The sequence below is a fragment of the Gymnogyps californianus genome, chromosome 2, assembly GCF_018139145.2.
Source record: "Gymnogyps californianus isolate 813 chromosome 2, ASM1813914v2, whole genome shotgun sequence".
Classification (NCBI taxonomy): domain Eukaryota; kingdom Metazoa; phylum Chordata; class Aves; order Accipitriformes; family Cathartidae; genus Gymnogyps; species Gymnogyps californianus.
In genome coordinates, this window is record NC_059472.1 from 196,832 (window position 1) to 321,027 (window position 124,196).

The 124,196-nt window shown below is 53.5% G+C and overlaps 3 protein-coding genes across 7 annotated transcripts in view; all 3 read left to right on the forward strand.

The window, feature by feature from the left end:
• Positions 1-21,611, forward strand: part of EPPK1 (epiplakin 1) — a gene marked incomplete at its 3' end in the record, with an annotated part of 28,381 nt that extends 6,770 nt beyond the window's left edge. Inside the window, 20 exon segments of the mRNA XM_050892869.1 lie at positions 6-2,942; positions 3,315-4,244; positions 4,452-5,088; positions 5,091-5,327; positions 5,330-5,520; positions 5,872-6,210; positions 6,213-6,669; positions 6,672-6,817; positions 7,171-8,292; positions 8,644-9,753; positions 9,843-11,099; positions 11,201-12,403; positions 12,533-12,778; positions 13,767-15,155; positions 15,246-16,508; positions 16,593-17,855; positions 17,940-20,555; positions 20,645-21,215; positions 21,218-21,280; positions 21,283-21,611. Coding sequence (XP_050748826.1) covers positions 6-2,942; positions 3,315-4,244; positions 4,452-5,088; positions 5,091-5,327; positions 5,330-5,520; positions 5,872-6,210; positions 6,213-6,669; positions 6,672-6,817; positions 7,171-8,292; positions 8,644-9,753; positions 9,843-11,099; positions 11,201-12,403; positions 12,533-12,778; positions 13,767-15,155; positions 15,246-16,508; positions 16,593-17,855; positions 17,940-20,555; positions 20,645-21,215; positions 21,218-21,280; positions 21,283-21,611 — 18,306 coding nt within the window.
• Positions 21,612-57,534: 35,923 nt separating this feature from the next.
• NRBP2 (nuclear receptor binding protein 2) lies at positions 57,535-87,901 on the forward strand. Of its 2 annotated transcripts, none has more exons than XM_050892181.1 (18): positions 57,535-57,546; positions 72,175-72,297; positions 72,634-72,735; positions 73,007-73,096; positions 74,025-74,065; positions 74,158-74,252; positions 74,514-74,537; positions 74,880-74,963; positions 75,649-75,704; positions 76,441-76,536; positions 78,207-78,339; positions 78,520-78,622; positions 78,778-78,828; positions 79,219-79,354; positions 82,547-82,600; positions 83,058-83,121; positions 84,629-84,684; positions 86,551-87,900. In XM_050892181.1, the coding sequence occupies exons 1-18, from the start codon at positions 57,535-57,537 to the stop codon at positions 86,617-86,619; spliced, it is 1,389 nt and encodes a 462-aa protein (XP_050748138.1). In that variant the 3' UTR covers positions 86,620-87,900. The 2 variants fall into 2 exon arrangements, with proteins under 2 accessions (XP_050748138.1, XP_050748137.1); XM_050892180.1 differs by lacking the exon at positions 57,535-57,546 and adding an exon at positions 58,185-58,370 and having other exon boundaries at positions 86,551-87,901.
• A 597-nt stretch (positions 87,902-88,498) lies between these two features.
• Positions 88,499-120,684, forward strand: PUF60 (poly(U) binding splicing factor 60). 4 transcript variants are annotated; one of them, XM_050892175.1, is made up of 11 exons: positions 88,499-88,770; positions 104,503-104,598; positions 106,361-106,450; positions 107,479-107,529; positions 111,624-111,785; positions 112,256-112,348; positions 113,319-113,532; positions 113,946-114,136; positions 117,618-117,753; positions 118,233-118,468; positions 120,250-120,684. In XM_050892175.1, exons 1-11 carry the CDS (start codon positions 88,549-88,551, stop codon positions 120,547-120,549), a joined length of 1,791 nt encoding a protein of 596 aa, XP_050748132.1. In that variant the 5' UTR covers positions 88,499-88,548; the 3' UTR covers positions 120,550-120,684. The 4 variants fall into 4 exon arrangements, with proteins under 4 accessions (XP_050748132.1, XP_050748134.1, XP_050748135.1 ...); XM_050892178.1 differs by lacking the exon at positions 88,499-88,770 and adding an exon at positions 90,475-90,520; XM_050892179.1 differs by lacking the exon at positions 88,499-88,770 and adding an exon at positions 91,092-91,110.
• The last annotated feature ends 3,512 nt before the right edge of the window (positions 120,685-124,196 follow it).

Sequence of the window (124,196 nt, forward strand, 5' to 3'; positions counted from 1 at the left end):
GAGAGACTGAGACACAAGGCAAGAAGTTTGCATTCAAGGGCCTGCGGAAAAGAGTATCCGCCAGTGACCTCTTCCAGTCTCAACTGATAGACAAAAAAACCCTCGATGAGCTCAATGAGGGGAAGAAAACAGTCAAAGAAGTCACTGAAATGGACTCTGTCCGCAGGTACCTGGAGGGCAGCAATTTCATAGCAGGGGTCCTTATACAGCCAAGCAATGAGAAGATGAGCATCTACCAGGCCATGAGGAAGGGCATCCTGAGGCCAGGGACAGCACTGGTGCTGCTGGAGGCGCAGGCTGCCACCGGCTACATCATTGACCCAGAGAAAAACAAGAAGTTTTCAGTGGAGGAAGCATTAACTGCAGGTCTAATTGGAGGGGAGATTTTTGAAAAGCTACTCTGTGCAGAAAGAGCCGTGACCGGCTACACCAACCCCTACACAAAAGCCCCAATGTCGCTATTTGAAGCTATGAACCAAGGACTGATTGTGAAGAGCCACGGCATCCGCCTGCTCGAGGCCCAGATCGCCACCGGCGGCATCATCGACCCCGTGCACAGCCACCGTATCCCTGTGGAGGTGGCCTACCGGCGCGGCTACTTCGACCAGGAGATGAACCAGATCCTCTCCGACCCCACCGACGACACCAAGGGCTTCTTCGACCCCAACACCCATGAGAACCTCACCTACATGCAGCTCCTGGAGAGATGTGTCCAAGATTCAGAGACTGGGTTGTACATGCTACAAGTTGTACAGGAAGGAGGAAAGTACTTCTACATTGATGAGTTTACAAAACAGGTTTTGCGCTCAAAGCCCCTTAAAGTGAAAGTTGGAAAGTTTAAGGACCAAACAGTTTCCATCTGGGAAATTCTCTGCTCTCATTACGTCTCCGAGCAGAAAAGGAAAGAACTAGTGATGCAGTACAAATGCAAAACCTTAACGCTGGAAGAGCTTATAGCCCTCATCTTCAAAATGATTGAGGATACAGAGCAAAGAGCAGAAGCCCTCAAGGTTAAAGGACTCTGGGGGGATGTGTCAATATCAGAATTGTTTAATTCTGAGATAATTGACAAGAAAACTCTAGATCAGCTGCAGGATGGAAGTCTCACGCTTGCCAGCCTCACAAAGAGGGACACCATCAAAAGGTATTTGGATGGCACTGGATGCATTACTGGGGTTCTAGTCCCATCGACAAAAGAGAAGATGAGCATCTACCAGGCCCTGAAGAAGGGCGTCCTCACAGAGCAATGTGCACTGGGACTGCTGGAGGCACAGGCTGCCACTGGTTTTCTGATTGACCCACTGAAAAATAAGAAGCTCTCCGTGGATGAGGCCGTCTCATCCGGGCTGGTGGGGAGCAACTTGCACAAGAATCTCCTGTTGGCAGAGAAAGCCGTGACGGGATACACAGATCCTCATACAGGAAATAAAATATCCCTCTTCCAGGCCATAAGGCAAAAGATAACAGTCAAGGAGCACGGCATCCGCCTGCTCGAGGCCCAGATCGCCACCGGCGGCATCATTGACCCCGTGCACAGCCACCGCCTCCCCGTGGAGGTGGCCTACCGACGTGGCTACTTGGATGATGATATGTTTCTCCTGCTTTCTGATCCAGATCATGGTAGCAAAGGTTTTATAGATCCAAACACTCATGAGAAGATCAGTTACAGTCAACTCCTACAGAGATGTTCCAAAGACAGAGATACTGAATTGTACCTGCTGCCGGTCATGGAAAAACAGGATGACTATTTCTACATCGATGAGCGAACAAAAAATGCCCTATTATCTACAAAGGTACAAGTGCCGGTTGGAAAATACAAAGGACATGTATTATCACTGTGGGAACTTCTCTGTTCTGAGTACATCACAGAAGAGAAAAGGAAAGAACTGGTGAAAAAATATAAAGACGAATCCCATCACATTCTACAAGGAATCATTGATACAATACTAAATATCATTAAAGAAAAAGAAGAGGACAGAAGTGATGTCTGGTTCCAAGGAATCAGACAACAAATAACAGCATCAGAACTTCTCAGTGCACGGATAATAACAGAAGAAACAATAGAAAAACTCCATGAAGGAAAAGAGACAGCACAAGAAATAGCACAAATGGATAGTGTGAGAAGATACCTGGATGGCACGGGCTGCATCGCTGGTGTGCTGGTGCCCTCCAAGGCCGACCCCGCCAAGATGGAGAAGATGAGCATCTACCAGGCCATGTGGAAGGGCATCCTGAGGCAGGGCACGGCTCTGGTGCTGCTGGAGGCGCAGGCTGCCACTGGCTTCATCATTGACCCGCTCACCAACAAGAAGCTCTCCGTGGACGAGGCCGTCTCGTCCGGGCTGGTGGGCAGCGAGCTACAAAAAAAACTTCTTTGTGCAGAGAGAGCCGTGACGGGCTACACCGACCCCTGCACAGGACAAAAAATGTCCCTCTTCCAGGCCATGAAGAAGGAGCTCATCGTCAAGGAGCACGGCATCCGCCTGCTCGAGGCCCAGATCGCCACCGGCGGCATCATCGACCCCGTGCACAGCCACCGCCTCCCCGTGGAGGTGGCCTACCGGCGCGGCTACTTCGACCAGGAGATGAACCAGATCCTCTCCGACCCCACCGACGACACCAAGGGCTTCTTCGACCCCAACACCCACGAGAACCTCACCTACATGCAGCTCCTCCGCCGCTGCGTGCCCGACCCGGACACGGGGCTGCTCATGCTCCAGCTGATGGACAAGGGCTCCGTGCTCTACCAGCTGACCGAGGACGCCCGGAAAGCCCTGCAGGCCGCCCGCACCACCCTCAGCGTGGGGCTCTTCCAGGGCCAGAGCGTCACCGTCTGGGAGCTCCTCTTCTCCCGCTACGTCCCCGACCACCGGCGCCAGGACCTCCTCCGGAAGTACAAGGCGGGGACGGTCACCATCTCGGAGATGATCACCCTCCTCACGGCCATCATCACCGGGGCTGAGGGCCAACGCCAGCCGAAGCAGCGGGAGGCCCCGCCGTTGGCCGAGAATGGCGAGGCTGCGGGCTCCCAGCAGGAGCGGGAGCAGGAGCAGGAGCTGGAGCGAGAGCGGGAGCGGGAGCGGGAGCGGGAGCGGGTGCGGGAGCAGGAGCAGGAGCTGGAGCTGGAGTGGTCCCTGAAGTCCCGCACCATCGAGGTCTCGGCGGGCGGCTTCCACGGCAGGAAGGTCTCCCTGTGGGAGCTCCTCTTCTCCACGTACGTCTCCGAGGCAAAGAGGCAGGAGCTGCTGGGGCAGGTCCGGGCCGGGAGTCTGGCGCTGGACGAGCTGGCAAGGCTCCTCACCGTCCTCATCGAGGAGGCGGTGGAGCGGAGCAGCAACGTGAAATTCACGGGCCTCAGGAGGCAGGTGACCGCCTCGGACCTGGTGGAGTCGGGCATCATCGACAAGGACACGCTGGCCGACCTCGTCCAGGGCTCCAAGACGGTGGAGGAGGTGACGGAAATGGCCTCCGTCAAGCGCTACCTGGACGGCACGGGCTGCATCGCCGGCGTGCTGGTGCCCTCCAAGGCCGACCCCGCCAAGATGGAGAAGATGAGCATCTACCAGGCCATGTGGAAGGGCATCCTGAGGCAGGGCACGGCTCTGGTGCTGCTGGAGGCGCAGGCTGCCACCGGCTTCGTCGTTGACCCGCTCACCAACGAGAAGCTCTCCGTGGACGAGGCCGTCTCGTCCGGGCTGGTGGGCAGCGAGCTGCACGAGAAGCTCCTGTCGGCCGAGAGGGCCGTGACGGGCTACACCGACCCCTACACCGGCGACCAGATCTCCCTCTTCCAGGCCATGAAGAAGGAGCTCATCGTCAAGGAGCACGGCATCCGCCTGCTCGAGGCCCAGATCGCCACCGGCGGCATCATCGACCCCGTGCACAGCCACCGCCTCCCCGTGGAGGTGGCCTACCGGCGCGGCTACTTCGACCAGGAGATGAACCAGATCCTCTCCGACCCCACCGACGACACCAAGGGCTTCTTCGACCCCAACACCCACGAGAACCTCACCTACATGCAGCTCCTCCGCCGCTGCGTGCCCGACCCGGACACGGGGCTGCTCATGCTCCAGCTGATGGACAAGGGCTCCGTGCTCTACCAGCTGACCGAGGACGCCCGGAAAGCCTGCAGGCCGCCCGCACCACCCTCAGCGTGGGGCTCTTCCAGGGCCAGAGCGTCACCGTCTGGGAGCTCCTCTTCTCCCGCTACGTCCCGACCACCGGCGCCAGGACCTCCTCCGGAAGTACAAGGCGGGGACGGTCACCATCTCGGAGATGATCACCCTCCTCACGGCCATCATCACCGGGGCTGAGGCCAACGCCAGCCGAAGCAGCAGGAGGCCCCGCCGTTGGCCGAGAATGGCGAGGCTGCGGGCTCCCAGCAGGAGCGGGAGCAGGAGCAGGAGCAGGAGCTGGAGCGGGAGCGGGAGCGGGAGCGGGTGCGGGAGCAGGAGCAGGAGCTGGAGCTGGAGCGGTCCCTGAAGTCCCGCACCATCGAGGTCTCGGCGGGCGGCTTCCACGGCAGGATGGTCTCCCTGTGGGAGCTCCTCTTCTCCACGTACGTCTCCGAGGCAAAGAGGCAGGAGCTGCTGGGGCAGGTCCGGGCCGGGAGTCTGGCGCTGGACGAGCTGGCAAGGCTCCTCACCGTCCTCATCGAGGAGGCGGTGGAGCGGAGCAGCAACGTGAAATTCACGGGCCTCAGGAGGCAGGTGACCGCCTCAGACCTGGTGGAGTCGGGCATCATCGACAAGGACACGCTGGCCGACCTCGTCCAGGGCTCCAAGACGGTGGAGGAGGTGACGGAAATGGCCTCCGTCAAGCGCTACCTGGACGGCACGGGCTGCATCGCCGGCGTGCTGGTGCCCTCCAAGGCCGACCCCGCCAAGATGGAGAAGATGAGCATCTACCAGGCCATGTGGAAGGGCATCCTGAGGCAGGGCACGGCTCTGGTGCTGCTGGAGGCGCAGGCTGCCACCGGCTTCGTCGTTGACCCGCTCACCAACGAGAAGCTCTCCGTGGACGAGGCCGTCTCGTCCGGGCTGGTGGGCAGCGAGCTGCACGAGAAGCTCCTGTCGGCCGAGAGGGCCGTGACGGCTACACCGACCCCTACACCGGCGACCAGATCTCCCTCTTCCAGGCCATGAAGAAGGAGCTCATCGTCAAGGAGCACGGCATCCGCCTGCTCGAGGCCCAGATCGCCACCGGCGGCATCATCGACCCCGTGCACAGCCACCGCCTCCCCGTGGAGGTGGCCTACCGGCGCGGCTACTTCGACCAGGAGATGAACCAGATCCTCTCCGACCCCACCGACGACACCAAGGGCTTCTTCGACCCAACACCCACGAGAACCTCACCTACATGCAGCTCCTCCGCCGCTGCGTGCCCGACCCGGACACGGGGCTGCTCATGCTCCAGCTGATGGACAAGGGCTCCGTGCTCTACCAGCTGACCGAGGACGCCCGGAAAGCCCTGCAGGCCGCCCGCACCACCCTCAGCGTGGGGCTCTTCCAGGGCCAGAGCGTCACCGTCTGGGAGCTCCTCTTCTCCCGCTACGTCCCGACCACCGGCACCAGGACCTCCTCCGGAAGTACAAGGCGGGGACGGTCACCATCTCGGAGATGATCACCCTCCTCACGGCCATCATCACCGGGGCTGAGGGCCAACGCCAGCCGAAGCAGCGGGAGGCCCCGCCGTTGGCCGAGAATGGCGAGGCTGCGGGCTCCCAGCAGGAGCGGGAGCAGGAGCAGGAGCTGGAGCGAGGGAGCGGGAGCGGGAGCGGGGGTGCGGGAGCAGGAGCAGGAGCTGGAGCTGGAGCGGTCCCTGAAGTCCCGCACCATCGAGGTCTCGGCGGGCGGCTTCCACGGCAGGAAGGTCTCCCTGTGGGAGCTCCTCTTCTCCACGTACGTCTCCGAGGCAAAGAGGCAGGAGCTGCTGGGGCAGGTCCGGGCCGGGAGTCTGGCGCTGGACGAGCTGGCAAGGCTCCTCACCGTCCTCATCGAGGAGGCGGTGGAGCGGAGCAGCAACGTGAAATTCACGGGCCTCAGGAGGCAGGTGACCGCCTCGGACCTGGTGGAGTCGGGCATCATCGACAAGGACACGCTGGCCGACCTCGTCCAGGGCTCCAAGACGGTGGAGGAGGTGACGGAAATGGCCTCCGTCAAGCGCTACCTGGACGGCACGGGCTGCATCGCCGGCGTGCTGGTGCCCTCCAAGGCCGACCCGCCAAGATGGAGAAGATGAGCATCTACCAGGCCATGTGGAAGGGCATCCTGAGGCAGGGCACGGCTCTGGTGCTGCTGGAGGCGCAGGCTGCCACCGGCTTCGTCGTTGACCCGCTCACCAACGAGAAGCTCTCCGTGGACGAGGCCGTCTCGTCCGGGCTGGTGGGCAGCGAGCTGCACGAGAAGCTCCTGTCGGCCGAGAGGGCCGTGACGGGCTACACCGACCCCTACACCGGCGACCAGATCTCCCTCTTCCAGGCCATGAAGAAGGAGCTCATCGTCAAGGAGCACGGCATCCGCCTGCTCGAGGCCCAGATCGCCACCGGCGGCATCATCGACCCCGTGCACAGCCACCGCCTCCCCGTGGAGGTGGCCTACCGGCGCGGCTACTTCGACCAGGAGATGAACCAGATCCTCTCCGACCCCACCGACGACACCAAGGGCTTCTTCGACCCAACACCCACGAGAACCTCACCTACATGCAGCTCCTCCGCCGCTGCGTGCCCGACCCGGACACGGGGCTGCTCATGCTCCAGCTGATGGACAAGGGCTCCGTGCTCTACCAGCTGACCGAGGACGCCCGGAAAGCCCTGCAGGCCGCCCGCACCACCCTCAGCGTGGGGCTCTTCCAGGGCCAGAGCGTCACCGTCTGGGAGCTCCTCTTCTCCCGCTACGTCCCGACCACCGGCGCCAGGACCTCCTCCGGAAGTACAAGGCGGGGACGGTCACCATCTCGGAGATGATCACCCTCCTCACGGCCATCATCACCGGGGCTGAGGGCCAACGCCAGCCGAAGCAGCAGGAGGCCCCGCCGTTGGCCGAGAATGGCGAGGCTGCGGGCTCCCAGCAGGAGCGGGAGCAGGAGCAGGAGCTGGAGCGGGAGCGGGAGCGGGAGCGGGAGCGGGTGCGGGAGCAGGAGCAGGAGCTGGAGCTGGAGCGGTCCCTGAAGTCCCGCACCATCGAGGTCTCGGCGGGCGGCTTCCACGGCAGGATGGTCTCCCTGTGGGAGCTCCTCTTCTCCACGTACGTCTCCGAGGCAAAGAGGCAGGAGCTGCTGGGGCAGGTCCGGGCCGGGAGTCTGGCGCTGGACGAGCTGGCAAGGCTCCTCACCGTCCTCATCGAGGAGGCGGTGGAGCGGAGCAGCAACGTGAAATTCACGGGCCTCAGGAGGCAGGTGACCGCCTCGGACCTGGTGGAGTCGGGCATCATCGACAAGGACACGCTGGCCGACCTCGTCCAGGGCTCCAAGACGGTGGAGGAGGTGACGGAAATGGCCTCCGTCAAGCGCTACCTGGACGGCACGGGCTGCATCGCCGGCGTGCTGGTGCCCTCCAAGGCCGACCCCGCCAAGATGGAGAAGATGAGCATCTACCAGGCCATGTGGAAGGGCATCCTGAGGCAGGGCACGGCTCTGGTGCTGCTGGAGGCGCAGGCTGCCACCGGCTTCGTCGTTGACCCGCTCACCAACGAGAAGCTCTCCGTGGACGAGGCCGTCTCGTCCGGGCTGGTGGGCAGCGAGCTGCACGAGAAGCTCCTGTCGGCCGAGAGGGCCGTGACGGGCTACACCGACCCCTACACCGGCGACCAGATCTCCCTCTTCCAGGCCATGAAGAAGGAGCTCATCGTCAAGGAGCACGGCATCCGCCTGCTCGAGGCCCAGATCGCCACCGGCGGCATCATCGACCCCGTGCACAGCCACCGCCTCCCCGTGGAGGTGGCCTACCGGCGCGGCTACTTCGACCAGGAGATGAACCAGATCCTCTCCGACCCCACCGACGACACCAAGGGCTTCTTCGACCCCAACACCCACGAGAACCTCACCTACATGCAGCTCCTCCGCCGCTGCGTGCCCGACCCGGACACGGGGCTGCTCATGCTCCAGCTGATGGACAAGGGCTCCGTGCTCTACCAGCTGACCGAGGACGCCCGGAAAGCCCTGCAGGCCGCCCGCACCACCCTCAGCGTGGGGCTCTTCCAGGGCCAGAGCGTCACCGTCTGGGAGCTCCTCTTCTCCCGCTACGTCCCCGACCACCGGCGCCAGGACCTCCTCCGGAAGTACAAGGCGGGGACGGTCACCATCTCGGAGATGATCACCCTCCTCACGGCCATCATCACCGGGGCTGAGGGCCAACGCCAGCCGAAGCAGCGGGAGGCCCCGCCGTTGGCCGAGAATGGCGAGGCTGCGGGCTCCCAGCAGGAGCGGGAGCAGGAGCAGGAGCTGGAGCTGGAGCGAGAGCGGGAGCGGGAGCGGGAGCGGGAGCGGGTGCGGGAGCAGGAGCAGGAGCTGGAGCTGGAGCGGTCCCTGAAGTCCCGCACCATCGAGGTCTCGGCGGGCGGCTTCCACGGCAGGAAGGTCTCCCTGTGGGAGCTCCTCTTCTCCACGTACGTCTCCGAGGCAAAGAGGCAGGAGCTGCTGGGGCAGGTCCGGGCCGGGAGTCTGGCGCTGGACGAGCTGGCAAGGCTCCTCACCGTCCTCATCGAGGAGGCGGTGGAGCGGAGCAGCAACGTGAAATTCACGGGCCTCAGGAGGCAGGTGACCGCCTCGGACCTGGTGGAGTCGGGCATCATCGACAAGGACACGCTGGCCGACCTCGTCCAGGGCTCCAAGACGGTGGAGGAGGTGACGGAAATGGCCTCCGTCAAGCGCTACCTGGACGGCACGGGCTGCATCGCCGGCGTGCTGGTGCCCTCCAAGGCCGACCCCGCCAAGATGGAGAAGATGAGCATCTACCAGGCCATGTGGAAGGGCATCCTGAGGCAGGGCACGGCTCTGGTGCTGCTGGAGGCGCAGGCTGCCACCGGCTTCGTCGTTGACCCGCTCACCAACGAGAAGCTCTCCGTGGACGAGGCCGTCTCGTCCGGGCTGGTGGGCAGCGAGCTGCACGAGAAGCTCCTGTCGGCCGAGAGGGCCGTGACGGGCTACACCGACCCCTACACCGGCGACCAGATCTCCCTCTTCCAGGCCATGAAGAAGGAGCTCATCGTCAAGGAGCACGGCATCCGCCTGCTCGAGGCCCAGATCGCCACCGGCGGCATCATCGACCCCGTGCACAGCCACCGCCTCCCCGTGGAGGTGGCCTACCGGCGCGGCTACTTCGACCAGGAGATGAACCAGATCCTCTCCGACCCCACCGACGACACCAAGGGCTTCTTCGACCCCAACACCCACGAGAACCTCACCTACATGCAGCTCCTCCGCCGCTGCGTGCCCGACCCGGACACGGGGCTGCTCATGCTCCAGCTGATGGACAAGGGCTCCGTGCTCTACCAGCTGACCGAGGACGCCCGGAAAGCCCTGCAGGCCGCCCGCACCACCCTCAGCGTGGGGCTCTTCCAGGGCCAGAGCGTCACCGTCTGGGAGCTCCTCTTCTCCCGCTACGTCCCCGACCACCGGCGCCAGGACCTCCTCCGGAAGTACAAGGCGGGGACGGTCACCATCTCGGAGATGATCACCCTCCTCACGGCCATCATCACCGGGGCTGAGGCCAACGCCAGCCGAAGCAGCAGGAGGCCCCGCCGTTGGCCGAGAATGGCGAGGCTGCGGGCTCCCAGCAGGAGCGGGAGCAGGAGCAGGAGCTGGAGCGGGAGCGGGAGCGGGAGCGGGAGCGGGTGCGGGAGCAGGAGCAGGAGCTGGAGCTGGAGCGGTCCCTGAAGTCCCGCACCATCGAGGTCTCGGCGGGCGGCTTCCACGGCAGGATGGTCTCCCTGTGGGAGCTCCTCTTCTCCACGTACGTCTCCGAGGCAAAGAGGCAGGAGCTGCTGGGGCAGGTCCGGGCCGGGAGTCTGGCGCTGGACGAGCTGGCAAGGCTCCTCACCGTCCTCATCGAGGAGGCGGTGGAGCGGAGCAGCAACGTGAAATTCACGGGCCTCAGGAGGCAGGTGACCGCCTCGGACCTGGTGGAGTCGGGCATCATCGACAAGGACACGCTGGCCGACCTCGTCCAGGGCTCCAAGACGGTGGAGGAGGTGACGGAAATGGCCTCCGTCAAGCGCTACCTGGACGGCACGGGCTGCATCGCCGGCGTGCTGGTGCCCTCCAAGGCCGACCCCGCCAAGATGGAGAAGATGAGCATCTACCAGGCCATGTGGAAGGGCATCCTGAGGCAGGGCACGGCTCTGGTGCTGCTGGAGGCGCAGGCTGCCACCGGCTTCGTCGTTGACCCGCTCACCAACGAGAAGCTCTCCGTGGACGAGGCCGTCTCGTCCGGGCTGGTGGGCAGCGAGCTGCACGAGAAGCTCCTGTCGGCCGAGAGGGCCGTGACGGGCTACACCGACCCCTACACCGGCGACCAGATCTCCCTCTTCCAGGCCATGAAGAAGGAGCTCATCATCAAGGAGCACGGCATCCGCCTGCTCGAGGCCCAGATCGCCACCGGCGGCATCATCGACCCCGTGCACAGCCACCGCCTCCCCGTGGAGGTGGCCTACCGGCGCGGCTACTTCGACCAGGAGATGAACCAGATCCTCTCCGACCCCACCGACGACACCAAGGGCTTCTTCGACCCCAACACCCACGAGAACCTCACCTACATGCAGCTCCTCCGCCGCTGCGTGCCCGACCCGGACACGGGGCTGCTCATGCTCCAGCTGATGGACAAGGGCTCCGTGCTCTACCAGCTGACCGAGGACGCCCGGAAAGCCCTGCAGGCCGCCCGCACCACCCTCAGCGTGGGGCTCTTCCAGGGCCAGAGCGTCACCGTCTGGGAGCTCCTCTTCTCCCGCTACGTCCCCGACCACCGGCGCCAGGACCTCCTCCGGAAGTACAAGGCGGGGACGGTCACCATCTCGGAGATGATCACCCTCCTCACGGCCATCATCACCGGGGCTGAGGGCCAACGCCAGCCGAAGCAGCGGGAGGCCCCGCGTTGGCCGAGAATGGCGAGGCTGCGGGCTCCCAGCAGGAGCGGGAGCAGGAGCAGGAGCTGGAGCTGGAGCGAGAGCGGGAGCGGGAGCGGGAGCGGGAGCGGGTGCGGGAGCAGGAGCAGGAGCTGGAGCTGGAGCGGTCCCTGAAGTCCCGCACCATCGAGGTCTCGGCGGGCGGCTTCCACGGCAGGAAGGTCTCCCTGTGGGAGCTCCTCTTCTCCACGTACGTCTCCGAGGCAAAGAGGCAGGAGCTGCTGGGGCAGGTCCGGGCCGGGAGTCTGGCGCTGGACGAGCTGGCAAGGCTCCTCACCGTCCTCATCGAGGAGGCGGTGGAGCGGAGCAGCAACGTGAAATTCACGGGCCTCAGGAGGCAGGTGACCGCCTCGGACCTGGTGGAGTCGGGCATCATCGACAAGGACACGCTGGCCGACCTCGTCCAGGGCTCCAAGACGGTGGAGGAGGTGACGGAAATGGCCTCCGTCAAGCGCTACCTGGACGGCACGGGCTGCATCGCCGGCGTGCTGGTGCCCTCCAAGGCCGACCCCGCCAAGATGGAGAAGATGAGCATCTACCAGGCCATGTGGAAGGGCATCCTGAGGCAGGGCACGGCTCTGGTGCTGCTGGAGGCGCAGGCTGCCACCGGCTTCGTCGTTGACCCGCTCACCAACGAGAAGCTCTCCGTGGACGAGGCCGTCTCGTCCGGGCTGGTGGGCAGCGAGCTGCACGAGAAGCTCCTGTCGGCCGAGAGGGCCGTGACGGGCTACACCGACCCCTACACCGGCGACCAGATCTCCCTCTTCCAGGCCATGAAGAAGGAGCTCATCGTCAAGGAGCACGGCATCCGCCTGCTCGAGGCCCAGATCGCCACCGGCGGCATCATCGACCCCGTGCACAGCCACCGCCTCCCCGTGGAGGTGGCCTACCGGCGCGGCTACTTCGACCAGGAGATGAACCAGATCCTCTCCGACCCCACCGACGACACCAAGGGCTTCTTCGACCCCAACACCCACGAGAACCTCACCTACATGCAGCTCCTCCGCCGCTGCGTGCCCGACCCGGACACGGGGCTGCTCATGCTCCAGCTGATGGACAAGGGCTCCGTGCTCTACCAGCTGACCGAGGACGCCCGGAAAGCCCTGCAGGCCGCCCGCACCACCCTCAGCGTGGGGCTCTTCCAGGGCCAGAGCGTCACCGTCTGGGAGCTCCTCTTCTCCCGCTACGTCCCCGACCACCGGCGCCAGGACCTCCTCCGGAAGTACAAGGCGGGGACGGTCACCATCTCGGAGATGATCACCCTCCTCACGGCCATCATCACCGGGGCTGAGGGCCAACGCCAGCCAAAGCAGCGGGAGGCCCCGCCGTTGGCCGAGAATGGCGAGGCTGCAGGCTCCCAGCAGGAGCGGGAGCTGGAGCGAGAGCGGGAGCGGGAGCGGGAGCAGGAGCGGGAGCGGGTGCGGGAGCAGGAGCAGGAGCTGGAGCTGGAGCGGTCCCTGAAGTCCCGCACCATCGAGGTCTCGGCGGGCGGCTTCCACGGCAGGAAGGTCTCCCTGTGGGAGCTCCTCTTCTCCACGTACGTCTCCGAGGCAAAGAGGCAGGAGCTGCTGAGGCAGGTCCGGGCCGGGAGTCTGGCGCTGGACGAGCTGGCAAGGCTCCTCACCGTCCTCATCGAGGAGGCGGTGGAGCGGAGCAGCAACGTGAAATTCACGGGCCTCAGGAGGCAGGTGACCGCCTCGGACCTGGTGGAGTCGGGCATCATCGACAAGGACACGCTGGCCGACCTCGTCCAGGGCTCCAAGACGGTGGAGGAGGTGACGGAAATGGCCTCCGTCAAGCGCTACCTGGACGGCACGGGCTGCATCGCCGGCGTGCTGGTGCCCTCCAAGGCCGACCCCGCCAAGATGGAGAAGATGAGCATCTACCAGGCCATGTGGAAGGGCATCCTGAGGCAGGGCACGGCTCTGGTGCTGCTGGAGGCGCAGGCTGCCACCGGCTTCGTCGTTGACCCGCTCACCAACGAGAAGCTCTCCGTGGACGAGGCCGTCTCGTCCGGGCTGGTGGCAGCGAGCTGCACGAGAAGCTCCTGTCGGCCGAGAGGGCCGTGACGGGCTACACCGACCCCTACACCGGCGACCAGATCTCCCTCTTCCAGGCCATGAAGAAGGAGCTCATCGTCAAGGAGCACGGCATCCGCCTGCTCGAGGCCCAGATCGCCACCGGCGGCATCATCGACCCCGTGCACAGCCACCGCCTCCCCGTGGAGGTGGCCTACCGGCGCGGCTACTTCGACCAGGAGATGAACCAGATCCTCTCCGACCCCACCGACGACACCAAGGGCTTCTTCGACCCCAACACCCACGAGAACCTCACCTACATGCAGCTCCTCCGCCGCTGCGTGCCCGACCCGGACACGGGGCTGCTCATGCTCCAGCTGATGGACAAGGGCTCCGTGCTCTACCAGCTGACCGAGGACGCCCGGAAAGCCCTGCAGGCCGCCCGCACCACCCTCAGCGTGGGCTCTTCCAGGGCCAGAGCGTCACCGTCTGGGAGCTCCTCTTCTCCCGCTACGTCCCCGACCACCGGCGCCAGGACCTCCTCCGGAAGTACAAGGCGGGGACGGTCACCATCTCGGAGATGATCACCCTCCTCACGGCCATCATCACCGGGGCTGAGGGCCAACGCCAGCCAAAGCAGCGGGAGGCCCCGCCGTTGGCCGAGAATGGCGAGGCTGCGGGCTCCCAGCAGGAGCGGGAGCAGGAGCAGGAGCTGGAGCGGGAGCGGGAGCGGGAGCGGGAGCGGGTGCGGGAGCAGGAGCAGGAGCTGGAGCTGGAGCGGTCCCTGAAGTCCCGCACCATCGAGGTCTCGGCGGGCGGCTTCCACGGCAGGAAGGTCTCCCTGTGGGAGCTCCTCTTCTCCACGTACGTCTCCGAGGCAAAGAGGCAGGAGCTGCTGGGGCAGGTCCGGGCCGGGAGTCTGGCGCTGGACGAGCTGGCAAGGCTCCTCACCGTCCTCATCGAGGAGGCGGTGGAGCGGAGCAGCAACGTGAAATTCACGGGCCTCAGGAGGCAGGTGACCGCCTCGGACCTGGTGGAGTCGGGCATCATCGACAAGGACACGCTGGCCGACCTCGTCCAGGGCTCCAAGACGGTGGAGGAGGTGACGGAAATGGCCTCCGTCAAGCGCTACCTGGACGGCACGGGCTGCATCGCCGGCGTGCTGGTGCCCTCCAAGGCCGACCCCGCCAAGATGGAGAAGATGAGCATCTACCAGGCCATGTGGAAGGGCATCCTGAGGCAGGGCACGGCTCTGGTGCTGCTGGAGGCGCAGGCTGCCACCGGCTTCGTCGTTGACCCGCTCACCAACGAGAAGCTCTCCGTGGACGAGGCCGTCTCGTCCGGGCTGGTGGGCAGCGAGCTGCACGAGAAGCTCCTGTCGGCCGAGAGGGCCGTGACGGGCTACACCGACCCCTACACCGGCGACCAGATCTCCCTCTTCCAGGCCATGAAGAAGGAGCTCATCGTCAAGGAGCACGGCATCCGCCTGCTCGAGGCCCAGATCGCCACCGGCGGCATCATCGACCCCGTGCACAGCCACCGCCTCCCCGTGGAGGTGGCCTACCGGCGCGGCTACTTCGACCAGGAGATGAACCAGATCCTCTCCGACCCCACCGACGACACCAAGGGCTTCTTCGACCCCAACACCCACGAGAACCTCACCTACATGCAGCTCCTCCGCCGCTGCGTGCCCGACCCGGACACGGGGCTGCTCATGCTCCAGCTGATGGACAAGGGCTCCGTGCTCTACCAGCTGACCGAGGACGCCCGGAAAGCCCTGCAGGCCGCCCGCACCACCCTCAGCGTGGGGCTCTTCCAGGGCCAGAGCGTCACCGTCTGGGAGCTCCTCTTCTCCCGCTACGTCCCCGACCACCGGCGCCAGGACCTCCTCCGGAAGTACAAGGCGGGGACGGTCACCATCTCGGAGATGATCACCCTCCTCACGGCCATCATCACCGGGGCTGAGGGCCAACGCCAGCCAAAGCAGCGGGAGGCCCCGCCGTTGGCCGAGAATGGCGAGGCTGCAGGCTCCCAGCAGGAGCGGGAGCTGGAGCGAGAGCGGGAGCGGGAGCGGGAGCGGGAGCGGGAGCGGGAGCGGGTGCGGGAGCAGGAGCAGGAGCTGGAGCTGGAGCGGTCCCTGAAGTCCCGCACCATCGAGGTCTCGGCGGGCGGCTTCCACGGCAGGAAGGTCTCCCTGTGGGAGCTCCTCTTCTCCACGTACGTCTCCGAGGCAAAGAGGCAGGAGCTGCTGGGGCAGGTCCGGGCCGGGAGTCTGGCGCTGGACGAGCTGGCAAGGCTCCTCACCGTCCTCATCGAGGAGGCGGTGGAGCGGAGCAGCAACGTGAAATTCACGGGCCTCAGGAGGCAGGTGACCGCCTCGGACCTGGTGGAGTCGGGCATCATCGACAAGGACACGCTGGCCGACCTCGTCCAGGGCTCCAAGACGGTGGAGGAGGTGACGGAAATGGCCTCCGTCAAGCGCTACCTGGACGGCACGGGCTGCATCGCCGGCGTGCTGGTGCCCTCCAAGGCCGACCCCGCCAAGATGGAGAAGATGAGCATCTACCAGGCCATGTGGAAGGGCATCCTGAGGCAGGGCACGGCTCTGGTGCTGCTGGAGGCGCAGGCTGCCACCGGCTTCGTCGTTGACCCGCTCACCAACGAGAAGCTCTCCGTGGACGAGGCCGTCTCGTCCGGGCTGGTGGGCAGCGAGCTGCACGAGAAGCTCCTGTCGGCCGAGAGGGCCGTGACGGGCTACACCGACCCCTACACCGGCGACCAGATCTCCCTCTTCCAGGCCATGAAGAAGGAGCTCATCGTCAAGGAGCACGGCATCCGCCTGCTCGAGGCCCAGATCGCCACCGGCGGCATCATCGACCCCGTGCACAGCCACCGCCTCCCCGTGGAGGTGGCCTACCGGCGCGGCTACTTCGACCAGGAGATGAACCAGATCCTCTCCGACCCCACCGACGACACCAAGGGCTTCTTCGACCCCAACACCCACGAGAACCTCACCTACATGCAGCTCCTCCGCCGCTGCGTGCCCGACCCGGACACGGGGCTGCTCATGCTCCAGCTGATGGACAAGGGCTCCGTGCTCTACCAGCTGACCGAGGACGCCCGGAAAGCCCTGCAGGCCGCCCGCACCACCCTCAGCGTGGGGCTCTTCCAGGGCCAGAGCGTCACCGTCTGGGAGCTCCTCTTCTCCCGCTACGTCCCCGACCACCGGCGCCAGGACCTCCTCCGGAAGTACAAGGCGGGGACGGTCACCATCTCGGAGATGATCACCCTCCTCACGGCCATCATCACCGGGGCTGAGGGCCAACGCCAGCCAAAGCAGCGGGAGGCCCCGCCGTTGGCCGAGAATGGCGAGGCTGCAGGCTCCCAGCAGGAGCGGGAGCAGGAGCAGGAGCTGGAGCGGGAGCGGGAGCGGGAGCGGGAGCGGGTGCGGGAGCAGGAGCAGGAGCTGGAGCTGGAGCGGTCCCTGAAGTCCCGCACCATCGAGGTCTCGGCGGGCGGCTTCCACGGCAGGAAGGTCTCCCTGTGGGAGCTCCTCTTCTCCACGTACGTCTCCGAGGCAAAGAGGCAGGAGCTGCTGGGGCAGGTCCGGGCCGGGAGTCTGGCGCTGGACGAGCTGGCAAGGCTCCTCACCGTCCTCATCGAGGAGGCGGTGGAGCGGAGCAGCAACGTGAAATTCACGGGCCTCAGGAGGCAGGTGACCGCCTCGGACCTGGTGGAGTCGGGCATCATCGACAAGGACACGCTGGCCGACCTCGTCCAGGGCTCCAAGACGGTGGAGGAGGTGACGGAAATGGCCTCCGTCAAGCGCTACCTGGACGGCACGGGCTGCATCGCCGGCGTGCTGGTGCCCTCCAAGGCCGACCCCGCCAAGATGGAGAAGATGAGCATCTACCAGGCCATGTGGAAGGGCATCCTGAGGCAGGGCACGGCTCTGGTGCTGCTGGAGGCGCAGGCTGCCACCGGCTTCGTCGTTGACCCGCTCACCAACGAGAAGCTCTCCGTGGACGAGGCCGTCTCGTCCGGGCTGGTGGGCAGCGAGCTGCACGAGAAGCTCCTGTCGGCCGAGAGGGCCGTGACGGGCTACACCGACCCCTACACCGGCGACCAGATCTCCCTCTTCCAGGCCATGAAGAAGGAGCTCATCGTCAAGGAGCACGGCATCCGCCTGCTCGAGGCCCAGATCGCCACCGGCGGCATCATCGACCCCGTGCACAGCCACCGCCTCCCCGTGGAGGTGGCCTACCGGCGCGGCTACTTCGACCAGGAGATGAACCAGATCCTCTCCGACCCCACCGACGACACCAAGGGCTTCTTCGACCCCAACACCCACGAGAACCTCACCTACATGCAGCTCCTCCGCCGCTGCGTGCCCGACCCGGACACGGGGCTGCTCATGCTCCAGCTGATGGACAAGGGCTCCGTGCTCTACCAGCTGACCGAGGACGCCCGGAAAGCCCTGCAGGCCGCCCGCACCACCCTCAGCGTGGGGCTCTTCCAGGGCCAGAGCGTCACCGTCTGGGAGCTCCTCTTCTCCCGCTACGTCCCCGACCACCGGCGCCAGGACCTCCTCCGGAAGTACAAGGCGGGGACGGTCACCATCTCGGAGATGATCACCCTCCTCACGGCCATCATCACCGGGGCTGAGGGCCAACGCCAGCCGAAGCAGCGGGAGGCCCCGCCGTTGGCCGAGAATGGCGAGGCTGCAGGCTCCCAGCAGGAGCGGGAGCTGGAGCGAGAGCGGGAGCGGGAGCGGGAGCGGGAGCGGGAGCGGGTGCGGGAGCAGGAGCAGGAGCTGGAGCTGGAGCGGTCCCTGAAGTCCCGCACCATCGAGGTCTCGGCGGGCGGCTTCCACGGCAGGAAGGTCTCCCTGTGGGAGCTCCTCTTCTCCACGTACGTCTCCGAGGCAAAGAGGCAGGAGCTGCTGGGGCAGGTCCGGGCCGGGAGTCTGGCGCTGGACGAGCTGGCAAGGCTCCTCACCGTCCTCATCGAGGAGGCGGTGGAGCGGAGCAGCAACGTGAAATTCACGGGCCTCAGGAGGCAGGTGACCGCCTCGGACCTGGTGGAGTCGGGCATCATCGACAAGGACACGCTGGCCGACCTCGTCCAGGGCTCCAAGACGGTGGAGGAGGTGACGGAAATGGCCTCCGTCAAGCGCTACCTGGACGGCACGGGCTGCATCGCCGGCGTGCTGGTGCCCTCCAAGGCCGACCCCGCCAAGATGGAGAAGATGAGCATCTACCAGGCCATGTGGAAGGGCATCCTGAGGCAGGGCACGGCTCTGGTGCTGCTGGAGGCGCAGGCTGCCACCGGCTTCGTCGTTGACCCGCTCACCAATGAGAAGCTCTCCGTGGACGAGGCCGTCTCGTCCGGGCTGGTGGGCAGCGAGCTGCACGAGAAGCTCCTGTCGGCCGAGAGGGCCGTGACGGGCTACACCGACCCCTACACCGGCGACCAGATCTCCCTCTTCCAGGCCATGAAGAAGGAGCTCATCGTCAAGGAGCACGGCATCCGCCTGCTCGAGGCCCAGATCGCCACCGGCGGCATCATCGACCCCGTGCACAGCCACCGCCTCCCCGTGGAGGTGGCCTACCGGCGCGGCTACTTCGACCAGGAGATGAACCAGATCCTCTCCGACCCCACCGACGACACCAAGGGCTTCTTCGACCCCAACACCCACGAGAACCTCACCTACATGCAGCTCCTCCGCCGCTGCGTGCCCGACCCGGACACGGGGCTGCTCATGCTCCAGCTGATGGACAAGGGCTCCGTGCTCTACCAGCTGACCGAGGACGCCCGGAAAGCCCTGCAGGCCGCCCGCACCACCCTCAGCGTGGGGCTCTTCCAGGGCCAGAGCGTCACCGTCTGGGAGCTCCTCTTCTCCCGCTACGTCCCCGACCACCGGCGCCAGGACCTCCTCCGGAAGTACAAGGCGGGGACGGTCACCATCTCGGAGATGATCACCCTCCTCACGGCCATCATCACCGGGGCTGAGGGCCAACGCCAGCCAAAGCAGCGGGAGGCCCCGCCGTTGGCCGAGAATGGCGAGGCTGCGGGCTCCCAGCAGGAGCGGGAGCAGGAGCAGGAGCTGGAGCGAGAGCGGGAGCGGGAGTGGGAGCGGGAGCGGGTGCGGGAGCAGGAGCAGGAGCTGGAGCTGGAGCGGTCCCTGAAGTCCCGCACCATCGAGGTCTCGGCGGGCGGCTTCCACGGCAGGAAGGTCTCCCTGTGGGAGCTCCTCTTCTCCACGTACGTCTCCGAGGCAAAGAGGCAGGAGCTGCTGGGGCAGGTCCGGGCCGGGAGTCTGGCGCTGGACGAGCTGGCAAGGCTCCTCACCGTCCTCATCGAGGAGGCGGTGGAGCGGAGCAGCAACGTGAAATTCACGGGCCTCAGGAGGCAGGTGACCGCCTCGGACCTGGTAGAGTCGGGCATCATCGACAAGGACACGCTGGCCGACCTCGTCCAGGGCTCCAAGACGGTGGAGGAGGTGACGGAAATGGCCTCCGTCAAGCGCTACCTGGACGGCACGGGCTGCATCGCCGGCGTGCTGGTGCCCTCCAAGGCCGACCCCGCCAAGATGGAGAAGATGAGCATCTACCAGGCCATGTGGAAGGGCATCCTGAGGCAGGGCACGGCTCTGGTGCTGCTGGAGGCGCAGGCTGCCACCGGCTTCGTCGTTGACCCGCTCACCAATGAGAAGCTCTCCGTGGACGAGGCCGTCTCATCCGGGCTGGTGGGCAGCGAGCTGCACGAGAAGCTCCTGTCGGCCGAGAGGGCCGTGACGGGCTACACCGACCCCTACACCGGCGACCAGATCTCCCTCTTCCAGGCCATGAAGAAGGAGCTCATCGTCAAGGAGCACGGCATCCGCCTGCTCGAGGCCCAGATCGCCACCGGCGGCATCATCGACCCCGTGCACAGCCACCGCCTCCCTGTGGAGGTGGCGTACCGGCGCGGCTACTTCGACCAGGAGATGAACCAGATCCTCTCCGACCCCACCGACGACACCAAGGGCTTCTTCGACCCCAACACCCACGAGAACCTCACCTACATGCAGCTCCTCCGCCGCTGCGTGCCCGACCCGGACACGGGGCTGCTCATGCTCCAGCTGATGGACAAGGGCTCCGTGCTCTACCAGCTGACCGAGGACGCCCGGAAAGCCCTGCAGGCCGCCCGCACCACCCTCAGCGTGGGGCTCTTCCAGGGCCAGAGCGTCACCGTCTGGGAGCTCCTCTTCTCCCGCTACGTCCCCGACCACCGGCGCCAGGACCTCCTCCGGAAGTACAAGGCGGGGACGGTCACCATCTCGGAGATGATCACCCTCCTCACGGCCATCATCACCGGGGCTGAGGGCCAACGCCAGCCAAAGCAGCGGGAGGCCCCGCCGTTGGCCGAGAATGGCGAGGCTGCGGGCTCCCAGCAGGAGCGGGAGCAGGAGCAGGAGCTGGAGCGAGAGCGGGAGCGGGAGCGGGAGCGGGAGCGGGTGCGGAGCAGGAGCAGGAGCTGGAGCTGGAGCGGTCCCTGAAGTCCCGCACCATCGAGGTCTCGGCGGGCGGCTTCCACGGCAGGAAGGTCTCCCTGTGGGAGCTCCTCTTCTCCACGTACGTCTCCGAGGCAAAGAGGCAGGAGCTGCTGGGGCAGGTCCGGGCCGGGAGTCTGGCGCTGGACGAGCTGGCAAGGCTCCTCACCGTCCTCATCGAGGAGGCGGTGGAGCGGAGCAGCAACGTGAAATTCACGGGCCTCAGGAGGCAGGTGACCGCCTCGGACCTGGTGGAGTCGGGCATCATCGACAAGGACACGCTGGCCGACCTCGTCCAGGGCTCCAAGACGGTGGAGGAGGTGACGGAAATGGCCTCCGTCAAGCGCTACCTGGACGGCACGGGCTGCATCGCCGGCGTGCTGGTGCCCTCCAAGGCCGACCCCGCCAAGATGGAGAAGATGAGCATCTACCAGGCCATGTGGAAGGGCATCCTGAGGCAGGGCACGGCTCTGGTGCTGCTGGAGGCGCAGGCTGCCACCGGCTTCGTCGTTGACCCGCTCACCAACGAGAAGCTCTCCGTGGACGAGGCGTCTCGTCCGGGCTGGTGGGCAGCGAGCTGCACGAGAAGCTCCTGTCGGCCGAGAGGGCTGTGACGGCTACACCGACCCCTACACCGGCGACCAGATCTCCCTCTTCCAGGCCATGAAGAAGGAGCTCATCATCAAGGAGCACGGCATCCGCCTGCTCGAGGCCCAGATCGCCACCGGCGGCATCATCGACCCCGTGCACAGCCACCGCCTCCCCGTGGAGGTGGCCTACCGGCGCGGCTACTTCGACCAGGAGATGAACCAGATCCTCTCCGACCCCACCGACGACACCAAGGGCTTCTTCGACCCCAACACCCACGAGAACCTCACCTACATGCAGCTCCTCCGCCGCTGCGTGCCCGACCCGGACACTGGTCTTTATTTCCTTAATATTATTAGAAAATAATTTTAACAGCTTTTGCATTTTTTTCTTTTTTTTTGCCTTGGTCAAGAATTTAGCTTTTGTGATTAGTTCTTTTGCTGCTGGTATTGTTCCTTCTTTTTTAAAATCTATTTTTTAAGATTCTAATTCCATTCAGAGAAATTCCTTATTGTTCTCTTTCAATAACATACCCAAATCAGGTGTAGCTTTTAAGTGACTCCTCCGACCATTGTGGTATAGCGTATTAAGCCTTTGTCTTCTGTAGTCTGTCAGGTACACAGGAATCAGCCTGGGTTATCTCAGGTCATTTTGGTGAAATATGTTGTCCTCGTTTTCCTCATCCAGGTTTAAATGGAAGTATGTCTTTTGTGGTGTTTGAGTTGTAGTGAGAATGGTATTTTTATTCTCCTTCTAGTCAGTTTTCTTATGCATGAAGAATGTTTTTTCCTAGCAGATTTGCAGGGCATTATTAGAGTTGCAGGTTGAATTTTGCATGGAGAGCAGATTTCCATGTAGGCACTATGTCAGACTGGTGTTAGGTGTTACTGGAGTGGGATACATTATCTGTGTTTGCTCTTAATGCGTCAGCCTGCCTAGTTTTTCTGGGAGTGTCTGGACTACATACACCCTCAGCTTAGAGTGGTTTGGTCTCTCACTGATATGGAGACTCAATTTACTCACATGCTGTGCTTTCCCTCTCTCCAATTCTCAAGCTCTCCATGGAGCCTCTATAGAGAGCTGTGCTGTGGGATCCACGCAAGAGCTGAGAGCCCGTAGTATACGTTGTCATGCCGTATTTCTAGTCTATCTATCCATGGTCAGAGGAGCCAGCAGCGGAGCATCCGTTCCCTCCAGCCGGGGCCTCTGCACATTTCTCAGCTCCTTTTGCCGTCCTGTGTCCTGAGCTGACTCAGCCTCCGTGCCACGCTCCCGGAGAGGAGGCAGCCCCAGAACCACTCTGCCATAGAGTTCGGGGCTGAATAATTCTACTACTGTTTAACAGAAGGAAACTTACTTTCCTGAAATGCGTTACCTTAGGCTATTTGCCTTAATTAACCCAGTAATGTCCTGGAAAATGGATTTTCTGCTACAGCTTGTACAGCTGATAGCTGGAAACAAGTGTAGATTAGCTGTGGAACTCCTTACCCTAATCTGCTGTGTAGCCTGGCGATTTGCATGAGCTCAAAAAGTGATGGGACAAATTAATGGGAGAGAAGTCCACTGAGGGTTGTTAAATGCAAAGACACACCTCTGTCTCAGGAGGTCCCTTGGCCGCAGGTTACTAGAAGACGGAAGACAGGATCAGGGAGGTGTCGGTATGGGCTTGCACTGCTATTACATACTTAGTGTAGACTCTGATACTGGACAAAGCTGGCTGCAGCACAGTGGAGACACGGCCCGCTGCTCTGGGCTGGTATACCTGCGACTGTCCTACCACCACCTGCATTACGAACATGGGGAAGCACCAGAAATGCCACAATTTACCCAAAGTGCCAGAGTGTAACGGGGAAGTTTTACAGCTCTCAGGCCTCACCACAGTCTGTACTGGGGTTAGTTCAGCTTCTTCCCACACTGACCTGCAGACACTGTAATGCCATCTCCAGAGGGCCTCGATGATTCGGGCTCCGATGTCAACCAAGAGGCTTCATATCCATCTTCTAGACTTCTGCTGTTTCCTGGAAATGGATTAGAAAATGCTTTAGCCAAATCCAGGGTGAGTGGCCAAGCTGTGTCTTTCACACGCTCTAGCCTTGTGCCATCTCCAGATCTCAGAGCCCTGCATGCTGCTACGGTGTAAGAGGGCTCGCTACTGGCTGCTGCACGAGAGAAAGTACCCAGCTGGGTGGGCTGTTGCCCTGCTCCATCACAGCCATTCTTAGGTTCCTGCCCACACCCCTTGCCCTCAGACTGTCTCCTTATTCAGTCTCTAGTTCCACATCTTTCAACCTCTGCCAGGCTTTTCACCTGATCTCCAAGTGTCCCATTTCCCAGCCTTCTTGTTCATTAGCTTGTGCCTTGCTAGCACAGCCATGGAGGCCCAGCAATCCCTGTGGAGCAGGATGGATGCTTGCAGCCCTCCAGCTGTGGTTTAGCCCTTCCCCGTTCCAGGGTCTCTTTTCTGGTGATAAGCTCTTCCTGACAGCTACCCCATGTTTGTACCAAACCTAACCACTATAAGGCCATTTCTTGATAGGATCTTCGGTCTTATACACCTAGCCAAAAGCCATTTAGCTAAACCTAACTGAAAGCTAGTGGCTTATTTTTTATATCCACTAGGATATACAAGAGAAAAGGAACCGAGAGGAAACCTCATGGTATTCTGAAGTTCTCAGTCTCCTAGCCCTGGGCCAGAGCATCATCTGCCAACAGTCAGTTCCTCAAAGCTTGGCTGTTACCACCTTGTGGCACTGGATACAGAAAAAGCCAGGCTTACACAGAGATCAGGAACAGGAGGAGGACTGCACAGGATGAAAAGCATGCGCTAAGGAAAGGAAGACAGGGTAGAGTCTCGCAGCATGGGCCCAGCACCAAAGCTTGGCTGCCTTCCCCACTGTGCTGCTCTGGACCTCCCAAGGACTGTGCGGGGGGCAGCCCACGGCTCTCCTCGGCAGGTTACTAGCAGGCGGCACTGAAGAGCCATCCTGCGGCTGGAGCAGCCTTCCCGGGTGACATATTAGCCTGGCCCTGGCGTGGAGGCTACGGGGCAGGTGCGGAAGCAGCCTGGTTAAAGACAGTCAGTTCTTCCTCGGGCAGGGGAACAGAGGCCTCCACGGCCATATGGACCATCACGGCTCACTTCAGGAGTCGTGTTGGACAGCCACACGCTTGAACAGCCAGGAGCTGGCAGTATCTCTGTAAGAAATTCCCGTCCCAGATCAGGCAATGAAGCCTAACAGGAACGTGGTGGTGGTGGTGAAGGTCCTGCCTGATGAGGGACCCAGAGAGCAAGCTGACGCAAAACAAACTTTGGGGCTTGTGATCCGGAGTCACATCGTGACTCACCTGCAGGGTGGAGGTTTCTGGAAAGGCTCATAATAAATGCTGGGGAGGAGACAGTGACCGTGGGCTCCACACAGAGGAAGATGGAGGAAAGAGGTTCTGGCATTAAAATGCAGATTTCAGGCAGGAAGATGAAAGCCAGGCCCTCCATGACAGCATTCCCTGAAACGGTCAGGGTACTGCGTGGAGGTCAGACAGTAAAGCAGAGACATGAATTCATAAAATGGGGCTGAGAAAATGAAAAGATGTTGTCATAAAAGTTTTGTATCTCCAAGCAAAGGAGAGGCCAAACTTGCACCATTCAAACATGGTGAAAACCAGCATGAAGAAAAGGAAAAGGGAAGAGCAGCTTAAAGCAGCAGAATCTTGTTTAAACACAATACAGAAAAAAGTGGAGAAGCAGGATAAATATAATATATAGGGCTGAGGAAGTGGAATGCCTCATCTTCAACGAAACAGTGGCATGCCATGGGCTTCTTGGGAGGAGGCTCTCCAGGAGGACGCTGTGACACCAAAGTATAAAATGCACAGGAGTGGTAGAGGAGGGTGCGCTGGTGGCAGCGTGGGGCTGTTATCAGAGAGCTTAGAGTTGGGTCAAAGTCACAAATACACCAACAGAGAACCCTGAACCGAAATCCCAGCTCCAGGGAGCAGGGCAAGGGGAAGGCGAGCAGACAGACAGACATAAGGGGCAGTGGCTGTCTGTGCGGAGACTGAGCTAGGTAGATAGTGTCCTCTGCAGTCAGGAGGAAGGGCAGATCCTGAGCAGGGATGTAGAAGGGGCATAAAAACATAAATGACATGGACAAGGCAAGCAGGGAACTAATACTTGCTATTTTCCGTAAGAACTATGTTGTGGGGAAACAGCAGGAAAGATTTCTGCACACAGAAGACAGTTAAACTGTGGCAGTTGCTGCTGGGATGTCAAGGAGGCAAAAGCTGCAAATGCTCAAAGGAAAGAAAAGGCGAGAAAAAGTGAGCCCTCTTCTCAGTGAGGGAGTCACCAGTGGGGCCCAGAGGGACCCATGCTGAGAGCTGGGCTGTTTAACACGTGCAGACATGGTTTGGGAAATGCTGTGAACAGTGAAGGCGCAGATGGTATTAAATTATTCAGCTTAGTAAAGAAAGTGCCAGCTGCAAAAACTGCAGGAAGACCAAGCAACATAGAGTGACTGGAATAAAAATAGCAGATTATGTTCAAGGTAGGTAAAAAGGTACACACAGGGAGAAGCAATCCTAGCGTCCACGTACCCAGCTCTGAGCTGTTACTGGTCAGCAGCAAGAATTGTAACAGATTATGTGATGTGTGCTCAGCAGCAGTCAGAATAAATCAAATGTCAGGATTAGGGAGGGGACATGCCCATGCCAGGATAACGCACACAAGCTGTGTCCATCCAAAGGCACCACATAATACCCCGAGAGGAGACCGGGCTCCTTGGTGGGGCTCCAACCAGGATCTCAGCAGTGGCCCAGCTTTTGTGGTCAGTGGGCCTTCGGTTGTGTAAGGCAGTGTGGAAGGAGAGCACCTACTCCTTTGAGGGTATCTATCTGGTCAAAGGAGCCATCAACAAGAACATACAGGGGCAAACCTGATCGACAAATGATATGGGAGGTGGTGATGGGAACAAACCTGGCCAGTCGCACCAATTGGTCAGGATGCGTGGAGTGAGAGGATGCTTATTTTTTCTGTTGAGATGATAAGGAAATGGAAGGAGGCAAACACAGAGACATAAAACCTGACCAATTAGTGTTAACGAAGACAATAACCAGAAACAAACCTGGTCAATGGCACTAATTGGTGGGCTGTCAAGAAACTGCAGGCACACCAGGACTTCACAGCTGGTACGGATGTAACCCTGAGGGTCCCAGCATCAGCAGCTGGAGGGGCCTCAGCTCTCTGGATCTGGGGAGGGTCCACAGACTGTGTCCTGAAAACCAGCTACTGAGGGGGACTGGAGTGAGTGAGGGGCTCCATGCCGGTGGCTGGAGCAGGACTGTGGGTCGCAGCCTGTGAGCCTGGTGCCGGCTGGTGGGGGGGCAGTGAGCATCTTCCCCAATCCTGGTGGGGGCAGGGGGGGAGGGTGTTTTCCAGCAAATTTCAAGCTGGACCAGACGGTGAGTAGGGGACCCATGGGCAAGGATCTGGGCAGGGGATGCCAGGCGGACAGAGGGGCTGTGCTGGTACATGGGGGATCCGCAAGTGTGCATGTGCTTGTGAACCTAGAGTCATGTCTGTGCCTGCACTAGTGACCTCCTGCCTCTGCCAGCCCCAGAGGAGGAGGGGACCTGGCTGCCTGTGCTCATGTGTGATCTAGGTCCTGTGTGGGGGTGCTACTGATGGCAGCGCCTTGTCTGTGGCAGTCTGTCTGACCGGCCGTGTCAGTGTCCTCTGTGTCTGTCTGTGTGTCTGTGTCTCTGGGACACATATGAAGCTTTGCTGCTGGTTGAACCTGCAAATGAGAGGGCAGCAGCCATGTCCCTCAGCCTGTGCAGAGACCCCAGGTGGGCTCCAGCAGCTGGGCAGGACCATACTGGGCGGTACTGGTCTGTACTGGGCAGTACTGGGCTCCAGTGGCCAGGCTGGAGGTGACAGCCGCTCCAGTCATCCTGTAGCAGGTACTTTCCTGCTCTGCAAACAGGGGTTCCAAGCAGATGCTCAGTGGCTGGTGGGGCAGTTGGCAGGATGGTGCGGGGACGCTGCCGGGGCTGATGCTAGCGGTGGTGCTGTCTGTTTGCACAGCAGTTCTGGCTCTGTTCCCACTTGTGCTGGGAGCTGCTTCTGGTGCCCTTGGATCCACTGGAGAGCGTAGCTGGCAAGGACGTAGCAGGGGTCATAGCTGTTGTCATGACAGTGCCCAGTATCTCTGCTGAGGGCTTCTTGAAGACCCAGCAGCAATGTCCTCAATGCATTGCAGGACACATGCTCCTGCACGGACTGGTGCTAATCCCTTTGGCACAATGGAGGCCTCAGCCCAGAGCTCCAGAAGGTGGATGCTGCCATCAAGGTCTGGGACTGCTGGGAGTGCCTGGGGCATCTGAGCAGGCTGTGCACCATCAGGGAGAACGAGGAGGAGATTTACAGGCTCTTCAGAGAGACCTGGGGCCAGGATCTGGGATGCTGCAGAGAGGCTGTCCAGCCCTCAGACTATTAGCTCTTGCTTCCCTTTCATGTGGGCACCAGTGATACTGCCAGGAGTGACCTGGAGGATATCAACAGTGGCTACAGAGCTCTGGGAGCAACGACTTTGCATTTCCCTTTGCTGACCTTCAGAAAGGAACCTCATGCAGTTGAACAAAGGGAAATGCCAAGTCCTCCCCCTGGGGAGGAACAGCCCCAGGCACCAGTGCGGGGGGGCTAGCCTGCTGGAAGGCAGTTTTGCAGAAAAAGACTTGGCCATCCTGGTGGACAAGAAGCTAAACATGAGCCAGCAATGTGCTCCTGCAGCAGAGAAGGCCACCAGGCAAAGTCTTTCCAGCAGGTCAAGGGAGGTGATCCTTCCCCTTTACTCAGCACTGGTGAGGCAACACCTGGAGTACTGGGTCCAGTTCTGGGCTCCCCAGGACAAGACAAACATGAACATACTGGAGATAGTCCAGTAAACGGTCATGAAGATGATGAAGGGACTGGAGCTTCTCTCCTATGAGGAAAGGCTGAGAGATCTGGGACTGTTCATCCTGGAGAAGAGAAGGCTTAGGGGGATCTCATCAATATATATAAATACCTGAAGGGAGGGAGTAAAGAAGATGGAGCCAGGCTCTTGTCAGTGGTGCCCAGTGACAGGACAAGAGGCAAGACAGGACAGGAGGTTCCCTCTGAACATCAGGAAACACTTTTTTACTGTGAAGGTGGTCAAACATTGGCACAGGTTGCCCAAAGAGGTTACGGAGTCTCTATCCTTGGAAATACTGAAAACGCAACTAGACATCGTCCTGAGCAACCTCAGGACCTCAGGCTGGTTGTAGCTGACTCTGCTTTGAGCAGAGGGGGTGGATCTCCAGAGGTCCCTTCCCTCCCCTTGGAGGTGACCAACACTGACTGAACACAGCCCTGAGCAATCTGATCTGATTGGACCTGCTCTGAGTTGGACCAGACAGCCTCTGAAGGTCCCTTCCAACCTAAACTATTCTATGATCCTGATTTTCTGTCGGGTTTTTTTAAGAGAGTAGAATGGACTGTGTGGCCCTGACAGCTCCAGCCTCTGCACCTCACCTGCCCATCACCAAGGCCCATGCCTTCCAGCCCAAGCATGGCAGCACTCTTGTCGCTCCAGGACATGCCACAGCCTCGTCTGGCCATCTTCTCCTCCACCTGGGGACCAGTATGGCCCTGCTCACCACGCTGAACCAGTGCCTTGCAAAAGAGACTCCATCCAGGAACATGCCCAGGCAGTAATTAACACCTATTGTGGATAACTAGACACCAAAGATGCAAAGATGAGCATCACACCCACCTTCCTGCCACATCCCACTTCAGGCTGGAGGGCCCCAAAACATTTTATTTGGGACCATGACGGAAGTTGGGTGGCCTTTCTTGGGAGGCCAGCTCCCACTGGCCTTTTTTCGGCTGCCTGTTCAAAGCCTCTCCTTCCTTTTTGTCCGTTTTACCCCTCCTGGAAACTTGGCTTCCTCTTTCATGACAGCAAACAGGAATAGCCGGTGTCAGGTCCCCAGGCAGCCGGCTGCATTGCTGGGCATAACATCTGACTACATTGGCAGCAGCACGGTGCCGCTGCGGCTGTTGCCTGCCCTGGGCTGGGAGAGCCATGCTGTGCCATGGTCCGGCGCACCACGTGCCCAGGGCACGGCCGCAGGCATGCAGGAACAGTGCACCAGCCACACTGGGCTCCGGCAGCACCCAGAGCTGGCCCCTGGGACTGAAGGGTGCTGAGCTGTGGCCTCCAGGAGATCAAAGCACCCACCAGCAGCCAGGTGTGCCTGTCCCCTGCCTGCCTCCGGAGCCTGTGTACCTTGCCCTCTGTGGCGCGCTGCCTCCTGCCCTGCCTGCCTCCCCACCTTCCTTCCTGGTCCATGCAGTCCTCTCCCCCTGAGCTCTCAGCTGCCTTCTTGCCCCCCGTCTCCCTCGTGGTCAGATCTCCAGTCAGATCCCCATACACGGGCAGCATTTCCCACACACTGACCTATTGGCCACCACCATCAGGCTCCTGGCCCCAGCCCAGGGCTGCCCGTTTGCTGCACAGCTTCGTGCGTCCCAGAGCTGTCCTCCTCTTGGCCAGGGCAGATCCAGGGATCCTACCCTCTCAGCCGTTCAGCTGCCTCCCAAGCCCCTCTGAGCTGCCCCCAGCCCCATTACAGGATGAACCACAGTCTCTTCTGGTATCCCACCTGAAGCCCAGGTGTCGCAGCCCCCTGCACGCTCCCTGGCCCCTGCCCATAGGGACTGTCTCCACGCCAGGACTTCCCTGGCTCTGGACACCCACCTTGGAGGACAAGAGCTGTGTGAGTCATCTGGGAGCCATCCCGCCCAGCTGGGAGCCATGAGCCATCCCGTGCCAGCATCCCAGCACCTATCCCCGCTTAGGGCACAGCGGCTGCTGCGTGGGACCAGCCTTCCCCACCCAGCTCAGCCACGTGCTTGGTGGTGCCGGACCACCCTCGCTTGGCTGGTCCTGGCAGCAGCACCGACTGACAGCTCCCTGTCCCCTGCAGGGAGGATTCGTAGCCCTGACCACCTACGTGGAAGCTGCCCATACTGACCCCATGCCACGATCTGGGGGGCCTGCACTCGCCCTCTCCTACCCCCCCCACCGAGCTCACAGCTCTTGCACCTTCACTGGCCAAAGCCAACAAACCGTTGAGCAGCCCTGGGGCCTGGGGGGTGTTCTGTAACCTCAATATACCCAGCCCAACCAACAGCCCCAACAGTGCCCAATGGCACATTCGAGGATCAGCTGCTGGCAAAGCTGACAGGGGTAAACATGAGAACTGAAGGCCCTGCTGATGGCATGGATGGGTAGAGACCCACCTCCCTCCCCGCCCGCAGCCAAAAGCGGACCGGCTGGGGAAGCCCTGGGTGCCTTCTGATAGAGGGGTGCAGTCAGATCGCCCTGTGCCCTGGCTCTGCATGGCACAGCAAGCGCCGTGTCCCAGAGCACCTCCTGGATTTCCAAGCTCCTGGCAGAGGTACATCTGCTTTTGCTTTGTGCACAGCCCTGGTGGGTGCATTTCGGGAGTGCTCGGCCAAGCACCGCGAACTGCAGCAACCAGCAGAGCGGCTGCAAATCCCCAGAGGCTTGTGCCTGTGTCTGGTCTGGCAGCAGTGACCGCGTGTGCGGTGCCGTCTTCCTGGAGGCGTCGGTGGCCAGGCATCCCGCTGTGCCGCACGGGTGGTGGTAGGCTCAGCAGGAGGGAGCACACACGCGCTCAGCAAGCCCACAGCCAGAGCAGTCATGTTACGGAGGGCCCATTTATCAAGCGATGATCCCTGGAGCAAGACCTTTCCCTTGCTGCTCTCAGCAGGCTGTTCTGCCGGTGACCACCATCCATCATCTGTGTCTGAGGAGCAGGGGGGGAGGACAGATGCTTGACTCTCAGAGAAGGGCAGCAGAGCTGCATTGTCTGCCAGCTGGGAGATGGACCGAAGGGCAGACCCCACCAGCTACATCTGCACATCCCAGCAGTGCCCCGAGGTCAGCTCTGCGGACGTCCTGACAGCCAAGGCTCTGCTCTGCATGGGCTGCGGTGTGTCAAGGGGCCTCGTGGCCCCCGCTGGAGCAGGAGCTGCACGAGCAGAGAGCTGTACCTGTGCCATCTCCTGATGTGCCCTTGGGGGAAGACAGGACCGTGGGTGAGGGGACCTGGGCCAGTTCATAGGTATGTATCCTTCCCCTCGCTGTGCCCAGGAGCTGCAGAGGGAAACTCTTCTGCCAGGAAGCTGGGAAGCCAAACGATAAGCAAGTTCCCTGAAAAGGGTGGCAGGAAGCAGTTGCAGCCATGGTACATCCCTGGCACCACCCCAGCACCCCTGGCTTGTCTTCCTCCCTGCCCCTGCCGCAGGCCAGGTGGCCTGAAGCACCAGCAAAAGTGTCGCTGATCCCTGTTTCCCAGGAATCACGTGTCAGGCTAGAAGATACTTGAGAGTTTCTTTCCCACAGAGATCAGAGTTGTGCAATCACTTATCTCCAAGCCAGAATAAAAAGGATTTTTGTCTTTTCTGTTTGTCCATGGTTGCCTGCATCCCTTGGGTGCTGGGCTTGGCTGGTTCATCGTGGTTTTTAAAGACAACATTTTTGTTATTCTGTCCTTCAAAAGCACATTGCATTGCTCAGCTCAGCTGAGCGAGAACAGGCAGAGCAGGCATGGCAGCGTGAGGTACCTGCAGTCAAGGTGAAGTTCCCCCTCGGGTCCAACACCGCTGGCTCACACAGCTCTGCAGGTCCCGAGTCAGCTCCACGCCTGCCAGGAGCACCCACACGGCGCATGGGTGGCTCCAAGCCTCAGGACACCTCTGCCGCTGGGAATCCCAGCGCGCGAGCTCCACACCGTGGGTCACATCAGGCACAGGGGCACTGGGTGCTGCTGATTTTTGCTCGTTAATATTGTCTCCTGCCGTGTGCAGGGGCTGCCCATGCATGGATGCCCCCAGAGGGCTGCCCGAGCACAGGGGCTGCCCTCTCCACATCAGGCATGAGGCTGTTGTCTGCTATGTGCATCACCCTCCGTAGCAATCCCTGAACCGCTCGGCGCCAGCAGCCATACGTCCAGGGGCTCAGCTGCGTGGCTGCAGGGACCGATGCTCCTGGGAGGGAGTCGTGTCAGCACCTGAGCTCTGGCAGAGGAGGTTTCCCAAATCAAATGCTGAAGGAAAACAACACTCCCCAAACACCCCAGTGCTGAAGCATCCTTGAGAAAGCCATCTCCCAGCTCTCTGATGTGGTTCATGGCTGCTTCAGCCAAGGACACCTACACCTTCCGGCAGGTGAGGCCGAGCCACCAGGCTGCAGATACCCGAGCCCAGGTGTCTCCATGCCAGGCTTCCAGGGAAGCTGCAGGACCAGCTGGTGAGTCACCGAGCGCAGCGGAGGACAGGGGCATCCCATGGGTCTGCATCCTGCCTTTGCTCTCCATAGAGCTGTAGTGAGGGGCAGTTAGAGAGGTGGAGGCAGCACATACTTGCATTTCAGACACTCCCCAAGACCTGCACACTCGTCTGGTTTTTCTTTACTTCTTCTTAGTGTAAAGGCCATCTGCCATTTTCATACCCGACAGCTTTGAGGCCAGGCAGATATGGCTGGCTGCATGTGTGGACCCTGACGTGACACAAACTCTCCCCAGACAGTGATGCTGTCCCCTCCCTGCCTTCTGCTGAGCGCATGGCGTGCAGTCACTCGAAGACCCGCACCGCCCACCGTGCAGGGATGCACAGAGCGCTGGTGGGTGCTGCAGCAGCTGACTCGGCGGTTTCGCAGGCAGTGCAGCTCCAGCTGCTCAGGGGAGACCCCCGGCTGAAACAGCTGCTGCACTTCTGCTGCTCCCAGCCTCTCCCACAGCTGCTCGCATACCTGCCAACTGCATCCCCCACGTCTGACCGAAGGGGAAGGGCGGCAGCCAGTTGTCAAGTCACTAAATAAGGACGTGGTGTCTCCAAAGATCCCCTACCAGAGCGCACAGCACGGTGCGGCCAGAAGTGCTGGCTGGATGATGGGTCTGTGAGGTGTAAGTGGCAGCGCTGTGAAGCCCCGGGAGGTCCACGGTGCTGGACAAGCTGTCTGGGAAAGGGGAAGCCGGGGCGACTGCAGGTCAATTAACTCCCCAGGCCTGAAGCCAAGTGGTACATCAACGTTCCTCCTCGAGACAACCTGAGCACAGTTTCATCAGTGTTCTCACAAATATCCAGCTCCTGACACTTCAAGGAAAGCAAAATGTGAAGTCATTGTATTTTGGCTTGTAAACCAAAATAGGAACTGCTGCCCAATTCAAAAACTTCTGATCATATTCAAATCACAAGAGGTACAGTGTCAGCTTACTGTGGCAAATCAGCTGTCTTCCAGAGAAAGAAGATAAAACGGGTAAACCAATCGGCACTGCTCAGTAAGGACACCGGTTTCCAAATTACTCACAGATATTCCACCAGCGCTTTCGCAGACTGCGCAGCTAAAGCAAGCACATAGCATGCGCACCACTAAGACAGTCCATGCCATCTGCCTGCCAATGGACCTGGAGCGGCAAGGCTGGGGGTGACCTGAAAGGTCTCCTCTCCAAGATATCTCCAGGACTTGGTGCAGACTGGGAGCAGCCCTAAGGAACAGCTTACCCAAGGGACGGACAACTGACATACCATCTTCCTTATGATGTTCTTCTGTTTCCAAGTTTGCAGGTCATTTCCAGTGTTGCAGTCAGGACTCCATGGTCAAGAACAACCCCCCTGTTTGCTTGTGAGGCCTCGTGGTCAGCAGTACTTGGCTGCAGCTGCTAACGCCAAGTGTCGGAGTTGGGCTGGTGCCTTCCGGTGCCAAGAGAATGGGGAATGGGCCCCATGACATCAGTGTCACTGGGTGTGCTGGGTTGACCCTGGCTGGATGCCAGGTGCCCACCAAAGCCGCTCTATCACTCTCCTCCTCAGCTGGACAGGGGAGAGAAAATATAACAAAAGGCTCATGAGTCAAGATAAGGACACGGAGAGATCACTCACCAATTACCGTCACGGGCAAAACCAGACTCGACTTGGGGAAAATTAATTTAACTTATTACCAATCAAACCAGAGTAGGATAATGAGACAATAAAAACTAAATCTTAAAGCACCTTCCCCCCACCCCTCCCTTCTTCCCGGGCTTAACTTTACTCCCGAATTCTCTACCTCCTCCCTGCCAGCAGCGCAGGGGGACGGGGAATGGGGGTTGCAGTGGATTCATCACACGTTGTCTCTGCCGCTCCTTCCTCCTCAGGGGGAGGACTCCTCACACTCTTCCCCTGCTCCAACATGGGGTCCCTCCCATGAAAGACAGTTCTCCACGAAATTCTCCAACCTGAGTCCTTCCCACGGGCTACAGTTCTTCACGAACTGCTCCAGCGTGGGTCCCTTCCACGGGGTGCAGTCCTTCAGGAACAGACTGCTCCAGCGTGGGTCCCCCATGGGGTCACAAGCCCTGCCAGCAAACCTGCTCCAGCCTGGGCTCCTCTCTCCACGGGGCCACAGGTCCTGCCAGGGGCCTGCTCCAGCGTGGGCTTCCCACGGGGTCACAGCCTCCTTTGGGCATCCACCTGCTCCGGTGTGGGGTCCTCCATGGGCTGCAGGTGGATATCTGCTCCACCATGGACCTCCATGGGCTGCAGGGGGACAGCCTGCCTCACCATGGTCTTCACCACGGGCTGCAGGGGAATCTCTGCTCCGGCGCCTGGAGCACCTCCTCCCCCTCCTTCTTCACTGACCTTGGTGTCTGCAGAGTTGTTCCCCTCACATATTCTCTCTCCTCTCTTCTGACTGCTGCTGCGCAGGTTTTTTTTTGCCTTCTTAAATATGTTATCCCAGAGGCGCTACCACCGTCACTGATGGGCTCGGCCTTGGCCAGCAGCGGGTCCGTCTTGGAGCCAGCTGGCACCGGCTCTGTCAGACATAGGGGAAGCTTCTGGCATCTTCTCACAGAAGCCACCCCCGTGACCCTCCCCGCTACCAAAACCTCGCCACACAAACCCAATACGCTGGGTAAGATGCTGGTGATGCTCCCAGGTGGCAGACAGAGAGACGGGAGCCCTCCTTTAAGTCTCAAGTCTAATGATGAGCCCCAGGAGCAGCAGGGAAGGGATGGAGGCAGGTCTGGAGGCAGCGTAGTTGCACACACCCAGGCACCGGCTGCACAACACTCCAGCTAGGCTCTGCCTTGCTGGGCAGGGTCTAGTGTCCCTGTGCCTTTAACACACCAGTGCACGGCGGCTTTGGGAACCGGGCTGAGAGGATTTCAGCCCAAGCCACAGAGACAAAGACAAGGGCCAGGACAACGTACACACCCTGTGTGTCTGACAGCAGGTGGCCAAAGCAGTGAGTAAGCTAGACGGGACCAAGGTCTGGCACGCAGCACACATGCAACCCTGTCCAGGAGGACCAGGGTTTCAGCTCTGCAGCATAGGGATTGGCATTTATGAAGCTGAGAAGCTCGGTGCAGTCTCTGCCACGCTCCCTTTCCCTGGGGAAGGTGTGCAGGCACTGGAGTCACCCATGGGACACAGGAACAGCCACCTGCCTGGAGATGCGCTTGTGGGCACCCTTCTTCTTCATCAGCCCTTCTCGGGGGGGTGGCAGAGGAGCAGGTGAGCCCTGGGACTGTGGAGCGCCAGTTTGTCCTGTGCCAGTGGGTGCAGCCCCCTTGGTGGCTCCAGGAGCTGGCAGGCATGGGGGCTCAGGCACAGGGCTCACCTGCAGCATCGTCCTAATCTGCTGGGGAAATACCTCTTGGACACAGTATTGGACACAGCAGAGCTCAGCTCACTTAATCCATCTCCAGAAAGCCCCTGACAGTGCCTTCAAGAAGATTGTGAAAGAACTAAGCTGCTTCAGGGTTGAAAAGAAAAAGGTTTGTCACGTCCCAGAAACAGGCTAGGAGGTAGGGAGGGAAGTGTAGGATTAAATACTTGGTCCTCTTTGGGGAAGAGGGAGCCCTCTTCTCCACTGAAGAGGGGACAATCTGGGAGCGGGGTCGAGGCGGGGCACCAGCATTTCCACGTAATACAACTCTAAGCCATCTGGTGCCTGTGAGGGCGGTGGGGCTGCTCAGAGACCTGCACATGCAGGAGGAGGTGACGTTCAGGGCTGATTCACTGCAGGTGATGTTTGTGTGCAGCTTGGGTCACCCCAGCTGCCCCAGGCAGCCAAGGGAGAGCAGGTCCATGCGGCCAGTGGTTGCTTTGTGGACACATCTTAAGGCAGACATGTGAAAGTGGTCAGAGGAGTCATGCTCTGGGCTCCGACGAGCATCCTGATGTGCTCTCCACGGCTATAACGGGACCTGGGCTCCAGCTCAGAGGGAGGCATCCACTGTGGGGAGATAAATCACAGCCTCTGTTTTGACAAATGCAAAGTAATGCACCTTCAAGGGAAGCCGCCAACTACCAGCACTTCAGAGGTGTCTAAACGAGCTGAGCCAGCTCCAGATAGTGGTCCAGTGTCACTGGTACAGCTCAGAGGAGTGTCCTGCTTGGCCGTGGTCAGTGCTGTGCCGTGCCTGAGGAGCATGGGGGGACCAATGCAGAGCAACTCAATGCTGCCTTGCAGGTGCTCATCTGGCCAGGCCTGCGCGCGGGGTCTGTGCTGCACAGAGCAGGCTGCTGAGAGAAGAGAGAGATGGGATCCTCCTGCCTGGCCCAGGCCAGGTACCCTTTGCACCTTCTTGCACTTGGCTCCTGCCAAGGATGCAGCCCAGAACGAAGCTTTTGCTACAGACCAGCAGGAATGGCTGAACCTACAGTGAAGTGCAATTAGTGAAGTTGCAATTATGTTGCAATTATGAAGCGCAACATAATGCAGGCTGAAAATAGATTGCAGGCAAGGAAGGGCTTCCGAGGAGGCAGCAAAGACAACAGAAACGGGTCCTGTGTCCACTGTCACCCCTGTGAACAGAGGGACCTCCTGCCCAGGTGTGTTCCCCAGAGCCAAACCGACCTTACTGAGTCAGAGGGAAAATGTCTCTGTGTGCTGATCATCCAGTCTGGCAAGCACCTACGCAGGCAGGAATGTGCACCCGAAGCAGGACACCCAGGGAAGGAAGGGCAGGGGCAGGCAGCACCTCCTCCGCACAGGGGCACCGAGTCACACACACCCACACAGGGCCAGAGCCACGCCAGCACACACAGTCACACACACCCGTGTATGTGCTGCTGCACATGCAGGCTCACCCAAGCATATATACAGTCTCTCCCTTGCACACACACTGTCACACATGCACACACTCGCATGGGGTCACCCGCATGCAGAGCCACACACGAGCACATACAGTCACACACACGCAGAGGCACCGACACACGTGCAGGTTGATGGGAGCACATATGCAGTCACAAATGCACTCAGCCACAGACACAGTCAACACCCAAGCACATACACAGCTACACAAATGCTTGCACACCAGAACAATCCAACCAAAACCACCGTTGTTCTGGAAGCAGGTGCCAGGTGTTCACCAGAGTTGTGGCTGCGGTCTGATGGGATGTGGCCCATCCTACGCCGACACAGAAACGGACCCCAGCATGGGACTGAGCTTCAGCCCCACTCAGCCCAAATCTGGCCAGAGCCATGAGCCTGCCTCTGCCAGCTGGCCAGTCGCCACAAGCCCTCTGCAAGCAAGCGGTCAACCGTGTGCCCCAAGCTCCTGGGCAGACACTGGCCATGGCACAGGGCTTGCCCTCCCTGCTCACCAGGAGCGTGAGAGGTGTCCATCCTGGGGCTGCTTCAGCCAGAGGCACTGACCACCCACTCCATGCACTGCGAATGACGCCAGGAGCCACCACAGCTCTGGTACCTGCATGGTCCCAGGCATGGCCACAGCGATGGACAGGCTCGGCCTCTGTCCTGACTGGGGAGCAGGGACTGCTGCAGGAGGGTGGCTGCAGCTCCCCACCCCAGCCAAGGGACTCAGCCAGAGCAAAGGCAGATTGAACAAGCCCAGATCTGTGGAGACCTCCATAGCAGCCGGGACCACGGGCAGGGCAGTCCACGAGCAGTCGTGCTGGGCATCTGTCAGAAGAAGGTGGTGGCAGAGAGTCCAAAAGCCTCACCATGCATCTGCACCCTCCACAGCCATCACTCACCCAAGCTCCAGTGAGAGACATGCTCCATGTCTCGCACCGGGGCCAGCCACTGTGCCCCAGCCCCAGCCCCTGCCACCCCACCTGGGCTCCCGGGGCTGGGGCTGCTGTGACACTGTGCTGCGGTGGTCAGATGTCTGTATTTCAGCTGTGCTCCTGTATTTCAGCACAGGGCAGGGCCACCGTGTCATCCCCAGGGGCGGGGAAGGGAAGGATTTAAATTGGGCGCTTGCCTCGGCTGCTCGTCCTGGCTGAGAGGCAGCAGGAGGAGGAGGAGGAGGACCAGAGCCTGCCAAGGAGCCAGCCGCTCTGGATACGTGTCCAGCAGGTAGGACAGAGCCCATCTGGAGGGGGTACCGGGGCGACCACACAGCCCTGCTTTGGCATGGCACCCTCCGTGCAGATACCAGGGGCCTGCAAGGGATGTGCGGACCTTGCATCTACCCCAAAACCTAGTGTTCGGAGGGCAGCTGCTGAGGCCCAGGGGACTGGTGAGCAGGAGGTCTCCAGGCAGGACTCAGTCCTTTCCAAGAAGGGACAAAGTAACAGAGTGGCACCAGGGCTGGATGGAACTGCTGCTCCATGTGATGCGCTTTGTGTCCTCAACACTTCAGCTGAGCAGATTGGGACATTGGGATATAGGAGGGGAGCAACCAAAGCTATAGGACCCGCCTGAGCCTGCAGGCACCTGAGACAGGAGGCTGCCGATTTGCGCGGTGGGTCTCGGCTGGGAGCCCAGCAGCAGGAGGCTGCGAGGCGAGTGCCAGGCTGGGGGGGCTGACGCGGTTTCACTCCCCGGGGTGCAGGCAGGGCTCGGGACCACAGCACTGCCGGGCCACCCCTGCTCACTCCGGCTGGAAAACCGCTTCCACTGGGGCCTCTTGGGCTGGGCTGCTGCGACAGCTTGAAAGGACAGCCAGCTCCTGCCCCGGGAGCTGCGTGTACAGCCAAGTCCCAGCATCAGGAGGTCTGATTAGAGACCAGCTAATGATAGCTTGCAGTTGGGCAACGTCTTTCCAGTGTAGGGTGTTTACATGACATCCATGTCCTACATAGGTGTCGCCCGCTCCAGGGCGTGACACGGCACTCCACTTTGTCCTGGACTGAGTGCCACCCGAGCAGGCAGCACAACCAGCCCATCACCTCCTGGGAGCTTTCAGCTGCATCAGTGGAGTCAGGCAGGGGAGGGCAGAGAAGCTGCTCTCTAGGGCGGGAGCCACAAGGTGGACCAGAGCCACTGGCTGTAGAAGAGCCTGAAGCCATGGGCAGGGTCCCCAAAGAGGCAGGGGCTGGTCTGTAACTGCTGGGATAAACCTCTCCCCCATCGTGATCCATCTACAACAGCATCAATCAAATATTTAAATGGATCGAAAGCAATGACTCAGAAACTTTTAGACCAGTTAGGTAAACAGAATTAAGCTGTGACCTTGATAATGAGTTAAACATATCATTAACGTCAGTCACCGTAGTTTATGGGAGATGGGTGTTCCCAAAGAAATGTTTTGGGTTTCATTTTTGCTGGTTTTACAAGACTGTAAATCACCACGCAATGTTGTAGATGCTGAAAGTTTACAGGGCTTCCAGAAGAGACCAGGTAACAGCATGAGAGACATCCCTTGAGGATTACTACACAGACCCAAAATGCGTCCAGCTCATGAAATCCACTGAGCTGAAAATAGTCAGAGATTGACATAGAAACTGGGGAAATATTACACATGTTGCCCCATTCTTCATCCTTCCCCTGTTGTCCACTTATGGCTCAAGATGGGAACAAGACTCTGGACTACACAGACCCTTGCCCTGACTCTGCATGGCTGTTCTGATGTCTGCTCGAGAGCACAGCTGCCTTCCTCTGAAACCCTTCAGACAGCGCAACTGGCATCTTGGTTAAGGGTGCTGCATTTTTATGGGTGAGGGGGCAAGGGTACCCGCTGGATTGACTGTGACTGGCCACACTAATAGCAAAGTACATGGCTGAATGGGAGAGACCACTGCAAGCAGCCACTCACAGCATGCTCCCTGAGGTACCTGCTCTTAGTCCCTCACTACTGTCTAATCTTTATTTTTTTATATATACATACAATTTTATCTACCATTTTACTTACATAGCAATTAGCTAATAACAAAGACTGACCATTCATGACCTCCCGCAGCACAGGAGCTAGAAGCTCCCAGTGAAAATACTTTCCCTGCAAAGTGTGATTAAATCACAGGCCGTGTTGCCACAGGATGTTGTAGAGGCTGACACCAGACCTGGACTCGCAGACATGACCACACAGGTCCATGGAGGACAGCCTGTGGTGGCTACAGGCAACGGTCCAGGGCAAGCCCGGCCCAGGGCGTCCAGAGGGCTGTGTGCCAGAGGGCTCGCCAGAGCACCTCTCTTTACCATCCCATTCCTAGAGCAGTTTCCCTGAATATCTGGAAAGAGCACCTTGGCCCTGCTGCAGAGAGAGCACTCGGTCAGACAAACCCTCCCATTGACTCTGCCCTTGTCCCCAGTTGCTGGAACTGGTTAGAATGGTCCCCGGGATGGTGTCTGGCACCAGCCAGACTAGCCCTCCCACGGACAATGCCCATGAAGTCAGCACAGGCCAGGACCGGTGCCAGCACGCCTGTGGCAGCAGACCCCAGTTTTGGAGGACAGGACAGTGTAACAGGATGGGGGCTGGGGGCTCTGCCAACCCAGTGGCCTTAGAACAAGCAGAGACCCAGGCACATTTCAGCTGCAGCAGAGGCACAACCTGAGAGAAGGTCTCTGCCAGCTCGGACCCACTGCTGCATGTGGATCTTACCAGCCACTCATCTGTCACTCAGAGCATTCCCATGTCCTGTGTCATGCCAGGGTGGTGTGGGATCACACAGCAAGAAGAAAGATCTCCACAGACAGCCATGAGCCAGGCTGTGCCTGCCACCCTGCTCAGCGCTGGCGGTGTCCCACCACGCCCACAGCCTGCCCATGACCAGCACGAAGCCAGGCAGCGTGATGGTCTAAGTGGACAAGAGCAGGAGATGACTTGCAGCACTAGCCAGCACCTCTCTGCAGCGGCATAGTCGCTGGTGGCAGTCATATCAGGAAGTCACTGCTGCTTCTTGGCACGATCTGTGCTTGTCAAATGACCACCAGCTAAATCTGCCAGCCCCACGGCAGCACAGGAGCCAGTACTGAGGGAACACAGAGGGGAGCAGTGGCCATGCTTCCTGCTGGCACCCTGTGGCATCACCCCAAAAGCAAGCAGTGGTTGTGTCACCCAGGAACAGAAGAGGAAGGTCATAGAAGCCACAGGTTTGAGGCAGTGTCAGGCTCTGGGAGAGCAGGCAGCTCCTTGGGGGCCCAGACTAGTGCCAAGTTATCCATGCTGCTGATATGATGCTTCTTTGTGGAGTGCATGTCTCTCACTAAACCTGCCACTCTGTGACACAGGCCTCAAACCTTGCTGCCTGCAGGTGCCCAAGGTGTTGGTCAGCTCCGCTTCCCTTGTCTGCTCCCCTTCACAGCACTATCTGTTTTCCTGCCCTGAGTGCAGGAGCTCTTTGGCATAGGCATCAAGCCTTCTGGTCACAACAGTGCTGCACATCTGTGCCAAGACTACCAGCTGCACAGAGATGTGTAGAGCCTGCCACTGCAGCTGGGAGGTGCACAGCATGCTGAACAGGCAAACACACCGGCCAGGCTGTCACTGCTGCTTCCAGAGAGCTCTCATCCGCTGTTCGAGAGTGAGCTGGACAAGGGGCACTCTTGGCCCTGAGATTGCTGCTGAGAGAGGAGGATGGCAGCAAAGCCCCAGACCCCACTCCCCGCTTCTCTCTGGGCTCCTGCTACCACATCCAGGGAGATGGCTTTCTTCACACACACCAAGAAAACTGCACAAGAACATGTGTCTTACAAAGTTGTTTCTTTCTCTCCCCTCAGACAAACACAGTGCCCCACGGTAGCAGGACTGTTCTCCAGAGACAATGCAGAAGATGAGTGGACCCTCTCAGAACAACAACTCAAGCAACATGGGAAGTAACCTGATTGCAGGTGGACACAAAGAGATGGGTGGGGGTGGGAGTAACTTTATAGCTGGAGTCTTCATCCAGGCCATGAATAAGAAGATGAGAATCTATGATGCCATGATGAGGGGGCTCCTGACACCAGGTACGGCCCTGGTGCTGCTGGAGGCACAGGCTGCTTCAGGGTTCCTCACTGACCCCGTGAGGAACGAGAAACTATCAGTGAAAGAGGCACTGACTGCAGGACTTATAGGCAGAGATTTTTATGAGAAGCTGCTGTCAGCAGAGGGAGCCGTGACAGGGTACACAGAGCCGTACACAGGACACAAGATCTCCCTCTTCCAGGCCATGAAGAAAGAGTTCATCGTGAAGGAGCACGCTATCCGCCTGCTCGAGGCCCAGATCGCCACCGGCGGCATCATCGACCCCATGCACTGCCACCGCGTCCCTGTGGAGGTGGCCTACCAGCGTGGCTACTTTGACGAGGAGATGTGCCAGTTTCTTTCCAATCCCAAGAATCAAACAAGAAGTTGCTTCGACCCCAACACACACGAAAACCTCACTTATACACAGCTCCTCCGCCGCTGCGTGCCCGACCCGGACACGGGGCTGCTTATGCTGCACGTGATGGACAAGGGCTCGGTGCTCTACCAGCTGAACAAGGATGCCCGGAAAGCCCTGCAGGCCGCCCGCACCACTGTCAGCGTAGGGCTCTTCCAGGGCCAGAGTGTCACCGTCTGGGAGCTCCTCTTCTCCCGCTACATCCCTAATCACCAGAGAGAGGAGCTGCTGAGGAAATACAAGGCGGGAACGGTGACCATCCCAGAGATGATCACCATCCTCACCACCATCATCACTGCGGCAGAAATGGAAAACGGGGATCTGAGCTCATCCACAGTTATACCCAACAATGAGGTGGGAGCATCACAACCAGTTCAGGATACGCACTCCCAGGAGCAACAGTTGAGAAAGTCCTTAAAGTCTGCAACCATCTATGTCACTGCTGGTGAGTTCCAGGGGCAAAATATTTCCTTGTTGGATCTGCTCTTTTCCAAATACGTCCCGCAAGGGAAGCGACAGGAGCTGCTGGAGCTGTACAGAGCAGGGATACTGACCACAGAACAGGTGGTTACTGTGGTCACCACCATCATAAACAGAACAGAAGCTGCAAATGCCGTGCTCATGGCAAATGCCAGAAGTCCACACAAGGCGGTGGCAAGGGCAGAGGAAAATGGAGATGATTTTTCAACACAAGATGCACAACTAGATAACATCTTGAAGTCTACCACCATTGATGTGCCAGCTGGTGAGTTGCAGGGGAGGCACGTGTCTGTGTGGGACCTGCTCTTCTCCGACTACATCCCTGAAGAGAAAAGGCAGGAGCTTCTGGAGCTGTACCGTGAAAGGGTATTAACTCTGGAGCAGATGATAACTGTTGTCACCACTGTCATTAAGAAAAAAGAATCTACAAGCAGAAAATTCCTAATTGCGGTCAAGACTTCTGACAAGGACACTGTGTCAGCAGCAGGAGAGAAGGATGACGACTCCCCCAAAGAAGAACCATGGGAAACAGCCTTGAAAACCACAGTCGTTGACATGGAGGTCGGAGAGTTTCGGGGCCACAAGGTCTCTGTGTGGGACCTGCTCCACTCCAAGTATATCCCCGAGGAGAACAGAAAGGAGCTCCTGGAGCTGTACCAGGGAGGAGTGTTAACCCTCGAGCAGGTGAAAACCGTTGTCAGCACTATTGTAACCAAGGCAGAAGCAGCAAGGGCAGAGCAATCGGCAAATGCAAGTAGTCCAAGAGCAGAGTCGACGGTCGCAGAAGCTGAGCATGCCCACCTGCAGGAGGACGGGACCTGGGAAGAGACCCTGAAGTCCACCACAGTTGAGATGTCAGTGGATGAATTCCAGGGGAGGCAGGTGTCTGTGTGGGACCTGCTCTTCTCCGACTACATCCCTGAAGAGAAAAGGCAGGAGCTTCTGGAGTTGTACTGTGCGGGGACATTGGCCTTGGAGCGGTTAATAATTGTTGTCAGCACTCTTATTAAGAAAAAAGAATCTACAGGCAGGAAATTCCTAATTGCAGTCAAGACTGCCGACGAGGACACTCTGTCAGCAGCAGGAGAGAAGGATGACGACTCCCCCAAAGAAGAACCATGGGAAACAGCCTTGAAAACCACAGTCGTTGACATGGAGGTTGGGGAGTTTCAGGGCCACAAGGTCTCTGTGTGGGACCTGCTCCACTCCAAGTATATCCCCGAGGAGAACAGAAAGGAGCTCCTGGAGCTGTACCAGGCAGGAGAGTTAACCCTCGAGCAGGTGAAAATCGTTGTCAGCACTATTGTAACCAAGGCAGAAGCAGCAAGGGCAGAGCAATCAGCAAATGCAAGTAGTCCAAGAGCAGAGTCGACAGTCGCAGAAGCTGAGCACGCCCACCTGCAGGAGGACAGGACCTGGGAGGAGACCCTGAAGTCCACCACAGTTGAGATGTCAGTGGATGAGTTCCAGGGGAGGCAGGTGTCTGTGTGGGACCTGCTCTTCTCCGACTACATCCCTGAGGAGAAAAGGCAGGAGCTCCTGGAGCTGTATCGTGCAGGGACACTCACCATTCAGGAACTGGTCAGCACCACCAGCAGCATTGTGACAGACAGCAAAGAAAGGCATCTTGCAACCCTTCCCCAGCAGACAGTGGATCTCCTCCAGTCCGAGGGCTCCTACATTACTTTTGGCCAGTTCCAGGAGCAGAGGGTGTCAGTGTGGGAGCTCCTCTCCACCAAGCAAGTCTCTGAGTACAAACGAGAGGCACATCTCGACACTTACGGCACAGGAGGGCTGACCGTGAACAAGATCACCATCACCACCACCGTCATCACAGGCCCACAGCGTAAGGAGAGACATCACCAGGACCACTAGCACCACCCACCCGAGAAGAGGAGCGAGCTCTGCCTCCTGGGGCAGGCATGGCCTGGGCACTTGTGAGAGTTTGCTCTCCACGTAACTCAATGATGGGCAGGAAAGAGCGGTGACAAACCTGTGTGCGGAATGGGGCGGGCGCCTGGTTAAACTCCTTGCTGTCTCAACTACTACTTTGCTGAGATTTCTTTTGCCCAACACAGCTTTCCTGGAGGGGTTCTGGGGAGGGTCCAGGAAGGCTTGTGACTGCGGCTTTCTGCCATGCACACACAGGCACAGACAAAGAACAGGGAAATGTGGAGCCAGCTCCCAAGCCAGATGGGTTGGAGACTGCCACAAATGGGAGCAGGCAGAAATCCCAGTGCAGGAGCTGTGGGCAGCACAACTGGCAGCCCCAGAAGAGCCGCAGAGGGACAGACAACCTCTGTTCAGCATAGCTGGGACCCTGGCCCTGCTGAACAGCAAGTGGGGGCAGCATAAGTGGCTGTGGTCACCCATCGCACATTTAGCCCTGACCTGTCCTTCAGCTATGCTGCTGCAGGCTGGGGTCGTGGTGGTCTGCTGTGCTGCCGGAGCTCGCTGCATGTGAGCATTGTGGGGAGAAAGGGTTTCTGGTGGCAGAGCTCTGACGCCTGCAACGGTGAGAGGCTGCTGGGTGTGGTGCTTCCGCGGGGCGAGAGGACACCGCACGCAGGGCAGGACTGCTCCCATGTATGCCAGGGGAACCCCAAGTCCCTGTGCCCATGAAGGTCACTGCCCATCACGGAGGGAGAAACACGTACAGGAGCACCCCCATGCTGCTCAGTGCGGTGGGGGGGCCAAGCGTGGCTCCCTGCCCCATACCCCTGCGTGCGTGCGCAGAGCCCTGTGCACAGACGTGTGCGCCACAGAGCTGCGCACGCGTGTGCTGCAGAGCCATGTGCTGCGGAGCCATGTTCTGTGGCCACGCACGTGTGCCACGCAGGTGTGCGCTGCAGAGCTGTGCACGCGTGCACCACAGAGCGTGTGCACCAAGCTGGTACCGCAGAGCCACGTGCCATAGTCACGCACGCACGTGTGCCCAGAGCCATGAGCGGGGCTGGCCGTGCCATGTCCTGGGGAGCCCCGTGTTGCATGGGGGTGCCGGGGGGGGACGATGACGACGACAGACAGGGCACAGCCCGCGGTGTGTGTGTGTCTGTGTGTGCGTGTGTCCCTGTCACTGGGCTCTGTGTGTCTGTGTGTCTGTATCTGTGTGCCTGTGCCTGTGTTTGTGTCTCTGTGTCTGTGTGTCTGTCTGCGTGTGTAACACAAGGCTCGCTCTGGCTGTGACACCGCTGCTGCCCCCTGCCGGCACGGTGGCCCTCAGCCCGTCCCTCAGCCGGGCCCTCAGCCGGGCCCCCAGCCCGTCCCTCAGCCGGGCCCTCAGCCGGGCCCAGCCCTCAGCTGGGGCCTCAGCCGCGGCCCTGAGGCCGCCGACTCGCCGCTCTCGTGGGCAAAGCTGCCCCCCACCTCTGCACCCCCATCCCGCCTGGCTTGGCCGTGTCAAGTCCCGCACTGGCGGGGGGCCTGGCCGTCTCGCAGCCCACCCGCAGCCCTTGGTACTGCTCAGCCAGGGAAGCGGCTCTGCCCAGCCACACCTTGCACAGCCTGGGGAGACGGGCTGGACCTGCGCCACTCGCTAGCTGCCCCCAGTCCAGGTCCCAGGGTGGGGACGCCCAGCATGGCCCCCCGCAGCTCCGATACCCCTAGTCCAGGCCCCTACAGTGGATCCCCCTAGCCTGCCCCCCCACCCCACCCCAGCCCAAGGCACCCCCAAGCACATCAGGGTCCCACAGACTCCTCTACAGCATGGGGCCCCCATAGTCCAAGGTGCACAGCTCCAGCCCTGACCAGGACACCCAGGCCTGGCCTTGGCCTGCCATCCTGTGGGGTCTCATCAAGCCACCCAGCAGGTACCCACAGTCCCCCTCTTGAGACACCCCTGCCCATGGGCTTGGTGCTGGGCACGGCATGGCCTCCCTGCTGTGCACCCCAGTGCCAGGGCCTGTCGGGGCTCCTCAGACCCCCTGCTATCCACACAGGGCCATGGCACTGGGGCCAACGGGCTCCAGAGGGCTCTGGTACACACAGGGATGTGTGGCCCAGCCCTGCCAGCCTTAACTGGAGATGGGGAGCAGCACCCCACTGCGCTGCAGGGCCCCACTCTGCTCGGAGCTCACACACCACGCCATGCCCGCTGCCTCGTCAGCTCTGCACTCACAAGGGGGCAGGGAGGATGCAAGTCAGTCCTTTAGCCAGGGACAGACTCCCCAGGGATGAGCCCCAATGCCAGGTCATGCTGCCCCAGGGGATGGTGGCACGTTTTGGGGGCCTGCTCAGGTCCTGAGAGCTGCAAGGGCTGCAGCCTCCCCCAGGGCTGCGGGCAGGTTCAGTCATCCTGCTGGGCACGCTGCCTGTGGGATGGGCGGCACATGGCCAAAGCCACAGTGAGTATCACCCACAGGGAGAGGCTAAGGGGGGAGCCCTGGATGTGCCCACCACAGCTGTGGGTGCCTCTGGAGAGGGTTCCACATGCACAGCACTCTGGAGCCATGCGAGAGCACCAGGAAAGCCAGGCACATGGGCTGTCTCTGGGGCTGGCTGAATGGTCTCATCCCAGCCACCCTCACGTTACACACGTGGACAGCCACAGGAGCCCTGTGTGCCACACAGAGCCCGCAGCCCGGGGGCATGGCCTGCAGCAGGAGCACCCATCCCTGCTGAGGAGGCATAGGAAGGTGCTGGCAGAGGTTCCCATGAGACATGATGCTTCAGTCGCAGAGGCAGCAGAGCCACTCCATCAGTGGAAGCTTACTAACAAAAAGACTAACACAGGGCTAATATGGGCATGCAGCAGCACAGGGACTTCCCAGACTTATCCACTCCACTCCGCAGAGGGAATGGAGTTGCTGGAAATTACAAGGAAGGGAGCAGAGAACAGAATACCATCTCCTGAGGTGTTCATTGTCCCATCTCATTGTCCCATCTTGTGAGGACTCAGAGAAGCCTAAGAATGATGAAACATAGGGAAGGAAAGAGGAAGGACTGAGCAGACTCCACAGATGGAAAGATGACCAAGGTGGATGGCATAGTAATTGGCAGTGGGGAGATGTGTTCACTGTCTTTTCCAACTCCAGGATTGAGGGTTATTGCAGAATCCAGCATGAGGCCAGTTCAGGTTGAAGGAAGTAATTCTGCATACTCTGGGTAGCTGAGCTGAGGAACTCCCTGCTGCAGGATGATCTGGGTGCTAAAAGTTTCTATGGATTCAAAAAGCATTTGCAGTAAGCCATGGAGGAAAATCCATCAAGGGCTACTAAATAACAAGAGAGATCATTGTTTCAGTAGCTCCCAGAGACACAAACCCCTGGGGCCTGTGAGGACATACCAGAGAAGTGCTGGTGTACGCTTGCCTTGTTCTCACACTGCTTCCTACACACTTGCTGTTGGCTGGCGCCAGGTTACAGAGTTGGACAGGCCATGCAGATGCAGCCCCGCTCTGTGTTCTCGCTTCTTGCAGGGAATTGGCACCAGCTTGTGCCACTGGCTCTAGGACGGACCGAGGGGTCTGGATTGTGTAGGCAAGCAGAGGACGGTGGGCAGGAGGACGCAAGCAGGCAGGGTGCTGAGGCTTCTGAAAGGAGTCAGTGCCAGCTCCAGCCTGCCTGGGGATCCGAGGCTGGGAGGGTTCCAGATGGCTCCCCGGGACTCAGATTGCACTCCCACAGGAAGTGCTGAATTTCCAAAAAAGAAGCTGAAAGAAAACAGGACATTGTGTAAGGGAAAAGCTGCATACATTTGCATAGTTATAAGCTGGTTGCATAACTGAATGCATCTGAATAGTATCTGAATACTCTTTGGAGGCATGGGGGCAATAGGGGAAAAGAAAGGGTCAGGCAGTCTGAGTGTCTGCTGCCCAGTCCCTGCGGGAACATCGCACCACAGTGGATGTGCTGGGTAACTTCTCAGTTTCAGGGGAGAAGACTGGGGTTGAGAGCAAAAGCCCCAGGACCTGACCTGCTGGAAAAAGAATGGGAAACCAGCAAACCCATCGCTGTGCCCACAGGCCAGGCGAAGCCACAGCCATGAGTGGGGAAGCAGGTAAAGTGCCCACAGCACAGCAGCTTTTCCTGCTGAGTGATGGTGTTCCCCACCCATGGGGGCCATAGACCTCCATGACAGTGCCCTCAAGTGTGGGACATGGAGCCAGCCAGGCCCATTACCCCAGCTGGAGCACATCAGCCCACCCGAACAAAGCAAATGTGGTTGGCAGGGCGATCCTGGGTCAGCATGCCTGCTCCCTGCTGGGCAGCAGCTTCCCATATAGAAACCTGTCTGCAAAATGGGCAGACTCCCTATACCTCTGCTCTGGGAGCTCGTTCCAGTCTGCCTCCTCCAGCAGCTAGAAACCTCCTCCTAGTTTTCAGCCAGCTCAGACCAATTTCCTCTTATGCAAAACCCATCCATCAGTTTATGCAGATCTCCTCCTGCTCCAGTGTTTTTCACTGATAAAGCTACCCTGGGCAATCTTATCTCCCCTCAACGTCTGTTTTGACAAGCTATCAAGCTGGGTTGCTCTCATCTCCTCTCTGCATTCCCTCAGTCATCTCGGTTGCTCTTCTCTGCACCTTTTCTACAATGAATTCATGTTTTTTAGCATGGCTGGTGCATGGTCTGTAAATAATGCTCTGTACAACAACACTGGCACTATCTGCCTCTTCTGGAAATACATCCCAACAGAGTTAAGAATGCACCACGTCTTCATGGCTGCATTACATGGCAGCCTACATTCATCCTGAGGTTGCTGAACGCGTGCAGGCCTTTTCCTCTTTAATCACTTCCAAATCGGGGGCCTAATTTATGGCATAAATGTTTGTTCAGTGACTCCAGGGCATGACTTTGCATTTTGTACCATTCAATTTCCTCCCATGACTATTAGTTCAGCCTTCAATGTCACCCGTTGCCCCTGAATACTGTTCCAGTCCTCTGCTCACTACCTCACCTGTTAGCTAAGCTCACTGACCTGCACCTGGTATTTTATGACAAAGTCATTGATAAAAATATTAAATTAATTTGGGTCTTAGAGCCCATTTTCTCACTTCTAATTCCCCTTCCAGCACAATCCAATCTCCTAGGGGCAGATAGGACATGGGATGTGTCTACATCTATGCAGCAGCAAGGCTGCTGCAGGAGATGTTACTTTTTTGGCTTCACTGCTGTTGTGTGCAATTGTCTTGGTTTTGTCTTAACAGCACAAAGAGGGGGTTTTAGCAACAGAGCTCCAGGGTGTCTCCAGTAACTTTTTTTCCCAAGCCCCAAAGATGACAGCTAATATCATCTTTATGCTCAGCTGAAAGTCTGTTAGTTTCTTCTAATGAAAGTTTTTACCTCAAAGATAAAAAAGAACAAAAGATCTTGTTATAATGAAAGCTTTGCTTAATTTTCCACTTAACTGGTTCTACTTCTTTTTCTTAATAAAAGGTAAAAAAAAGTGTTTAAAGGCTGATGGAACAGGGAACTCCCCAGCTATGATGTGATAGCCCAAGCTACGCTTCACTCCTTACTGCTGTAACAGCAAAGATAGGGTTATTTACCTCAAAGCCCTCTGGGCTGGAGCCACCCAGGCGGCAGCAGGCACCCTTCCTCCTCACCCTGCACAGGCTGCAGGGCTGCATGTGGGCTGGGGGGGGAGAGATTCAAACTGCCTGCAGGGCCCCAGCAGCTGAAGCCTTTCATTGCACTGTCCCCCTACACACCTCACTGCTGCGCAGCCACAGAAACTGCCTGTCCCTGCTCCCCTGCGTCTGCCGGCGTCCTCCAGGGCCAGCATCTGAGAGCAGGGGCAGGGGAAGAGCCTGGAGCCGGCCAGCTCTGCCCAGGGACGAGGGGCTCCTTCAGGAGGTTCTGGGGAGGCCACGTGTCCTGGGGAGCAGCAGTGCTGCAGAGGGAGGCAAAGCGGGAAGGGACCTAAAGGAACCGGCTGAGATTTATAAAAGGAAACCACGGCCTGAAGAGCAGGAAATACCCTGGCAGCCGAACACAGGACGCCGGGACATGGAAACGCTGGGGTCGGGGGCCACGTCAGCCGCACGCAGCACAGGGTGTGCTGCTGCACTGAACACGCTGTGCTCCGCTGAGAGCACTACCTGCAGCCAGGCTTCCCTCTTTGCGAAAGAGGCCAGGAGTCAGGAAACTGATCAAGTCTCCTGCCAGGGCTGCGGAGCAGCGCCGAGCCCTTCCAGCTGCCTGCAGGAGCCTGCCAAGAAAGGGAGAGAAGCAATGAGGTCTGACATAAACCAGGCGCCCTTTGTGCATGACCAACTACAAGCAACGAACAAAATAAAATCAGCCTTGTCTGGTGGGAGCACCAGTCAGAGCAGCAGCCTCATCCGCTCTGACAGCTGGCTCTTGCAGGGCAATTACTGATAGTGCTTCCAGGGCTTTGACCCCCACCTCCCTCTGTCATCCCTGCCCTTGACCCTGCTCCCCTTCACCCCTCGCTGCCCTTTCGAGCCACAGCTCCAGGCTGCCTCCCTCCACCTCTCTAGTTAGACAGGGACGCCTTCCCCCTCCTGGCAATCTTCCTCTGCCTCTGACCACCGGGTCCCACTCCTCCATCACCCAGAGCCTGTCCTGCAGCCCATGGCCGTGCGCTCACATCTGCAGACGGTCACACAGCCACTGCCCTCATCCACTGCAAGCAGCCTCTCCCTCTGCTTTGCCCCATACATCAGCCTGGCTGCTGTCCCCTGCATCCCCCTGCTCCCTCGCAGGCGGATGAGCCGCCCCAAGCAGATTCAAATCATCCCATTTTTAGCATTGAGCTGTGACCAATTACAGCAAATGCCCTCATCCCAGCACACCCACACACTGCGCCCTGTTCCTGTGGTCAGCTTCACCTCTGTTTATGTGGTGCACTGTTACATATGCTGGCTTTCTTTCCACTTATGGAAGCACTTATGGAAGAGCTGGATACGTGTTTCCTGCACTGTGTGGGAGCTGCCAGTGGGAACACAGGCAGAGCTCAAACGAGCAGGGCTTAGATGTTATAAAAGTCTGCAGCCCCTCACCCAGCTCTCTGGCCTGACCTTCGCCCTGAGATGTTTGCAGAAGTATGCACCGTCCCAGGGGTGACAGTGGAGATGCTTTCAGCAGTAATAGCAGTAAGAAGTAGTTTCAGTAAACTGCATTATTCCCAGGAGAGCTCTGATCCTGCAGCATTAAATGCATGCTGGCCTGCCCTCCTGTGAATTCACACATCTGAATCACATGGTGACACCAGCAGGTTACACACTTGGGTAGGTCATGTGTCTGTGAAGGATGTATGTGGCGAGCTGCAGACAGGGGAGGTTAGAGCCTAATTTATTAACTCAGTAAACACAAATAGATTTCTGAGAAGCTATGATGTGCTGGCCACTTTTGCCCTGCAGAAACCACTAACAAATGTGCTGAAAGAAGACAAAGCAGCAGGGAAGATGTTTGTCAGCTTCACAGAGTCAGTCTGGCACCTAGACTGAACCTTAAACCGTAACAAAGTGCAAGTTATGCAAAAACATGTGACGTCAGTACATCCCAGCTCTATCCATCAAATGCGGATAAAAATAGACGGCAAGCCAAGAGGGGCCTCCTAGCAGGGAGGGGAGGAAGGGAGACAGAGAGGTTAAGCCCAGACCTCGGTACCATGAACACCAGCACCCTGCAGGAGCCAGCACTCCCCTGGCCCTGGAGCAGGCTCGCTGGGCAGCACAATGTGGGTGCCCTGCTCCTGCAGGGAGGGATGGTCCCAGCTGCACGGCGTCACCTGGGCTTTCCTGCAAAACCCAGATCCTGCAGAGCATTCTGGAAAGGAATAAAAGCAAACTAACCCTGAAAGGGGTTCAAAAATCCCCTCAGACTCCGGCAATGTAAAGTCGGAGCACACTCAAAGTGATACATACCTGGGACCCACATTAAATAAAACAAGGAGCTCCTGGCTGGCTGCACATCACTGCAAGACAAACCCCTCAGGACTGCCACACTGTAAAGCAGCTTTCAGATCCTCTGCACTCTTCCAGTCATACCGTGGCTAAAAGCACGGCAGTGCAGTTCAAGCCACAGTGCTTGAGGTAGCAGTGCCCAGGTCACCTGGTGAAACGGGATGAGACCAGAAAGGAGCTCCAGTTCTACATCTCCGAGTGCCCCTTTGCCCAGGGACTGCTGAGCAGAACTGGTCTGTTCGTCCTTCCAGACAGTGGAAAAGGAGAACTTAGCCTGAGCAGCAAATCCTTTCTGCCTCACCTCCCACAGGTGGGAATCCTGAATGGAAACCAAAGCCTCTACCTTTAGACCCCTTAATCTCACTGCCTGAGATCCCTAACCTCCTTAGCCAAAGGCCCCGGCCCAAATGGAGGCACTCCAGAGGCGTTCCTTTGCTCAGGACAACCAAACAGGAGTTCAAGGAAAGAGGGGTTAAAGGCAGCAGGAAGCCACATGAGCTGTCCTGCCAGCAGCACTCCCTCCGTGGCACTGTGCTGCAGGGCGCATGCAGACCTTCCCCAGGGTTCGTGACTGCAAACTGGTGGTAGGATGAGGGGAGACAAAGCAGAGGACCAACCTGAGAGAGGCCTGGCAGACAGACAGGACAAAGACCGTGGCAAAAGGTCTCTGCAGCATGCCATACACCGGGGGATCCCCGATGGAAACTGCCTCTTAGGGGCTGGTGAAGGAAATGGCAGCCAGCTCTTGGGGCAGGAGAAGGGCAGGGTTATGCTGCAGAGCACCTGGCTCCAGGCAGGCAGAGACCTGGGCTCCAAACGCACGCACAGAGCAGAGCCCTGCCTGGTCTGGTGGGGATGAGGGCCTGTGCGTTACACTTCAGCAGCATCCCATGGGCAGTGTTTGGCAGCAGAAACCCAGGTCTGGGCCCCTGCTCTACCACAGCCTGCTTGTCTGAGACTGAGCGGGACAGCGGAGCTCTGTTCGCACTGCAGAAAAGACGAATTATGGGCACAAGCCTGCGGTTTCCTGGGCACAGGCAGGCTGGGAGGTGCAGCAGCCTGTCGCGTTGAATCTCCCCAGGATAGCTGCCTCGGGGAAGGGGTCCGAACGCAATGCAGGGTGTCTGCACTGCCTTGCCCACTGGTGAGTGTCGGACTTCACAGCTAAATGGCTAACAGCTTGAACCCTGGAGAACAGCCAAGGGCAGACAGCTGTTTCAGAAGGTCACATTCAGTACAAAAACGTGGAGGCCACCAGGACAGACCAGGTTTCTCCTGCTTGTTGGTTATGTGACAGTCAGGACAACCAGCAAATGAAAGACCGTATGACTTATGCCTGAAAATGAACAAGCAAGACACATATGCTCTACTATGTATCCAGCAAAGAAAAAGGAAGTCATAGAAGGAAGATAAAGAAGTTTACTCTGACAGGACAAGAGGAAACAGCCTCAAGTTGCACCAGGGGAGGTATAGATTGGATAGTAGGAAAAATTGCTTCACCAAAAAGGTTATCAACCACTGGAACAGGCTGCCCAGGGAAGTGGTGGAGTCACCATCCCTGGAGGTATTTAGAAGACGTGTAGACGTGGTGCTTAGGGACATGGTTTAGTGGTGGACTTGGAGGTGCTAGGTTAATGGTTGCACTTGATGATCTTAAAGGTCTTTTCCAACCTAAATGATTCTATGATTCTATGTGGATGAGGCATTGAGGATGAGGGGGTGAGGACAGAGGTAGTGGGATTTAGGGGCGTTGTCCGGATGGGGATGAGGGGGCAGTGATGATACAGAGGACGATCGCTGCTGTGGGAACATCCACTGATCCTGCATCACCTCTGCCTCCTGTCATTCCCGTAATGTGTCCAAAGAAGTCAAGGCTATCACACACTGAGAACACTGACTCAAAGTGACTGAGTTTGAACAGAGAGATCTAGGACCTAGCCAATTCATACTGCTGGATGCAATTTATATGCCTCAAAGGACCTTAAAGATTTGTGTATGAGCTGCCTATGCACAGAGTGTGGCCAGTCCAGGGACATGGCAACATCCAGCTAAGGACATGTCCAGCACATGTGAAATGAAAACAGCAGAGGTCCACAAAGAACATGTGAACATCAAAAGTGTTTCCTCCCCAGAAAGCATGGAGCAGCAGACAGCATGAGAGCAACTCCCCTGGGTCAGATCTAAGCCCTGCATATCCCTGCATCCTATTTTTGCAAGTTGCTAACAGCGGATCCCAAGAGGAAGAGTAGAGCTGCGAGCGCAGGGACCGAGCAATATTTCATCTGTTGCAGACTCACAGCTTCTGACAATCCGCAGCTTAGAGCCCTCCTGAGCCAGAGGCTACATCTGCATCTCTGTGTTTAATAGCCCTCAATCAATTTTTCTCCCACAAATTTGCCTAATGGCTTTTAAAATCCTTTTCTACTTTGGCCGCTGTAAACACCCTATGGCAATGAATTCCACAATGTGTCACCCACGAACATTTTACCCCAAGAAACACTCAGTAAAAAATTACTCCCATTCATGTGTTTTACAGCTCTTACCTCGCCTTTTCATCAGGCATCCCAACGACTGTTTTGTGTGAAATGGTGAATAACCATTCCTACGTGCTCTCTCCATGCCATTCATGCTGCTCTTAGTCTGCGTATCCCCAGCTCAGCTGTTGCTCTCCAAGCTGAGCAGTTAGTTTCATGTGAGAGCTTGTCCACACTTTTGATACCCCTTCCTGTGTCACAAGAGTCTCTGCAGCTCTTCACAGCCAGCTTTAGAGCTGCCTGTCCTGAATAGTTTGGTGTCATCAGCAAACTCTGCCAACTCATTGTTCATCCCTTCTCTGGATTGTTTATGAACGTGTTGAAAAGCAGTGCCTGGTACTGAGCCTGCCTTAGGTACCACAGCACATTCTCTGGCCGTTTAACATTTGCATTCCTCTAAGCCTCTTGGGCAAATATCTCAGCCTGGCAATTTGTCACCGTTCATATTATCGATTTGTTATATAATCTGTTCTTTTGTCACCTTGTTTTGAGGCAATTTCTCTGACTGTCCTCCTGTAAAGAAAGGCTTCCTACAGAGTAAATGCTACAGCAGAGAACGAACTTTGCTTTTTTTATTATAGTCCTGTCTCTCCAGTGACCCCATTTAGACCCTCATCGTCCTTGGGCTCTACGTATCTTCTGCTCAGGTTCTTGCCTTCAGTGTTTTTGAGCACCACTTGTTACCTTTTGGCCAGTTATTTGTCAAAATCTCTTGTGGTGTACATTTGGCCTATCTTCCTTGTTTGCACAGAGCTTTTCCTTGCAGAGGATGTCTGTTAAAACTGGCAGATCACCCCCAGTACAGTCTATCCCCCCATCAGGTACAGCTAAACTGGCAGACAATTGGCAGAGCTGTGACAGGGAGCCAGAGTCCGCGGAAGATGGGAGGCTGTTAGGGGAGTGCCACGGGAGCCTGTGGAGACACAGGCCGATAGGAGAGGTGCCTGGGGTGTGCTGCGTATTTTATGTTTGGTTCCAACCTTTTAATTCCTTGTCCTTGTACTCATTCCCAGCTGAACTTTTGCCTTCCACTTTGATAAGAACCAGTGGTTTACTTTCCTACAAGTCCTGTCTGGTAGGCACAGGACAAGGTCACCATGGGAGCTTAACGGCTTACAGACCGGCAGCAGGGTGGTGTCACGGGTGTGTGCGCCTGGAGCTGGCCATGGCCCCGGACGTGCTTTCACAGTCCAGGAGGTGGTGACAGGGTCTGCCAGGGCCAGCACAGGGCTCACACTGAGAGCCAACAGCCTTCCAGCAGGGATTCACCCAGGCGGGCTCAGACGTGGGTATGCCACGGGGAGCTGGCAGCCGCAGCTCAGGCCCTGTCAGAGTGCCCACAGCAGTGCCACAGGGCTGGAGGTGGTGGCACCAGTTACCCTGGTGCCACTGTCAGAGCAGCCCAGTCGGCTGCCAGGCAGGACCTGGTGGTGGCCCACACAAGGAAACACCTCCTGTTCGTTTATACTGTGTTGCAGGGAATGGGATTTTGTGTACCATACCTGGTGTGCGCCATCAGTGCCTCCTTGTCCAATAGCCACCCTCACCATAGTCCCTCTCGGTTAACCACAACGGCTAAAAGGAGTAACGGTCTGGAGGGAGAGAATGTCTCCCAAAACAGCAAGCAGGCACCAGTGCTTATACGGAAGCAGGGTGGAACAAATAATGAACGTGCTAAAAGAAACCGGAGACGGCCAGAAAGAGAAGAAAAATACCCAACGAGCCAGAAACTTTCCAGAGGAATGAAAACATCTGTAAGGCTTCTTGCTCGGAGCCGGTGAAGCAGTTTCCGGGTGCACAGCGCCTGGGCGGGCACGGGAGCCCAGCTCGCTGCTCCTGCCTGGGGTGCAGCCGCCGGCACCCAGCACGGAGCGGCGGCTGTTCAGGGAAGATGGCGAGGTGGCAGTGTTGCGAGGGCCGGGGGAGCACGGAGGCCCCGCCGAGAGGGGACTGGAAGGGTGGCAGATGCCTGGACGGAGGCTGGGGCAAGGAGAGGGCCCGCCGGCGGGTGGCCGGGATGGGACAGGCACTGAGCCGGGTGGGTCAGGCCTGGGAACCGGGGCTCCCAGGCGGGTGGGACGAGCCCCGGGGTCGTCCCCCCCGGGCAGGGGTACGTGCGGGGAGCAGCCGGCGGGTGCGGGGTGGCGGCGCCGGGTCCTGCGGGAAGCGGGGTTGCGGGGGCACCGGCCGGCTCCGACGGCGGGGCGGGGCGGGCGGGAGCCGCGGGGCGGAGCGCGGTGTCCCGGCGGCGCATCCCCGGGGCCGGGGGTGCGCGGGGCCCCTCCCGGCGGGGCGGGCCGGGCCGTGCGCGGCCGCACGTCCGGAGCGGGGCGGGCTGAGCCCGGGCCGGCCCCGCGGGCCGCTGTCAGCCGGCGGCTCGGCGCGGTTCGGCTCGGAGCGGCTCGGCTCGGAGCGGTTCGGTTCGGCTCGGAGCGGCTCGGCTCGGCTGCTGGGCGCGGGGATGGCGGTGCCGGAGCCGGACGCGCGGCTGGCGCAGGAGAAGGAGGAGGAGAGCGAGGAGGAGAGCGAGATCCTGGAGGAGAGCCCCTGCGGGCGCTGGCAGAAGCGCCGCGAGCAGGTGGGCGCGGGGCGCTGCGGGACGGATGCTGCTGCTGCTGCTGCTGCTGCTGCTGCCGCCGCCGCCGCCGCCGCCGCCGCCGCCGGGCCCTGCGGGGCCCCGGGCTGTGCGGGGCACCGAGCGCTGCTCCTCGCCCGCGGTCGCCCCGCGGGAGCTCGCTCGGGGGCAGGCGGCGCCGGCAGATCGTGTCCCGCCGGCCGGGGCCGGGGCTGGGGCCGGGGCCGGGGCCGGGGCGGCCGCATCCCCCGGGCACGGGCAGCCCTGCCGAGACTCGGTCGGCGCCCGCAGGTGCCCAGGGCAAGGGCGATGGCCGCGGCCGGAGGCCGATGCGGAGAGCTGCTCCGGCGGGGGAGCGAGCCGCCGGGGGCGGCCGGAGGCGCGGGGTGCGCCGGTGCGGGGAACCGGGCTCGCCGTGGCGCGGTGCGGGGGGAGCCCGGCTCGCCGTGCCCCGGTGCGGGGAGCCGGGCTGTGCCCCGAGGGAGCGGGGCAGTCCCGGGCGTGCAGCCCGCAGCGGAGGGCATCGACGCCCGGGGGACCAGCCGTGCTGGGCCGCCCGCTCGCAGCCGGCTCGTGGGCCCCGTCGGAAGGAGACCGGGCGCTGTCGGAGCCAGCGTTGAGCCCGGACCTGGAGGCTTTTGCTGGGCTCGGTCTTTGAGCTGTGCCTGGTGGCAGCGGTGCGGGTGGCCGGCCGGTAACCACGGGTCGCTGGCTGGGCAGCTCCTGCGGGAATGAGGACTTGCCGGGTAAATCGCAGGGCACGGCGGTGACAGGGGCTGGCCCCTGCACCGCTGCCTCCAGGGCTGGAGAACCCGGTTCCTCCTCTCCAGACAAGGGGTTTGGACCACTTCAGCTTATCTGGCCAGCGCAGGGGCTCAGCACAGCCCTTCTGCAGCGTGTCCACCAGGGTTTTGCAGCGCTCCCATCATCACCCCCTGCCCTCTTTCTTCCAGACATGTCCCCCATGTCAGTGTAATGACCGTCTCCCCTGAAAAGTGGAGCCTGAGTCTCCCTGCCTCTGTCAGGGCAGCCAGGAACAGGGACCAAAGTCAGTGGGTGAATCCTGACCCCAGGCAGGGGTGAGACAGCACTGAGAGACAGACATCACAGGCACTGTCAGTTCCTGAAGGACAAAAGGGCCCATCTAGGCCAATCCTGTTCTTTATCTTCCCACCATCACCTGTTAACGACCTGTCAGTAGTCCAGAGTGCTCGCATCTCGCTGCAGGCTGCCCATGTTTTAGGCTGTTTTCCCAGTCTGGGCTTTGCTGAGATCTTGATAACCTGCTAACGTCGGTGCCACCAGCACCTGCCATTCTTGTGTCCCTCTGAGCTGTCTGGTGCTTCAACACCCGCACATCACCCTTTGATCTTCTCCGTTTCTGCTACCGTACCAGCTCTGCCACACATCTTCTTTACATCAGGGCCTTGCGTCAGGGTGTACATGCCACATGGCTGGTGCCTGAGCCTTGTCCCACAGTGTGCATGCAGCAGTATGCATGCTACGTGGTGAGTGCCGGGACCTGACACCACGTTCAAAACCCCATGGCTCCTTCCCCTGCTTGTCCTTGGTGCTCCCAGAGTATCAGATCCCACCCATGTGCACATCCGAGGTGTCGGAGCCAGCTGTATCTTTGTCTTGTGGTGTTTCCTTCATCTTTTTTGGGATGGGCTTTGCTGGCACCCATCATCAGCCGTCCCTCTGTCTGTGGCCTGCATCTGACCGAGCTTCAGCTGCTGGTGCAGGCGTTGCAGTGCGCCCTCCATGCCGCAGGTGAGGCGTGGGGGGACGGTACAGGCGCAGCTGACAGACAGACCCCTGCCTCTCCCGTGGTCTCTCTGCCAGGGTGGCTCTGCGGGACAGCTGAAGAGGTGAGGAAAGCTGTGTGGAAACTAGTTTTTTAGCTAAGAATACCGTGATACCCCTGTAATTAGATGTACAGACTTAAAATGACCTCCACTGTGTGTTGGAAACAAGCATCAGCGTGGAAACATTTGGTGTAGGTACTGGATAAGGCCCTGTAATTTAATCGCATCTGACCTGTAGTTGCATTATGTTTTTTCACACAGTTCTTGGATGATGTGTGTTAGTCTGTGACCCACCAAAACAGCCTGAAACCCCTAGCTGTCCTTGGCAAAGAGATGACTTGGAGGTCATTTCTCATTTGAACGATCTCCATCTATTTTGACCTAGTGGTGACGTTTACTGATGTGTATTTCAACATTTAATTTTGACAAGGGAGCTTTCTGGAGTGGTGTTGCAGTGGCTGGAACTGGCCCCTGGAGGTTTGTCCCCCTGTGCAGTGTGTGGGAGCAGTCGAAACAAACGTGGAGCGCAGCCCCATCAGTGACATTTCTACACAGACATTTTGGTAATCGGTCGCTGTGCCATGCTATCCATCTGCAGGGAGTTTTTCTTGCCAGAGAGGTGGGAAGGGTGGAGTGGCCTTTCCTGAGTGTTGCAGGACAGCAGGCAGTGGCAGGAAGGCTCGTGAGTCTTGGTGGTGTGTGATACAGTCACACATCACAGCGATGAGTTGCAGCGCTGCAATCACACCTTTGGCAACACGAGAGGCCTGCCGGCTACTCACCAGGTCTGTGTTGCTGTGCCGAGGCTGGGCTGCACGCCCCTGGGGAAGCGAGCGTTCAGGTGATGGACCCAAAGGAGAGCGGCCTGTTTAGCAAGTGCAGGTTTCAGGGTTCAGGATCTGTAAAGCTGCCGCAACAAAATGCACATGAACTAGAACAGGGAAGTGGTAGTACTGCCTAAATTGCAAAGTGAAGGAAGTTTTGTGTAAGAGACTAGTTTGTTGCAAATCCATAGATGCTTAGTTACGTACCAGGCAGAAAAAACACCATTTGCTGTCTGTAAGCTGTCGATATGGTTATCTTCTAACATTGATGAACAGCCATTCTGTTTAACACACGTTCTGATTGCCGTAAGCACTTCAAGTGTTTTTACCAATAGGGATTTTCCCTCACTATCCTGATGATTCATTGTAATTATTTATTCTCCTTAATTTGCTTTTGCCGGAACAGTCGAGTCCTGTGCGGGATCCACAGTGCTGTGCTTGATCTAAGGTCTTGCGGTTTCGAGAATCAGTCCAGAGAGGTGGGAGAGCTGCCTGTGACCTGCCGTCTCTGCAGCAGGCAGAGAGAGCCCAGGCATGTGGCTTGGAGCAGTGTCTGGAGCCTGGAGAGCTGAAGTGGGCAGAGGCAAGCGCCCCATACAGTGTTTTAATGCTTAAACTGTGATGCTCAGTAGTATAGGCTGAGAAGCAGGTTATGATAAATTGCTAATGTGTATGTATTAATTACATGTACACCTTTGTTTTTACACATGGCCATTGTAGCCATACTCCACTGGGAGAATGCAGAGCAGCGGCTCATGAACCCACTGTGCATTATTACACCACATTTCAGGTATGAATGCAACAGCTAAAATGTGCCATGATCTTAATGCTGTGCTGGGTCTGGCCATGCCCACCAAAGAAGAAAACATTTCCCTTCACCACTTCCTTTGCCTATTTATGATGCATATATTCATGATGGATATGAAGTCACAGATTTCCATGAGCAGTTCAGGAAGTAAAAGCACTTACATTATCTCTGCAACATATGTGGAGAAACAGTCATGTGAATCCTTCGGTGACTTCACGTTCAGTGTCAGCACAACCCGTGTTCTGCCTCTTTCATTGCTCTCCCTGCTATTAGTGTGAAAGTGCAGCAAAGGAATGCTGCTGTTGTAGACTTTTCCATGTAGGAAGATATGTTTATTTCAGCATTGGTATGATGACTTCATTTACTTTTTCCACCCACCCTGTGCAGTAAGAGTAGCAAGGAAGAAGAAACTTGGTTTACTGCTTATGTTAAAAGTTTTGCAACTGTCCTTGTCTGAATACAGTTTCCTGAATGAACCCCCTAGCACCTTGTTACTCAGATCAAACTGTTTTTATCCATGTTGCTTTGCTTTTGCAACCCCTTTTTCCATTTGGAAAGGGGACTGTTACGACCAGTAGATGTTTGTGGACTCCGCTGCTCAGAGGCACTGGTACCACCGCATTAATCTGTAACATAGACCGGGTTCAGGCCATTATTTCAACAACCTCTCCAGCATCTCTCCCGTCCATCTCTGGGTGTCCCCGCCTGTCGGTTCTGCCCGTTGTGCTCCCTGCAGGAATGTCCTGGACCGAGTGCGCTCTGGGTTGCCTTTGGTATTCCTCAGGGCCTTTTCCCTTCGGATGAGAGCGCGTGCTTGCTGTGGCAAAGCTCAGCTGTGGTTCACGGGACCGAATTTTAGAGTTGCTTCTCCGCTTGTAACTCTGCCATTGCCTCTGACACGGCGTTCTGCTTCACGGTGCTGGCAGCTCCAGCACAGCTGCTGATGGCTAGAGCAGGGCTGGTCGCGTTTTCACTTGAAATAGTCCGTTGCTCTCCTTTTGGTCACCTTGTTTAGTAAAAGGGTTAATGACTGAATGTGTAGGAAACAATAACAGAAAGAAAGAGAAGGAATGCTGAAGCAGAATTTAAATAAAATAGAGTGATATTAAAAAATCTGCAAGAGGGGGAGGTTATGAAATGTTGCTATAGGTTCCCACAGATCAGAAAATGAAAACAAAATACGGAAAAAATAATCTAAGCATTTGAATACACTGAGGTGCAAGGGGGTTCCCTTTTTTTAGGTATTAATTACGTTTGCAGTTTGCAGTGAGGTTAACCAGTTCTGTGATAGATATTTGGAGAGCATCCAACTATTTAATATTTGCCACCAGAGTTATTTTTAAAGGCTGCTTTGTTGCCAGCCCTCCCAGGAGACTAGGACTTGAAGTGTGTTTTGTTGTGAAGCGCTTTTCCAGAGCAGAGGGGATCAGCTGAAGGACATAGCTCTTTCTTTTCATGCCATCTATTTTTTTCTACCCCTTACTGGTTTTACGGCTTTTGTTTGCTGTTGTTTAACTTTCCAGGATGAGTTTACTTGTGAACCTGCTGACCTCAGCTGATCAGACAGGTTAATATCGTGAGGTTTTGCTCTGTGCTCCAAATAAGAGGTGGGGCACCCCAGGTGGTTTTAACTGAGGACATTTGTGAAAGCAAGATGAAATTGTTTGAGCTAAGGTGGCATAACTCACGGATAGATAAACTTTGCTGGGAGCAGACAGTGTATTCTGTGGGTCCAGCAACAAACAAGATTTTGCCTGCCAGATTTAGTGTCCTCCTCGTTACCCTTCTAGCTCGTGTGGGTGATGCGCGGGGACTGTTTTGCCTTTTGCTTCAGGTCCGCTTTCCCTGTGCTACTTTCTCCATTTCAAGGATCCTTTAATCCTTCATGATCTTACCCGGTCATAACAATCTTCTGCCTTGTTCTCACTGCTGGGGAGGGAGGTGACGTCAGCCGAGTGGTAAAGGTTAATGCAGAAACCTGTCCTGTTTCATGCGGTAACATGCTCTTTTATTTCCATTCATATTCTCCACAAGAATGCCTTTCTGTTTGCAGCTCGTTGCTCCTGGGCTACTCGGTGTGCTCCTAAGGCACTACCTGTCTGCTCTAGCTTCTCCACCATGTCCCAAATGCACACAGCTCAGCAGTTCCCAGGCTGCTCCTTCTGTGCTCCCTCCAAACTAGACACGGAAGAGAAGTACTACAATTACCGGCATTGTCCATGTTTTGTTCCCTTTCCTGTTTTTACCAAGCTTTTTTTGCCCTTTCATCGGTTTTCCCATGCAGGTATTTTTGGTTACAGTGGCCAGACATTGTATATGAGTCTTGCAGGCTTGTACACCTTTTGTGTCCCTTGTCTCCTTTCTCCTTGTTCTCTGATGTAACCAGAGAACACGCACGGTCCCAGAGGCTTTTATATTTTACTTGTGGGACGAGGGAGGTGTCCCACGGTCATGTTACAAAATGGATTAAAGGGTGATCAAATGCTCGTTGGTTGGCTCTTCCATTTGACAAGTTAGCATTTGACAGTAAACACATGAAAGGCAGTGTTTTAGCATTCCCCCGTAGCGATCAGATACTGGTCAGCAAGGTATTTTTGTTAGCTTTCATTGAAACTGCACTGCTGACAGCTCAGCTGTTCAGCTTGCGTTCGCTCTGTGCCAGCTCAGCAGGAGGGCAAATCCCCCTCCCAGCGCAGTCAACAGGGTAAATCACACCGAATTCCTCTTAACTGGGCTAATTCATACTGGTCACCGGTCTCCTGCCTGACTCATAAAGGGTTGCTGTTTGTTGTTTTCCAGCTGGGCTTGGATGACCAGCCAACGCAGTCCATTGCTTTCTGGACAAGCACTGCAAAGCCCGTCCCTGGGCGTTTGTCCCCAGTTCAGACTGGCGGGCACTGGGGGCCTGCAGCAGCAGGGTGGGGTACTGCACGCCCAGTCTGTCCTGGGGCACCTCCTGCTCCCAGCCCAACCCGTCCGGGCTCTGCTTGCCTGCCTGGTGCAGGCTGGTGGCAGGGATCCTTTCCCTTTCCTACTGTATTCTGCAGAGCCTTCTCTAACGCCTGCTGCAAACCTGCTGGGCTGCCGGCCGTGTGTCCCGGGTTTCAGTGATGCTGCCAGTGAATTTCCGAGGTGCAGTTTAGCCAGGCAGCAAAGCTGCCTGGGCTGGGCAGTGACCACAGGCTCGCGTCTCCTTCCCAGGGGCGTGCAGTGCCCTGGAGGTAAAGCAAACAGCTCCCTGGGGTCCGGCTTCCTGCCGGGCCGTTTGCTGAGCAGCCCCTGTCCGCAGGGCAGGCGTGTGCGCAATGGTACGTCTTCTGCCCAGGAAATAACAACACTTGTATTGCCTTCAGCGTGCAGGATCTCTCCTGGCTCTTATCTGGGCAGTGGAAAAATACTCTTCTGTCCCTTTTTCTCAGCAGTGGAAGGAGAACAGGGATCACAGTGTTTGTTCTGGCAGCTGCTGGGCAAGAGGGAAGGGCAACCATGGGTATGGAGAGAAAGGAAAGACTTCCAGCCCTCCCTCCCGCAGGCAGAGGGGACAGGCTGGCCGGTGGTTGCGTTTCTGAGGAGGCCTGCTCCAGATCCTGCTGGGGGAGGCTTCCTCTCCCTGTCTACAGGTGTTAAGCAATGACCTCCCTGCTGTTGCTGACAGGCAGGAGATCTCCTGGGGATGGATAGTGAGAGTTCATGGAAAAGGGCTGGATGAAGTGGGTGGCCCTCATGCCCCAGGATGGGAGAGCGCTGCTGCTGCACATCCTGCTGTGTTGGCCGCAAATCTGTTTCCCTCCCTCGATCTCCCCTGCCTGCAGCGGAGCTGGGCACGTAGTTATTTTTCCTGGTTGACTGGCTGAATGCCACTTCTATTTTCTGCCCATAGCTCTGCTCCTTCTCTCCTTTTTGAGGGTCACCACTCCTCCAGCGTTGTCCAGGACGAGTGCCGTTCACCTGTACCTGCCTCACTTCCCTCCATGATTGCACTGATGTGAAACCGCAGCAGAGCTCGCCCTGACCCGTGCCGTTGCCTCCCAGCTCTGTAAGCAGCAGCCACCATCCCTGCTCGGCTAGGTCTCTCCAGCTGGTAGTGTATTAGCCCTGTATCCGTGCTGGTCTCAATTACTGCTGAGAATATGTTTTTGTGAGAGGTAGGATCAAATGCTTCAGTGGAATCAAAATATTTTCCGTCTCATGTGTTCCCTTCACCTGCTAATTGTGTAACACGATCACACAGAGAGAACAGGTTTATCTGGCACCACAGATCCCTTGTCCTGCTCCTGCAGAGTCACAGGACATTGTAGGCTTCATCTGTTGTTTTGCTGTGGACCGCAGGTAGCAGTATGGATGGATGTCACCCAGCTAGCTCTTCTGTCACAGCCTTTGGCGTACCTGCCACGAGGTGAAATGTAGCCAGCAGCCCAGCCAGGCTCAGGAGCAGATTGCTCCGTAATTGCTCGGGGCTGCTGCTGGTCCCGGCCTCCTCCCTAGGGACAAAGGGGCTGTTAGTGGCAGGTCTGGTGCTTGAAACGGGGCTCTGGAAGCAGAGAGCTCAGAGCCATGCCGCCGAGTCTCAGACCCTGGGCAGAGAGCTCCCAGCTCAGGAGAGGGGGGTGTCTTGGCTCTTCAGCCAGAGAATCACACATGCACAGCGGGACTGTGGATGAGCCTTCCTCACCCCCTGGGTGCCCACTGCCTGCATGCCGCTGCTCCTGCAGGACCTGCTCCAGCTTCTGCTCCTCGGCGCACTGGTGATCAGGCAGGCTCTGCCTGCCACTGCCGTTTGTTGTCCCTGTCCCTTGGTAAGCTGAAGGAAGCAGCACAGTGTCAGAGTGGGGCCTCAGCCCTCTTAGCTCCCTTTTTTTTCCTTTTACATGTTTTAAAAAATTATTTCCATGTTGCAACAGTCACCCCTGCCCTGCATGTTACATAGCATGGGGTGGTGGAGAAAGGAGTGCAGCCTCTGTCAGGGCCAGGGAACACGTGGTTTGGAGTAGGCAAGGGGAGCCCAGCCTCAGGCAGCGGGCTGGAAAGGGAGTCCCTGCAGAGACACAGTCCTCTGTCTCTGCTGCTTGCACACATTGCTCTGAGAGGACAGTCTCTGCTGCCTAAGATGTGTCCCCATGCCTTAGCAGCACCTCCTTGCTGATTGTAACCTGAACAGAAGTCCCTTGAGGAGCCCAAACACAGCCTTTACTGTTGCCCAGGCTTATGAGATGCTGGAGTGGAGGGCCAGGTTGGGATTTACTCTGCGAAAGTGCTCTCCCAGGCACATTGTGTTCCCTGCTCGGCCTTGTGGCCCCAGCAAATCCTGCCAGTTTCCAGTGCCAAAAGGGATAACGTCGCGGTGTCACGAGGAGTCAGGTAAACCGTGCACACAGTGAGCATCACCATCGTCATGTCCTGCTAGCCTTCCTCTCATTACCAGCAACCAGGGATTTCTGCTCTGTGGCAGAGCAGTACTGGCACTGCTCCCCTGACAGAGGCGCATGGGGGTTGTGACCTGTAGCATCAACACGTGTCTGCTGTTGCCGTACAACCAGGTGGGTCCTGGTGCTCTTGCCAGCATGGCACGGCTGGTCTCAGTGAGCCTGGAGAGCCTGGGGCCCTGTAATCCGGGTAACTGCTCCTCCTTCTTGCTTGGCTCTCCCTTTGGGTGTCTCTTTGGCTTTGCCCTGTGTCCTCCAGACTGTGCCATTTCTTATGTCCTGGCCTTCTGTCCCCAGGGCTATCCGCTGCACCCAGAGTGGTGGCTGCTGCACCAGGAACGACTGCGCAGCCCTCGTGCAGGCGGCGGGGCCACGGGTGCTCGCAGGGCTGCTGCCAGCCCGCGGTGGGTGGGGAAGGGCTCTGTCCCGCATGGGCTGTGCACCCCTGTGTGCCGCAGGCAGGCGGGAGCTGGGCAGCAGCTCAGGAAGTGAACTCGGCTTGGCTCCGGTATGGACAGGGCAAGTGTACAGAGTGCTGGCAGCTGCCTTGCTCTCATGCCTGTTCATGGGCCTTTGATTCCCAAAACTTCATCTTTCCCCTGGTCTCTGGCTCAGCACCAGTCCAGAAAAATCCCTGAAGAGGTTTGGTCCTCTTCCTTCCAGCCTCGGGATGCACGGAGGCTGTGGGTCAGCCTCCTGGTGTATCCTCCAGCCTGGTCGGCTGTCTCCTGGTGGCCTCTTTAATGGCCCCTCTGTGTTTCTGTTGGTACAGTCTTTTTCGGGATGGTTATGCGACGGCGATGCCTGGGCTCAGGGTGTGAGAAGGAAACACGCCATTTCCCTCCCCTTCCCTGCTGCTGCTTTGCATCTCATCCCCTGTCCTGGCACCGACAGCCCTGTGGGGGCAAAGGGAGCCTGCAGGAATGGGGGGTGAGGGTCACCGTCCCACCACTCACCCCTGCAGCCTCCTGCCTGGCACCCCCTTCCCAGCCTGCCTGCCCTGCCTGCCCCTTTGCTCTGGCCCTCCAGCACATCCCTCCCGCAGTGCCTCGGGCAGCCGCCCTCCCTCCCGGCATTCGCCCCAGCCAGTGGCACAGCCTGCGCTTGCGTTTCCCCAGCAGCCACTGCCAAGTCAAGCAGAGGGAGCTTTTTCAGTGCCTTTGCCTCATTTCCGAGAGATCTCCAGCTTATCCTTCCTCTGCACAGTGAGGCGCCCAATGCAAACCCAGGTTTCCGGGCAGGGTCTGTGTGTGCTCTTCAGCGGTGCTAATGGTCCCAGGGAGCCAGGGCTGGCAGTGTGACCCTGCTGCTGCTCGGCATTAATCAGGGCTGAGGGCTGAGGCTTTGCCTGCTGGGCTGCCTTGGAGACAAAGCGGTGAACTTACGCCAAACTTTTGAAATTATTCGGGTAAAGTACCTGCAGGCAGGAACTGGCCTCCCTCGCAGAGGGGCTGCCCGTTGAGTTGGAGCCCACTGGGTGCTTCTCCTGCCTCTGACAGGCAGGAGGGCAGAGGGGAGAGCAGGTACAGGAGAAACACATCTGTGCTGGGGGCTGAGGATGCAAGACAGCTGCTCGGGCACGGGAGAGTGCCTGGGTCCAGTGGTTGGTCACCATGGCTGTGCTGAGGGATGAGGATGTGAGACGGCTGCTCGGGCATGGGAGAGTGCCCGGGTCCAGTGGTCAGTCCCCACGGCTGTGCTGGGGGCTGGACCGCTTCCCTCACCCAGAAGCTGTCTGCCCTGGTCCTGCTCCCGTGCTAAGGTCCTGGGAGCGGGGCCACCAATGGAGGAGGCCTCTGGGACTGCTCTGTCCTCGGTGTCCCTCGGGTGGCTGGGGCGTGCTGGTCCAGATGGCGTGGAGGGGTGCTCTGGGGGGCACAGGAGGGCAGCAGGATGTCTCTGCCGAGAGATGGGGCCAGCACATGCTTGTCCTGAGGACGCCAGTGCGGGTGTCTGGGGAGAAGCAGAGGACCGGCAGCGTGCCATCTCCTCCAAGCACCGTGGCCATGCCTTTTCTCCAGTCTCCTAGACCCGAGAAAGGTAACAACCCACCTTGTCCTTATTTTCTTCTCCAAATCAGGTCTAAATGCCAGTGGCAGCAGAAATGCCTGTCCATTCCTCTCCAGCCCCATGCCTTCCTTGTTTAACAGCTGCTCTCCCAAGGCCCCAGAACTACATCCCTAAGCCTTTTTCTGTGGACTGTTTCAGTCCTTGCTGACGTGAAAAGCTCAAAAGGGAGCAACTTATTGTAAGATGCAATCTGATCTTTTGTAAACCTTCGCTTACTTGTCCCCAGTGATCTCTCCTGGCTGGCCTCAGCTCCTGCCAAGGGCTTTCTGGAAGCAGCCTGAGCAGGGACTTTGCCCAGTCCGGCTCTGGAGTTTTGCCTGTTCCACGTGGTGTCCACCATTAGCAGCACATGGAGCTGCCGGGAACCCCTGAAAGGCATGGCGTGAGATAATCAAGGTGACCTGTGGCCGGTTCCTTTTGTCCCAGTCACCTCTGTGATTATAATGCAGCATTTATTTACTTATGCAGTCTCGGAGCTCGGTGCACAAGACAGCTGTTCAGTATCAGTTTTATTGTCATTCAGCACAAGACTGAGCACGTTCGCATCTGCACGGAGCAGGGAACATTTCCTCCCCTGTAGGCCTGTCTGATGCTCCTCACCACGTACCAGAGCCTCCCAGATAGCAACAGATCCACTGTCCGGAGCCTTAAGCACCAGGATACCCCTTTGGGCTCAGAAAGCTGGGAGGCTGCGGCAGAGGGACGACCCCGGACTTCTCCTGTGGGTCACTCTCAGACAGGCAGCTGGTCCGATTCAGCCTGGCTGTTCTTACGTCAAGCTCTGAGCAAGTGGGAGGCGGCATTGCTTGCCCGGGGATGGGAGGGGGCTGGCAGGCACACGGTTCATCCAGGCGTGGGGATGGGAGGCACAGGGTGTGGTGGCCCTGCAGGTTGGGTCCCGCTGTAGGCTCAGTGTCTGCACACAGGAACGTTGTGGCCCCACGACGAGGCAGATGAGGAGGTGGCACCTGAGGTTTTCAGACCCGGCTGTGCCTTCAAGCCGGGCATCAGTAACCTTCATGCAGAACTCTGTTGCTCCCGCGTGTCCTTGTGGCAACTGAAAGGCTGTTCGTGTCCATGCTCTCCATTTGACTCCTTGTTCTTGGCCTTGTGGCCACTCACTGGTTTCAGGACAGGATTTTTCTCAAGGCCATGAGCTGATTTTCCAGTGGCATTTTTGGGGAGAGGTGGAAGAGCAGCTTCACAGTGTTTCAATTTGGGAAAGAGAAGACCCACCCTTGCTTTCCACCAGCAGCATCAGCATCTCCAGAAGGACCACGGCTCGGGGTTCACAGCGGCTGGTGTGACGGCCCTGCTGTGGGGGCATTGGGGTGAGGGCTGAGCCGTCTCCCTACCACCCCCTTGCAGTGGCTCCCCCAGCAGTGCCCTTGCTGGGCGCTCCTGTGCTGGCTGTGTTTGCACTGGGATCCCCGGGAGGCTGCTGGGACTTGCTGGGAAGGCTGTGGTCAGCGAGGCCAGCTGGCCGCATCGCTGGCTGTCCATGCTGGGCTTTGTGCGAAGCATGTGGAGCCTGTGAGCGGAGAGAACAAGTAACAGAGGTGCTTTGTGTGTCCGCAGCAGGAACTGGGCCACGAGCTGCCCGTCTGTCCCCTGCTAATGAGCTGGGGGTGCTGCGTGCCTGCGCCTGCGCCCACAGCTGCCCCGTGCCACAGCGGTCCAAGCCGCAGCGGCGGGACGCTGCGTACCTGCCCCTGGAAGCAGCAGAACAATCCCCCTTTTCATCTGGCTGCTGGCAGCTCCGTGCTGCCCCTGCCGCATGGCAGACGGGAGCGGGCAGTGCTGCCTCTGCCCAAGCTGCCAGGGCTGAAGGGGGAGGATGGCTCCGGCCCCAGACTGCCCCCGGGCCCGCTGGAGGAGGGAAGGGGCAGGTGGGGGGCTGCAGGCCTGCTCCCGTGCAGTGATGCTTTTGTGAGGGGAGAGTGAGGGCAGCGACTGCGCAGAGCCCAGTGCAGACGGCCGTTTGGGATGCAGCAGGCACTGCTCCCGGGAGGCAGGACCCCCTGGTCCTTGGGCGGGAGTGTCTCTGTGCTGTTGAGCCCCTATCAGAACTGGGTGCCTTTTGAGCAGGTTTTACCTGGGCTGGAGCCGGGACCTGGCAGTCCTGGCTGGCCCTGGGGACCGGCCATCTGGTGCTGCCCTCAAGGCAGGATCGGCAGAGACCCAGCACAGGGATGGGGCTGCCGTGGCTGGGTCCGTGCTGGACGTGGCCTGCAGAGGTGATGTCTGCAGAGCTGCTCTCCACGGGGTCTTGGGATGCAGCTCTGTGACCTCTGGGGATGGGAACTCATCAGACAGACCCTGGGGCATGGGGTGTTGCCCCCAGTCTCCTCAGGATGTTAAAAGAGATGATGTTATGGCTTTGGTTTGTCTGGACCATCTAATTTGCCCTGTCTAACGTGAGCGTGACCATCAGCCGTGGGTGTGGGTTTCTCCCCCACGGCTGCTGGGAAGTGGGGTCCACGTGGGTCTCCCCATCTGCGTGCAGGAGTGGGGCCGGCAGGTGACTGTCACTGCTGGCTTCTCGCTGGGCTAGAATAGTCGAGAGGGGCTGGCATGGGAACTGCTCTGAGTCGCTGGCTCTCTCCGGTGCCCTCACGTCCTGGAGAAACGGTGCTGGCTGCTGCAATGCCTGAGCTCCCAAGCAGGCAGGTCCCGAGGGCAGGGCAGAACAGGCAGCAGGCTGGGGGTTTGCTCCACTCACCATTTCCTGGCCAGAGCCTCCTGCGGGCTGGAGTCCTCCGCAGGAGTGGTAGCAGAGACCACCTACGTCCACGCAGCATGTTTCTCCGGTGGGAGCGGGAGCTGTGGGCAGGGCTGCAGCCAGGCTGTCTCACACCTTCCCGTGCCTTGCAGGTGAATCAGGGGAACATGCCGGGCATCCAGAGCACCTTCCTTGCCATGGACACAGAGGAGGGCGTGGAGGTGGTGTGGAACGAGCTGCTCTTCACCGACAAGAAGGCCTTTAAAGCACACGAGGTGAGCCATCCCTCCCCAGCAGGGACTGTGCCCACCTCCCCTGAGACCGCCCGCTGCACCTTCCTGGGCGGCAGCACTGGTCCCTGCTGTTCGTGGGCGCTCCTCGGTCAGCAGTGCTAATCACAGCCTGTCATGCTGTGCTCCTGTCTTTGTGGCATTGTGCTTTGCCTTGGCTTCTCTCACAAAGACAGCTCCGTGTGTCCTCTGTACCCTGAAAATAGCTTTCCCTGTGACCAGGGGCACAGCCTTCTCCCCAGCCCCAGGTTCCCTTGCTCTCAGAGGTGTCCTGCCACATCCCAGGACCTGCCACCTCACCTGTCCGCACTCTGCCCGCAGGAGAAGATCAAGACCATGTTTGAGCAGCTGGTGCTTGTGGATCATCCCAACATTGTAAAGCTTCACAAATACTGGCTGGATGTGAAAGACTCGAAGGCACGGGTAGGGAGGTCTCACGGAGGCAAAGTGTCCAGTGGGTCTCCGAGCTGGGGGAGGGATGCCAGTGGGAGCCAGGCAGGGATCCTAGCTCTGCTCCTGACCCCGCTCCCCGGGACTCCCCTTCCTTCTCCAGGACACTGCTGCCAGCAGCCCGCTCTCACCCGTGTGCGGGGCCGGTGCAGGCTGCGTGCTGCTGGCTGGTGCACCCCACGGGCTGTGCACAGTGCTGGCTGTGCGGGGATGCTGGGAAGCTGACACCTCTCTTCCCTGCCAGGTCATCTTCATCACAGAATATGTGTCCTCAGGGAGCCTGAAACAGTTCCTGAAGAAAACCAAGAAAAACCACAAGGCCATGAATGCCAGGGTAGGTTCCCTGGGAGCACGCGCAGGGTGTCCCAGGTGAAGTGGGTAGCTCTGTGTCCACTGGCACAGAGAGGGTCTCTGGTCTCTTATAAGGCAGAGTAAGCGTGTATCATTGCTCCCTGAGTTACCCAGGGACTCTCTGCTATAGGGTGATGGCATCTTGGTGAGGGCCAGAGCAAGAGCAGGACTTCCCCAGGACAGTCCAGAAACAGATCCTGCTGTCAGGATCTGATCCCGAGGGTGGGGAACCTCCTGGAAGCTGCTGCAGTGAGGTTCAGCTGTGTGATGCTGACTGCTCCTGGGGCCGCATTGTGCTTTGGGAGGCCTGCGTCTCCACCACCCTCAACGAGGGATAGTGGGCTTGTGGCTAGGTTACTACTTGGGTTGAAGGGACCGGTTTCACCTTCAAACCCACTCAGTATGGGTCTGACTAATGGTTTTCCAGGCAGGTCTCAGCTGGCTGTGACTGAGGAGCTGGGTGACCATTCTGGGGGTCCTGTGCTTGACCTTGCAAGCCCTGCCCTGAACTTTGAGCTCAGTATCACACCAGTGCAGTTAGGCACTCCTAGAACTGAGACTCACTGTTGGTGTGTACACAGAAAACATATGCATGGACTCCACAACCATAGCTAGCTTTGCCTCCTCTGTCATGTGTCTGTCCATGCTCCCACCGGGGTTTTGGGGCTCAGGGGAGCTCTGCCTGCTGGTAAGGATGAGTTCTCAGCTTTGGTGGTGTTCTTTGAACAGGGGTTGGAAAGGAGACTATTGTCGCTGGGACAGCGTGTGGCTCATCTTTGAGTAACAGTCTCTGCAGGGCTAGTGGAGGGCTGATTTCCCCAGTCACTGGGTAATAGGTAGGAATGACCTGATCCGGCTGCTGGGCTCTGATGGGTGTCTCGTCTGACGGAGAGCTCTGGTCTCTGCTCTAGGCCTGGAAGCGCTGGTGCACTCAGATCCTGTCTGCTCTCAGGTAAGCTTGCCATCACTTGCACTATCGGCCGTCCTGCTTCTCACTAGGCTGGGCACAGGTAATGTGCTCAGGGCAGCTTTGTGCTTCCCCAGCTTCCTGCACTCCTGTGAGCCTCCCATCATCCACGGCAACCTCACCAGCGACACCATCTTCATCCAGCACAACGGGCTCATAAAGATTGGTTCAGGTAGGAAGCTGCCGCCCTCACAGGCCCGTGGCTCCAAGTGCTGATGAGAAAAGTCAGCAGGAGGAAGCTGCCCGCCGAGGGACGTGGTGGGGTCGTGCGGGGTGGTGTGCCGAGGGGGTTCTGGCTGGGCAGAAGAGGCAATAGCTGCAGGGTCCCTGAGGGGATCACCTGTGCAAGGCTTGGAGTTACCTTCTCTTCTCTTTGTGTCCTCTGCTCCATGCCTTCTTACTCGTCCGCTTCCGGATCGGCGCTGACCGGCAGTCTGGCACAGGGTGTTTGCAAATGGTGAGTGTCCCTCTGCCACCTCTCCCAGCACCTCAGTCCTGTCCCTGGGTCGACCTTCCTCCCCTGCGGGCCCTGGGCGCCTCTCACCAGTGAGGCACTGCAGCACGGAGGAGCAGTCCTGGGCTCTGCAGGCAGGGCGGGCCTCTGTCCCTCAGGGAATTGCTGTTCCTACCGTGGGAGCAGAGGGGTCTCCTGGGGGAGCGAGTGCCCCACAGGTGGTCTGCATGGGCAGGAGCGCACACAGAAATCCCTGCTACCTCGGGGCACCCATCTATGCTCGCAGCCCTGGGGAGACAGCTTAGAAGAGTTGTGATGCAGAACATTTCTCGTTCCCCGACGCAGCCCTCCCGGACGACCTGCGAAGCCCCATCAGGATTGAGAGGGAAGAGCTACGCAACTTGCATTTCTTCCCCCCGGAGTACGGCCGTGAGTGCGGGGTCTGTCTGCCGGGGGGTGCAGGCAGCGTGGGTGCCCAGAGGGACGTGGAGGGGGAACCTGTGCAAGGCGTGGGCGCAATATGTTTGCAGCAATACAGAATTGTTCAGTGCATTCATAACTAAAGCTGTTGGCCATGAGTCACAGAAGATCATGTGATAAAGAATGACTGTGCGATAACATTGTAGGTAAAATTTAGTGTTAATTAGTGCAGAGCTATGCATGTGGGAGAAACACCTGTGTGCCTACATGGGGATGGACTGTGCATTAGCAATTACTGGTTAGGAACAAGATCTCGGTATGACCACGGATAGCTCTGAAAAGGTCAGCTTATGGCTCAGGAACACTCAAAAGCATGTAAAATGTTACAACGATTAGGGAAAAAGGAGTAAAGAATCTTTGTGCCATGTGAAAACTCATGATGTGATCCCCGCCTTGAATATTTTTGGGCAAACTTGAGGGGAATAAATGGGAAAGGTTTGTGCAGAGAACTGTGAGAAAATGTGTGCTGGGGTGGGGGAAGCAGGCATGAGCAGAGGCGTGGGCAGGGGTGAGGGCAGGGGTGTGTGGGGAGAGGCGTCTGTAGGGCTGAGGCAGGGTGCAGGGGGTTGTTCCCAGAGCGAGCGGGTGGTGGCCTGTACCTCTGCCCTGATGTGGTTCTGGCTTGGTTTTGCAGAAAAGGCTGACGGGACTGCTGTGGACATCTTCTCCTTTGGGATGTGTGCGCTGGAGGTACGGAGCAGGACGGCTGCAGTGCCTGGGAACCTGCAGTGACCCCTGGTTACAGGGCAGGATTGTTCTTGCTGAGCATGCTGGGGATTGCAGTGGCCTGGGGAGCTTCCCGATGAGTCCTCTTGCCCTTTTCCAAATCTCACTGTGAGCTGGGAATCCCTTGCAGCAATGGAGACATCACTGCTGTGGAGAACATTTTCTGCTGCCGTGGCCCACACTGCCCTGGATGCAGCAACAGGCTTTGGTCACCTCTTTTGTGCTCGGCTCGTGCCTCTCGCCCATCTCTGCTGGTGCCTCCTCTTCCTCCTTGGGCTGTGACAGCCCTGGGAAGGGAGGGCACAGGGGGCAGGGACAGACCGTGCTGCTCCAAGAGGATGTGCATCACCAAGCACAGCTTGCCCGGGCAGACTGTGGGGCTGTTGGTGCTGTCTGCATTGTCCCTTGGTCTGCGCGGTGCCCAGGGAGCAGCCTCCCGTGTCTGCCCTGCCGGGAACCTGTGAGCAGCCTGGAGTGCTGCAGTAGGCGAGAAATGGGCCCCGAGGGCAGGGACGCAGTGGCCAGGGAGCACTGGGGAGGCCAGGAGATCTGGAGCCTGGCTGGGCTGTGTGTCCTGGTGAGGAGCTCCACAGCTGCCACCCTGCCAGGGGATGTCCCTTTGGGAAGCCCTCAAGGACTAACCCAAGGCTTGGCTGCGTGCAGACATGGCTGCACTTCTTCTGCACTTCTTCTTCCCCAGATGGCAGTGCTGGAGATCCAGACTAATGGGGACACGCGGGTCTCGGAGGAGGCAATCATGCGAGCACGACATTCTGTGGACGATCCCAACATGCGGGTGAGTGCAGCTGGCTGAGCCTCAGGGATCCATCTGTGGGTCAGGCATCCCTCCTGGGGTGTAAATCTCCCTATGAGCGTCCTTCCCCTTGGCTGGTATCTGGAACATCAGGCATCCTGGCATTGCTGCACGCTCCAGGTTACACCAGTGCTGGGAAAAGGGAACAGGGACAACGACCTACTGCAAACCTAAGGGCAGCCAAATCTGGTGGGCTGAAGGACACGGGGATTCCCTCCCTCCTGGGCTGGTCGAGATGAGAGCCTGGTCCTCACCCCTGTTTCCCAGTCCCACCAGTAGTAAGGCTGAGTGCGAATTCCCAGTAGGTGCACGTGCGCACGCGTGTGCACACATACACGCTCTGTACAGACATGGCCAACCACAAATAGTTCAGCACAGACAGGGGAGTACCGTGTTCACAGGCATAGACATCATGAACAGCCAGATCCTGCTTCTAAGTATCGATGCTCAGGGCAATCCCTTTCACAGGTCACTGGTATCTGGCCCCATCCCATGAGTCTCCCTGTTACTGATCAGACCCATGGTCTGGTATCTACGCCCCCTCTCCAAGCTTTCATCTCACTTACCAGCTAGTCCAGCTTGGCGTTCGCCAGAGGACCACACGCGCTCACAGGGAATAGAGAACAAACTTACACTGTAAATACTTAGGAATAGAGTTTAATAAAAAGACAGGATAGACTGAGGTGATCAGATGCAGGGCTCAGCCAGACAAGTGTACTGACCAGCAGAGTGCTTACAGGCAGCTGGCACCTTTTATCCCCCTCCATTTTCCGCCCTGACCGACCTCAACCCCTCCCTTCCTCTTCCTTTGGCCAGTCTCCAAAACATCCCATAATAAGTTTGTACACTCCCCAGGTTCTCGTGTTTTATCTCAGAATTCCCCCAGGCATTGCACAGTAAATCCTACCGGCTTTGATGCAATAGTCCCCTTGTTTGCATGGTGTCCCAGAGAGAGTTTCTTCCGTTGAGCCTTCAGCACCAGGGGCAAACGGCGTCACTGTTCACCTCTGATGGTCTTTGGGGCAGCTGATTTGGAGGCCTTAGGTTGTGTGGGTGCCCACCCTGTCATCCCTCTTCTGATCATTTTTTGGTCTTTGCGTCTATTCTGAATAGCACAGAGCAGTTCAGGAGGACAGGCCCCAGACTGGAGCATGCAGAAGAGGCAGAGGATCTTGCTTTTCTGCCATCAATGAGCAGAAACGGGCAGACGCATCCCTCCTATCCTGCCGCTGTCAGGAATCCCTCCCGCTGGCTCAGTCTGCCCTTTCCGCAGTCCTACCACCATCTTTCCTGGTGGGTTGCTGCTCTCAGAGCTGATCCTGGCTGGCTGCCGGGATACACCCCTGCCTGTTCTCCTTACAGCCTTTTGCTGGGCTTGCACTGCAGCCTCCTCCCTGGATGAGAGCAAGCAGGGAGCAGAGGTCCTGTGGCCAGACTGTTGGTGGGTATCCAGCAGCATGCTGCCTCCCTCAGCTTGGGTGCTCTGTACGCTGCCTGCCTTGCCCTGGGGCTGCCCGCTGGAGGAAACAGCCACTCAAATCTGCTCCTCGGGAAATGCAAGTGTGAGAGGGAGCCGGGGCTGGCAGCGGTGGGGATGAAGCAGGGGAATGTCCTGCTTTGCCTCCAGTTTATGCCTTGCCTTTGACCGTCAGGAGTTCATTCTGTCGTGCTTGACCCTCAACCCAGACAAGCGACCAACAGCTAATAACCTGCTCTTCCACCGGGTGCTCTTTGAGGTCCATTCTCTCAAGCTGCTGGCAGCACACTGCTTCATCAACAACCAGTGTGAGTAACCATGAGACCACCCTGCCCCATTTGAGCTTGTATTGCTGCCCCAGCAGAGCTGGGGATGTGGAAGAGCCTGGGGAGAAAGGCAGTGACTCATAGACCTTCCCTGGGGTCTGTGCTGCAGAGTCCACGTTACAGGACCTCCCAGCTGACAGCTCCTTTCTGCCTTTGCCCTAGATCTGATGCCAGAGAACGTGGTGGAGGAGAAGATAAAGGAACTGGACCTGAACATGGTGATGGCAGAGATCCGGAGAGAGGGTCGGCCTGGAGCACAGTGGAGGTGAGGATGAGCAGTGGAGATTTCAGAGCAGCCATAGCCATGAGCCCAGGACTTGCATCCAGCCTGGTGATCCTGGTGTCATGGCATAGGAGTCCTTCACACCACTCTTCTCTCCTGCCTCCCCCAGTAATCTTCCTGTCCTGTTTCTCTCCCAGGTACTCAGAGGTCTCCTTCCTTGAACTCGACAAATTCTTAGAAGATGTCAGGTGGGTTGAAGGTGGTGCTGGCTGACCTGTAATGTGTCTACACAGCTCTGGTCCCCAGCATCTCTCTGTCCTCAGCTCCCTGGGCAGCGTGCAGCCAGGGTCAGGGGACTGTGCTGCAGCACATGTAGAGCGTCCTGTTTGCACAGCAGTACTCGGTCGTGTGTGATGCCCTCTGCGGTTCCCCCCCGGGGTGAGCAGACCTGGGCTGCAGTGCCAGGGCGAGTGGAGCTCTGTGGCCTGCCACCTCCTCACCGTGCTGCCTGCCTGCCAGCACTGCCACTCCATGGGTGCAGATCCCTGGTCTGGGCCATGGCCTTCCACAGCTGACCTTTGCCGGGGCTGTAAGAGGACAGGGCTCAGCTGTTTGTCCTCCCTCTGTGTCTGTACCAGGAATGGGATTTATCCCCTGATGAACTTCGCTGTTTCCAGACCCCACGCCCTCCCACGTGCCCTCTCCCAGCCCCAGGAGGACCCTCAGAAAGCCAAGACTCCCACCCCAGAGCCCTTTGATGTGGAGACCAGGAAGGTAAGGTCAGATCCAGGAGGGGACAGATTCTCCACTGGGAGTAGGTTGACGGTCTCCGTTCCCGACACCCTACTGCAGGAACGCCTCTCCCTTTAGCCACACACTGAAGTCCAGCCCGGGTGAGAGCTGTTCTCCTTGTTGCGTTGGCTGCCCCAGGACTGTGACAGTCCCTTTGGCTGGAACTAGTGAGGTCCATTTCACCTGAGACCTTCTTGAGCAGCCCCATTGCCTCCGATTCTTTGGCTCTGCCTTCCCTCCTCACACGTCCACCGGCAGCTCTGTGGCACGGCGTATTCTGTGCCTTGTTGCTGGGGTGTAGGTTTGAAATCCCATCATCGTTTGATACTGACACTGCAGTGGCACGCTGAGGTGCCAGCTGTGCTCAGGCCCTGTTCTGCGTGGCACTGCACAGGCGAGACTGCACGTCCCGACGCTGAAGTCATGGGCAGGAAGGTCATTGCAAGTGGGTTTATGGACTCCTGAGGGGAGTGAAAGGGGTGCCAGGTAGGGAGGGCAGGGAAGGACCAACACAGTGCGAGGGTGTTTGAACAGAAGTGAAGCCTTCCAAAACCATGGTGTAATCCGTCACTGAACAGAGCAGTTCAATGCTGCAGCATAACCCCCTCATGGGTATGGGCAGGCTGCCATTACATCCCCCCAAAGCCTTCACTTCTCCAGGCTGAACAAGCCCAGTTCCCTCAGCCTCTTCTCAGAGGGCAAGCACTCCAGCCCAGGATCATTTTGATGGCCCTCCATTGAACTTGCTCCGGTTTATCAATGTCTTGTTTTGGGGGCTCAAAATTAGATGCAGTACCTGGATGTAGTTTAACAAGTGCTGAGTAGAGAGGAATAATTATTTCCCTCAATATCCTGGCTGTGCCCCAGGACGCTGTTGGCCTTCCTTGCTGCCAGGGCACGTTGCAGCTCATGTCCCGCCTGCTGCCCACCATGACCCCAGAGTCTTTCCAGCAGAGCCAGTAAAGCTTTCCTGCCAGCCAGGCCATCCCAGCCTGTGTCCTTGCCAGGGATTATTCCTTCCCAGGGGCAGGAGTTGGCATTTGTCCTTTGCTGACATGCATACGGGGAGACAAGGTTGTTGGCCACCGCCATCAGGGCGTAGCTCAGGCACGGCACTTCTTACAATGGCTGCTGTCTCCTGAACTGCCGGCCATCGTTGAGAGCAGTCAGAGGAACTCATCGGTCTGTGTGCACCTCTCTTTCTTAAAAACCCATTTGGTACCTGTTATTTCCCTCTGCGGGTATTTCCCTGTAGTATTCATTATTAATCACCTATGGCACTGTCTTTGTGTTACCATGGATGATATGCATGCAATTTCATACTTGCATTGAATTAATGTTAAAAATACTATGTGGGGCTAAACCTAATTCTTATTCCTGCAAGATGCCCTGAAATGCCTCCCTTCAAAAAGTACATCAGCAGTGGTTTCTTCATATCTGTCTGAGAATCAGCTTTCAGTGCACTTAACTTACGCTTTATTCATACTACTTAGTGCTTATTTTTAGTGAGAGTGCTGTGGTGATCAATCAGATACGTTAGAGAAATGTAAATGTAAACCTACACAGTTATGTCTCTTCCCCTCTTTGCATTTGTTATATGCTGCTTTTTCACCTAGCACCCAAGGAAAGTTCTGCAAGTGCATTGTCTGTCTGACCAATGTGTTCAACTAGTTTTTACCCAATTTGTCAAAGGACTAGTAATCTCAGAAGCACTGAGTTTCTACAGATTTCATGAAAACTTGCAGCTGGACAAACCTGCAAGTCCCAAATGAGCGTAGCTACAATGCAGATTATTTGTCTGTTCTGGGAGGCACCAGAATATGGATGCTGGATGGATCCAAGGAATTTTTTTTCATGGTGAGGTTGGTTAAACAGTGGACCAGGGGCTAAGAGAGGTTATGGGATCTTCTTGGAGGTTTTCAAAACCCAGTTGGGCAGAGCTCTAAACAGCCTGGTCTGAATTCACTGTTTGTCTTGTTTTGAGCCGGGGCTTGGACTAGAGACCTCCTGATGTCCCTTCCCACCTAGATGATTCTTTGATCATGGGCATCAGGTAGAGAGAGGTAGGGAGCAGGTGGGAATGATGCACTCAAACGTCATCAGCCTTCTCTTTGATGATGTCTGCAAGATGCTGCACAGTTCAGTGTAATTCAGTATATAAAGGAGCATGTAGCCAGACAGTGCGCTGGCATCAGTCGGTATAAGGAAAGGGCACCCACCTTGGGCATACAGTCACACTGGTCAGCTCTTCTTGGAGAAATGGATGGCCTGGAGATGGTAAAGGTCAGAGGACAGTGAGTTTCCTGACTGAGAGCGCTAAATGCCCAGGGATGTTTGTCAGAGGGAGGAGCTGTAGTAGAGAGGTACTGAGTCAGAGGAAGGAACAAGCATATAACTCACCTCTGAGCATAAGCTTGAAATTGAGGAATATAAATGAAACCCTGTTAAACTCTGCGTGGAACAGGGATGTTGATTCCTCACTTGGTTTCCTGTCTTTTGGGCTGACCAATTGCATGCTTGCTCTGGCTTTGCTTTTGCCCAGATGACGTGACTTCTGGTGTGAACCATCCTCATGGGAACTGGAGCTGACCCAGCTTGAAGCTGATCCAGTTCCTTCATAGGAACTTGAAGCTGACATATGAATAAAACACCATATTTATCTAACACATTTGAATATTCTGCAATGCAATGCGGGGTTTCCAAAAGAAAAACCATATGTCATTTTAATAATATTCAAGATTTCGGTTTTGCTCTTTTGTCTGATTTAAGGATTGGTCATCCCATAAGGACATGAACAAGTACAATAGTAAAGCGTAACCAAGAGTATGGGGAGAGCTTTAGGGGGAAGCTTATCCCTGACAAATGGAGCAGAAGAATTCATCCTGGTTGTAAAGTTTTCCCAGAACTGCACCTTGCACAGGGGTCCCTTACGCACCTCTCAATCAGCTGACGATGGCCATGGTTCGTAGCTGGATACTGGACTAAATTAACCCTCAGCTGCTCCACCCAGACAATTCCTAGAAGTGTGGGAAGAAGTGGAAGGTCAGGCTGGCAGTTGGAATTAAGGGGTTTAAGTAGGAATTTGAAAGTCATGCTTGGAGAGCAGAAGTAAAGCAGGCCTGGGGGAGCCAGAGGGACTGTGTCCAAGCTGATGTTGATTTTGACCTCTTCTAGGTGGTACAAATGCAATGTAACATGGAGCTGAATGAAGACAAGACCCAGTGGCACGTAAGTATTCAGCTCCTATTCTACATGAGGCACTGGGGCAAGACCTCCTCTCTGTACCCATCTCTGGCATCTGACCAGGAAAAAGTTTGGTCTCGGCTAGTTTGCTGCAGTACCCAAAGGACTTACTCTTGTCCCTTTATAATAAAAGAAGACCAAAGAAGAAGAAAGCCACCAGCCCCCTCTGGCTGCAGGACAGGAAGACCTTGGTATCTTTGTCTGGACATCTTTTAACTCTACTTCTTTCTAGTTTAACAGTTGCAGGTGAGCTGTAACTGTTGAGAGAACATTCCTCTAAGACACTCAAACTACCCTGCCAAAGACATCCAGCATCTTGGCAGTTACCAACATCCTCCCTGCTCACCACTGCCAGCAGTTTCTAGTGCTGATGGAAGAGTCAGCACCTTTCTCTCTTATGGAGAAACTGGTGTTTGTAAAGAGCACTCTCTTCTTTCTGCAGCTTACTCTTCTGCTGATCCTGGAGGACAAATTGCATCGACAGTTGAGCTACGACTTGCTGCCCAGTACGTTTACTTGCAAGTAAATTTTTTTCATGAATGCAGAAGTATTGCCTGATGGCCCTGGTCAGGTTTAGGCTCAGATTGTGTTAGACACAGATTGTGCTTACACCAGCTTTTCTTTCCTTCTTGTACTGGGAGAGCAGACAAAACCCTAATAGCTGTGTGGTACCAGTTCTTGTCCACTCAGACCCTGAGCGTATTGCCTCTGACATGTGGTAGTAACCTGCACTCTAAAGTGAACGTTGAGAGTCTAGTGAGTGGCCATCAAGACCCTGCGTTTCACCCTGGGACATGTGGCGTGCAATTCTTGGGGTAACACTAGTGAATTCTTCCCTCATTCCCAACACTGGTGCAGTCTCTGCAATACCTTTCAAAGGAGAAGGTGGACTCTCCTCTGAGGGAGCCCCGTGGCTCTGGGGAAGGGTGCTTCTCCTCAGAGTAGGTCCAGCACAGCAGGCTCCTTCCTAAAACATGCAGGAGCCTTCTGGAGGCCATGCAGCTGGAGTCCCTTGACTGCCTTACAGCCAAAACTAAAGCATAAAGCTTGGAAATTAATGCTCGGGAGTTGCTACTTCACCAGCTCCTTGTGTTTTTCTGCCTACAGGTAGTGGCCTGCCTGCTTTTCATGCTGAGCCAAAACAAGCAAAAAAATCTCAAAGTGACACATTGCAAGACTATTGTGCTTTGTGTGATTTGGGAATGGAGCTCATTCCTGCCCAGTACCTTGTTCAGTTTCAATTCACTGCCCACCCTCTGTGCTGTGTTTGCCCCAAGATTACTGTCCTGGTTTCGGCTGGGATAGAGTTAATTTTCTTCTTAGTAGCTGGTACAGTGCTGTGTTTTGGATTTAGTGTGAGAATACTGTTGATAACACGCTGATGGTTTAGTTGTTGCTGAGTAGCGTTATCCTAAGTCAAGGATTTTTCAGTTTCCCATGCTCTGCCAGCAAGCAGGTGTACAAGGAGCTGGGAGGGAGCACAGCTGGGGCAGCTGACCCGAACTAGCCAAAAGGGTATTCCATACCATAGAACATCATGCCCAGTATATAAACTGGGGGGCAGTTGGCTGGGAGGGGCGGATCGCTGCTGGGGCATCGGTCAGCGGGTGGTTAGCAATTGCATTGCGCATCACTTGTCTTTTCTTGGGTGTTATTTCTCTTTTTTTTTTTGTTATTATTATTAGTTAGTATTATATTTTATTTTACTTTAGTTATTAAACTGTTTTTATCTCAACCCACGAGTTGTACTTTTTTTTCCCCGATCCTCCTCCCCATCCCACTGGGAGGGGGGAGGGGGGAGCAGCTGCGTGGTGCTGAGTTGCTGGCTGGGGTTAAACCATGACAATTACTTAGCAGTTACTTAGCCAACCAAAAGCATACAGCATGTGTCCCTAAAGCATAATGAAGCGTAATGCAGGTGTGCTGCGGGTTGGGGTAGGGGCACTTTACTGGTAGAGGAGGAACTAAGAGACGCGTGAACTTTCATGTTCTCACCATTCCTTGTCTCTGCAGCTGATAACTCCAAGGACTTGGCCACAGAGCTGGTGCATTATGGATTCATCCATGAGGTAAGCCTCCTCGCCACTCATTCTCATCTGTCGTGCATGCACCGTGCTACTGCAGTCCCCGAATCCGTGTGACACCTCATGCCTCAGAGGAGTAAGAGCTCCTCCATTCCCCATCTGTCAGCCAGAGAGCGGTCGCAGGGGCCAGCCCCTTGCAGTGAGTGACGCTTCCTTTTTTTGTTGGTGTTTTTTTTTCCTCCATACTTTGCTCATGCCTAACTCCAGGTTGCTGTTTTGAGGGGACAGTCGTATTGTGATGGCGGGGTTAATTACATCAACCTCGCAGTGATTCTGAACGTGAGAACCAGAGGAGTGCTAAGGGAAGGAAGTCGAGGGCAGCTCCCATCTCCCAGAGGAATTGTCCTGGTGTTGCCTGGACAGCTGCTCTTAACTCACTTTGCAGATTTCTGCCTGCCAGAAGAGATGGCCTACCCCAACATCGAACTTCCAGGCTCTCCCTTAGGTGTTTGCAGACAGTCCCAAGAAAGAATTCGGAGCAGCCCAGTCATTCAGACTACTCAGCAGCATAGCCTCAAGGAAAGGCAGCATGGAGAGAATGAAAAACATATTTATTTTTATTTTGTACAAGTTAGGAATTCTGGGGCTGTAGGCAACGTTTTGGAGAATTCCTCATTCTGGATGCTGACATTAGACAAGGAAGGGGTCAGCTTCACTGAGTGAAAAATTTATGTGAGTACACCTGGAAAAAAAGTACATTGAGGCTTTCTTCCTTTCTTCATCTGAGTCTGGTGACCGTGCAGCTCGGCACTGACACACTGCGGTGCTTTCTGCTGTGCTGTGGAAAATACGTGGCATTTGGGGCAACCTAGTACTGTAGACTATACCTCACACAGGTCCGTGTTCCACAGACTGTAAATCACCTTTCTCTTTCTTTCTGCTAGGAGATAACCTCCTTTTAACACTTCTTCCCCTCTCTAACATCTTTCCTACTCCACAGGTACCGACTACCTTTTCTCTCAGATGGTATAACTGATTCATACCTTGTTAATCTCTGAGCCTGTATTTAGCTTGGAAGTATGCTGCTTGTTTCTGACCTGAAGGACTTGTGTACCCAAATGCTCGTCTGGTTTTCCAACTGTAGTGGTTGGTCTAATAAAAGATACCACCTATGCCTTACAAATCTTCTCTTCAAAATCCAAGGTTTTTCTTAAAAGAAAAGTAGCAATTTAGCAGCAGTAGTGACAAAGGGGTGCCTCTAAGGAACAAGAAAACAACTGATTCTGCATTTTTCATTTGAGTGAGAATTTTGAGTTTGTTCCTGGCAATTCTGAAACCCCTCTATGATACAAGGTGGGGGTGTTTTGCATCCTTTACGTATCATTGTGTATTTCAGTAATTTCTTTCTTAAGGAATAAACATTGTAATTATGTTAGAAACTACCTACTCCTGAATGTGTCAGAAAAGAGATTCTGTACAAAATAGTTGCCAGACCAACAAAAAGTGACATCAATTTTTATTTTTGTTACCAGCGAGGATATTATAAAACAGATGGCCATAGAAAATAACTCCAGATCCAGTGGTCAGTTAATTAAGTTGAAAGTAAACTAAACAAAAGAAGATGAACCTGTTATGTTCCTTCAGATTGTAAGCTCCAGAGAACTGTCTGCTCTTTTGCCTTGATATTGCACCTGACACAAAAAGGCTCCGTTCTTGATTGGTCATTTGGTGTTATTCAGTAAATGAGATGATTATTAGTAGTATGTTCCAGATGTGCTTGCGAGTTGTTCTCTTCCCATATCAAAACTCAGATGTGAAATCGGCGGCTTGGGATGGAATCATGTAAGGAAGGAGATGTCCAAGGTAGCCAAGCCAAATTGATCTGTTGGCATGTTTTTTCTTTTATTTTAGGACGACTGTGAAAAGCTGGCTAACTTCCTGGAAAATGCCTTCCACAAATACCGGTCTCCTCCCTTGTGAGTCACCTCACTGCAGTCTGGAACAGAGTGGTCCCCCTATACCACAGGGGACGGGAAATGTACCAGACTGGAAGAAACTGCAGGGCTCCTGACCGAACTTCCTCCAGCAGGACCGACCGGGCCACTTGCTCCTGACTGAACCTTTGCAGTCCATGAGAGGTATATGCCTGAGCTGTGGTGTGAAAAGGCAACAGCAAGTGGAGGAGTAATCAGCAAACACAAGAAATTACATGTGCATCATGAGAAGTCGGGACCAAGCAGGAGTACGTGTTCTGGTCCCCACTCCTGAAGCAGCAAGCCAAAGGGAGTTGTGAGGCGTGGGGGAGTGGGGTAGCACCCCCTGCAGCACCTTCCCGATGGTGTTTGTGAAGATGCAAAGCTGCTGCAAGAATCCCCCAAACTGATAAATTTCCCTCTGGGAATGATAAGCTTTTTTCACTGCAGGTCCTAAAGCTATTTTTTCCCTCTTTGCCAGCTGGTAATACTTGCAGAAGGGAGGAGAGGAGCAGGCTTGGAAAGCTCTGGCGCAGTTTCCGATCTGCCACATTCCATTCTTTATACCCACTTTCTCCTGTTTTGTTAGGGTTTCCCCAGCACAGATGAACCACTGTGATGCCTTGTAATTAGAATTGCACACCTTGGTGTAAGCTGAAGAGAGGATTTTGTGAGCTGGACTTGATACGGCATGAGAAGAAATTCCAGACCCACCAGCTGGATCCAAACATGTGGATCAGTGGAAACCTCACTGGTGCTGAACAGAACCCCTGTCATTCCCCAGTTTGTCTTACAGCCTTCCAAAATCTCATGGCATCTTAAGGGGAAAAACCCTGATGTCTCTTCCTTCCCCGTTTCTCCTGTGGTGTTTGGAACTTCAGTCATTAGCCTGGAGAAAGGGGCAATCATCTTAGCTGCTGCGCACGTCAGGTTCAGTTGGTGAAAAGTGCAAATAGGAATTATTTGTGTCACAAAAGCCATGCAGTGCTGCTCCATGCTGTTCACGTTGTGCCGTGTGGAACCAGCTGTATCATGCTGCGCTGTGCTAGTGGTGTTCTGCGCTGTGCCAGGTACTCCATGTGGTACTGCCTGCGTTATGCTGCCCGCGCTTCGCAGTGTTGCACCAATTGTGTCACACCGGGCTGGGTTTGCCATGCTAGGATGCTATGCTGAGCTGCCAACTTGTGCTGTATTTCCCAGTTGCGCTATGCTGTGCCAACTTTACAAACTGACAAATCAATAAAGCCACTGAAAGTAGCTTATCTCATCAGAGCACTCCACTCAGCAAACCGCTTGATAATTTCTTAGTCACTCTTACAGTTATACTAAGAAGATGTGAAATAGCTTCCCTGAGTTCAACAGACTTATCCGCAAAGTCAGGCAAATTGAGTAGAGAAGGAATTCAGTGGAGAAACATCATACAGCTGCTTGATTCAGAAATCACTTTCTCCAGAACAAGTTTGCACTTGCCTCTGCAAACTGAGAAATTCCTTCATACGCCAACTGCTTCATTTCCCTGATGAGCTAGTTAGCTCTTCTTTAACACATTTCACCCAACTGAATTCATTTTTTGGTTTGACATTGTCCAGTTCAGTTTGACCAATGGATTTCCCTGCTACTGGCTGTGCTGCATTCAGCAATGATAAGTTCATTAACCAGCTACTGCAGGGTGTTTCCAATACATGACAGGCTGCTCTCACAGAATCACAGAACAGTTGAGGTTGGACAGGACCACTCGAGATTTCAAGAGGTCCCTTCCAGCCTCTGCAATCATCTACTCCAACCCCCCTACTCAAGCAGGGTCAGCTAAAGCAGGTTGCCCAGGACCATGTCCAGTCAGGTTTGAGTATCTCCACAGGTGGGGTCTCTCTGGGCACAACCTGTTCCTGTGTTCAACCACTCCCACAGGAAAAAAAAAGTGTTTTCCTATGTTCAAATGGAATTTCCCATTTTTCAGGTTGTGCCCATTGCCTCTTGTCACTGGGCACCGCTCAGGAGAGCCTGGCTCCATCTTCTTTACCCTCTCACCAGATATTTGTACGCATTGATGAGATCCCCCCCTGAGCCTTCTCTTCTCCAGGCTGAACAGCCCCAGCTCTCTCAGCCTCTCCTACGACAGATGCTCCAGTCCCTTCAGCATCTTGGTGGACTCGCTCCAGTAAGTCCATGCCTGTCTTGTCCTGGGGAGCCCAGCACTGGATCCAGGTCTCCAGATGTGGCCTGGCCAGTGCTGAGCAGAGGAAGGATCCGTCCCCTCAAGCAGCTGGCAAGGTTTTCCCTGGTGCAGCCCAGGATGCCGTTGACCTTCTTTGCTGCAGGGGCGCGTTGCTGGCTCACAGTCAGCTTGGTGTCCAGCAGGACGTTCATTCTTCTTCTCAAAACTGGCACCAGCACAAGAATGGAAATCCTGCCCTCACACTTGCGAGTCAGACACGACTCTTCGGAGTCCTGTCCCACAGGAAAGGGGATGTGTCCTCAGACACTGATAGTCAAGTCTGATCAGCTAATTAGGATTGTAATTCCTGCCTGTATATTATAGTCGTGGTATGCCCACCTTTTAGTAGAGTAAAGATTGCATAATGTAGGAATCCACTATGTCTCACTAATAATGTTTTCCAGTGGTTAACTGCTGTCACTTAAATTTAGGCTAGAAATAAGGCACACTGTTTTATGTTCCAATTCAGATATTGTACCTTTATCTCCTAGACGAAAAGAACTTTTGCAATGCAAGATTTTCTCATCGTAACAGTAGTTAGATGTTAAGTCCGCTTTTGACTTTTGATAAACTTTATTGGCCTGAACTTTCTAAATCTTTTATAAAATAGGCTTTCAGAATCTGTAAACTTCTCGTAGATTTTCCTTAGTCTTGCATCTCTTCTGTAGTGGGGCCAAGAGGCCACAACATTCTCACGCCAGTCTAACTAATTAAGTGCAAGGTGTAACAGCACCTATCTCTGTCCCTTACTAACAGCATTTCCTCTTTAAAGCAGAACCGCCACCTGGGGAAGTGATGTCTTTTTGGGACCCTATTTCACAGGGCCTGTTTCCATCCCCTGTGACAGAGATCACCTGTGCCAGGCTGTTTGACCTTGCCTTTGTATTTAAATTTGGATGTAACAGATTGGACCCACTTGAAAAGAACAGAGAGTAAAAGGGACAGTCAGACACCAGGGCGATGTTTCACTTCAGCAGTTCTCAGCAGACGGGTCGTGGATCTGCTCGCAAATTGCCTATTCAGCAACTACAGATCTCCACAACAGGTCACTGGGGCCCTTAACTCCGGATGCCCACCTAACGACCGAGGACCACCCTGTAACAGTCGGGGCCCTCGGTTTTCAGCGCCTCTAGCACGCGACAGCACAGCCTTTGCCCGCAGGACGGGTCAGTCTTGCAGCCGGCAGCAGCAACAGCCTCTGGACTCCCCCGAGGTACCCGAGAGGATTCTGGCGGCGGCGGCAGCAGCAGCGCTGCAGGCTCCAACTCCCCAGTCCCCGCTCTTGCTGCTGCCGGGGGCGACGACCGCGCCGTACAGGCCTGTACGGGCCCGGCCCGGTGCGGCCAGGGACCCCCCTCGGGGCTGGAGCAGACAGGCCCACGGGGCACTGCAGGCCGCAGCTGCCGAGCCGAGGCCCCCCGCCCCGCCCCGCCGCAGGCCCCTGGGCCCGGCCGGCGGCCGCCCGGCCCCGTCCCGTCACGGCACCGGCGGCAGCGGGGCGAGCACAGCGCCAGCCTGACTGCCCCGCCCCAGTCACGTGACGCTCCGGCGTTCTCGCGAGACGTTCTCTCCGCCGCTGCGGGAGTGCTCGCGAGAGTTTCCCGTTTCGCGCGCACCACAGAGCTCTCGCGAGAGTCCCGCGCCGACTGCCGACGGGGTGGACAAGATGGCGGCTACAACGACCATCTCCCTGGTGAGCAGGGCAGCCGCCGCCCTCCCGTGGGCGAGCCGGGGCGGCGGGCTCAGGCCGACCCGCTCTGCGCAGCGTCGGCCGGGCCGGAGGTGGGGGGGCGGCTCGCCTCGGCCGCGGGGCGTCGTGCGCCTTTGGGCCCGCCTGCGGCCCTCGCTGGGGACCGGTGGGGCGGGCTGGCGGCGCGGGGGCGTGCGGCAGGCTGGGGTCCCGTCGCGCCTGGCCGCCGGTCGGGGCCTCTGCTCCGCTGGGCGCGGGCGGGGGGCTGGGGCGGCTGCCGCGGGGTGACTGCGGGCGCCCCGTCGTCCGCGGGCGGCCTTTCCGCCTGTGCCGGCCCGTTCCGGGGGATCGCGGCTTTCCGGCCCCGGCGGCCGTGTTGCTGAAGGTCCCGCTGGTGCAGCAGATAGGGCTTCTGCTCTGCCTTAGCGGTCGCTTCCCTGCCGGGAAGGCGCCCCGTTCCCCCGGAGCTCGCCGGGCTGACAGGCTGAAGCGGGCTCCAGCCCGGAAGCCCCGGCGGCGGGTCCGAACGAGCGGTGCGAGGCTCCTCGCTGCGGCCGTTGGCGCTTAACCGTCGTCGGTCGTGTGCTTTCCAGGTACCGTCCGTAACTTTCATGTGCTTTGTACCCGCTCTGGTGCTTAGGAAATAGATTTTCACTGTGCTAGGATACGCGCACGTTACTTACTTCGGGCTCGTTTGCTGGTTTCAAAAATTCACTTGTTCAAAAAGATCTGCCTAGGCGCTAGGGCTTTTTTAAAAAGTATTTAGCAGAGAGTTTTCTCTACCAGAGCCTTGTAGCCTGAGGTTAAAATGTGAGCTCCTGGTCACCTTTCCTGACAAAACGGGTTTGGTGCCCAGTGGGTGGTGGTTATTTTTGTATTTCCTATTGCTCCTTTTATGCATTCATGAAAGGATCCCAACAGTATTGATTTTTATAAGAGTTCTTTGTGTTTTCGGGAACATTCTCTAGAGCTTTCCTGAATGGACTGCTAATGTTGTAAGAAAGCAGAACACTCTCATTTCAGAGGCTTGTTTGGTTTTTTTGTGAGTTAGCCTTAAACAGAAGAAATTAAAGTACTTCACTAGGGCGCTATTCAGCCTTCCTTGGACCAGTCCTTTTTGTTTTTGGCTAACTGTGGAATTGTGTAAAATGGAAGTATGAAACCTCTAAGGTGTCAGGCGTCCAGGGAAGGTAGCCTGTAATATAATTGTGGATGCTGGGGAACTACAGGGGGGGTGGCCAGGCTCATGTGCGCTCTCCAAATATCATCAGCTACTCATAGAGTACTGGGGTTGGATAGACCATTGGTGTGACACAGCAGGATATTTCTTAATGCTTTGTGTTTTCTGCTTTTCTTCCCCCCCCCCCATCATTGTTTTAATAGAAAATATTGGATTTCTCTGATTAATAGGTCTAATTCTAAAGCTGCTCTGTTTTTCTTTAAGGGTCTACCTTTGAACCCTGAAGGAGTTGTCTTTCACAGTATTCCTTTTTTGGATTCACAAATACCGGTGCTCATAATTGGGAGCAAATACGAATGACTCTAACTTTGTTTCCCATCTCATCTTTGCTTAATTAGGACTTCATTAGGTTAGGAGGTTTGCAGGTTAACACTGGGAACGAGTATTCAAGTCTTGAGCATGTGAGGTTAAATATAATTCCAAAGATGATCGAAACCCAAGGAATGTTATATTGCTGAGGATGTGTGAGGACATCAGATTTTGTTTTTCCTCAAAGCTAAGGTGGTGACTGTCCTTTATTTCACAGCACACTGCTTCAGCCAGTTTGTTTGGTGTAGAGTTCAGTATATGTGTATTTTAAAATGACAATGCATACATTTCAAAACCAAAATAATTAGCTAACTTTATAACTCTCAGCCACTGCATGGTTTTGCTGCATGGCAGTGAAATGATGCAGTGGCTAGTCAAACAGAAAGAAGACTGTCAGAGTTGCAAATCTGTTTACAGTAAATTGTCAGGGCCTTAGAACATAAACAGAAAAATAATGACCTTGCTTCAGAGTTTCTATTTGTCTATGTACATTAGCTATTATAAACAAATTTAATCAACACTGTAAAACAAACTATTGTTTTACTTTTCTACAAGTCTGGCATTTGAATTGAGTATTAAGAGCTGAGCAGAGTATAGTAAGTGTAAGGAGTTTGAGTATTTTTGTTTAATTGACTTCAAAACACCAAGCATTTAAGCTTAAACCTGTTAGCTTACACTGTCAGGTTAAAATGGACATTCGCATTCAGAGAGTTATAATTCTGTTGCAGATAAAGCATTGCATGGAGTCCACGCAAGTCTTGATGAACCTGTGATTATTCTTGGGACTAGGAGCAAGAGTCATACGGGCCCCAGGAACTTAAAATTTAGTTTCAGAGCTGGTGTTGCTGTAGTGGGTGGCTGTATCGGCAGGAGCAAGGAGGTAGCGATGGCCTGTAGATGAGCACAAGAAATTGGCAGCAGCAGTCCTATGACTGAAGGAAGAGCGCAAGTACTGTGACAGATATGGGAAGTGAGGAACAAGATGCATGTTTTGAATAAGCTAATGTAATTCAGCAGTGTTTGGCTACAGAAGAATTCAGAATAGCTGATGTAAACTATGTCTCTCTTGGTACATATGTCACTTCCAGCATGTTTTGACAAGGGGCAGTAGGTATCAGGAGTGAAGAAAATTAAAAGGATTAGTTAGATGAAAGATCATGTTAGAATACAAGCCTTGAGATGGAAGGAAGTGGCTTTTTTTTATTTCACTTGTTCCCAGACTAGGTGGTATCTCATTGTTTAAACGACATAGTGTAGCCTTCCAGGAACAAGAATTCCAGCTTGGCTGAGTATTGCATGCTTTTATTCAGTATGGGCTTTTGTAGTATGACTGGAAGATACTGATTTCAAACTTCAGGACTGTTAAACATCTTAAATAGAGCATTCATTCTTGCCAGTTTCACACAATGAGGTAAAACACTTTTTTTCAAGTAGGATCTTTCATAAACTGTGTGTTCTTTATGTAAGTTTAGTTCTCATCTTGCTGGAGATAAGGTGAATCTGACCATCCAGTATCATGTGTTCATTCATCAGCATTTTTGCCACTGTTTTACCTTGCTATGCTTGAAAAACTGACACATGGTCTTAGTGTTAATGGTCCTTAAAATGAAGACCCAATTCAAATGTCCCCACAAGCACCTTTTGCGTGATCCCTGGCTTCTTTCTTTTCAAGTTCAACATGAGTGCCTCTATCTGTTTTAAATCTCCTTTCCACGCTGGAAGGAGAATTGGCTGCTCTATGATGTGACTATGAAATTGGCCTAAAGAAAGTCCAGTGCTTCTGCAGTCTTATCAGAACAGCTGCAACATTTACTTTGTTCTGGGGCAATTTAAATCATGGAGGCTGGCTAGAAAAGCTTGAGAATTAAGGACAAAGTAACCTCAATTGAGAGGAACTGAGTTGTGGAATTTGGTAGACTTAGATTTTGCTTTCATCTAACTTTCTGAAAGTAGATTTGCAGTACAGGCTCTGCTGTTGTACTGGAAACAGTTAAATGGGAACAATAATTAAAATAAAAAGCAGAGGGCTTTTGTTTGTCAAAAGGAATGCATCTTGTAAGGAGACTCAGTTGGGTCTTATGAATTATAACTCAAAGTGCCAAAATGTTTGATGCTTTTCAAGTGTAGCGTATGCTTATCAGATGTCATAAATCTACCTTACATTGAGCCCATCAGTAAACACTTATTGAATGCATCTTATATGACAGCCATGTGGTTTGGTTAGAATATAAGATGGAAATCATCACTTCTTTACCTAGCCTGTCCTTTTTGTAGTCCTCCTGCTACTGAGAAAAAGCGTCCCTATTTCTCGTTTGAATTTTAGGTAGAATTAGACTTTATACTGAAGTAGTTTTGCAACTGTAATTTTACTTGGTGCTAAATGCTATTGATTACAATAACAGGTCTGTACTACTGTGTTTTGTTACCCAGAATATTACTGTTGTGGCACACTGCATTGCTGTCCTGGATTAGCTCTACTGGCTGTATCTGTTCTTTCCCCTGCATATTTTTTTCAACACTTGCTTTTGAATCCATTGCCCCCACCCACGCTGTTGCCATAGGCTGTGCCCCTCAGCTTGCGATACAGGCAGATTTTCCCTATGGCAAGCTCTCTTCCTCCTCACGTCAGAGCTGTAACAGTTTTTTTTTTTCTTCTCTTCATGTGGTCTACGTGTGTGCCCAGTCAGTCAGCCTAGGCAGTGTATGTGCATGTAAGATGAAGCTATGCAATGCCCAATACCTCCCATCCCCCTCCCAGGTATTCTTTAAAACCTGGACAGCCTCAGGTGCATCTGATGCAGCGTTCAGTGGTTTGGTTTACTTTAAAAGAAGGATAGGAGGAAGAGAAACAAGTTGCTGAGCTGTTTCATGATGCTGGCTCCCTCCTGGACCTACAGCTATCTCATGAAAAGTCTACGGGATGTGCTGCTTCCTGTTGGTGTCTCCTGCCCTCGGCATCCAAGTAGTCATCAGCCATCTGTGTGTTTGGGGAAGGTGCCAGGCTATACAGGGGTAGGGCCAGGAATCGGGAGTGGCACTCTCCGCAACCTGTGATCATGATGATAAAGTTTACCTTTTGGGGACGCGCACAAATTCAGTAATTCCAAGGGGTCTTTTTCTTTGTTTTGTTTCGTTTCATGGGGTATTTTTTTGTTTTTAATTTACAGCCACTCACTCAGGACCGCCCAGTTGTCACTGGGAGTATGTGGGTTAATTCACAAAGCAAAGGAAGTACCCTCCCGCGTCCCTATGAGGGAAGTAGTTAAGGGAAGGACTGCCATATGCTACTCCTGGTGCAAATCCCAACAAATAAGTATTTTATCTGGTTCTCATCAGTAACTGTGGGAATTGGTTGCAATGGTATTGTACTTCTAGGATAAACCTAGCAGATATTTACTTGCTGAGGGAAGCTTTAAGAAAAGATAGAGGGTGTCTGGGTAAAGATTTGACTGGGGTAGAGTTAAGCTTCAGCTTTTTTTCCTTCCCCTAACATTACTGAAATTACTTCACCTTTGCATTTTTAGATTGCTCTTGCTGCTGCCTTTGATATAAGGAACATGTAGTCTGCAGGCAACACAAGTAATTTATTGAAATATCTGCAGGATTGTTTTCTGTAGTAAGTCCACTGTATTAAGAGTGATCAGTCCACTGTATTGAGAGCGATCAGAATCACTGCAGGGCAATCCTGCATAGACATTTCCAGTACTTAACATTTTGCAGATTAACATATTTGCAGCTTACTAATTGCGTGTGAATTTGGAGGTTTTTTTGAAGAACATCAACAATGCACACGTGCGTTGTTCAGCAGGAAGGCAATTAGCATCAGCAGGCAGCTCCAACAAAGATGTTAGTAGCAGTAGGTCCTCCTCAAATACTTTTGATGGTAGAAGTTAAACTAACCATTCTTAATTTTGACTGTAAAATCATGTGTTACAGGAAGTACTTGTGTATCTGCATTTGAGATCTAAAATTCAACTGTGGTATTTATGGGATAAATTTGCTTAGTCTGGAATAGGTAATTAAGTTCCCCATGAAGCTTATGAGGACCAGTACAAGTTACCTGAAGACTGCATACATTTCTTCTTTTCTTTTGACCTGAAGTAGTTCTTAAAACAAATTTCTTTTGCATGTTTGAAATAGTTCATGGTTTCTGTACTACTTGCACAAGCAAGCTATGTTTGTAACATGCAGTGGGCTATTTATGTATGCTGCTTGTGGTGAGAGTGGGCAACAATACAAAATTCTTATAGAAGTATAGTTAATTATTAATGTAATTCCGATGAAATTTCTCAATAACTTGATTGGTACCTTTTAGTGTTAGAAATGGAATCACCTGTTATAACTGATTAAATAATTAATGTCTTGCTAAAGAAACTTAAATAGTCCAAGACATTTGGTGCCACCGCTTTTGATACAGTACTGTGAAAGTGGTGTTGTATGTCATAGCTTGAGGCACTGGTCCTTGATATACTTCCATTGTAAATGCTCCTTTAGTGCATGGTAGCCTCCTCACCCTGAGTGACAGTACTTCAGAATGATGTGACGTGCTTCTTGTTTTGGTATTTACCTGATTTCTTGGTCTTGTGAACTTTTTTGCATCGCTTCCGTGGTTTTCCTATGCTCTTTCCAGACTCTTGACATTCTCTAAAATATATATATACACCAAAAATGGATACAGTATGTCTCTATTTGTCTCACCAGTTCCATTTATAAGGGTAAAAACACTACAGTTTTATTTCTGTGCATTCAGTAATGTTATTAGCCCTTCTTGCCGTGACATAATATACTCATGTGCAATTGCTTGCCTGTCTTTCTTTTTGCATTCTTAAAATCACAGCTGAGTTAGATAATTTGTCCTTTCCTGCAGGAGGGGTGCATGTTCGCTGTTGGTGACTTCAGTGACAGCAAGTTTTGTCAACCAAAATTAAGTTCACTTGGCTGTTCTGTGCAGTTCTGGCGCACTGATGTAACCGCCGGATTCTCTCGTAACTCATTTAGGAAAAGCGATCTGTCTACTGAATGTGTTTGTATTTTAATGAGGCAGAGGTGAAATTACTGTGAATATTCCTTGTCAGGATGGTTAATTTTTAAACAGAGCTGAGAAGTAATTTGGGGGGAAAACTGTGTATGTGTGAAGTGCCTGCCAGCTCAGCTTGGTGCTATAGATGGCTGGAGCTTTCACTTGGAGGGTGAGCAGGAGGGAGGAGCAGCCTGCGGTCAGTCTGCCCGAGGAGTTTCTTGCTTTGCATGTTCAGGCCTTCTCCTTGCCCTCACCTCCCGGGGGGTTCTGGACCAGCTGTTTGTGAGGTTTTAACTTCGCACCCTTTACGAGGTTCTCATCCTAAAAGGATTAATTGTGGAAATGGTTACTGGATACTGCTTAATAGGCTTTTTTGCCTAGCGCATCACAGGTACTGTGGCAATCCTGAGCGTTATTTAAACAATCCAGTTCCCTCAGCCTCTCCTTACAGGGCAAGTGCTTCAGCCCCTCCACAGTCTTGGTGGTCCTTTGCTGGACTTGCTCCAGTTGATCAGCATTTCGTGTTGGGTGGTCCAGAAGTGATGCAGTATCTAGGTGTGGCCTAACGAGTGCTGAGTGGAGGGGGGATCACTGCTCTATCTGTGGGCTCCGTTCCTGTTGATGCAGCCCAGGGTGCTGCTCTTAATGCACTCTGGCAGCAAGGAAGGTTGGCTCGTGTTTAGCCTAATGACCACTGGAACCCCTAGTTCCTTCTCCACAGAGCTACTTCTTGGCCTGGACCATTGCAGGGGGTTAGTCCATCCCAGGTGCGGGATGTAGCATTTATCCTCCTTGGATTTCATAAGCTTTTTATTGGCAGTCAACTTTTCTTACATATGACATAGGCTGTGTTGGGAGTCTCAAGAGTTTCAGTCATGTTTCACATTGACAAAAGTCATTTTGGAGCCTGACAGTGTCAAATAAGAGCAAGAGAGCTATCTTCTGCTAAGAGCAAGTGGTGGAGAGAACTTGTGGTTTAGAGGAACCCAGCATGGACATTGAAATTATATGCAAGCGCTCTCACTACACTTACTGTGTTGTTTATAGCTGCATTAAATGGAGAAGGTTTAGCTGAAGGATTTGTCAAGAAGAAGGTGAGATGATGGTCAGGGAAAGTGGTGATCCCTTTTGGAAGGGAGGAGTATGTTTCCGTGTGTCTTACTTTCCTGTTTGTAGTGAAGAAAAAGAGGATCATGTGCGTATTGATTTATTTTAGCACTGTATTGTAGCTTATCAGGAACGGTAGTTTTCTTTCTTTGAGAGTTGAATATTGAGATGCAGGTGATTTCTGGGTTCCATGACAGATAAATGATAATGCAGAGCATGCTGCATATAAAGGTAACATCTAGAAGATTTTTTTGTTTCTCAGTGCTGACCCAGTGGGGAGGAGTTCTATCAAATGCAGTGAAAATGTATCACAAGGAATTGTTTAAAGGGTACATAGATCACTTGTGTGCATGTATTTAAGACTTTTCATGTTTTCGGATGTTGGATTTGCATAGAATTTGGTGCTCTGGAAGAACTATGTTATGCTACTGGACAACATCAGTGAAATTTGTTATAGAATCTCCTTATTCATTTAAATAGAAGAGATGTTACTGGCCAAATACGCAGTCATGTAAACAGTTTGGTCATGAGATGCTAGAAAAATAACACATTTTGAAAGGTTTTAATCCCTGCCCATTCCCTATAGAACACATCTGGTAGGATGGTGGAAAAAACTTGGACATGCCCCATGCTCTAGATGTTTTTGGCAGTACATTAGTTGCACGTGCTAGCAGTAACAGAAGAAATAACTCACTAGCACTGCCGTTCCCATTTGAAAAAAAAATATTCTATAGGGGGTGGAAAGAGTAGCTGCTAAAGAAATTCAGGAATAGTAAAAGGTCATCGTGCACAGAAAGGCTTGCGAAGTAACTAAGTTTACAGCTGAATCCATGAAATTTTAGATAGTAAATAGAGGCAAAATACTTAAATGTTTTTATATACGCAAAGAACAACCTTTTCTGAAAAATAATCTATTGTGCAAGTAAAAACATTGCCTTTGACCAGGCACTGAGGTGATACTTTTCCAGCTTTACTACTGGTGTGGGGTGTTGTAGTATGAAAATACTCAGATGAATACAGGTTCCCAAGCACTGATGCAGGTGGTAGAGCAAGGATTAAACTGAGTATACTGGCCAGGTACTTCATCAGTCCTTTTTCCACCTCTGTCTTATTTAATCTTCATGTTGTTTGCTTGTTATGGTTCCTAAAATAAACAAGATTCTGTGTTTTTCTTTCTCTTGTGTGTGTTTATACTTCAGAGAAATTCTCAGCCATGTAATAAATTTCCAACGAATGTGCCTGAACTCTTGGAGTTCAAACCACCTTAAAAGGCCAAGCAACGCTCAGAAGCAATGTTCATAGCAACAGGTATACAGTTTCTATTTATTTCTCTTTTAAAAAAGAAGCTCCTATTCGCCTGCTGCTGTTGTCAACTTCTCTCCCATTTTTCTTGTTCCCTCCTAACTGTTACAGTGTGTTTAAATAAGGCAGTTTTCAAGGTGGCTAGCCTTAGTATAAAGCACCAACTGCTTTTCAACAGGTACTGTTACATTACTGCCTAGCAGACTCAATTGTGCTGAGCCTTTTCTTGGTAGTGGTATTATCCTAAGGTACCAGGAAAGAGAGGAGCAATAGTCTCAGTTGTCTGCGAATAGTGATAGAGATTGGGATTATTTTACACAATCTGTTGCTTTTCAAATAGACTGGAGTAACAGAGGGTGGTAGTCTTCCTTGAAGAAACTCAGTGTTAAAGGGTGCATGATGATAAATTTGTTACAGCTGTACCGTTGATCAGCAAAGGCATGTATCTTTGGTTTCTTTCCACAGGGATGTGTGGTGGCAAAGTGCTTGGAACCAGTAGGTCTGGCTTCTTGGATACTCTTTGTCACTTCTAGATCACTTCATCATCCTTAGTTTTGATTTTACCCTCCATGCTGGAGGTTGGATGTTATCAACCAGTTTTTGGAAGCTATGCCATTTAATGAGCTCAAATGTCTAAATTACATTAAATGTAGATATGCAATAGTCTTTTTATTTTTAAGAATCGTAACAGATTATAATCAATGGAGTAACTTTTTTATTGTGAATGGTTAAATTTGATAGCCCTTCCACTATGTTTTTCTTCTCCCAAGTCTCATAGCTCCTAAACTGCAATAATTCCATTTTTAAAAGCTGAGAGGAAATGGAAACAGCAATAGAAAAAGGTGTGGGCTTTTTAAATCGTCTGCAGAAAACTAAGGAAGTCTCTGGACTTGACTGTACGATAGCATATACGTAAGATGTAAACAAATGGGAAGGGGAGCCAGGAGAGCTGGGTGAAGAACATTTTTTTAGCCAGTTGGTTAAAAACAAGAATTATTTTTTTTTTAATTTTTTTTTTGAATGTTCCACAATCAAAATGAATCTTGGAGATGATGTAGCCTTCCTGTACCAAAGAGATCACCATTACTATATCGTGTATATATACGTGTAGATGTGGTGCTTAGGGATGTGGTTTAGTGGTGGACTTGGCAGTGCTAGGTTAACGGTTGGACTTGATGATCTCAAAGGTCTTTTCCAACCTAAACAATTCCATGATTCTGTATCGCTTTACTGATACTTGTTTTCAATTTGCATGTGGACTATGCAGTAGTATCTTTTGATCAGTAGTGTGCACTTGAGTTTCCCAATTTGCAGCCATGAAACGGTTCCAACTACCTCTGTTCTTATTCATGTGTCAGCTTTCTTTTGTTGCACTTCTATTACCCTTAGGTCCTTGTGTGTTACTCAGTGTGGCTATGAACTTCAATCTGAAGGGAGCAGTGAAGTAACTGCAACTCTAGAACACTGTGTTCAGATACTTGTAGAATATGTTTTTATGTTAGGAGGGTTTATTTTGCATCTGCTCTGTGTTCATTGAGCCTATAAAATGGTCACAAACCCCTTATGGTGAACTTGAGACTGAATGCACAAAATCACAAGTCTCAATTGTTGTTATAAAATAGAGTAAGAATGAGCTAAGACATATCTCTCTGAACATCAGTGAACTCATCCTGCGGCTTTCTTTACTTTCAGGGTAGGTGAGCTCCACTCCTCACCCTTAATAGTCTGACTAAAGAACAAAGGAAGCGTTGCAACCTGGTAGGAGGCAGCATGCAGGTTGTGGTTGCTGGTAGACTAAGACAAGTGGGCTAATCTGGGAGAAACTTTGCAGTTGGTAAAGGATATGCTTAAAATCTTGTTTTCTGCTATTAACTTAGGTTTTTCCCATGATAATTTTTATACTGAAACCAGTAGTGTTCATAGACACAAGTCTATTTAGCCTAATGTGTGTCTACTACTGAACAGATTAGGATATTTGTCCATTTTGGTATTATAAGTGGTTGATGGTGAACATTGAGTTGAGAAAAGAAATTAGTTCTGCTTTTGATGGATGATACAGGCAGAACTTACGTGAACAACAAAGGCAGGTCCACATCCTGGTGCTTTAAGCCAAGAAGGCAGTGAGGTGGATAGTTCCAACAATGGGACCATCGTGCTGTAGTCACACTCTCGCTTCTTCCTCTGTTGCATTGATTCGGTAGGAAAATAGACTTCCCCCATGGTGCAGTGTGCGAATCGGTCAGACTAGTCCTGCTCTGCATCCTCACAAGAAATGGGCAAGATTCTGTTGGGAAGATGAACACAGCTTACCTCATGAGAAGAAGTTTCTAGTCCAATAGTCACTGTCATTTAGGTAAATGAATTGCCTGAGGATCTCAAGATAAAGAATGACTGGGCAACGTGATGGCAAATGTTGTGTTTAATATGTTAGAACATACAAAGTAATGTGTATATGGTGGGGAAAATAAACTGATTGTGTGCACTGTGACAGGTTGTAAAATAGCCTTTTCCTGCATGCATTAATTAAGGTTTATCTGCTTAAAAGGAATGTGACCCCACTTTATACCCAGTGAGTAAAATAAGAAATTTGGTTAACGAGCTGATTAAGCAGCATTTAGCATCAGTCCCCCCCGATCAGTTGGGGAAAAGGGTTCGTGGCAGCCCTGCCTCGAGGGAAAAGTAGGTCCAGAGTCCGTCTGTAACAGCTTGGAGCGGTGTCAGCTGGGGAGGCTTATTGTGCGGAACTCCGTAATGTCACAGTCCTGCATCCAGTGTGTGGGCAACAAGAGCAAATGGGCCAGCAGATACAGCTGGGGATTGCAGCCTTCATGGTAGGTACTTAATGGTCTTGGTATTGAAGGGCTGTCACATTGAAGTTTCTGTTCCTACAGCTAGAACTTGCAATTGCTATAGATAAAGCAGACACTTAGGAAGCCTTGAGTTTTGGGACTCTTGTGCTCTGCGTTCCGCTCCTTTTTAGTGGGAGGACTTGAGGATTGTTACCTTGGGCCTCGGCCTGTGCCAAGGTGCATTCTGAGAAGCTGCTGCTTTTCTCCTCTCTGCTGCTGTTTACTTCTTGAATTTAGCAATTTCTGTTACTTCCATAGTAATTTTTAAAATCTAAATTATTACCCTAAATTGAGAATACCATGTGAATGTGCTTGAGCTTCATTTATACTTAGGTAGTATCTGTCATTTACTGTGAAAAGAATTCATGTGGTTAAAGTATCTTAACTATTTTGCAGTTTTCCTCCCCTTCACAAAGTTCTATGTATCAATATATAGAAAAAATATGAAAATACCATAAGTGAAAAATTGGACTGTCAGGGAACTTGTGATTCTGGAGGAAATGGGTGACTGGTCTGTTGTCTACTGGATATTATCACAGTAGACACAGTGCAGGAACTGGGCTGGCATTGTCTTGAGCAGTCAGATGTACAGTGTATGGCTCTCCTCATGGAAATGTGTGTGTACTTTTACCTGAATCGCTCTGCTATCAATAAGTGTATCTGACAGTTCTGTTATGTCTTGTTGAGAGCTGTTGCAGCAGCTTGTCTCTTTATCAGTGTGTGTTCCCCTTTGCCTTGTGGTAGGATAAAGAGGATGCAATGAAACATTCAATTTGTGTGCAGCCATGATGCAGGATCTTTTGCTTCTGAAAGACATGTTTTTCTCTCTGAGGCTTCAGATGTAGCCAAAAAATAGCTTTTTGCTGTTCTGCATTTTGGTATTACGTTCATAAGATCTTGATGTACCTGTAAGATTTTTTTTTTTTTTTTTTCTGGAGGAGGAGATCAGTGGTCTTTCAGAGACATTTGTGCCCACAGGAAACCTCTAAGTTGTTAGCCAGTACAACAAGTGCCATGAGCAAGTGATTGTTCTGAATGAATGGGAACCAAATTAGCAGGAATACTTGCCGTTCCTTCTGCTAAAATGCCAATGACTTTGATATATCTTTTCCAAGTGACAGCTTTGTTCCTATGCTGGGAGAGCTGGTTTTGTTTTGCCATCTGAATGGGTCTTTTCCTTTTTTCTATACTGTGCTTGTTACAGAGTGCTTACATGGGTTTTTTGGGTTTGGTTTTTTTTTTTCACTGGAGAACTGAGACACCCGTTAATAGGTTTTTAATGATGAACCGTATTTTGACTGGAAATTATGTGATGGCACTTTTGGGATGCCAAAGAATAATACCCTGAGGATACAAGTTGGTGGATGCTTACCAGAAAGACATAAGCTGCTGAATCACTTTAACCAAAACCAGGTTGATAGGTATACCTTAGAGAAACCTACTGTTACTTAACATGGTAGTAATAATTGACCAGTTGTTTCACAGGAATGGACTTCAGTGTAAAACATGAGCATGAGGTAGAGAAGTCAGTAGAATACCTAAACCACAAAGAGGGCTAACATTTGTTAGCTACACGTATGTCTGAAATCATGACAAGTCAGTTCAGTGGCCCAGAAGCTTCTTTCTAGACCTGTTCTGATGTTGGGTTTGGGAATCTGCATGGGCAGGTAGCATGCATCTCATACTAAGTACGAGAATAGTGCTTCTTTGTTACTGGAACAGTATGTGAGATTTGGAAAAGTTTCAGAGAAGATTTTAAAAAGCCAACTTGAGAAACCAAGGTTGACAAACCAGTATAGGAAGAGATGGAAGGAGAAAATAGATGGGTACATTTGACAGAGTTTAACTGTTGAGAGGTAGGATGGAGATGATGTGAGTGAAGACTGGGGATTATTTCATTTTCTTTTAACTGAAAATCTGGTGGTTAGGGAACTCTGTAAGTATCCAACATGTTCATCAGTTTGTACAATTGATGGGATAGCTCTCCCATAGGGAGTGGCTAGAATATTAGCAGGTTTTCATTAATTACTAATAGGTTTGGGAAGACTTTTTAGCCAACTATGACATTCTGACATTAAGTGCTTTGGGTTTCTGGGAATGAAGAAAATGGTTACTTTTGTGAAAACAGTTTTTTCATGAGTATTTTCTATTTTCTCAGGGTACAGAGTCCATTAAGATGGAAAATGGACAAAGCACTGCAGCTAAGCTGGGGCTTCCTCCCCTCACACCAGAACAGCAGGAAGCTCTCCAGAAAGTGAGTAAACTTGATGTGGATTTGCTTCTTAGCACTCTTGTTTGTTTGTTTGGGGGGGTTTTGTTTGTTTGTTTTTTAAATGAGCATCTGTTACTGATATTATAAAAGGGAACTCACCTACCAAGAATATGTATGGGGTAATGGCCATGCTGTGTGTGGATTCACACTTTCAAATTTGTGCCCAAGTATTACTTCTTTTCGTTTAGAGTTTGTAGATGCTTTTTGGGGAGCATGATGTGGAATTTGTTGTTGGGGTGGGTAGAGTGTTTTTAATTAAAAAAAAAAAAAAAAATCAAAATCCTAAGTAAATCACATCTTAAGATCACATTGTAATTCTAAGACAATATGCAACTGCCACAAAGTTACTATGAGGAGCAGCCTGTACTCCACAAGGAATAGGTTTCTGATATGCTCCAGCTGGTCTTTTATTCTATCCACACAAGAACACATCACGAAATATCTCTATTTTTCCTTTATGCTCTTTCCCATGTTGTTGTGAAGAGACCCAGTAGCAAGTATTTTCAACCCATTTGAGCCAACCTGTTTTAATCTAGGTAAAATTTCAGTCCAGCTCTGATTTCTGGTTGTTGGTCCTGTTTTATACAGCTGGTGGGGAGGTTACTGCTGACTTCTTGCCCACTTTCCTGATGGGAGTGAGTGATGCCTGGCTTACTGAGAGGAGAGCAGACTTGGGAAAAGAGGGGAAAGAAAACAAAACCAGGGAATGTGGGAACTGTGGGCTAGGTGTCTTCTGTACTCTGGTGAGGCAAGTAAAGTATTGTTCTAGGTAGGCTTCATGTGAATGTTCCCATAATGTTGAAGCTGCTTGTGTGTGTGTTGTTTGGCTCACAGTGTGAAACGGCCTCGTTTCCTCTGGCTTCTCCGTAGCTGACAGATGTAAATCCCCTTGTCCGTTTCCAGGTTTCCGAAGCACGCGTCTCAAATCCACGGTTTAGAGCCTACCGTTCCCTGGCACCTCCCAAACACGTACAGCCATGGAAAGCAGGTGCCTGAGGGGTTGGCTGAATGTGTTTGTACCGTCCCCTGGGAATAGGCACATATTGTGGGTATTAGGTTTCCCTTGACAAAGAGCCTCCATGTCAACATCACTGAGTGTAAAGCTCAGGCTTTTTCAAATTTGTAGAAGACTGAAAGAAAAAGACAAATCAGTCTTGTGTCTGCAGGCTAGGAACCAGAGAAGGAGAGCTGGAGCATTTTAGTGAGCAAAAGCAGTGGGTCCTCTAAACTAGAATAGGCCAGCTGTGATAAGAAAAGAGAGGGGGAGTGCCCAGTCAAGAGACTGGACATGGGGATTTGGAGGCCCTTCCCTTTTGTAGAAACTCTTTGTCCAGATGTTCTCTGAGTGGAAAGGACTTGAAGGAGGCTATCTGTCCTGCCCTCATCCCAGCAGGTAAGGTGCTATGGTGGGATCTAAGGGGCAGAGGGCGGAAGAGGGGAAATGCTAAGTGTCTAGTGCATGCTGCTTTCCTAACATTGCGCCTGCTGCAGATTGAGTCCATCCAATCCTCTGCTCAAGCATTATGCTGTATTTCAGGGCTCACGACTCCGAGATGCAGACCAAGATGTTAGTAAGCTGTTGGCCGCTGGCTAATGTACAGTGCCTTAGTGCTTAGGGCCGGAGCGCCGAAAAGTTCCACTGGCAGCCAGTTGTGTGGTTCTGGGGAACTGTGGTGTAAAATCAAACATCGTTCCCTGCTCTGTGGTATTGTCCTATGACTACAGAGTCTGTATTTCTTTCTAGGCAAAGAAGTATGCGATGGAGCAGAGTATCAAGAGTGTGCTGGTGAAGCAAACCATCGCCCACCAGCAACAGCAGCTCACCAACCTTCAGGTGAGAGACCCTCTGAGATGCTCCTTCTGTGTCTTACTCTCCCCCACAAGGTGGAGTTCTTTTTGCACTTAGAACCAGAGCACAGCCCTGAGGCCTGCCTGGAGCCAGGTACATGCGCTTGTGTTTCCACAGTGAAATTGAAATATACTGTCTTCAGCTCACTAGAGAAACGCCCTTCGCTCACCTGCACAAATTGCCCCCAAATTTCACTCATTCAAAGAGTAAATTTTTAAGAGTTTCTCTCCTGTTGGCTGGCCAAATGCTTCTTGCAATGCCAGAAGTCAAAGAATCTGCTGTGGGTTTCACTTTCGACTTACATTTAAGGTGGTGTCTAGGATTGCTGGGAACAGTATCCTTTCACCATCTCTTCTGCTTGAGGGGAGGGTGCCTGTCTCCCCTGTGTTATTGACAGTGCTACCCCATTTCCCTCCCCTTCACCCAGATGCGCTCTCAATTTCAGGGAAGTTCCGTTGGCTATTCCTGCTAATGCTGGAATGCCTATGTACTGGGAGAACCCTTAGCTGGTATTTAAATCTCCCTTCCTTCAGATGTTTCTTGAACACATTTCACTGCCTTCTACTCAAAGTTAGGAAGCCCAAAATAATGGCTTTGGGATGTTGTATTTTTTTACTGAAGAATCACTGTGGATGTGCTTGCCATATTAGGCAGCTCTGGCCTTTCAGGGCTGTGCATGTTTCTGAGTGTCTGATCTAGTTGAGGGGCTCCTTTTTAAATGCTGGGGGTGAATCAACGACAGTGGTTGCAGAGGTTACTATTGCCTTGAGTCCCCCCTGGGAGAAGACCCTGCTTCCTGAGGCAGTGGCAGCAGCACAACTCCACCCTGACCTGGTGGGACTGGAATCTGCAGGGTCCCAGCGCTGGACAGTCCTTGGGACCAGGCAGTGAGGGGCAAGGAAGGAGAGGCCTCTCTCGCAGGTTCCCTGTGCCGCCGCTCTGCTTGAGTTTTTACAAACAGCCGTAGTATGCTCAGCTCCAACAGACTGAACTCTGTCTTTACTGTCTTTCAGATGGCAGCAGTGACAATGGGCTTTGGAGATCCTCTCTCACCTTTACAATCGGTCAATAGACATATTCACTTCTTCTTGGGCACTTTGTCTTAGTCAGGGCCTAGAGTGGGGAAGTATGTAGTGGTAATACAATGCTCTTAATTCAACCCAGCACAACCCTCCCACATACCCACCTGTTATGGACAAGCACAACAAGCAGAGGCAAAGTGTAAACTCCCCAGAGGAAGACCCTAGGCTGGGTGCAGTCTGCTGTGACACTGGCAGTCGGGGTCCTGGAGTCAGTTGGCAAAGAAAGCTTTAGATTTCGAACAGTTCTGAACACACCTGTGAAATTGTGGGAGCTGCATTTCTAGGGATGCTACAGTTCTGAGGTCCTGACCTAAAACTAACTGCCAAGGTAACTCACAAATGGGCAATTTCTTATGAAACAAACTCACAGCACTGGAGACCTGGCAGCTAAGGTGCTGGGGAGGACTGGGGCACTATAGGTTGCAGAACATGTTGTAGCCCAGGTGTAAGACTGCTCTTTACTGTGCATGTTTCCAGACTAGGTGAATATGGCATGTTTCAAGTAAAGTAAAAGCAGGATGGAAGTCACAAAACTGCAGGACTATTCAGAGAACCTGTGCAGTCCTTTAGTGCTGGAATTTCTAATCAGATGCCACAAAGAGCTTAATTACCTGGGATTATCCGTCCCCTCCTTTCTCCTAGACACGTTGGACAATGGCCACTGCAGAAAGTGTCCTATAAGCTCCACTCTGCATGCAAAGGTTCATTTGTAAATTCATTTGTAAATATTTTTCCATCTTGCTGGAATATAATATTTCTGCTTGGTGTAAAATGCAACTGGAGGCTTGTACTCTAAAATGAAAAATGCACTAAAACTGAAATTACCTGTTTTCCCTCCTTTAACACTGCCACAGTAGGTAGTGTTTCAGCAGGGGAGCCAAAATAAATTTTACGGGGGTATGTAAGTTTGGAATGGAATAAAAGCATACATCTCGATGTAAATTTGGCATAGCTGGTTTCTGAGCCCTCATGCCCAAGAAACTTCTACCAATTAATGTAGATGCTTACTTGATAGCATAACTCCATCAATTTTGCTTAAAAAATTTTTTTGACTCATTGTTCACAGCTGGGCAACAGATGAAAAGCGTGTACTGATAATGTAACAGGAAATGTTAATTTCTCACTAGCCTTAAGGGCATAGTCAGTATTGTGAATCCTTTTCCTAAGACATTCCTCCCTCTCTAGGGAGTCAGAAACTACTGCTGATGCGACAGAACCTAGAAGCAGGAGTCTGTGCTGAGTCATTCGGCTGTGATACAGTTCAGTGTAGTTAGGGAACCCTGTCCTCAGCAAATGCTTTATCCTGAAGCCCATCAGGAATGTAGAAAATGCAAACAGACCTCTGTCCAACACTTTTTCCTGTTTACAAGATTCATCAGTTCCTACATGAAGGAAGTGCAGCCTGAACTTCCTATTGCAGTATCTTAGTGCCTGAGATTAAAGCTTCCTGTCTGCTTAATCCTCCAGGTATTACAGTGCAAGATTTCCATGTCACTTCAGCAAGATGAGCACAATTTCCTGGCGTTGTATTAAAAATGAACCTAGTGGTGATGTTCTTGCATCACCTCCTTTGTTTAAAGGAGCACTGTAAGATGATGTTTTGGCTTGTCCTTAAAATAACCTTCATAAGCACTTAACAGCAGCATTACATAGATACAAGTGTTAGCTGCTGCCTTTATGAAGGTTGCAGATACTTTAAACTCTGTCTTATAGGTGGAGAAAGAGGGCCAGTCGCCAGTAAAATCTACTTAGCGTAGCTAGCGAAGACAATAAGATTTCTAGTCATGAGTTTCTGATGCTGTCATGTGCTTAGTTCACAGGTGTACATTGCATCATTCCCCTAACCTGATGCTACCGATTCCTGTTAGTGATCCACATATGCCTGTAGTCATCATGGTCCACCTCAGCTCTGCCTTTTGTAGGTCCCAATTTCAAATATGTTGCTGATGTGACACAGTCCTCCTAACTCCACCCCATCTGTTTTGTTAGGATCTCTGCAGCAGGGTAAGATGTGGATTTCCTCCCATAAAGGTTGCTGCCATGGGAGAGGATAAATGCCATTTTTCTTGCACCTGTTGCATTGATAACTGAACAGAAGAGAATGTCCTCTTTGTATATATAGACCCTTCAGAAGGTGAAAAATCCCTCTGCCTGGTGCAAGTGTCTTGTCAAGAAGCACTCCTAGTAAAACACTAAATTTTTATCGCAGTCTGTGGCACCGTGGGTGAGGCACTTCACAGACACTTGGGGTTAGAATGGTGATGGCTCTGAACCTATAAATGGACACACTACACAGACTGAGGGGCTACTGATCACTGGCTTTCCTGCACCAAAGCTGGGAATGTGTTGGAGAACCTGGGAGACAACACATCAGCTGTCCTGCGTGTACACGTGCCATAGTCCTCCTAGTCACAGCATTGCAGAGTAAATTGAAAAACAGCTTATTTTTTTAACTGTGTGAAATACTTAAACCCAGTCAAGAGGCAAGCTTAATATCACTTCAGGAGCAGCAGTATGGGGTGAGAACTTTTCCTGTTTATAGTATCCCTGCTGTATTGAATAATAGGAGTTGAACCTTTACACTTTGTTTCCTCCTATGGTCAATGTCAGTCACGTACGGGTACTATGAGGGAGAAGGATTTCTTCAGGTACAGTTTGTGTCCATGCTTCTGTGACTATCACAGATGAAATGCTGTCCCTTCTATTTTGCCATTTGGGTTGCAGCATCCCCAGACACGTCAGAGTTCATTGTGCTCATGCTTGTAACAGCATTCTGAAAGTGGGCCTCTCATAAAGGCCTTGATTTAAAGACCCTCTTAAACAGTGGTGGTGGGGAAGAGGTGGTTGTTCAGGGCTCCCTGCTTTGGTGCCAAGCACTGTGGTGCTGGGAAGGGAGAGAGGCATCAAGCTTAATGCTGCATTTGCCTACTCTGCAACAGTCCGTAGCCCTTACTGCTTTACATTTGTTCCATCTGTTCCACGCAGAACAGGAATGAAGCCCTGCGCATATCTCCAACGCACTGTAATTCAGTCTTGCTGATCATAGGGAGCTGCCTCTACAGAGACCTAATTTCTGCCTTGGTCCCAAGATGTGCTGCTAGGATATGCTGGCCAAACCTGTGATTTTTTTTGTAGGCAGCAGCATCTTCCTAGAATAATGTTCGTTAGTAGTAGCAATTCTAGAATTGCAATAAGGGTGAAAGATAATTGAAGGATATACTGCTTTTTTGGATACCTGCTGTAAGAAATTTCTGGATTTGTCTTGCAAACAGGTTTTCAGGCATACTTAGGAGAAAATAGCACAGAGACCCTCTCTGCACCGAAACTGATAAGGGCGGAGTCTTTGGGGGCTGCACCACTATCTGAGCCAGTAACAACAGGCAGTGATAAGTACTAGCACCACACACTTAACTAAGAAGTTTCATTTAACCATTTAATTTTTTTTGCTTTGCTTTTGAACTGTGCGGTGGAAGTGGTGCCTAGTACTGGATCTCGTACTGCCTGGGGCGGGGGGGCGGGGGGAGGAGGTGGTGTGTGATGCTTGAGGGAGTGGGGAGGAGGTACCCAATTCCAGATCCTTTGCTGCCTGGGAGGATGGGGTGGGGGGAGGGAGTGACTAGGTGGTGCCCAATATTGGATCTCTTGCTGTCCCTTGCGGGAGGGAATGGGAGGGATTGCTAATAGTGTCTAGAATTGAGACCTTTGCTGCCTGGAGGGGGAAGCTGTCCTAGAATGAAGTTATTTCCTCCTCCTGCAAGCGTTGCTGGAGATGTGATCAGGCTGGGGAGGGTTAGACCTTATCAGTGGGGTTGGAGTTAAGGCTCCTGAGGTGGCAGACCCCATCAAAGATTTGACTGCCCCTGGGAGTGAGCTATACTGCTTATCCGCTCCAGCAGTCTGTGCATTGAGCAGGAAAATACTTCTTTATTACTACGTGTGCCAGGCTGTGCTGCAGCCCAGTGAGGAGCTACCTGCTGTTGGGTCATAGCTCCTGGGAGGGAATGAGGAAGGGAAAGAGGTCCTGACATCCATGACCACCCCCTGATCTAACCAGCCAGTTCTTCTTTCCAATACAGATGGCAGCTCAGAGGCAGCGCGCCCTGGCCATCATGTGTCGTGTGTATGTGGGCTCCATATACTATGAACTGGGAGAAGATACCATTCGCCAGGCCTTTGCCCCATTTGGACCTATAAAAAGCATTGATATGTCCTGGGACTCTGTTACAATGAAACACAAGGTTGGTTAACAGCCCTTGAGGGATGTGTTTTTTCTTCTCTCCAAGGTCTTCCTGAATATATCCAGGAGAGGAAGGAGCCTTTATTCTCGTAGAGAGCAGGCTGCTTTTAGCACTCTGAGATAAATGTTTGTAGCTGCCTGCTCTACTTAGCTTTGCAGGATTCTGTAGTGGAAACCAGATGTGCATGGGGGTGGTGTGCACGAAAGATGCCAAACAGCTAGGAGTCCTGTATGCAGTGGCCTTTTGCTGTTATGCCTCTAAGTATGAGAGGCTCTGGAAGCAGGTAGCCTTGTGTCAGTACTTCTGCACGCAATTTTCTGCTTTAATAAAAAGCTTCTTTACGGAAACATCTTCTCAGGCCACGATAGTAGGAATCTGGTATGTGGGAAGTCTTGGCTGCGTTAGCTTGGCACTAGATTTGAGACAAGATACAGCTGGTATGATTCAACAAGCATATCCTTCGGTCCTAGGGTTTTGCTTTTGTGGAATATGAGGTACCTGAAGCTGCTCAGCTGGCCTTGGAGCAGATGAATTCTGTCATGCTGGGGGGAAGAAATATAAAGGTGAGTAGCAGGCACGCTCTGAAAATTCTTAGTTCTCTTTACTGTGGGTAATGGTTTTATGCCTAGAAATGCTTCCCACAGCACTGTAATGCGGAAGATAACCTAAAGTCTGTTCCCTGATAAACCTTGATATTCAACCCATCGAGTACGTAGTGGCTCTGGATCCCTGTCTCTCTGAGGAGAAACCCCCAGCATGCTAATAAAACCTAGAAACTTGTTCTGGTAAGCTAGCTCAGTTTTTTCCACCCACACATAGAATGGAAGTCTCTTGAGGACAAAACAAAAGTGATTCTTGATATTTTAACGCATTCTTCTTATATTGTACCTGCGTGGATGGTAGATAAGTAGCATCAGACTTTTGTTGTGCCTGTCGATAGTGCGAGGGACTTCAAGTTGAAGTTCACCCTTGCCATACAAAAAGGAGGCATTCAGCACAAACGGAAAGGAACAAAAGATTGTAGCTGTGTTTTTTCAGGCAGTAAGAGGGGATCTTGCAATGGTGAAACTTCGGGGATTGAAATCGGGGGGGGAAACTAGCATTTTCTGCAAAGTGTTTTATGTTTATCTTGCATTTATCTCTGATACACTCTGCATATCTGCAGTGTCTGATTTCTAAGGGGGTTTTAGGAGCCTTCTAAAGAAGGATATAGAAGCATTGTGTTTTCCTGTCAGAATTGTTTTCAATTCCTGGAAGTTGGTCTTTGGCAGGTCAGGGAACATAAATGGGGAAAATATGGTGGAGGAGAGAGCAGAGTCTGTCCAGGCTCTCAGTACTTCTAGAATCCCCTGTAGTGCAGGTTGTATCCCAGAGCTGAGTCAACAGTGGCTCTTTGCTAATTATGGCCTTATGAGGTGTTACTTGGTTTGAAAAGGCAGTCAGGTGGCTGAGTGCTTGTCTGCTCTAACTCTTGGTGAGTCATGCTGCTGCTCTTCACAATGCTTAATGGACTGTTTGCTGTGTTTCCTGCAGGTTGGGAGACCTAGTAATATAGGTCAGGCGCAACCAATTATAGACCAGCTAGCAGAAGAGGCCCGGGCTTTCAACCGCATCTACGTGGCATCTGTCCATCAGGACCTTTCAGATGATGACATCAAGAGCGTGTTTGAGGCCTTTGGGAAGATTAAATCCTGCACGCTAGCCAGGGATCCCACGACAGGAAAACACAAAGGCTATGGTTTCATTGGTAAAATGGCTGTCTGGTATTTGATGTGGAGTAGGGAGAGTGGTTGGGAGCATCCTCATCTTTCCTTTTTTTTTTTTTTATTTTTCTTTTTCTACTCTAATGGAAGAATTGCATTAAGCAGTGGGATAGAAGTACATTTGGAGCAGATCTGTGCCTGAACTTCGAAATATAATTAATAGCCAGATAATTTTACTCACTGTTATGTAGGTTGAGAGATCTTGCTATGCTGACTGTTCTTAGCAATGCTTGTGTGATCAGAGGGGTGAGATGAGTGAGCTAAGCACTGAGGGTCTTCTCACTGGATCTCTAAGCAGTCGTTTTTTGCAAATACAAATCACAATTGTGTGACCAGAGAGTGGCTGAGTTTAGGAGTAAAAAGGATCATTTGTAAATATTCCTCTTTCTCACTGCAGAGTATGAGAAAGCACAGTCTTCTCAAGATGCTGTTTCCTCTATGAACCTCTTTGACCTTGGGGGTCAGTATCTCCGAGTTGGTAAAGCTGTGACTCCTCCAATGCCTCTCCTGACACCTGCTACGCCGGGAGGACTACCTCCAGCAGCAGCTGTCGCTGCAGCAGCTGCTACAGCAAAGATCACAGCACAGGTAAGGCATAGGCTGGTATGACTCAACCAAGTGGATGATTGTTGTGACCCTGCTAGAAACAAGCATGCAAACTGTTGCAGCCAGCTGTATTCACTAGTTTGAGTGAAAGCCCTTGGCCTAGATCATACTCTGTTCCCAGGACTTCACATGTAGAAGCTTGCCCCTGACACTTGTGAGGATCTGATATACCAGCATTTTGGAATGGAGTCTGGCACAGCTGATCAGAACTTTTATTTAAAGAAGTGGTGGGGGGAGATTGGAGGGGATTCCTTGTCTGGGTAGGCAAACCAATGATTAGGGAAATGGTTACAGTAGGGGCTAAAAGAATGCATGAAAGTACATGAAAGGGGGCAGACTAATGAGGGCAGTAATAGTCGCATGAGCAACTCTGTTGTTGAAGACTCTGCCTGTGTAGTAAGGTGGAAGACGACTGCAATGGCTTTAGGCTGTTCAGAAACAAGGAAATGCAGTGATGGAGCAGAATTGGATGTTGATGCAGGAGTCTAGGGGTTCTCAAATTTAGTTTGCTTGAAATAATAGAAGCTCCTGGCTATGACCAGTAGGCACTGATGGAGGAGGATTGCCTTTCAAAGCAAACCCCAATATCTGTGTCCATTGTCCTTGCCTTGGGCAGCAGAATCTCCCCGTGCATCGCAAATACTGCAGGATTTGTTACTGTGAGGAAAATTTAAAATTCCATGTATAGAAAAAAGGTTCTGAAAGACCTCAGAGATACTCGGCAGTCTTGTTGCCTTTACTTAGACATTGTACAGATCTAGGTAACCTGTCTGATTTGCTGTGTGGGTAGTTGTAGATGACTAGGGAAAAGAGTAAGAACAGTTACAGAAGGCAATATCTCTTATTTATGCTCCTAGCATAGTTCTTGTATGGAACAGCTTATTTTAAATAAGAACATAGGCAGTCATGGTCTGTAAGGGCTTTAATTTCACAATTTTTTTTAAACACAAGCTAATCAGTAAACTCAGCGGAGCTAAAGAAATCATGGACATGAGAGAGGAACTTAAGTCAGAGGTATAACTTTGGATCTGCAATCAGAACTGCAACTTTAGTCTGGAGTTAGCATGCCAGCCAAGGAAGAAGGAACTGTCTCTGCACTTAAATGAAACTAAGAAGAAAGAGCGGTATTGAGTAGCAAAGATAATGTCTTGACAATGACAGTAAAAAAGTCAGTCTTGCAAAAGAAGTTAAGGAATGAAAGCTATTAGGAAAAGTTTCTTTAGCCATTTAAGTAAAAAGTGGGGGCAGCTAATGACCAGTGTAGTCAAAAATTATGATGGTCTTGTTACAGCACTGAATGCTTACATAAGTATTTTTCCCATTCATTAGAAGCATAAGGCAGACTGGCTAATGATGCACATGGGATTACTGCATCCTAGGTGGGTGTAAAGCTCGGAGTTTGTCACGTGCAGATGCACACTTAATAGTTTTGGGGTTTTTTTTTTTGTAATAAGTCTGTCATGTCAGGGCTGTTGCCGTATGGCAAGAATAGCAAACGTGATACTTGCTTTTAAGGTAGCATGGAAAACAGGTATCTGCAGACTTTGTTCTCACCCAAGTGGTAGGGAAAGACTGCAAACAAGCTTTAAAGGAAGGACAGAATTTTCAAAAGAAACAGATATGCAAAATGTTTGGGTGTTTTAGGGAAATACCTCTGCTAGATGAACATAGCTTTCTTTGATAAGACTACTGTTATACTTCATTAGGGGAAAAAAAATTAAAGCATATCCTATCAGCAATTCAGGAGTTGGTGGAGACCCCTATGACAGGCTGTTAGACAAGACCAACAGTATTACAATGAATTTTGGGATGCATAGGCAAGTGAGAAGAAGAGATGGAAATGAGCTGTGCTGGAAATTCCTGACCCTTCACTCTGCTGGTGAATTTACTTACAGACAGGTCTTGCTTCATCTCCAATAAAAATGTTAGTGGCCTTATTCTAGGCATTAGGAGAAGAGTACTAACGGAATTAGTTGGCAACACAGAGATGAGATGCATTATTAATGTAGAGGAGAATTGGAATATTGCAGCAGATTGGAGTAAGAAATACATGCAGCATTTAGTAGTAAAGTACAAGATACTGCATTTAAGGAACAAAACCTTAGAATTTTTTGCTCCACAGTGTCAGGGCTTATAGGACCCCATGAAAACAAGGAAGAGAAGGATCTGGGTAACTAAATCATGAGTGTAATAGCCTGGAAAGAAAAAAAAAAAAAATTGGGATCCTAGGGCGTATTTTAGCCACATTATTTTCAGTAATTTTATGGAAGTGTTTTATCATTTAACTAGGTGTTCACCTTGAATGTTTGAATTCTGGTAATCTAGAGTCAGGATGTTTATTTGGATTACAGAAGGTGTAGAGAAGTACTGCAATTATTGGGACAATTGGAAAACCTGATATGCAGGAAGAAACTAGAAGAGTTTGGCTTGGTATAACTAGAAAAATGCTGAAAGGTGCATCAGATTTTTGCTCAAGTACAGTCTGTATGGAGGCAAATAGGTAATGGGATGGGAGAGGAGGTGCAGACAACATGGACAAAAGAAAGTGGCTATAAAATGTTTCAGTTATCAAGGCTGGAAGTTTGAAGAAGGTTTCCCGTTATCGAAAGTGGTAAAGTTCAGTAGGGTCTTACCAGTAAAAACAGTGGTGGCAAAAGTTAGTTATATGATTGTCTCATTGAGAAATTTACTAAAGCGGTAATTGCAGTTGCTATGATCATGAAGGCCAGTTTCAGTGCTGTGTTGCTGTCTGCACCTAAAGGATGAAGACTAGAGAGATAAGATTTTTGGTTTAAACTGAACTAAAAGTGTGCAGCTTTTGAAAATAGCAGTATTGTGCTCTCCCTTGCCCTGTCCCTTGTGCTTGCAGTAGAGTTTTTGACTACAGTGTTCCTTGAATCAGACAAGGATTAACCTTCCACCAGATCACTTAAGAAAAAGCTAAGCTGTAAGAGTTCCCTCACCTGGTTTGTCACATGGGCCCAGAGCCCTGGTGCTGTCATCAGAGAGGGTGGGCTGGGAGCTCCCATCAATCTTTTTAAACGGATCACATTCCTTGGCATCAGTAAAAAACTTTATTTGTGTAGAAGGTGGAAACAAGTAGAGATTCCTCTTGCTCTGGAATTGCCTGCACCTTTCAAACCATGTATTGAATCCCATGGTGCCTTTCAGTAACTGACCTAGCAGCTTGAGAGGATGGGTGAAATTTGAGTTGCAAGAGAATGTTTTTCTTCCAAGGCTTGGTGTCTTGTACTTTCTACATTTCTCTGGTGGGCTGGGTGGCATACATTTTTTCAGTAGCACTGGAGAGCTGCCATCCTCAGAATCTATATATCTGGTATTTCTTAGGTGTGAAAAAAGCTGAGCCTCAGCTGAACGCACCCATAGTATGACTTCTTGATGCAGAATTAACACTTGGGGGGTTTTTTTGTTCTTTTTTTTTTTTTTTTTTTTTGTCTTGCAGGAGGCAGTGGCAGGAGCTGCGGTTCTTGGCACTTTGGCAACCCCTGGGCTGGTATCTCCAGCACTGACTCTGGCCCAGCCGTTAGGGGCGTTGCCACAGGCTGTAATGGCAGCACAAGCACCGGGAGTCATTACAGGTATGTTTACTCTTCATTTTGTCACTTGTGTACCTGTTATAAAGCACGGTTCTTTATAGCTGGGGTCACAGCTAAGGAGAATTTGAAGCTGAAATCCTCCTCCCTCCCTGCTTTGTCGAGAACTTTTTTTTTTTTTATTTGTGCAGCATAGCAGGAATTTATTTTGGTGTATAATAGATACAACAGGGACATGAACTTCACAGCAGGAATGCATGGCACTCTGAAAATCTGGATAATTGTTACTCCATGCAAAACCCTGCACTCTATCTCCCTTCTGGGCAAGTATATGATGCATGTATTGAGTGCTTATGTCCTGTATGCTGACTAAGTTGCTGCTTATGTCTCCCTGGTCGTTGTTGGTGCAGAGCAAATAAAACCATCTAGATTCTGTGATCCTCTTTATCACTGGCTGGTGTGGTACCCAAATGTTGCAGGACATCAGTTCTTTTCTATATGCTACAGAGTTTGTACTCTTACAGGTGTAACCCCTGCCCGACCTCCCATTCCTGTCACTATTCCACAAGTGGGAGTTGTGAATCCTATCCTGGCTAGTCCCCCAGCATTGGGCCTGATGGAGGTCAAAAAGGAGAAGGAAGAAGAGGAGGTATTCCAGGAGTCAGAGAGGCCAGAGATGCTGAGTGAACAGGAACACATGAGCATATCCGGCAGCAGTGCCCGTCATATGGTGATGCAGAAATTGCTTCGTAAACAGGAGGTGAGTGCAGTGTGGCTGCCCTGAGCTGATTCCAGTTGTCAGCAGATGAGACTACCAGGTTTAGATCTGTCTTAATGTGGTATAGCTATGCAGTTTTGTATGTGGTGCAGGCTTCCTGCAGCACACATTGTAGGTACCTCACAGAGCTCGTGTGGGACTACAAAGGCTGCCTGCTTGTGTGCTGCTTGTGATGGTTCTTATTGTGCCTTTAGGATCTTCTCAGAGTTTCTCTGAGGGTTCAGACCAGTCACTAGGCCAGAAGAGGCTTGGCTAGGAGGTGTGTCTGATTAAACTGTGTGTTTCCTTAGCATCATTAAAGCAAACCATGATGGCCCTTTGGCTTATAATTAAAGAAGTGAGACTGGCACATGGTCGGGGCAATCTGTTCCAAACTATTGAGTCCACCTTTTCCCCACAACCTTTCACTGTAGGATGAAACTCTGAGGTGTTTATAAAACAGAATGTCACGGAAGTTACAATGAGAAAGAGGACAAGAGTGAATGATAGAAAAAGTCAGAACATTAAACAGAACAATAGATTCATAGATTATTGCGGGGGGGGTGTGGGGGGGTGTCTTGGAAGGGGCTGTATTGATAATCTCATCAGGCTTCTTGTTTGGGCATGACCAGAGGCTTGTTCCTGTGCATGATTGAGTTTCCTATCTGACATGCAGATTCCTGAGCTTTGACACTGAATCAACAATGTTTCTTCTCTGCTAAGTAGGGATAATGCTGACATGCATTTCATAAGGGAGGACACAAATGAGTTAGCTAGTGAGTGTTCTCCTTGACTTTCAAAGGGTAAATAATTTTAAATAAATCTTTGAGCTTCTGACTTAGGAGCCAATTTTCCTCTGTCATAAGTACCTTTCCCAAAGAATCCAATTCATTTGGCATACTTGCTTGAAAAAAATTTAGCAGTCTCGAAAGAGTCTTAAACTACACCATTCTCAAAGCTGCTTAGCATTCTCAACCTATAAGTACCCTTCTGTTTTTGCAGTTCTTTTAGTAGGCCCTTAAAGGCAGTTATACAGACATGTGAATAAGAACTAGAACAAGTATTTTAAAATTATACTGAACCTGAAATGCCGTGTCTGCTAGCCTATGATGTTGGGCAGGGCCAGAGCTGGGAGGAAGGGATGTGGTAGAGCTGGGTGTATATGCACAAAATGCACAAAAACAGAGGCTACCCAGAGAGGTTGTGGAGTCTCTATGCTTGGAGATATTTAAAAGTCATCTGGACCTGGTCCTGGGCAACTCTAGGTGGCCCTGCTTGAGCAGGGGAGCTCGGACCAGGTGACCTCCAGAGGTCCCTTCCAACCTCAACCATTCTGTGATAGATTTTTAAAAAAAAAAAAAAACAAACACAAAAAACCCACAAAACCAAACCACCCACAATGGTGATGTTGAAGTTAACAAAGCAAAAAATAACTGGATAGCAACAGCACAAGAAAAATTATAGAGGTCTCTAGGTCACTTGTGCTTCAAAGATGCGTCTAAGAAAAGCCCCAAGGGATGGCACACAGCTTTCCTGACTGAGGCCAGCCACAACATAGCTGGCAGTGAGTGAGATTTGTTCATGCTTTGGATGCCTGCGAAGAAAATTTACTAATTTATCCCTGAGAACCTGGGACATTATTGATTTCATGGAATATGCTTGTAATGACATAGCACTGGAATATCTGGTGGTGCTCAGGCATGCTGCATCATCTGATGCGGCTTTGCAAATTTAATCTCAATGTCTCTTAGGTGTATTAATTCACTTGTCCCTTCTCTGTGCAGTCCACTGTGATGGTTCTTCGCAACATGGTGGATCCAAAGGACATTGACGACGACCTAGAGGGAGAAGTGACAGAAGAATGTGGCAAATTTGGGGCTGTAAACAGGGTCATCATCTACCAGGAGAAGCAAGGAGAAGAGGAGGATGCTGAGATCATTGTCAAGATCTTTGTGGAGTTCTCCATGGCCTCAGAGACTCACAAAGCCATTCAGGCTCTGAATGGGCGCTGGTTTGCAGGAAGAAAGGTGGTAGCAGAGGTGTATGACCAGGAGAGATTTGATAACAGTGACCTGTCAGCATGAACTCTACTTGAAAGACTTCGCCCCTGCCCCCTCTGCCTGTCTGGGTTTTTTTTAGCCATGTGTAAAGAACGCTCCAGGGTGGGCACAGATCTCTGTGATGTACTTGTAGTTTGGATAAAAGCGCAAAGAAAGCTAGTGTGCATCTGTGTGTGTGTTAAAGGGGCTGACATCTTGTCAGCTGAGTCTGGCGTGGGTTTGGCCTCATCCGCCTGGAAGAGCGAGGCCAGAGCCTGAAGAGGGGTTGCTGCTTGTGCTCCTGCCTTACACTGATCACTTCAGAAATACTCAGGTCAAGATCCCACTGCGCCTTTTAGGGGCTGGAATAGCAGTTTTCTTCAGAGATGAGCCATACATAAATGGTTGGAATGGAGGAGGGAGTCTCTTCATAAGGTATTTCAGCAGCACCCTTGAGTGCTGCTGTATTCACAACAAGGAGGGTAGCGTGGGTGGTGCTGGGAGGGAGCCTTCCTACGGAGGACCTGCATGTTGAGCTTGGACTCAGGAGCCCAAACATGAGTCAGAGCCCAGAACTGAACCCGCTGGGCCTTTTTGGAGTGTTCACATCGTGTTTGTTCTGATACCATAGTTTGGAGCTCACAGTTTCATTGATGGGTCAGAGTTACCCTTATTGATCCTTCCTTAATGTGCCAAAATATGAACAGCAAGTCAGGCTGCAGGCATCGCAGCTGGGTTGAGAGTGTGAGTAGTGTTAATTTGTAGCACCTAAAGTGCATTTATGAAATAAACATCTAGCCCTTATACTATGGACAGTGATATGGAACACATGCTTTGCCTGAGAGGAAAGTTTGGAATTTTTTTTTGTTGAGGACTCAAAGCTTTAGTAATATTTACAAAGCTTAAATGCATTTATTTTAGTAATCGTTCTGTCTAGCTAATGAGTAGGAACAGAATTAGCTCATGCTAATTATTTTAAATATCTTAAGCATATAAGGGGCTACTATATTGCTTGTTATGCATAGCTGGTACACAGCACAGATCTGAAGAAAGTAATCGTTTTAGTTTAGAAACTCAAAGGAAGAATCATCTCAAAGGAACTTCAGTAGGGAATTCCGAGTTGAGCTTGCAGATGTGGGTTGCTTCTAAGCTTGGAGATGTTTTTAAAATTAAATTTTTGTATTTTTTTCAAACACTCAAAAGAACCCTTCTTCTATTGTAGGTTAGAAATCTGTATTTGCAATTTAACTTTGATTAATTTATGTTTACTTCTTTTTGTACTAATATTGCCTGTTAGCTTAAATAACCTTTCTTCCCTGTTCTATACCCATTCCAAGTTAATAGCAAGCCTGTCATTTTCAACTTGTGTTTTGGTAGCCAAAGTCTCTTGGGATCAGCTTGCTATTTCCCTGGTCCTCTGCCCTAGCAGGCCTTCTTTGCATTTGTTAGCTTGAATTTCCTTTTCTTGAATGTAGTTGATTAGACCTGCTGAATATGTTGTATAGTGGCATTCGTCCTTTCTTATCTGTGCTGGAAATGCATCATCCCATGCCACCTGTGATCCCATTGACCTCTCTCACAGCCACAGCATACTGGTAGCTCACAGTTGCCCCAGTTTCGCAATGCAGCACAGCTTCTTTGCTGCTTTTGTTTGTGATGCAGGAGAAGATTCACTATTTTTAATTGTTCCAGGATTTTATTATTCCTACTAAAGAAAACCAAAACACCTCTCCCATGACTTAGTTGGTCTGTCTAGCTTCCATTTTCTGCTCTTTGCTCCTGTTCTGTTGGCTGGATTTAGGACTATAAAGACTGCACTGGAAGTTTCCTTCTGGTGTTGATGGTTTAAAAAAACAAGGTGGATAAAAGTTGGTGCAAGGGGAGAGCATAGATTGAAGAATGACAGCCTAAGTGTTAATCAGCAAGTTTTTGTGCACGATCAATCTTACTTGGCTGACAACATGATATTTTACAAAAGTAACTTCATAAATGTCTTGACAAGTCAAATGTCTGACAAAAGATAGTCTGTCTTGACTTCTGTGTGGCCTTTGACACAGTCCTCCACAACATCCTTGTAACTAAATTGGAGAGATACGGGTTTGGTGGATGAATTATTAGACGGATAAGGAACTGGCTGGCTGGCTGCATCCAAAGAGTTGCAGTCAACAGCTCCATGTCAAGATGGAGATCAGTAATCAGTGGTGTCCCTCAGGGGTCCATACTGGGACTGATACCATACAATATTTTTATTAATGACATAGAGAGTGGGATCGAGTGCACCCTCAGCAAGTTTGCGGATCACACCAAGCTGAGTGGTGCAGTTGATACTCTAGAGGGAAGGGATGCCATCCAGAGGGACCTTGACAGCCTTGAGGAGTGGGCCAGTGTGAACCTCACGAAGTTCAACAAGGTCGAGTGCAAGGTCCTGCACATGGGTCGGGGCAATCCCAAGCACAAATACAGGCTGGGGGAGGAATGGATTGAGAGCAGCCCTGCGGAGAAGGACTTCGGGGCACCAGTGGATGAAAAACTGGACATGAGCTGGCAAAGTGTGCTTGCAGCCCAGAAAGCCAAGCATACCCTGGGCTGCATCCAAAACAGCATGGCCAGCAGGTCGAGGGAGGTGATTCTCCCCCTTTACTCCACCCTCTTGAGACCCACCCTGGAGCACTGCATCCAGCTCTGGGGTCCCCAGTACAAGAAAGACACGGAGCTGTTGGAGCGGGTCCAGAGGAGGGACACGAAAAGGGAGCTTATAAGAAAGACAGAGAGAGACTTTTTACCAAGGCCTGTAGTGACAGGACAAGGGGCAACAGTTTTAAACTGAAAGAGGGTAGGTTTAAATTGGACACAAGGAAGAAATTTTTACGATGAGGGTGGTGGAACACTGGCACAGGTTGCCCAGAGAAGTTGTGGATGCCCCATCCCTGGAAGCGTTCAAGGTCAGGTTGGACGGGGCTTTGAGCAACCTGATGTAGTGAAAGATGTCCCTGCCCATGGCAGGGGGGTTGGACTCTATGATCTTTAAAGGTCCCTTCCAACCCAAACCATTCTGTGATTCTATGAATCGAAGATCAGGTGGTGTACAACACTGTAATTAAAATACTATAGCATGAGCTAAACACAAATGGATTAGGAATAGCTGACAAACGAAATACAATCCTAAATCGGGGGGGGGGGGGGAATTTGAGGAATGGCTTTTTTTTCGCTGGGATCATAGAGTCATAGAATAGTTTGGGTTGGAAGGGATCTTTAAAGGTCATCTAGTCCAACCCCCAAATATCTTAGTAGATCTTGATAGAAATATGATTTAGGCCAAATGTACACATACCTAATGATTTACGATTTTGAAGCAGGTATAGAAATACGCATTTAACAGGCTAGTACGGCAGGTCAGTAGCATGTTAGGCTTGGCATAAGTGGATATAGTCTGCTTTGTTTTGTGTTTAAATTTAAAATGGTTTATTCAGCAGTGGGGGATTCTGACTTGGAAAGCTGTAACTCAGAAAAGGATGAGAAGGTTATGGGGATAATTGGTGGGTGTGCTATGTGGTGTTGGATGTTGTGGTGTTCCTCTCTTGGGGCAAGTTCTCGGGAGGTTCACCATCCATATAGTTAGTCTTCTAGGTGACTGTACAAGCCTGAAGCTGACAGTGACTAAAAGGATGACATGCGTGACCAGAGGAGCACAA

Coding starts and splice junctions, on each gene's coding strand:
- NRBP2 (XM_050892180.1), top strand. CDS start 58,254: ATGGCGGTGCCGGAGCCGGACGCGCGGCTGGCGCAGGAGAAGGAGGAG. Junction 74,253..74,513: donor GCTCATAAAGATTGGTTCAG/GTAGGAAGCTGC, acceptor GCTGACCGGCAG/TCTGGCACAGGGTGTTTGCA. Junction 79,355..82,546: donor TTGATGTGGAGACCAGGAAG/GTAAGGTCAGAT, acceptor GACCTCTTCTAG/GTGGTACAAATGCAATGTAA.
- PUF60 (XM_050892175.1), top strand. CDS start 88,549: ATGGAATTTCCCATTTTTCAGGTTGTGCCCATTGCCTCTTGTCACTGG. Junction 106,451..107,478: donor AGCAGCTCACCAACCTTCAG/GTGAGAGACCCT, acceptor ACTGTCTTTCAG/ATGGCAGCAGTGACAATGGG. Junction 118,469..120,249: donor AATTGCTTCGTAAACAGGAG/GTGAGTGCAGTG, acceptor TTCTCTGTGCAG/TCCACTGTGATGGTTCTTCG.